Source organism: Liolophura sinensis, chromosome 10, assembly GCF_032854445.1.
Source record: "Liolophura sinensis isolate JHLJ2023 chromosome 10, CUHK_Ljap_v2, whole genome shotgun sequence".
Taxonomy (NCBI): Eukaryota; Metazoa; Mollusca; class Polyplacophora; order Chitonida; family Chitonidae; genus Liolophura; species Liolophura sinensis.
The window spans coordinates 18331398-18475576 of record NC_088304.1 but is presented as its reverse complement, the minus strand read 5'-3'; the positions used below and the strand labels follow the sequence as shown (position 1 = coordinate 18475576).

The 144179-nt window shown below is 38.6% G+C and overlaps 3 protein-coding genes across 4 annotated transcripts; 2 read left to right on the top strand and 1 right to left on the bottom strand.

Annotated features, from left to right (window-relative positions):
- The first annotated feature begins 56886 nt into the window (after window positions 1-56886).
- LOC135476657 (leucine-rich repeat-containing protein 14-like) lies at window positions 56887-66598 on the top strand. The gene is given in 8 exon segments (XM_064756758.1): window positions 56887-56937; window positions 57802-58008; window positions 59990-60333; window positions 61067-61168; window positions 62057-62077; window positions 62080-62148; window positions 62709-62878; window positions 65714-66598. Coding segments are annotated over 7 exon segments (1629 nt in total). The 5' UTR covers window positions 56887-56937; window positions 57802-57823; the 3' UTR covers window positions 66452-66598.
- Window positions 66599-76881: 10283 nt separating this feature from the next.
- On the bottom strand, window positions 76882-118603 carry LOC135476949 (serine/threonine-protein kinase unc-51-like). Its single transcript, XM_064757096.1, has 28 exons — window positions 118232-118603; window positions 110662-110754; window positions 106043-106093; window positions 99483-99515; window positions 99054-99094; window positions 98658-98707; window positions 97942-98064; window positions 97543-97616; window positions 96094-96254; window positions 95148-95230; window positions 94813-94863; window positions 94115-94233; window positions 92275-92403; window positions 89300-89342; window positions 88971-89019; window positions 88368-88620; window positions 88025-88112; window positions 86842-86967; window positions 86285-86503; window positions 85720-85899; window positions 84649-84884; window positions 84055-84180; window positions 83771-83814; window positions 83273-83391; window positions 82270-82418; window positions 82093-82137; window positions 81654-81744; window positions 76882-80129 (listed from the first exon to the last, which is right to left on the bottom strand). The coding sequence occupies exons 1-28, from the start codon at window positions 118319-118321 to the stop codon at window positions 80053-80055; spliced, it is 2943 nt and encodes a 980-aa protein (XP_064613166.1). The 5' UTR covers window positions 118322-118603; the 3' UTR covers window positions 76882-80052.
- Window positions 118604-118942: 339 nt separating this feature from the next.
- Window positions 118943-139157, top strand: LOC135476208 (A-kinase anchor protein 1, mitochondrial-like). 2 transcript variants are annotated; one of them, XM_064756154.1, is made up of 9 exons: window positions 118943-119035; window positions 120064-121589; window positions 123212-123434; window positions 129040-129170; window positions 130038-130218; window positions 132289-132436; window positions 134323-134390; window positions 134885-135021; window positions 135989-139157. In XM_064756154.1, the coding sequence occupies exons 2-9, from the start codon at window positions 120132-120134 to the stop codon at window positions 136049-136051; spliced, it is 2409 nt and encodes an 802-aa protein (XP_064612224.1). In that variant the 5' UTR covers window positions 118943-119035; window positions 120064-120131; the 3' UTR covers window positions 136052-139157. The 2 variants fall into 2 exon arrangements, with proteins under 2 accessions (XP_064612224.1, XP_064612225.1); XM_064756155.1 differs by having other exon boundaries at window positions 118983-119099.
- The last annotated feature ends 5022 nt before the right edge of the window (window positions 139158-144179 follow it).

Genomic DNA, 144179 nt, shown 5'->3' with positions numbered 1-144179 from the left:
TACATTGTTAGTTTTAGAGATGTTATTGGTATAAGCCGATTAGGCATTTCAAAACTCTCACGTGTTCACGCAGGTTTGGGCGTGACAAGGTGAGTGGGGTGGGGGTTTGGGGGGGTGGGGGTAAGAGCCGCGATTTTACGGGAGCTGCTAGCCGTGAGGTTGACTATACAAGATGTACATTCAATGTAGGAGCTACATGTGCCGTGAAAGCTTACCTTTCAGCCGCGTTAGTTTGTGAGAGACCCACCTTGTTTTTATCGAGCCTCACGAGACTTGTGAAATGCAGACTCGGTTTATGGCCGAGAGTGTCACACTTCAAACAACATTATCTTCACTATACTCTATTTCTTGTAACGAGTCGTCTTTTTTCAGCTGCGTGTAAAACCAGTCATATTCGCTACCAAAATTGCCTTTCATTTGTGACGCGTAACACAAGCTCTACGCATTGGTATGTTGTACGTCTGTACTATTGCAAAGGAAATAGCTTGTATAAGTCACAATGTAGAACTCCAACATAGAAGACATCCAACATATCGATGTGTATAACTTGCGTTGTTACGGGTCACTGAATAAAGGCAATTTTGGTAGAGAGTATGACTGATTTTGCAGATAGCTGAAAATAGGCGACTGGCTAAAAGAAATAGACTATAATAATGTAACACCTTTGCCGCATTATTGTCACTCACCTGGCATTGCGTAATTTGCATCGTGAGAAAATCATGATGCGTGTCCTACAAAAGAGATTAAACACATTGGCCATACAGCTGTACTAACAAGAAAATCTGTTCAGTTTAACAGACTGTGGGTTGTCCGAGCGATGCTAGAATGTGTTCTGTTATTGGGGCAGATTTTTCCGATAAATATAGCACACATATTCTATGAATTCCTCACAGTGATTGCTTTAGATTAACAAAATATTGTGCTGAATATACCGAAGTATTATGTTACAATCACAAAATACATTCCAGATGCTCTCAGACAAACAGATTATTTTTTTAATGTATTATTCAAAAGTTATGTACAGGCTTGCAATCCGAATGACTAATATTCATGCACGCCGATTGGTACATGTTCTCAGTCGCTGATTTGTAGAGAGTGCTCACTGTTCCTCCTTAATGCTCATGATGTGACTTTTTCGAACACATTACTCCTGCCCATTCGGACGAATCACATCGCAGATATTCTACCCAATGGACTCCTCAATGAACGATCAGTTTAACATCACACATATTTCAGCCATATCGTGACGAATATAAGATAGAAGCTACAGGCATTCCTGCAGAAAGATCCCGAAAGTTTACCATTCAGACAAATCAACAACCATATACGTCACTGATCCGTTCCTCTACTCACCGGAGCGCCGTGTTATAGATGATTCCTGAAGCGCATGTACGATAGTATTAAAAGATATCATTTACTTATTTATTTGAGAACTACAAGAGGAAAACGTTTGGAAATCACAAGACATTGGCAATAACTGACGAATATTTACAGATATGACACAAATAGTTTTCACACGGAGAGCGAGTTCAATAGTAATGCCAAACCTCTTTGTTTTGCCTAAAAGTTTTGTTTTTTGCGGATGCATTCATTGATCTATATATGTATAGGCCTACGCATTTCGAATGTAGAAGTGTAGCAGTCTCTATCTGTTAAGTGTTGAATTCAAGTCAGAGTGTCATCCTTATTTGTTTATTTGATTGTTTATGCAACACTCAAGAATAATTCACTTATTCGACGGAGGTCAGCATTAAGGCGAAAGCGAACCAGGTAGAGTCTGGGGGAAACCCACGAACAACCCTGCTATCCTATGTACGGCCGGAGAGAAACCGCATTGGTGAGAGGCTTCTGGGTCATTACGCCGCGCTGACGTACTGAGCGCCTTGGCCACGGAGACCCCGAATATCATCTTGAAGGTTATTGTAAAATCCAGTTTATGAAATCATTTTACTTGACTCTGTATTTAGAGATGTTAATGGGTCTTTCAGCTGACGTGTTAAGGGTTTTTTTTTTTTGCTGTTGTTGTTATTTTGGAGAGGAGTTACCTTTATATACATATTTGAGAGGTTAGTCAAACATTATACACAACGGAAGATAAGTCTCAGTTTATGGTGTCATACGTGAGTTTTATGATCAATATCTGGAACAATATCTGAAAGGACTAACGCACTGCTATGTCCAGCGCCCACACGGTTGTTTCAGAGGGCCTGTGCCGATGGCCAACGTAACGCCGTAGTTAATCAAAAGATACCGTATATTATTGATGGAGTGTGATGCAAGTGAAAGCAAATTTTTTCATAGTACTCAGCTGACAAACATATGACTAAATAATTGCGTTATATGGGTGCTGAACAGTAAAGTGTAACCAAGATAAAAAAAAGTAGTTCCAGAAGTTAACAGGTGATAAATAAATTATATATATATATATATATTATATATATATATATATATATATATATATATATATATATATATATATATATATATATATATATATATATATATATATGCAGGCACGACATCTGTACTTCAGATGGTGCGGGTAACTGTTAGGGATATCTCAGGGAGGTGTTAATCCTAGTGCTGTTGTGATACCGGTATGTCCTACTGTTGTTCTATAGACAACATGTCAGCCATATGTGGGGAAATTATCAGCAATAATACTTCCAGCGCATCTCTGGGAGTAAACAGTTCCAGAAATGGTTCACTGTGCCGAAACTGGAATCCCAGTCCAACTACTGCTCAGGGGCACTTATAGGCAACTTCTCCAGTATAAATGCTTCAGCACATACTTGGGAATTATAAACTTTTGGTCCAGAAAATCCCAGTTACAAACTACTGAGATATACTGTCTCAATCATAGTTGGGAATATCAGTCACACAGCCTGGGAAAGTCAGTCCCACAGCCTGGGAACACTTGTGTCACAATTTGGAACTAGCAGTCCCACTGTCTCTTGGTATGCTCTAAAGCTGAAATCCCACTTCAGTGCTGACAACTTGTCTAGCTACCACTTTACACTACTTATATAAATGTAAAATACCTGCCTTAGAAAGCTAACTAGGTGGAAATTGAGATGTTAACACGACGGTGGTCCGAGATCATCTGGGACTAAAAGGGAGTGAATGAAATTATAAATCTGAGGTTTTCCAAGCCCTGAAAAGGGATGATGCACGCCACACTTAACAGCAAGAGTAAATCTATACTACGTTACTAGAGACAGCACTCAAATAAACGGAATGAGGGTTGGGGCGACTCTGAATCGGCTTGAATTAACAATGAACTTCGCCACTTCATTGAAAACTTTAACTTTGTTTCTTGGGGGACATAGAAATGCCTGTAATGTGTGCTGAAAAATACCATAATATGATAGCTTTACAAACATTTGAGTTCTGATTACATTATATCTGGGACATCTTAAAAGAAAATGTACTTCGGACTCATCTACATCACAGAAATCACACCAGCCAGTTGAATGACAGTTTATCTTCAAAATGCGTAAGTTAAGAGGTAAGACACCAGACATTAATCTGAAAAATAAGACATCGTGTCGTCTTGGAGATAGGCTTACATAACCACTGGAAATAGAAGGCTGAAAATGAAAACGACCATTATTCGTTGTATCCCACTCATTCTGCCAAAGCGAGTAGAAGTGTGACTTAACTTCGTTGAACATCTCTCGACAAGATAACTTGTAAGAGACAGACATATTAGTCAGCAGTAGCGCTTGCTTTGCGGCCTTGTCCGCTTCTTCATTACCCGCTATTCCCACATGGGCTGGTACCCATGCCAAACAAACCTCTATCCCCTGAAAGTAAAACGAGGTTATCAACCATAATAGCTCCAAAATCACAGGAGATACAGTTTGCCAAGAGTAATTCTTAATTGCCTGCAATGAAGCAAGTGAATCAGAAAAAATCACAGCCCTCACTGGTCTGTATTCCTCAAGCCAATGTAAAGAACAGATGATTGCTAATAACTCACATGTGAAGACCGACAATTTATCAGACACTCTTGGCATTGATTGGCATAATTTTATATCCGGTACTGAAAACCCAATACCACACTTCCCTGTCTCTGGGCACTTTGATGCATCTGAAAATAGTTTTCAAAAAGCAGACCAGTTGTTAGACACATAGTTTTTAAAAAAACAAGCAGATAAGGTTAGGTTGGTCAGATTTGCGGGTGTACTCACGTCACGCCATGCAAATTTTAGGTACATGGAGGAACCAAGAGGGTGCGGGAAAGGAGTAGCTTTTTCCAGCTTGATCAGGTCAACACCCACGTCATCAAGGATTTCTCTTCATCGTACCCTAAAGTTTCCGGAATGGCGTCCATTGTACAGAAAATCATAATAAGAAGGCTGCAACAATGGACAAGCAGGATTATCGTAGGACGACCTGAGAACAAGGGTGTATTTTAAAGTTCTGAGCTTACGTCTAATCGACAAGGGGAGCTCACAGCAGGCCACTTGTAAACAACGTAACGAGGCCCCTTTAACTGCACCAGTACAAACAGATAACGCTGGGTAATGGATACTGTCTAGCTTATCTTTAACTCACTGCGCCGCTGAATCGAATACTTCGCAACAATAATCCAGTTTTGACAGAATGAGAGCCCTGTATAACATCAATAAAGAGGTTTTATCTGCCCGCTCCCCCCCCCACCCAATGAAGTTCCAGAAATGGATCGCATTAAATGAATAGCCTTAGTGCATTTAACAACTATCTGAACAATATGGTTAGACCAGGTCAGAGACTTATCTAACCACACTCCTAAATACTTAAATGCAGGTGATTTTTTTATGGCATCATTACCCAACAAAAGTGGAGAGTCCGAGATTATGCGTTTACGAGTAAATATCATACCTTCGGATTTAACAGGAAAAAATTTAAACCCCCACTTTTTCCCCCCAGGAAAAAATAGAGTTTAGGCTCATTTGGAGGTACTTATGAGCCAATTTAAAACTTTTGGACGATGCCCATACGGCTTTGTCATCTGCCAAAAAACCACATTTAGTTTTTGGATGAAGAATACTAGGAAGATCATTTAGCATGACATTGAACAATAATGGTGAAATGACACTTCCCTGAGGGGTACCATTCTCCGTAGTAATAGGGTCTGAAAATTCTTTACCTACACGAACAGGTATTTGTCTATTAGACAAAAAGTTTCTCATCCATGCCAATATCTTCCCCCCCAAACCCATCTCTGCCATTTTCCTCACGCCCGTCTTCTTCTCACCATATGGTACGCCTTCTCGACATCTAAGAAAACTGCTAAAACATATTCCTTATTTAACAACCGATTCTTAATATCAGATTCTGGCCTAACAACATGTTCTGTTGTCCGTCGGTTACGTCTAAACTCACTCTGTAATGGGGAAAGAAGACCTTTACTTTCAAGATGCCACGTTAGGCGAGCATTGACCATTCGCTCCATCAATTTACATAAATTACTGGTGAGTGAGATGGTCTATACGATAACGGATTAGAAGGAGGCTTTCCGGGCTTGAGAACAGGCACCACAATCGCTTTACCCCATGCCAAAGGTATCGTCATGGAATTCCAAACACGGTTAAAAAGAAGTAACAATATATTTAAGAACGAATCTGGCATATTACGCAACATAGAATTATGAACACCATCTTCTCCTGGCGTACTGTTGTTACTTCTGGATATAGCCTGCTTGACTTTTGCCAAAGAAAAATCATTGTTTATTACCATATCGTCAAACATAATATTAGAAAAATCACACTCCTTCTCAGCGTCATCTTTGTAACGCTTAAAATCACGGTCATAATTGTCAGAGGTATTGACAAAAGCAAAACTTTTACACAAAATATTAGCCTTATCTATATCACTTACATACATTACATGTTCTTTACTTAGAGTGGGTACAGATGAGTTAGAGTGGTTTCCCCTAGCTGCGTTAACCTTTTGCCAAACCGATTTAATAGATGTGTTAGAATTTATGGTAGAGCAAAACGTACGCCAATATGACTTCTGGGTTCTCTTGATTATTTTTTGTTCTTGTAGTCTATTATATCAAGATGGAGTAGCGTACGTTTTGCTCTGTTTTTAGCTTTCTTGCGAGCTTTGATGGCTTCCTCACATTCTTCATTCCACCAGGGTACAGGAGGTTTTGGACAAGGTCTTCCTGATGACTTCGGCATACTGCTTTCGGCTGCTTCGGAAATGTAACCTAAAACTGCATCATTAAACTCATCCAAATTTTCACTAACTACATCAGTTTCCGAAACTTTACTTATTGAATGCTTAAAAGAACTCAAGTCTGCATCTTCAGTTTTCCATCTTGATAGCCTACCAGTGGAGTTGTTACATAACGGCTTACCAATGCGAATATGCACGAGATAATGGTCGCTGGCACAAGGTGACAGTTGACCCACAGACCAAGAATAGCCTGCACTTATATTAGCAGAACAAAATGTAAGATTCAGGCGTGATATATTACCAGTAAGAATATCAGTTCGTGTCCCCGCGCCAGTATTAAAAACAACAAAGCCATTCGTATCAATAAAATCTGCAACAATTCCACCATTAACATCAGAACCAACACTACGCCATATGCGATTATGAGCATTGAAGTCACCACAAACAACTGTAGGTCCACTTATAGACTCCAACACAGTTGTCAGTTCATCATCAATTAAGCGTTTGCAACGGTTGTAAATATTAATAACATTAACGCATTTACCAAACTTAGGAGCTAAACACACACACTGACATTCAAATGAGGTTACATTAGGCAACTTAATTTCGGAGTACGAGACATTATCTCGGACTAGTGTAAGCAGGCCACCCCCTTGGCCTTCCCGATCCTGGGACTAAAAGTGGGAATTTGCCCAGCATTTATAGTCTACGCTTAGAAATATTCATGAGTACCAATGATGGTACTCAGGGCACTGATTGGATAATACCAAAGTCACAACATCTATGTACAGAGTGAGTGAGTGAGTGCTTGGGGTTTAACGTCGTACTCAACAATTTTTCAGTCATATGACGACGAAGGAATCGTTAGGGTACATGCACGTGTAATGTGCCTCCTTTGTTGCAGGACGGATTTCCACCGCTCTTTTATTTAGTGCTGCTTCACTGAGACGACTTACCGAAGGCAAGTAAGTTGCCCCGCCGAAGCCATTATACTGATACGGGTCAACCAGTCGTTGCACTATCCCCTTCATGCTGAACGCCAAGCGAGGAAGTTACAACTTACTCTTTTAAAGTCTTAGGTGTGACTCGATCAAGGATTGATCCTGCATCTACCGGTCCCGAAGCGATCACAACGAAACAACAACAACGAAAAAAAATGATGTAGTGTCTTAAACTTGGTACAGAGGACGTTTTATCCCAAAATCATGCCACAGTCAAAAATGCTGTACGTAGTTTGTTGCAAAAAGAATATGTCCAAAAGTAATGGAAACTCTACTCGAATTTGTCACTTTAAAATATTAACAATGGCGGATGTTTCGCCAAACTTAAGGTCGGTAGAAAAATGTTGTCTGCAACCTAGCCAAACAATATTTGATCACCAAGCTTGGAGAGAAACTCCTTCAACATGTCAATGTATTATACGTGAAATATCATCATCTAATTAAATCATCAAGTATTAAAATTCTTACGTTGGAAAGGACAGGGGTCCACGGAAACTGTGTCCTTCAAAAGTTATATCAAGGCGCCAAAAAAAAACTTGTGCTCATGAGTCCACAAAATATCCTGTCTCTGTATGTTCAAAATCTTTCAAAATATTCCACAAAAATTCTAATTTAATTTAAGGATATCTCTAACCCATAAAAATTTACATTCTACCGGTAAAACCTATGTCTACGTTATGGACAAGGCAGAAATTTAACCCCTAACTTCCCATGCAATTATATGAAATAATATACTGTCTCTAGTAAAATCGCCACATCACCATGGGATTAACATTTTCAAGAAGGGCAAATCTACAAGGCATATTTAAGTGAATACTTCATGTTGTAAAGTGAGACCTATAAATCATAACTCTGCGCAAAATATTCTGGGTAAGAAATATGACAATAACGCCATCCTTTAGATTCCATATACAATGTAGCCCCAGATATGCCAGGCAAAAACCTAAATCTGGATGAGATATGGAAAATTGAAGTTAATAGAATAAAAACACACAGTCGATGTATACTGAACAAAATGATTATATTGAACATGGGTAGTACAGGGTGGTTAATTTGGGTGAATACCATAATGACAAGACTTAACTTGACGCATCCGACCATTGCAATTGTGGTGAACCACGCGGGGTGCATTCGGTACGCTCTTTTGTCTTCTCGAGATTCGTGGGGACCTTCATGCAGCGGGATATCGTGACCAGGGAAGGTATTTATCAATCAACTCAACACTTATGTCAAAAATCACAACTGTTTGGAAAGTCAAACTCATAACAGAAAAGAACTCAAATTGTGACTGGCACACTGTTCTGCAGTAAAAAATAAATCACTGCACAAATTTCAAACATCCTAGAGCAAAACATTTTAACTGTAACTGAGTTTGAATTTTTGATTTAAGTCTTAAGACGTTTGATAAGTACGGACCCAGGTCCTTGTCCCCGAGCTGGTGATGTCCATGGCTGCTCCTTGTCCTTGCCTGCAATTCCAAGTTGACAATGAGCCCACACACACCTGTTTTGACACGAAATTTCCTGCAAAATGCTGGTATTGACGTTATGTAGTGGTCATTGAGATCACCTGACCTCAATCCCATCGACCACAGAAACCATCGCCTGCCAAGACGAAATAGTCTTTCGCATTCACTGGAGTTTGTAACATTAATGATTCCGTTGATGGCATATGTTATCTGAATTCATATATTTATAAATACTACCATGACTTGTTTTCGCATCGACTGTATCGATGACTGTAATTCAACCTTGTTACCTATTTATCTATGGACGGCAATATATAGCATATAGCATGATATAATATCGACGACTCCAATCTACATCATAAAATATAGTTGCTGAAACTTCTGAGTTAAGGCTTTACTATCAACAGTTTCCCTTCAAAGTTTGTTTTATTTTGCCAAACATACCAGCTATTAATTAGAGGCTGTTATCATAGAGATCTATCGCACTATGTATGCTATGTTAGCATGCATCTCATTCAAATTAACCCAGCGCCATGGGCGGTATAAATCTACAGCTTTTATTATCACCGCCGTGTTCATATGAGCAGTTACAATAAAACCGGTACTAAGATACATTCATAGCTTTCCTTGCTTTATAGCAGGATATTTTCAATCTTTAAACATAAAGTGTAATGAAGTACATATAGGATTTGATGCAGTGATTATCACAGACTCTCCAATATTGCTAGAAACTGCTGATTACTTTTGCTTCCCGGTAACTGGCTTCCGTTACATTAATGTGACGCTAATGTTATTAATGAAACTGGTCTTTAGACATTTGACTTTGGACATTGTTTAACTGGTTGATGGCCTGGACTGTCATTTGGACATTGCTTAACGGGTCGACGGTCTGAACTGTCATTTGGCGTGGAGAAAACTCCAAGAGAAAATGTGAAAAAATACTTCCAAGCTTAAAGACATTAACAGTAATTCATACCTGTTGTCCGTCGTCTATAAAAACCGTCTTAAGTACAACAGTAATAAAGGCTGTGAACGAATTTCACTTTAAATTCTATTGCACAGCTGACAAGCAAAATAAAATCGAACCAGCGTTTATTTCTGTAAAGTCCATTATTTGTCTGTTAATTATTTCATAGATAATAAAAGCTACCTGGACTCATTGCAGTACCCTTCTGTCACCTTGTCTCCCAAACTGCTATGTCTGGACGGTGTAACACAGGTCAACGTTGGTGTGTCAAAATCAAAGCCTTTCAACAGTCAGCCGACAAAGGTTTCTCTCATTTGACAGGGCAATTAGAAAACTAAGTATGAAAATAAGGTACAAATACCATATTCTACGACAATAAGTTAATGACAGTATATGTTTTACTCCCACAGTGAAATTGAAATACACGTTGGTATATGCAAAATGCTGTAAATATTGTTCGTAATCATAAATGATTTTAATTGAAGCAATGGTGGATAAATAATAACAGGAGGAAGGGCGCAAAACAAAAGTGTTTCGGTTTTCAGATATCATTCCACTTGCAAGGCCACGTTTAACTATGCACTACGTTTTTGTTTGCGGATTCCTAGTGATTGTAACTGGTGTTCAGCAAACACACAGAGCCTGACGTATATTACTGAAACAATAACGTAAACAAAAGCTTGGAGTTTTTGCTCTATGTTCTGCTGACAGTGACGCTATTAGGACATCATTCCGTTATTTGTCACGCTAATATCCCGTACATCTGGGCAATGAGAACTGTGCTACACGCCCTTGGTAACCTTTAAACATTTGTTTCATGTAGTTGTCTTTTGTGCACAAAAATTTGTGAAAAAAAGTGAAATCGAATAGTGATTCCTACAAATATTGCCCGAACAAATTTACACACAAAATTTCATTCAAATTCCTGCATAACTTTTGAATGAAGTTATTGACAGGCAGGCACTGACAAAAGCATATTCACACCGGCAAATACAAGGTCTCCTTGGCTACGGTAAAAATGATCGTAATCATAATGAAAAGCTGACGGAAATCGACGAGAAAAAGGTCAGTGCCTCTTCAGCAAACCTTCCGATCGTTAACAAACATTAAAAGTGCAATCTATCGACAAGGACATAATATTTGTTGTAATATTTCACACTGTTTTGCAGTTTTACAAACCATAGCTGTGGCTTTGCAATCCACAATCGTGAGGTTTTGTCACCTGAAGAGGAAAGAGAAAAAAAACTAGAATACTAGTTTCACTGTATTTATCGTTTGAGTTAATTGTGAGGTTTTGCTATGGGATTATGCGACCAGAAGAGCAACTGTGTCGTTCTCAGTAAACATCTTTTCCACAACTTTCTCGACACAAACTGGCTGCAATTATGCTGTAGTGGAATTAAGAACGAACGCGGTACGACGAGTGCACAACCGTGAGTTTCTTTAGATAATGTGTACAGTTGCATGTGAGAAAATAAACAAAACATAGTTATCTGCCCGTGTTTCTGGCCTTGAAGTTCGAGCCGGGCATTCATCTTGGATGCTGTAATCTGGGAGATTTCATCGGGCAATTTTATTTTATTCTGCCCAAGAAGAATGCGTTAGCAAATGAAAACATTATGCATCCAAATTACATTTGCAACAGTGCTGCACACAATTCGAGCACCTTTTCAAATAATGTACAGTCCAATCTACGTTCGAATCGGCAATGCCCGTTTCATTCCGGTGTTGTTGATTGTCCCTGAACATACAACATGAAAATATTCGCACCATAAATAAGATCCAGCTACGAATACGTCCAGATGGCTGCTCTAGGGTGACGTGTGTTCGGATCGCGCCGATCCACCACTGTTTATTAGAGGTTTGGAGAAGGTCAGGTTTGGTGGTATATAGAGGTTTGGAGAAGGTCAGGTCTGGTAGTGAACACAGGTTTGGAGAAGGTCAGGTCTGGTAGTACAATGGGAGCTGGAGAAGGTCAGGTCTGGTAGTAAACACAGGTTTGGAGAAGGTCAGGTTTGGTGGTATATAGAGGTTTGGAGAAGTTCAGATCTGGTGGTATACAGAGGTTTGGAGAAGGTCAGGTCTGGTAGTACATGGGAGTTGGAGAAGGTCAAGTCAGGTCATTGACCCTGATCGTAAAGTACTAGATGTACAACTTAATTCGGAGTGCTCGGTTATTGTATATGCTAAGGTGATAGCCTTTCATTTCTGGTGTGAGTGTTTGTAAATTATGGTAAAATGAAAATTTCATCAAGGTGCATTGGTTTTTGTCTTTGGCCAGACAGATCACGTGACTCGCAAAATTTACAGCAATGCTCAAGTATTACAAATCTCGCGTCATAATGCGTGAAAAACAGATAGTGCACCTAGCTCGAATGTTTGCTTTCGGGGAAAAAACAGTGTATGCTGAGATCTCGTAGCCTCCCTTGCACAGATTTCTCCGGGTGGTTGTGCACGGGCTTTGCACTAGTTAAACCTGTTGAGTGGCCAGCCCGACTGAGCCAGTGTACCGGGATACACCTTTGTGTGCTACCTGTTGTGTTGTTAGTGGGTGTACCCTTGTCAGACATCATGATCAAACCAGAAAAAAAAACGCCAGAAGCGGAATCTAACTTCTGCCCAGAGCAGTGTTGACGAAGTACCTGATTTACCTGCCGCTCCATCTACATCAAAATCATCAATAGTAGACCAACTTACAACAATGCTGGGGAAACTAGATCATACAATAATAGATGAGACGCTACAACACCATCTGAGGCCGACTGAATCTAAAATTGTTAACAAACTTACGTCTCTTATTTAACAACATGAGTCGAGTATTTATGACAATTTAAGTTCGTCCTCTGAGAAAGGTCTTTTCTCTTCCTTTCACCTGAACGTCCAAAAAGTTTGACGAAATAAGTGGATGTCTTCAAAATCTTAATCATCAGGATTTACAGAAAAGAGCTTGACGTCCTCGACTGAACAGCTATATCATATCCAAGGTTATACTAGTATGTAGAGGTTTGGAGAAGGTCAGGTCTGGTAGTATACAGAGGTTTGGAGAAGGTCAGGTCTGGTAGTATACAGAGGTTTGGAAAAGGTCACGTCTGGTAGTATGTAGAGGTTTGGAGATGGTCAGGTCTGGTGGTATATACAGATTTGGAGAAGGTCAGGTTTGTAGTGTAAAAAGGTTTGGAGAAGGTCAGCTCTATAGTATACCGAGGTTTGGAGAAGTTCAGGTCTGCAGTATACAGAGGTTTGGAGAAGGTCTGGTTTGGAAATATATATTAGCTTAACTTTTTTCTCAAACAAGATCGTTTCAGTCACTTTGTGGACGGAGAGTCCGCCTCGAAATCGGAAGACCTGGGATCAAACCCGGGTCGGGTCTTACCAAAGACTTAAAAAATCGTACTTGTTGATGCCTCGCTTGACGCACAGAACTGAGAGGTAGGAGCGAGGAAACAGGACTGGTTATCCCGATGTCAGTTTAATGTTACTGGGTGAGGTGTCATGTCTGATATCTTTTGGCGGCATGGGCCGCTCTGACACCAGAAGACACAATATAGCTTGTCATGTAACAGTCACAGTGACGTGTTTCTTTCAGTCGCAGCCGGGTAGTCTAAATACAGAGCATCTTGTAAATTTCTAGCCAATCAGTTTCGATTGACCGATGCTTCTGGAAAATGACCTTGTTTATGTTTTTTTGTTCTGTCTCGAAGCTTCGATGACAATATATAAGGCAGCAGATTTGTAGGCCAAAGAATATTGTCAGTGATAGTTATGAACAGTGACAGACAGTTATAAGACAGTGATGCGATAGTTATATTTGGAGAGCTATAAGGTGCCTTTGACGGATTGCTAGTTCTTTTCGAGTTAGGACGATACATTACAGTTAGAGTTAGAAGAAATCTTTAAAACCTTTGGAGTGGACAAGCCGGTGTAGTTTGGATTAGCCGGACCAGGACTAACGGGTGACTGCTGGCGGACATTCCGAGGTCCGTTAATTGTGATTATCGTGTATATATTAACTACTTGCTGGAGGATTTGTGTACTAGATACCAGAAGAGTATCAACCTCCCTTCATAAGGCGAGTGTGTGTGTGTGTGTGTGTGTGTGGGGGGGGGGGGGGGGGAGGGGATTCAACCGTGTTAAGGTTGAGGGAGATCAACAACAAACTGTAGCGTAACTCAGGTCTGACGTATTTGTACATACTAGTAAGCGGCCGCCATTTATTGTAACATTTATTATATATATATATATATATATATATATATATATATATATATATATATATATATATATATATATATATGTATATGTATATGTGTATGTATATATATATATATATATATATTCTGTGCATTGCTATATGTAGTTTATAGCATCATTATTTTCCTTTTGGTTTATTAAATTGTTAAACCCCCCATTTGAGTGTTTAAGAGTGTTACTCTGTTTGACCCAGGTTAGGCTCCTTAAGGGAATTGATTTTGGACTTATCATACCGATACCCTAACAATGTTCACACCTAATGCCTATTCGTTGTCATATGACTGAAAAAAAAAGTACGACGTAAAAGCCCAAGCGTACATGTACATATGCGTACATATTCTCAAACAAGCAATTGCCTAAATTCCCCAGCTTCCAATTTTCCTATAGCCTTGATGACTATAAGAGGTCGACCAGTGGTCTTCTATGTGTAGCCTGCATGAAGTACACTTGAAACCAACTACACCTCTACGTCACATGTGGAAGGATTCGTCCAGTAACACCCGACACTCCGCCTTCCTCCACCAGGGATCTCGCTTATGACAAAATGATTTTCTCTTAAACTTAGTTGCCCGATTTCACAAATGTCTTCAGGACAAAAGGCAACCTCCAGAAAATTAACAATAATACGTAGTTTTGACCACTGGTCAATTGTACAAATACCCATTAGGCTGTAAACTGTCAACAGAACGGGTACACAAAGTATCCAATAAATCGACCACTCTAGATGGGTCTCGATGATTCCGTTGCCCAACGTGCCCGTCTTGGCGTATGTAGACGACAAATTCGTAGGTGCGCCGTTGAAACACCGATCATAAATAAATAAAAAAATCTATAAGATCTCAAGCACATTAGTAAATAAAACTCCTAAAAATCAATAAATTAATAATAAAAGAAAACAAACAAAACAATGAGGAACCCAAACAAACCCATCAATAAAATCCCCAAACAAACCAATAAATTATTAACAGGTGCATGCATTTGATTATTCTTGAAACGTTTCTGTTACACCTTTGATTCTGTAACTCTACGCTGGGGGCGGTTTATTACAATGTTGGTATATACACAAATTCAATGTTTTTGTGCATCTGTTCGCTAACATCTCGTCCCACAGGCATTGGTTATATACATGTCCAGTCGCGACGCCTTTATGATACCCAATGTTATTTGCGGCTGGTAACATAATCACCAGACGCGCAACCTATGTCAATTACAGCTGATTGCAAAAATCTTCAGACTCTCAGCCTGTTTAATGGTGTTCATCAGCCCTCTACAAAGGGAAGCAAATGTTGTCAAGTAATAAAACAATCGTACCCTTTAACCACATGTATTACAGTACCAGCTATGACTTATTCAAGTCGGTGGAATGTAGTGCTGAAACGTGAACATCTCGGTTTTTATGCTCATGCTACATGCACCACAGCTGGTTTAATCATAAATGACGTATCCGGGGGAGGCCTGAGGTCCGTTTGTTTGTTGTAAACGTGATAGTACAGGATACAATCGTCGCCATCTTGTCCAGGTGGACGTGCCAAAGAGGAACATTGACATATGATATAAACATGATGTAAACAAATCAAAGTGAAACTGATGGATTTCAGAGTGGTAAGGTTCGTCTCGTGGCCGTCTCTCCAGGCTTCTTGATTTCAGGTGAATCTTATAAGATTCGTTATAAAATTGAAGATAAGATTTAAGACTGCAAGAATAGATGGTAAAATTGAAGTAGCTACGAGAGTGTGAAGCCTGACAATTTGTCACGCATATCGTTGAAATACGGCCTCGTCTCAATTTATCTCAGATAGAGTTTTAATCTATCTATTCGTGTAAGTGCTTAATTCTAGTAAGTTATACGCAGCCGAGCACCACGCGACTCTCGTGTAGACGTGTCAGACATCTTACCTTTTTCATACACAAACAGTGCCTCCCTCTCACAATGATAATCGACGGTCGCGTAATCCGGCAGATAATTCCTCGTCCACTATACGTCCCATATGAATTGGACCTGTGATAAAATACATGGAAATAATGAAGTAATTCCCTCTTCCCGACCTCCTCTTGGCTTGCACGTGGGAAAATCTGCCAACTACCTGCGGGTGGTCGTGGGATTCCCGCGTGCCGGATTTCCACCACGGTATTGCTGCTCGTCGTCGTATAAGTGAAAGAGTCTTCATTACGGGGTAAAACGCCAGCCAAAAAATCACCGACTAAATCAAAGTAATACAGATTAAACAAACGGTGTTTCCACTGAGAAGTATTTCATGTGAAGATATCATTCATTTAGAGGGGAAAGTGAAATTGTTTTCGCTTATTATGGGTGGAGGAAACACATCGCCCATAGCAAACTGCCGGCCTTCTGAGTTACCAGCTTTATTTGCTATTTATATAATATTTCTTCCTTTTCCTTATTGCTGTGGAAATGGGACCTGCGAATCTCGACATGGAATGTCTTTTCATGCAGCATTGAGATGCTGACAATATTAAAGATATTACGTTTTATCAACTCAAAATTCACCAGTTACTGCTCTGCCTATTCGGTGGCCAGCCGCTTCAGTGTAATTAGATTATTCCAAGCACATCGTCATACATCGCACATTTATAAACAGTCCACCTGACGAAACCTCTTTGCTCAAGCTCAAGGCAAAGCTCGGTGGTTTACGCTGTATGAAAAAATTGACGTTAAGCAATTAAGCTGATATACAGTTTGATTGTCGGGGTCTCATATCATTAACTTACGGCAGGAGGTAAGAAATAATCAAACAAATAATTTAACAAATGAATAAATTTTCAGACCTGAAACTTTTACCACCTGTGTCGAATTATGTTGGCACGCCCAAATATAACCTAGTGTAGACTAAGACATGGATGTAGTTCGCTCATTGACGATTTATTTAATAATTTTATTAATGACTGTCTCAAATGTATTTGTGGTGAGCCTTTCGATTATCTTCCCATTATGGAGTGTAGCAGCAATGTTGGTCAATGGGATATCATGTTGAGTCACATCACATTACTTGGTCAACATTTCCCCTATGGCTGTAATACTTTACCGACCGAACCTGAATGCATCAATTTGTATAAAGGCCTGTCTTTACATTTGCTACACCAAAAGATTCTATTGCATAATTTTAGCTAAACTTCGTCTGATTTCTTTCCACCTGATTTGTTTTCGAGAAAAATGAACATAACTGTCTGTAGGGTCTACGTGTAAAACATACAACAGAGCAGTAGAACAAGTAATTTCCAGCATTATTTTTCATATAATTTATTGCACACAACAATGTAATGTACCAGTAGTATAGATTGGTTTATCACCCTTCTAAAGTTATACATATTGCATGATAAGCATAAATAATAAAAAAAAAAGTACTTAAAATATGTCACACTTAGTAAATGTCTGAATTGTGGTTAAAAAATTTTTACTAATCTAAAATCAGGTAAATTGTTAAAAAAAACATTGGATGTCAGATTTTCTTTGCCAAACCAGCTGTTTCTTACCGTTACGTCAAGGACTGGACAGTCTCGCTTTCAAATTCACAATGTGCAAATGGAGTCAGTCCATCTTCAACACGCGCTGCAGTAAAAAGACTACACTTTGTTTTTATCAACTAAAAGGAGTTGGTCTTGTTTACGTGATAGATTTGTTCTTATGGCTTATATATACGTGAAATGTTCGGAATTCCTTTTAGCAGGAAAAGTGTTATTTCACATAGTAATATCCCCTTTGTTATTACAAAAAAAAATTGTAATAGAAAACGACTTCCTTTATACGGAACTTTTCTAGGTCAACTGCTTAACTTGTCGTTGATGGGTTTATAAAATTCACGAGCTGTGCGGAGGGAATGAAAGCTTGAAACTCACCGCCTTACCAGGCCGCTCGTCCGATATGAGCAAAGAAAGTACTCCGCTAGGGGACGAATTGCCGCCAACACGCGAGCGTATTGTGCGGCCAAATGGTTTGTGATCTGTGCGCATCGAAGGAGGACTAGCCCCTAAGTATAAAATGAAGCCTTCATGTCAAAATCATAGATTAAAGCACAAACTTTCACCCTAACTGAAAAATACTTCATCCAGATTCGTCTATAACGAAGAGATCTAGCTTTTTTTCTTAATATGATATAATTATTTCTGGTTGAAAAACGAAAAATCGTTGATTGATAAAGATCTTATTGTGGATATTGACGGTAGTAACGCTTAGTTCAACTGCTGATACATCTAATTTCGCTATAAATGTCCTTTTTCTTCCTGGAATTTACGTCAAGTAAAAATTCTTAGGTAAACTGACAGCAGACAGGATGAGTATGACGCTGCGACCATTTGCCCACTATTACACAGTCTTCAGTAACTGAATTTTCGATCCGAGTTGGCGGCACTCAACTTCGTCCTCAAAAAGTGGAATATTTGGATTTACATTGGCGATGGACAACTTGGTTTGGGACACTTTTTTTTAAAGCAGAAACCATCAGAGACTTTTTTTAAAGTAGAAGAAATTACGTTTAGAAAGAAGATGATCCTAATTTTTGAAGAGCTGCCGTCCACCCCAGCTGCCGTGTCCATCCCAGCTGCAGAGTCACGTGAATCGAAAACGGCCGACCTCGAATTTTGTGCAGGTGAATTCCCCGGTTACATTTGTGTTAATTGTTATTGACGTTATGGTCTTTTATCCTGACGCAAATGTAGTAATAACAATTCAACATTACTTTATGATCACGGGAAAGCTGTTTAAGAAGAGCGTCAGCTGATTTGCAATTACTTTATTTCACCCAAAATTTAACATTCTTTTCAAGTGATACATTTTGCTTGATTTGTTTGCCGCTTCAAACGGCAAGTTTTGATTTATTCTTCGTATCTTATTTCTTTAGTTATACCCTCAAAATATCATCAACGTGGCGCCCATGCTTAATGGAATCACTATCTGTCAGAAAACATTGCTCGGTGTAAAGACACGGTAAAGACAAGAACATAACGATAAGCAATCCTCTTTATGGTCGTCTAAGTCGGATCAGGAGTTCTATGTAATACACTTAATAGGTAATAAAAACATTGCCACAAACTAGTGCCAAATTTATTCATATAGTACACCTGATAGATAAAAATACATCTCCACAATCTTGTGGCAAATATTCCCACATCATACAATTGATAGATAAAAATACATCTTCACAAGCTGGTGCCTAATACAGTGTCCATATAATACACCTGATACATAGATATATATCTCTACAAATTGGTGCCGAATACGTCCATATAATACACCTGATACATAGATATATATCTCTACAAATTGATGCCGAATACGAGCATATAATACACCTGATACGTGGATATATATCTGTACAAATTGGTGCCAAATACGTCCATATAATACACCGGATACATAAACACATATCTCTACAAATTGGTGCCGGATACGTCCATATAATACACCTGATACGTAGATATATATCTCTACAAACTGGTGCCGAATTCATCTACAGGATCTTAAAATCCAAAATGTCTTAAACAATGCAGTGAGACAATTGGGTTCACTTCTGACGACGGAGAGACTTCCTCGCTCTGTAGGCTTCTTTAAGAGCAGATTTTTAAAGGGACAGTTATATAGTTTAGTATGCACTAAGAGCTAAAACCAAAATGTCATTCAGACCAGGAGCTTCTACTCAATACCATATCAGGCCACACCATGCTATCAAGTCATTTTCAGAATTGATTTGATCTACTTCGCTATATTCGTAATGATTTTCGTATTTGATGAAGTAACAATTCTCAGCAATAACCTACACCACGTTAACATAACATATATTATATACAGTTTTCAAGGACGCTTTTCGAAGAAGAACCCAAGATTTTTGTTTTTGCACACAGGGTATCTCTCATGAATGATTTCTTTCCCGAAATCAAACGTATACATCTTTGTGCCTATAAACAATCCAAAATATTCTCCATTTAAATGGATACCGCTTGAAGCCGCAAACCAAAAGGGTTGGTAAAGAGAACAAAATTCAAAGTTCTTTCCATCTTCGCAATAATAATAATTACCAAAGTACTGAAACATATCTGTAATACTGGAACTTTTCTGGTTAATCATGTAGGCTGACTTGACAATTCCATGGTTCCAGGCAACCATGTAAATGTCATCACTCTTCACGATTAATCTCATATAATCACTTCCCATTATGCCTAGTGGGAGGACTTGGTCCCAGCGTACAGGAAAAACGTTTTTATCACAGGTCGTAAACTTCTTGTGATCTTTGTCCACAGCTTTGTAACAAAACATCAAAGTTTCTGAAAACATAAGAAGAACGCGTTTTAGGACAGTCTGCAAGAATACTTACATTCTTAATAAGTGTGTACAACAACAACAGCACTCCAACCTATCTGCTTCCATTTTTCTGTGACCGGCCCGGATAGCACAGTTGGTAGAGCGTCCGCTTCGGGACCGGTAGATCCAGGATCAATCCTTGGTCGAGTCACACCTAAGACTTTAAAAGAGGAAGTTGTAACTTCCTCGCTTGGCGTTCAGCATGAAGGGGATAGTGCAACGACTGGTTGACCCGTATCAGTATAATGGCTCGGGCGGGGCGGCTTACTTGCCTTCGGTAAGTCGTCTCGGTGATGCAGCACTAAATAAAAGCGCGGTGGAAATCCGTCCTGCAACAAGGAGGCACATTACACGTGCATGCACCCTAATGATTCCTTCGTCGTCATATGACTGAAAAATTGTTGAGTACGACGTTAAACCCCAAGCACTCAAGCACTCACTCCATTTTTCTGTTTCTATAGAGTATTTCTTTATCTGTTATTCTGAGTACTATTTTTACTTCAGTACAGTACTTCAGCATGGTAGTTACGTGCAGAGGTCGCAATAAACCACCGCCCTGCGCCCGTTATTAGAAAACCTCCTGACTTAAAGCTTCCAAATTTACCTACCACAGGTGGATTCGAGCCTGCAAACTGGATTGGTTGCGATGAGAATAAAGTTTAACTCTTTATGTCTAGATTTTGTAGCTATGCTCTGTTAATCTCAGTGTTAAGCTAGCTTCCTCTCCGGCCGTAAGTGGGAAGGGTTTCCGGCAGCCTGCGGATGGTTATGGGTTTTCCAAGGGCTCTTCTCAGTTTCCTCCCACCACAATGCTGGCCGCCATCGTATAAGTGAAATATTCTCGAGTACGGCGTAAAACACCAATCAAATAAATAAATAAATAAGTTAATCTCTGTGTATCCAGAAAAAGTTTTACATCCAACTCACACATACCAAGACAAGGAGAGTTATCATCTTTGGATAAAAAAGTGCTCATTCCTAACGTTAAGTCATCCATTCACAAGTGACTCCAGAACCGGGTTTATCGTCCCCAACACAAATACCTATGATTCGCTTATGATATAGGCATCAAAATCTTCAAATTTTCCCGCGCTTTTGGAAAAACAGCCCAGCAATAAAGAAATAAAAAATACAGTATTATACTCACCATGTCTGATCAAAAAGATATCACCAAAAGGATGTACTTTTTCAAAGAAAAGCATGTCATCTGAGCTCTGGTTAAAATCAACAAAGACTTCTTCAAGGGGTCCAATCAGGCGAGGTTTTGGGTACGCAGGCGTTAACCGATACACGCCTCTGTTGTCGTCGATGAGGAGCACAATTTCCAAGTCTTTTTTCATCACTTTCGCACTAGCAGTCACTCTTAGTGCTTCACATTCCTGTAGTAAGAATGATGTGTAAATCCGTTATGAGCTTTTGAACCAAATGTTTACAAAATATATTTTTATCTCTTAGCTTTCAATAGTGAGAAAAAAATAAAATATCCGTCAACATTCCAAGATGATTATTCGAGGTTATTTTCAGGTGACGTGGAAGAAATGCGAGTCTTATGGTTATAGTGTACTACGCAAAACTCAAAGTAAGACAAGTCAAATTTTCCATTGTCTGTACGATAAACAGAAAGTAAACAGTTCTTGGTTTCCAACTAAGTTATAAAGTTCATCAAAAGATGCCGTTTTGTTATGAACAAAAGTATTGTAAAAGAAAACTATCAACGTGGTCTTCGAGAGAATACACAATGATGGGACCATCGAGACAAACCTAACCAAACAACACCTGAAGAAACTACTGGATAACACTGATTCAAGTGGCCTATCTCCATCAGTGTCCCAGAGTAATCAATAGATGGAGTTTTGGAAAAGTTGTGTAAGTCATTCCGGCCATTACATTCAAGTAATGGCTGGAACTTTGTCCACCCTGCTGTCTCCACGTAAATAGTTTTAACCTTGGATGTCTTGTTAATACCACAGTTTGTATTAATATTTGACTGAAAGAACTTAAGAATTGTTCAATGATATTACCTCTTCAAAAAGCTGACCCGTAGGATGAGGGACGATGCTGGCTACCTTACGAGGCTGGTGGTCAAACAACTCACAGCGGATTTGGTTTCCTTCAGGTTTCACATTAAACGACTGACACTGGTCATCCCCGAGTTCATCACAAATCAGCCCACAGTGACCATTACTGACCACCAGGCTGGTCAGAACCGTGTTGCTACTGTCATAGACGTTTCCAAGCTCAATAGTTGGACTTTTCCTAAAAACTCTCACAGCATCTGCTGTCGTGGCCATCAAAGACATCAACAACAACACAGCTAAAAACGATAGATGACCACCAGTAGTTGACTCCAGCATCATCTGTGGGGAAATAACAAACAGACTAAATTTAATTATTTCATTGATTTAAACATCGACTTATACAAAGTATCTGTTCGAATATCTTCTAAAGAATTTCTAACCTGCACAAGATGTACTCATTATCAGTTTACATGCGTCAGCCCGTCTAGTCTAGGGTTGCAATGCGGACAAGTATCAGTTTTACTCGTGTTCAGATGAATAGCATTTTTACCTGGGTATCTTTTGTCTGATATGAATGACCATTTCACACCATTCCACAAGATTCAACCTTACAAAGCATCAGAACTTCATCTGATACCATCATTAACTTTAATGAGAATAACATTTTGTCAGAGCTTCTTTCGTCTAATACAACTGACCATTTACCTGTTAATCATGTCCTCACGGTTCAATGTTATGAAACATCAGATACCAACTTTCATGAGAATCACCTTTTGTGAGGACATATTTCGAACATGAGTGATTCTTTTGTACAGTGTGTCTTATACAAACTAAGTACGCCTTTATAAACACCTGTGCATTTGTGATTTGACGGTTGGTATAATTAGAATGTCTATTTCGTCTCCTTCATGAAAAAGTACTTCATATAAAATGAAAATAAATCTGCTAAAAAGACACTAAAAATTAAAGTCGAAAAAGTTAAAGTTGAAATCTCCATCTGACCCCTGCAAACGTGCGTATCACACGTTGGGAAGTTCGCCAATAACTGCCCAAAGGCTTACTGTTTATTGGACTTTCATTCACTACAGACACAAGTTTCCATTCACAGTGTTGATAACATATAATAACAGATAATGACAAGATAAGGTTTGTAACAGTACAATGGAATAGAATGAAAGTTAAAAAGAATAAAACTAATACGTAAATTAAAAACTATGATAAAATTTAAAAATAATATGGCTCCTCTATGGTTCTAGTACTTTACCGACTGAAATATGTGTGTCTTTTTGTTCAGAGGTCTGTCTTTTTATTAGCCACACCAAAAAACTCTAATGTACTATTTAGTAGCAAACCTCAAACTAATTTATGTTACCTGTTTATTTCTATTATATTTGGGTTTCATGCTTATGTTACGTTAATGCAGTTGTTCAAGAGACCAAGTAGCACTCCAAGACGGTCACTGAACTGTATGTGTGTGTGTGTGTGTGTGTGTGTGTGTGTGCATGTGTATGTGTATGTGTATGTACATGTATATTTATATTTATATATTTATATTTATTATTCTGTACATAATTATTATCTACTTGTTGTTATGTGCACAACTGCCGTCAGCTTCTAAATTTTTTTTTAGAGAAGTTATTCAACTTTTGAAAAAGAATGTTTGTCTGTTATTTTAGCTCTGCAACATTTTGAAGTTTATGTAACAGCTTCAAGACAACCTGTGATTGTAAATACTGATCACAATCCACTTGTGTTTCTACAGAAAGTTAAGGGAAAGAATCAGAGATTGTTACGGTGGACTTTATTGTTGGAGAAATACAATCTTGAAATCAAACATGTTAAGGGAAAAGATAATGTTATTGCAGATTGCTTGTCTCGTGTATAAGTTGTGTACAAAACGTTTAATTGCATGTGGTTTTACAATGTTGTATATAGTATTGTTTAGCATATATTGTTTAACATATATTGTAAGTTGAAAAAAAGTTAGGAAAACTTTTTTTTCTTGAAGAGTGGGTGTGTTACGTGCACATCTGCCGTCAGCTTCTAAATTTAGCTTGCCACTGTTTACATATGCTGAGTTCAGAGCCTGCCGTCTGCCTCTGCCTTAGAATGTTTAAGGAATACGCTCAGTTCGGGGCCTGTTTGTTTACGACAAGTGTTCAAGAATTTTCTTATTCTGGACAATTCCACCAGTCTATATAAGACCTATGAAAGCAGGTCAGAGGAAAAAGGAGAATTATTGAGAGTTTTGGATGCTTTCGCTGTGTATTACTTTAGTAGGCCTTTTGTGCTGAATTTTGGTGTCTTTATAGCCTCTGGCTTTGTTATATCATATCTCCATCGAGCACTTGTTCAGTCTGAACTTGTATATTTAATTTGTGCTCTTGTGTACACAGTGCTTATTAGTACACGGACCCTGTATGTGGAATTTTGTGTATATTTTGTCATACACTCAGTTATACTGTGGATTTTCCCCTCTTATTTGTGCATTTATGCCTGTATGGTTTTCCGCATTGTGGAATATATGCGTCCGTTTGGACTTGACACCGTTGTACATGTAAGTACATTGTATAGTATTTCAGTATTTGTATAGATACTGATATCCTTTCTTGTTAAACTTAAGTACTTTAGTATTTGTAAAAGTCTTGTTATCTGTTCTTGTTATACCTAATAAATTGTTATAAAATAAAATGTACTGGTTTTGGTTACTTTTTTGTGCGGCTAAACTGTCGTGTATTTCGAACAAGACATCTCTTTATAATACAGACAGTTTGGGTTGTAACATTATATTTCTGTCAAAATAGTTTCAAAACAATGACAAAAATATTTTGTTTCTTAAGAAAAAAATAATGTATATATTTCTACGAATGTTACGCTCTAAGCCTATGAATTACTGTGTATATGTGAAGGAAAATAAACACCTTTAAACCAAAAATAATAGAAAATAGCAGGTTATATGTAAATATTTATGTACTGGAATAAACTGTAAAAAAGAAATAAAGAAGTTTTAATAACAGGGAATATAATATAATATAATGATATACTGACAGCCGAAAGACGAAATAAAGATAATCAAAGCGGATGTCGGCTTTATATTTCAGAAAGACTTATTTCCAGCACACATGAAACTGACCGTCGTCATTTAAAAATTGTTGAGTATAGCCTTTGACAACAATCCAATAAATTAATAAAACAATTAACATATACCAAGTATTGTTTTATTTAAACGCTGATGATACGACACAAACCGCGGAAATGCGTGTCCTTGACAGTTTAATGTCACCAAGTGCCCCTACAAATACTATACGTCCCTAAGATCAATGAGAGAGTGAGAAGCTAAAAACTCCATGTCCAAAGCCGGGATTGAACCCTCACCATGTGTCACGCACCTTACTCGCTGAGTTAAAACCTGATCGTCAATATATTTTACAAACATCAATACAGAAGACCAGAGGCCGGTTTTACTAAGCAGTCACAAATTCCGCCTGAAAAACTCCGATGACAACATAAAGCGATGAGACTTGTCCTCCTTGTAAATACACTTGAGGCAACGTTGTGATAGTTTTTGTACCACGGGCTACAGATGTTTAAGTGTTAATCTAGCCGGTCACACCATTCAATTTCGATGTCGTCTAGTCACCTTCAGACAGAGGTTTACTTACCTTTAGGAAGAAATCGACTTTCCTTCAGAAATTTCTCGTCTTGTCCCCTCACACAAAATCTTTCTAATGTGACCCCTTTACCCCCGTTCTTCATATTTATTCTGAAGACCATGTCTCCTGTAGTTAAAATGATTAAATATTTAGGGAATCGTCGTATTGTCCTTAAAGTTTCAGACATTGCATCGGTCTTTAGATACCGGGTACTGTTTCAGTCTACCTAATAAATATTAAAAATAAACATTTTTGCTTGACTGTGTTTATTGTACTGGCTTGTCCCTCTATAATTCTTACAAGCTGTCTTTTGGCAAGACATTTTATTTCCATTGTTTTCTTGTTTGGCATCTTTATACACACATCCGGACTGGATACGCCCTCCATATTTATTTTATGCTCTTCTTTGATCCATACTGGTCAGTGGAAAACATGTTTGCGAGTAAAAACTCTTTGAACAGTTTAGACTACTTTACACTCAGTGATTTTGTGTGGTACTTTTTAATGTTACCTACCAGTTAAAAATGCGTTTCGGCTTAATATCTGACTCCAAATGAAAGAAAGAGGGAATGAATTGGCTTTCATTCCAAAGCAGTATTTCGGCCATGTCCACATTCATCCACACTACCTTTCTCGCCTGTTCAGTATATGTATAGCCATGCAGCGGAATACGAGATTCTTATTGGTTTAGACACCCAAGTATCTAACAGCATTTTAGTTCAGCTGCCTCAAACAGCAAACGCAATAAATCTTTATGCAAAAGAACTAGGACAAAGGTGGTAAGCATACAGCTCGTTGCAATGACCCATGAGCCACTCACCAATGCGATCGCTGTGAGTTCAAGTTCAAGCCTTCCCCCACGGTCGTAGATTCTAACCTCACCATGATTCCACCTCCACCATAATTTCACCCTACCATGATTCCACCCTCACCATAATTTCACCCTACCATGATTCCACCCCATCATGAGTCTACCTTCATCACCCCCACCATGATTCCACCCTACCACGATTAGACCCTTACCATGATTCTACCTCCACCATGATTCCACCCCCACCATTAAACCACCCCCACCCCCACCACCCCCACTATAATTCTAACCTCAACATGATTCCACCCCCACCATGATTCTACCCCCACCACCCACCAGCCCCACCTTGATTCCACCTTCACCACCCTAGCCATGATTCCACCCCCACCATGATTCCACACCCCCCATAATGCTACACCCCCCATGATTCTACCACCACCATGATTCCACTCCCAACATGATTCCACCCCCAAAATGATTCCACCCTTACCATGATTCCACCCTCACCATGATTCCACCCCCACCACCCCCACCATGATTCTAACCTCACCATGATTCCACCCCCCACCAGCCCCACCTTGATTCCACCTTCACCATCCTCACCCTGATTCCACCGCCACCATGATTCCATACCCCCATGATGCTACACCACCCCATGATTCCACCACCACCATGATTCCACTCCCAACATGATTCCACCCCCACCATGATTCCACCCTCACCATGATTCCAACACACTATGATTCCACCCCCACCATTAGTCCACCCCCACCATGATTCCACCCCCACCATGATTCCAATCTTACCATGATTCCACCCCCACCATGATTCCTCCCTTACCATGATTCTACCCCCACCATGATTCCACCCTCACCATGATTCCTCCCTCACCATGATTCTACCCACACCATGATTCTACCCCCACCACGATTCTACCCCAACCATGATTCCACCCACACGATAATTCCACCCTTACCATTTTTCCACCCTCACCATGATTCTACCCCCACTATAATTCTACCCCCACCATAATTTTACCCCCACCATGATTCCACCCTCACCATGATTCCACCCCCACCATGATTCCACCCCACCATGATTTCACCCTCACCATGATTCTATGCCCACCATGATTCCACCCCCACCATGATTCCACCCCCACCATGATTCCACCCCCGCCATGATTCCAGCCTCACCATGATTCCACCCCGACCATGATTCCACCCCCACCATAATTCCACCCTCACCATGATTCACCCCCACCATGATTCTACCCTCACCATGATTCTGTCCCCACCATGATTCCACCCTCACCAGATTCCTCCCCCACCATAATTCCACCCTCACCATGATTCCACCCCCACCATGATTCCACCCCCACCATGATTCCACCCCCACCATGATTCCACCCCCACCATGATTCCACCCCCACCATAATTCCACCCTCACCATCATTCCAACCTCACCATCATTCCACCCTTACCATCATTCCACCCAAACCATGAATCAACCTTTGAGCTTTGTTTAGTTCCTGAACAGTGACCCATTTTCTTCCTGAAAATTGGTCAGGACGCGTCAGCAAGCTTGGGGAAAACTTAAACAAAGATTTTGTTGATAGTTTTGGCACAGCTCGGCTTTTTGGATCAAGAATCTATCCATTAAGTTTTGTTGGATAATGCTCCAGGATCTTCTTCGCCATTGCGAGACATGTCAGAAATGCGCAGTATTCTCTCATTGCATTTTGTGGAGGATTTTACTCACACTCAGGGACCGATTCACCAAAACCGTCAAAATTTAAAAATCTCTTTACAATGGAAAGTTTTGGGGTCCTAAAAGGTAATATTTGGACACATTTTTCTTACGACAACAAAGATGAGGTGGACACACTTTTAGGTTCCAAAGCCCAAGAATAAGATCGTATTTTTAATTTTAACGTATGCCACAAATGGCTTTAATGAATGAAAATCTGCACATACTAAAAGTGTGCACTGTTCAGATTTTATTTTAAAGTTATAATAAGAAGTTGATAAATGCATAACAAACACAGCGTCAAATGTCTTCCACGCTGCTATAACCCAAAACAAATGATGATTGATATTTTTTCTTATGTTCTTACGCGGAGGAGTGGGGTATATAATTCGACGGTTTCTCGAAGTAGACGTGCAGATGAAGAAACCAGAGTGCCAATGGTAAACCACCAACCATTTGAAAATTACTGAGAAACTATGAGATACAGATATGTGAACCACATTGGTGAAAGACATGTACTCTTCAAAGGAGACTGCAGAAACGGCCATATCAGAGTTGTACAATATGCGAAAACCCGTCACTCTTGGGTTAAAGGGAAGCACAACAACAGCGCAAATGTATTGATATAGTTTCTCTCCTAATGTTTAGAAAGCGTACCTTTTTATTTTTATACTGCAATAGAACGGGGGTATCGTAGTTCTAACAAACCTTTTAAGCCTTTGTTGTCGAGAGAAGTCGTTTGGGCGACGGCTCAATGACGGTGTGGGCAGGTTTCACATTTCGGAACCGTACTCCTCTTGTTGTTGATGATAACTTGAATACTACTGGTTACCGAGATCGTGCCGTCCCTTTCCTTCAGCGTCAAAGGCCCAGGGGGATCAAGTTTCATCAGGACATACGGCTCGGAGGACATTTACGGATGAAAACAACTTTCATGTGGAACGGTGACCTGCAAATTCACCCGATTTAGTACCGATTGACAACGTTTGAGACGATATGAACACTCGAGACGGAAGCGACGTCAGCCCCAAAAGGTTGACGCAATGGGTAAAGAACTATCCAGGGCGAATTTGGGCGGAGTTTCCAAAAGCATTCCTTGCTCGTCTGGTGACTACAGTGAGACAGAGATGATCATGAATTATCGACGCTCGTGGTAGACACACCCGTTACTGAGCTAACCAACCTTCATTCTGACCCTTTCTCCGCCACTGACCTTGAAAACAGGTCAGTGACGTGACATTGGGTCTGCTGATTTTCAATGGGCTGTTCTTCGACCGTGAATGGAAAACATAGAGACAGTATGTATTCGAAAATAGAAGAACAATACATTTATAAATATACACAAGGAAAAAAGTTAGGCATCCCCTGCTAAAATCATTTATTAAAAGTCCCCATTAATTTCAACTGTAATGCCAGTTATAATGATGACAAGAACGATTGCGATCATTCATGTTTGACAGTAACGTAAGAACTTAATGTTCTGAGACAAGAAAATTTTTTCCTTGCAATTATGCAAAATTTAATTTGCTTGCTTTTCAAATTTTTGTACTTAAAGTCGGCGTTATGCAATGTGGACTAATCTTCTGTGAACATGGCACGAAGGCGTATATCAGAGGAGCAAAGATGGCAAACTATCGGTATGCACTCCGCAGGGTTGTCGTTCAAAGCTATCGGGCGTTAATTGGGCTACCATTATACGGTGATAAGCCGATTGGTGAGAAAACACAGTGAAACTAATGCTGTGAAAGACCGACCACACTTCGGCCGCTGTAACATCACAGCGTGAAGATAGGTCACAGATCCGACTAGTACGACGTCAGCCATTTGCATCAAGTCCATCTTTGAAGCGACAGGGACTACCCATTGGACGTGAGAAACCGCTTGAATGCCGCAGGACTGAGGGCAAGGAGAGTCATCAAACGCCCCTTACTGTTAGATCATCATCAACGGATACGTTTGGCATGGTGTTTAGCACGACGAGGTTGCAATTTGAGGACGTGGCGTAGAATTCATTGGTCGGACGAAACTCAGTTCTTGCTGAACGTTACAGATGGACGAATGAATGTTTGGAGCCACAGGAAAACAGCGTATACACCCACGGACATCCACCCATATGTTCCTTATGGAGGGGGCTCTGTAATGGTTTGGAGGTGCGTCTCTCACGACTGCAAACTGGACTTGGTCACTATACGGGGAAACCTCACAGGAGTGGCGACAGTTACCCCTTCGGCAGATCCGACATCTCACTGGAGGGATGCCATGCAGATTGGAACCTGTCATCCGGACTAATGGGGGCTATAGGCGCTATTAACATTTGGCTAACGATATCCTGAATAAATTGTAAAGTCCAGTGTCATTTGTGGTGTCTTTTTTATTGACAGAATGTTGCCCTTTTTGACCACAACCGTTGCTGCGATATCTCCCAACACCAATGATTTTATGCGTCAGTGAGACTTTCCAGGGGGTGCTTAGCTTTGTTCTTTGTGTACATATGCACAGTTACTTTTGTTGAGTTAGTATATATAGTAAAACCATGGTTCTAGAGGGTGTGTAATTTCCTACATCTTAAGAATTTATATGAACAGTTAGAGAAAAACCCTAAAACCGGAGTAACGGGCAGGAGGCCATATTTCACCGGTAGCTTTTGACAATTTACCAAACCATCACAATGTCGTCGATGTTACCAGAATCTCTGTCTGTCTTCTTAATTGTGTCTAATTTGACTTAACCCAAGATTAGAGGCTGTATTTTTTGAACAAGTTCGCCAAAGTTGACATATGAGCAATTAACGACAACTTATGAGTTGGCATATTGCGATTTGTTCGCTGATTTAATGCATTTGCCTAAAACTTGCGTCTTTCCCTCATTATTGAAAGTCAGTTCATTCTCTTGGCATCATTCAGCTCTAATTTCTTTCATAGGTCAGCTAAAAGTTCCACGAGCGCGTTGATTTTCCTTACTATTTATGTTGTAAAATTGTCATCTTCAACCTCAAAAATATATATCCTCTACGACGATCTCTCACTTATACGACGGGGGCCGGAGCCCGGGGGAAAAACACAACTATCCGAAGGTTGCTGAGGAAGCCAGTGAGTGACCTTCATTCAGATGCAATCCACTTTGAATATACCCCTGTCTGTTTTACTTTTAGCTAAGTAGAATATAGTAGAATAAAATAATAATGTTTACATAACACAACATTGAAGCTTTCGCGAGTCAGTCACCTTTATGATTGTGATGTAAACGATGATCAGTTCTGAAGAATAAAGCCTGTTTTATTGATTTGAGGAGCGTTTTTGTGCCCTATACTCTTAGAAACCTCATTTCCTCCTTGAACATACAAGAAGTAAAATATTCTTCCCAAAGTTTCTTTATGGATACATCAGAAGATGTTATCCATAAAGAAACTTTCTGATGTTACTCTATCAACAGAAAATGAAATCAGCAAAACAAAATCTATCACGTTACAACTTCAAATGTTTCTTTATCTGAAACGATTAAAATCCAATGACACAATGCCAATGACAATGTTCGTACATGCCAATGGTCTCTTTATTCTGCGCTTACATTTACTTAAGTGGGACCATCTGTTCCCTCCTGAAAACTTGTCACCACTATACATAATGACGAGCAATAGAAAATATGCATATTCAATTAGTTCAGCTGGAAGCAACTTTTGTATGAATTTTCGCCTGAGCATGCAAGTTGAAATCACCAAATAAAATCAAAATTAGCAAATAAAAATAATCCATTACATGTTTAGATTATTTTCCTTGTCAATATACACGTCACCAAACATATACTTCACTTCATTTCTCACCACTATATACATGTAACCACACATATAGTTGACTTTAGCATTGCTCACCTCAATATACATGTAACCACACATATGGTTGACTTTAGCATTTTTCACCTCAATATACATGTAACCACACATATGGTTGACTTTAGCATTTCTCACAGCAATATACATGTAACCACTAACATAGCTGATTTCAACACGTGTCACCGCTATACAATGAAACCACACAAATAGTTGACTTCAGCACGTGTCAACGCTATATACAAGTAACCACCCATATACTTGACTTCAACAGTTGTCTCCGTAACATACATCTAACCGTAGCCTACACGTTGTTTACTTCGGCAGCACTATCACCACTATATACATGTAAACGCACACACACACAATTGACTTCAGCACTTGTTATGATCCCGCTATAGACATGTAACTACACATCCAATTGACTTCAGCATTTGTCATTTCTATATACGTGTAACCACACACCCCGTTGCCTTTAGCACTTGCCACCGCAATTAAATCTGACTGATGTTTCATTCTCCCCAACTAGTTTTCAGAAACACAGATCTGTTCTCTTTCCTTCACGAACTTGGCAGTCAGTCTTTTCGGGTATGCTGGCCTCACCATGTCAAACTTCGTTCACTGAATATTCCAATCGGCCGCACTCGGCTTCGTCCGGAAAAAGATAAACTAGAGGAATGTTCGAATTTAAAACATTTATACCATTAAAGGCCCATTGACATCTTGTTTGGGTAGTACATAACAAGTGCATAACGATAAGCAATCTTGTATATAGTTAATTTATACGGATCACCCCTATCGTGTAATACGTCTACTAGATAAGAAAAAATAGCTCGTACGGAATACACCTGTATAATGCACCTGATAGTCAAAGATAAATTCCCGCAAACTGGAGCCGAATACACCCATATAATACACCTGAGAGATAAATACACTCATATATGAGAGATAAAGACACATCTCTACAACCGCTCCCAAAAGATAAGGATACATCTGAAAAAAAATGGTGCCGAATACACCCATAAATTATAAAAAAAAAGAACAAAACCTCATAAAGCTGGTGCAGAATACATGCATACACATATAATACACATCCCAGAAAAAGATACATGTAAAAAAAACTGGTGCCGAATGCATCCATAAAGTTCCCCTCAAAAACAAAGGTACATGTCCACAAGCTGGCACTGACTATGCTCATATAATACACTAAACATATAGATACATTCCCACAAACTGACAACGAATACACCCATATAATACACGTAATTGATAAAGATACATCTCCACAAACTGGTGCCGAATACATCTACATAATACACACGACTGATGAAGAAACATCTCCACAGACTGGTGCCGAATACATCGATATAATACACATCGTAGATAAATATACATGTCCGCAAACTGGTGCCAAACACATCTATATAATACACATGATTGATAAAGGAATAACTCCACAAACTGGTGCCGAATACATCGATATAATACATGTGATAGATAAAAATACATCTCCACACTGATGCCCAATACACTCATTGAACTTTTTGATTTTATCTCCTCTTGTTGTCCTAGACATTGTGATGAGACAATTGGGTCCACTCTTGATGACGGAGAGACTTCCTCTCTCTGTAGCCTTCTTTGGGAGCAAATTTTTAAAAGGACAGTTATACAGTTTATCATGCACTAACACCTAAAACCAAAATGTCATTCAGACCAGGAGCTTCTACTCAATACCATATCAGGCCACACCATGCTATTAAGTTATTTTCAGAATTGATTTGCTGTACTTCGCTATATTCATAATGATTTTCGTGTTTTATGAAGTAACAATTCTCAGCAATAACCTACACCACGTTAACATAACATATATTATATACAGTTTTCAAGGACATTTTCGAAGAAGAACCCAAGATTTTTGTTTTTGCACACAGGGTATCTCTCATGAATGATTTCTTTCCCGAAATCAAACGTATACATCTTTGTGCCTATAAACAATCCAAAATATTCTCTATTTAAATGGATACCGCTTGAAGCCGCAAAACAAAAGGGTTGGTAAAGAGAACAAAAATCAAAGTTCTTTCTATTTTCGCAATAATAATACTTATCAAAGTGCTGAAACATATCTTTAATACTGGAACTTTTCTGGTTAAATATGTAGGCTGACTTGATAACTCCATGGTTCCAGGCAACCATGTAAATGTTATCACTGTTCACGGTTAATCTTACATAATCACCTTCCTTTATGCCTAGTGGGAAGACTTGGCCCCAACGTACGGGAAAAATGTTTTTATCACAGGTCGTAAACTTCTTGTGATCTTTGTCCACAGCTTTGTAACAAAAATCAAAGTTTCTGAAAACATATGAAGAACGCGTGTTAGGAATTCGCTCGGAAAGGTCGTGCCTATTTACGCCTATTTTACGAACTGTTACTTGTACATGCACACTGAAACACAAATATTGTTATTGTCGTTGTCACAATCTTGTGGGGTGTATATTAACAGTGCATGTTTTAGAATTTGTGATAGTCTGCATGAATACTTACATTCTTAATAAGTGTGTACAACAACAACGGCACTCCAACTTATCTGCTTTCATTTTTCCGTCTCTATAGAGTATTTCTTTATCTGTTATTCTGGGTACTATTTTTACACATATTATCATGTTGTACAGTACTTCATCATGGTAGTTACGTGCAGTGGCCGCAATAAACCACCGCCCTGAGCCCGGTATTGGACAAACTTCTTGACTTCAAGCTTCCAAATGAACCTACCACAGGTGGATTCGAGCCTGCGACCTGGATTGGTTGCGATGAGAATAAAGTTTAGCCGTTTATGTCTAGATTTTGTAGCGATGCTCTGTTACTCTTACTGTATTCAGAAAAAAAGTGTTGCATGCAAATCACACATATCAAGACAAGGAGAGTTATCATCTTTGGATAACAAAAGTGCTCATTCCTGAAGTCATCCATTAATCTTTAGCCTATGGATTTTTATGAAACGGGGCCATAAGTTTATCGTCCCCAAAATGAATGGTTATGACTCGGTTATAATATAGACATCAAAACCTTCAAATTTTCTCGGGCTTTTTGGAAAAACAGTTCAGCAGTAAAGAAATAAAAAATGATGAGGAGCACAATTTCCATGTCTTTTTTCATCACTTTCGCACTAGCAATCACTCTAAGCTTTTCACATTCCTGTAGTGAGAATAATATGTAAATCCGTTATGGGCTTTTGAACCAAATGTTTACAAAATATGTTTTTATCTCTTAGATGTTAATAGTGAGAAAAGATAAAATATCCGTAAAAACTTCAAGATGGTCAATGAAGACGTTATTTTCAAGTCTTATGGTTCTTGTGTACTACGCAAAACTCAAAGTAAGCCACGTTGACTTTTCTATTGTCTGTACATTACACAGTAAGAAAAGAGTAATCACTTTCCCCTCTAAATCATACCATTCAACAAAAAATGACATTTTGTTATGAACAAAGGTATTGCAGAAAAAAAACTGTCAACGTAGTCTTAGAGAGGATACACAATGATGGGACCATCAAGATAAACCTAACCAAACAACACCTGAAGAAACTACTGGATAACACTGAGACAAGTGGCCTATCTCCATCAGTGTCCCAGAGTAATCAATAGATGGAGTTTTGGAAAGTTGTGTAAGTCATTCCGGCCATTACATTCAAGTAATGGCTGGAACTTTGTCCACACCTGCACGCTGTGTCCACGCAAATAGTTTTTACCACGGGTGCCTTGTTAATACCACAGTTTGCATTAAAATTTGACTGAAAGAACTTAAGAATTGTTCAATGATATTACCTCCTCAAAAAGCTGACCTGTAGGATGGGGGACGATGCTGGCTACCTTACGAGGCTGATGGTCAAACAACTCACAGCGGATTTGGTTTCCTTCAGGTTTCACATTAAACGACTGACACTGGTCATCCCCGAGTTCATCACAAATCAGCCCGCAGTGACCATTACTGACCACCAGGCTGGTCAGAACCGTGTTGCTACTGTCATAGACGTTTCCTTGCTCAATAGTTGGACTTTTCCTAAAAACGCTCACAGTATCTGCTGTCGTGGCCAATAGAGACATTAACATGAGCACAATTAAAAACGACAAATGATAACGACTAGTTGGAGCAATCATCCTCTGTCTGAAATTGAAAAAAAGGCTTAATTTTTTTATTTGATTGCTGTTTAACGCCATGCTCAAGACTTACACGATGCCGGTCAGTTACATATGCATATGGATGAAGGATAAACCACCGACCTTTGGCAAGAACTTTTAGGGGTGGAAACAAGTGAATTTCAACTGAGGTTAGATTGGGCGAAAAACGTCCGCCGTCGACTGATTATTGTCACCTTGACATCACAAAACAGGACAAAACCTGTCACTTTAAGAGGCAATTTGGACACCGTGGTGTTGTGTAGATGGCCTACCGTGGCACGAACTTTCAATAAAACCCTGATTCATGGCGGCTGTTAATTATGGTGCACATTTTCTATCTCGATGTAAGAACTGACCTTTCCGGTCGGAAAGGTTCCAAACAACACACTTCTATAGGAGAAATTGTGAACACGGTAGAATGTTGTAGACGGGTTTACAGCGGCAGTGAATATGAAGGGTGTACACATTACGACCAACTGAGTGGGTCCGCGACTTCATACAAAGAAACCGTAGTCTTAAGTATTTTTTAAGGACTATGTGACCATTGCCAAATGAAAGACTCTTTGGACCAGTTTTTACTTAGGTGTTATCAATTCAGGCAGTTTGTCGTAAGCTCCAATAGCGGGTAGCCTCAGTTGGGGCTAAGCACCCTACAATACACGGTTTGCTTGCTCAAGAGGAGAACAGAACCACAATTCTCCAGTCAGTTTCAGAGTGTTTTGTGTCCTACGAAACATTTTAATTTGTTTTCCCCTTTCTTGTAATTTTACTCACACAATGCCCTGAAACATAAAGATTTCGTTGACGCCCATACGGTTTTGATGTAAATCAGTCCAACAAGGGAAATGGCACTCGCCAATATCCCAAACACCAATTAAACTACCTCTCATGCACCAATATGACCACGTTGGGAAAGTCCACCAATAACGGACCTGAGGTCCCGCCACAAATTCGTAGAAAAGTATGACGTTAATTACCAACCAGCTAAATAAATAAATAAATAGTGTTTATTGCTGCTCGGACTTCACACAGTTAGACACAAGTCTCCATTTACATTGATGATAACATAAACTAACAGAATAACTAGACACCAAGACTTAAAACAGCGTAATAAAGTAGACTAGACCAAAATAATAAATCAATAAATAATAAAAAAATAGTATAAAATTAAGTGAATAAAATGATCGGTAAAATGCTCCTGACACCTTAACAATACCGAATTTGATTTGATTTATTAATGTAAAACGAGTCTTGACACAAATATTTATAAAAACAAATCTGGTTTACTAAATAAGAACAATTAAAAGGTATAAACAGACGGTACGAGTATTGTTCTCGCCACGAATAAAAGATAAAGTGCATAAAAGCATAAAAACAAATCTGGTTTACTATATAAGAACAATTCAAAGGTATAAACAGACGGTACGAGTATCGTTCTCGCCACGAATAAATGATAAAGTTCAGTGGATTTACCCACTTTAGTCTTACTGTTCTATGGAAGATTTGTTTACTAAAAATAGTAGATTAATCGGCTGAAGCACAGTTTACATCATGCACTTACGTGAAGGCCGACATTTCCTTTCGTTTATGAAGATTCCTTCAGAATTTACTTCCCTAGTGATCTTAAACTCTTTCTACTGAGAGTTCTTTACTTAGGCTGTTTAAATCTGCTCTCAAGACTAATGTCTCGTTAACGGAAGAGCCATCATAGGGCTTATTTATTTTTACTTTGTTATATAAATTGTTCCCTTTCTTAGTTACAGGTAAATATTGTGGTACAACAGTTAAATATTTAAGGAGTTTTACATGCCATAGAGTGTTCTGTTATTTGCCTATAAGTCAGAAATTTTTCCTAGCTGTCTCTGAGCATAGCATTGTTTGTGTCATTGTTTTCATGAGTGTTTTCTTACCAGCGTCATCCGACAGACAAGTATTACTTTAGGCATGGTGTCTTCATTTACGCATGCCCACAACATACGTTCTGTGTGTCTATTTCATACCCTTCCTTAACCCACGCTGATGAGTGGAGAAAGTATCTGGGATGAAGAACTTAACGCCACATTACCCTTAGGGTTTGGTTGTTACGTTTTAGTTTATTACGTAACATTGAATAGTGTATATTTTTGAGATTTTTTTTTCCCAAATTTTCTTTTCAGCGTAACACTTCGTTTGTCATTATAAACAATTGAAATAAAACCAATAGTAAGAAAATATTATCAGTAGCCTTTTTAGATATTAAATGAAAATTACCCAAGTCGTTAACTGAAAGAGATTTGGGGAACTTCCATCAAATTTGTGTGAATAAAACAATAGGGTGAAACAGTCTAACCCAGTTACGTCATAGTACTGGATTAAAGCGTGATTATTCCAAAATCATGACTAGAATCTCCACTGTGTCACTGAATATCTAAACATTGTACACGCTAACAGAAAAAGAAATAAACTAAATTTATCCGACAAGTGAATACCTACTTGGCCCCTTTATTGTCATCGTTCAAATGAAAACGCAGTGATAGCTGCATAAACTGCCCTCTTTTCCACACCGGTGTACTCTACCGGTAAATCTGACTGCCGTTAAAACTTCTTGAGCCCTATATTAAACACCGATCAGTGAATTAATCATGCTTGCTCTGCTTCAGCAAGATACAAAGGAAATTATGGTTTCACCAAGACACAGGGACGCTGATATACAAGTCCATAACTGTAAACAGGACAAGTTTGAAAAAATATTTTTCTGAAGTTACTAGAGAAACAATATATTATGGAAAACATCAGCAATGTTCATATACTTGATGAAGAACAGTCAGCCATGAGAAGTCTATTTAGACAGTTAAAGATAATGTATAGCTAATGAGAAAATATAGTTAAAACACAACTTATCTAATCTCACGTCAGTGCGTGGTTCCATACGTTTTATACATGTTTGTACACTGTAAATACTCAAGATACTTTTGTGTCGTGAAATAAAACACATGTATTTTAATTTATAACACTTTCCAACTAAAAGTATGTAAACAGTGTTTATCACAGACTTTTATGGTAAATGTGTTTTAATCCATGGCACTTTATTTCCTCCACGGTTTGACCACTTGGTACGATGAAACACATGAGTTTATCTGAGGAAAAGTGTTTTACTTTGGAAAAAGTCTCTACAACATTGCACGTGTGCTGTGCATCCACTGATTTTAGCACCAGAATATTTATAGGTGAGGTTGTTGTACTCACCGAAGTTAACTTTTTCTCTGTTACCTCTCAGTGGGTCTTGGGAGACGTACAATCAGTTTTGCTCTATATATTTCAAATGATATGCATGTACTTACTTCTACATCTTCATATGTTATTTAGTGGACTGTCCCCTGCTCTGCTCTGTCCGGTTTCCTCCTATCACAATGCTGGCCGCAGTCGTACAAACACCAATCACATAAATAAATACATCAATTTAGTTGACCAGTGCTTTGCTCATATATTTAGAGGACAGAAGATTTGAATATTTTTTAATGCTTAATGAACATACGAAGTAACATACGCCATTTGTGTGGGTTTTTTTTTTTAAGCTTAACCATCCTTAGTCGGTGAATACGATGGCGTTTGTGATTTCATGAAAATTTCACGTGGGCATGGTTAACTTAGGGGGTAAAATTTTAAAATTTTGAGGGATGTAGGTCACGTGACTTGGCGACCGTAATTGGATTTTGTTGAAAACCTTTAAAAAGCTTCATCATAACCACTAAACCGCTTATTCTCATATTTGTTACACGGTCGCCACAGTTCAATCCCCAGAAATTGTCTTTTGCAGATTTATGGATTTTCAAAACTTTACAGCAGCAATTGTTTCTCCGAATATGTTACGTGAGGGAAATTTTAATGTTTTTCATTCTCTGGGCTTTCAACGAAGATATACGTGTAATCCTATGTAGGTGTTGTTAGTTCTGCTTTTAAATGGGATATTAGTTTTGACCAAAAATGGCAGTTTCTGAAGTTTATATGAAATAGTTTTTAAAAAATACGCTAATGAGAGGTCTCCGTGTTTGGTCTGTAACTTGAAAGGTTTTACAGCTAGAAAACTCAAACCTTCACTAAATTATATCGTTCTTTCACAGGTACGACATATTTAAGCTACAACCGACAAGTTTTTCGCTTCAGGCGTTTGAATGTTGGACATATATATAATATAGTATTGGAACATTTAAATATCATGGATTACAGGGTGTGCCATGCCCAAAACATTGAAAAAATTCCTCTCCACAACCACTGAAACTATTATTCTGAAATTTGGTGTACATGGACAGTAAACCTGCCCCCAGAACTTATACTTTTCGGATTTTGGGATATTTGAATTTCGAGGATTTATAGCAGCAAATTTTTTTGAGAACGATATCCTGGGGTAACACTTGTCAGAAAATCTATATTTGTCACTAGTTTACATAGGACGACAAACCTTTGAACACATGCAATATACATACAATATACAGACAACATTAAGACAATATTAAGACAATATCAAACGATGACTTAGACTGGAACATGCAAAAGTTTTGTAAGTTTTCACCTTGATGATGCAGACATTGACACAAAACAAATGAGACCTAAGCAAAGCGTGCCATTCTTTTAGAACATAATTACATTACTCTTAATTAATGATCGTTTTATTTTCAGATGTTAAGTTGTTAAATGTAATAACTGGAGCTCAGTTAGATTTTCCCACATGCGCATGTCTGTCCTCTACTTTATTCGTTCTCGGGTGATCTACTCTCATCAAGGTCTCGGTGAGATCAGTTCTGTCTTAGAACAGCGAGAGGGTTGTTAATAACCCAACAAAGTCCACTGACTTCTTCATACTCGAACAAGAAGTTAAAATCCTACTCATTTTTTAAAAATATTTTTTAAGTTGATTTTTTTTGTTTTCCTGGTACTCAGCTCTAGGTACAGTTTAGATGGAACAGTTGAAAAGACTATAACAGAATGATTGTATTTTAAGAAATAAGTTTCAGTGTGTTATGTTTCAGCGTTTATGTGTCAGCGTTTATGTTTCAGTGTTTATGTTTCAGTGCTTATGTTTCAGTGTTTATGTCTTAGTGCTTATGTTTCAGTGTTTATGTTTCAGTGTTTATGTTCCAGTGCTTATGTTTCTGTGTGTTATGTTTCAGTGTTTATGTTTCAGTGCTTATGTTTCACTGTGTTATGTTTCAATGTTTATGTTTCAGTGTTTATGTTTCAGCGTTGTGTTTCAAGCAAGGGCATCCTCATATGATTTCTTATAAAATATTTTACATACGTGCAGGTTATCCTGAGCGATATAAGATAACTTCCATCAAATCTAAACCAGAACAAGGGTCTAAACTCACCATCTTCAAATAACCAAATCCTTTTGCTTGCTGGTGAAACAGAAATTCTACATGTTTACTTTAAGAACAATGCTTATCATGTGTAAGATCCTAAAATATACTCTCTGTTTATTCCTAACTGCTTCAGAAATATGTGAATAACCAGGATTAGATTACTATAGATTCTAGTAGAAATATTCGAGTGGAACAAATGTTTAGGGTTTTATTCTGACTACTTATGCAAATGCATAGATAGTAGTAAATTACACGCCCCCTATAATTTTGGCTTTACGTGTCTTTGTAAATATGTAGTTTTGTAAACATGCATATCATGTAAAAATGTTGCATGTTGTGAAAATATTTATATAATATTTATATATATTTTGCAACTCATAAAAACGTAAAAAAAAAACAAAAAAAAAAACAGCACCTATTTAACTCGATGAATGCCGCGACATTCTGCTAAATTCCAAGTAGTTTAGAAAGTTGGCCTGGTGCCAGATCACAGTAACGCTTTTGAGAACAGTGAGTCTTTCAGGCAAATTTATTTATTCAGTCAGTAAACTAAAAGACATAAAGAGACGTAAAGTGGCATAAAAGAATACCAGAGCAGTTTCAGAGGGTAGCAATGGTGAAAGGTTGGCGGGTAATCAATACAATGTTCATAAAGAATAACAAGCTAAATACTAAAGTAAACAGACAAGAGGCCTTATTTTGTGCAAACCCCATTTCACCTATACCCCCAAGAGATGGAATGCCAGAGAAAGTATTAAAAATTAACATCATTAAAAATACTGCCTATGAATCCAAACAAAAACTAATAAAACACAACAGGTATAGCATTCAGAATGGTAACTCTCTGACAATGGGCAAATTATTCTGAGTAACAGATGGTCACTCTCAGAGCGAGTACATCACACGTGAGACGTTTCATCAGTATCTTGCCTAAGCTCGTGGGTTTTATCCAGAGCAGTCCGGTTTCCTCTGTAAACCCACCGCCACATGTTATTTTACACAGAATTTAATCTTTATCTTTAACACAAGGAATTTGTAGATTCCTCCACTATAATTGCTTGCCTCTATTGGTGAAAATAATCGGTCGTCCACGCTTGTGTAGCTGCATGGGCAGTCTAACGTTCGTTAAGACCACATGTCTTCCAAAGTACAAATCTCCACACTAAGTATGGGAAACTGGTTTGAACGTCTGTGGCACGATAGGAGAGTTAATTACTTTGAGATAGCCTAGAAAACATTATTACTATATCAACCTATTTTGGGTCACTTCCTGTGTTTCTAGTAACATATCAGATCAGCGGATCATTTGAATGTGGCAAAAATAAAGCATGAAGTAATATTATAGAGAACCCTAGTGTTGTAGTTATACCACTCAGCGTGTAGCCTGCTGAGATGCTCACTGCGACCACCTTTCAACTTACCAGTAAAGTCGCGTGTTCAATCCCAGCTCTCGCTGTTTCGGCCGCAGCTTTATCCAGAAGTCTGTCAAGATACCTGTGGAAGGTCGCTGAGTTAGCGTGGGTATTTCGGTTTCCTCCAGTCACAAACCTGATACATGTCATACATGTATTTGTGAAATGTTCTTGAGTCGGGTGTTCAACACCGACCAAATAAAACAAGATAAGTGATTGTGTATTGGAGGTGGAATAGATTCATGTGACACTTTAGTGAGCAACGTAATATATATGTAAATAGCATTAATATTGACCCCATTCACCGGATACTCGAGGATAACAGATTACAATACACATAATTACAGCTAAATACAGACAGCTGTAAATTTAACGGTAAATTTAAATCAAATGCCGAGAACTTCAGCACAGCTCTTCCCAATGCGACTGTAGTACGTTGACTGACCATGTTGTGATCAGTACGGGCATGCTGTCCTTGCAGGTGTAGCTATGTTTACTTATTTATTCATTCATGTATTTGATTATTGTTTAACGCCGTGCTTTTCACTTATATGAAGGCAGTCAGTAATGCGAATGGGGGAAACCAGATAGCCCTGGGAAAACCACCTACTTTTGGAAAGTGACTGATGAATTTTCTCACACGTGACGTACTTGTATTCACACCATATTGGCGCATGGCAAATGGTCTTCAGTGAAGGTTAGATTGCGTAAACAGGCACACGAACGTCGCAGACCCACAGTGACAAAGAGGGACTCTGGCTGGTTTTGAACCCGCACCTCGAGTGGTACAGCGACTATAAGGATGCACCTTTACCTACTCCCTACTACCGCCGGCTTTTTAGCAATATTGACTATCTATCATGTATAATCTAAAAGGGCAATATGAATGACACAATAAATGATCATGAGCTTACTCAATGATATTTTTAATCAATTGTATATACCATGCAAATAATTTGTTGTTTTATAGAATGTTTCCAAACACTATAAAGAGGATGCATAACGTCGGTTTTGTAACTTTTGGTGCATATTCCTTAAAGTGTTCACTACGTTCGCTTAATATCACAACTACCACTAGATAATACATTGTACACGCGCATTCCCTTTCTTTGCTATTCAAACAAACACCTGACACAGTTTTAATGACGAATGCTGATTAAGTAGTTCCGCGCGAGGACATAAGCAACAATCTTAACGTTAAGCACTGAGGCTTAGTCACAAACATTCCGTGGCCAATAAGCTTGGGTGCATAGGCCTACCTGGCCAAGCCTGTGTGAAAGAAGCCGTAAAAATCTTGACATAGGTTGACCGTCAAACTCTGGACCTTTCTCTGCCGAGAGTTGGGAGGCGTGCCTAGCAACGCCAAGGGGACGTCACTCGCAGCCTCATCACTACCTCACACCTTATGTCCTCTCGCGCAGAATTTCAAACTGTCATCAATAAAGCTCACACCTCCTCAAAGTTTAGACAATTTCCAGCATTTTAATAGAAAACTTGCACCTGTATACCAAAAATGGCCACCTGGGAGCAAAAAAAAAAACTTTAAACCCCAAAATACACAAAATTACATCCCTACCGAAAAACGGAAGTTGTAATGGGGATCTGTGTTCAAGTATACGTGGGTCAGTACAGGCCGCAAAGGTCAAGGTTGTCTAGTGGTGGCAGTGATGCAAAGTAGAGAGCAGCAAATGCGCTGTTAGGAATGTGCGATTGATGTAGAGTGGAAGTTTGATCCTTCAGCCGATCTGATACTCCTTACAGCACATGCGCCGCAATCGGTATGAGCTGAGCTCAGTCTCATCAGGGAGTTGGAAAAATTAAAAATCATACTGGAGACTTTTAGATTAGAGCAACGGCCAGAAACAGATATGGAGTGAGTGAGTGAGTGAAAGTTTTAACGTCGCTTTCAACAATATTTCAGTTTTATCGCGACAATAAAACGTCAAGTAGTCGATCTACTACGGATAATTCATTTACTATTCAGTCAAAAAAGTACACCAGAAGTCACATAACAAACACAGACGGTAGTTTAAAATCACAGCTTTGCCTGGACATTCACGTCAGAATACATCCTGTGTGAGTTGAGTACATTACCTGTGCCATAGAAAGTGAAGTTGAACACAGTACTTGTTAGCTCAGCGCGAAATTTCCTATTGTTTTTTCCCTAATTAATTTCGATTCACGCTGCTAAACTATTACCTTCCGCCGAAGTCCCCATAACCAATAAGGTCGTAAGTTCGAATTCATCTACCCTTGATTTGTCAGATAACTGGCTTGGCGAAGTGGGTTCTCTCCGTCTTCTTTCCGTTTCCGTTTATAACTAACCGTCAGCGTATAAATTATTTATTCTAGAGTGCGACGTTAAACACTAAAATTACATAAGTAAATATCTGAAAAATACTCGAAAATCATGCCAAACAGTTGTATTCTTAAAATTAAATCTCGAGACAATTATTGTCAGTTTCAATCCCAAACAAGTTTTAAAGATCAGTAGTCCAAACGACTATTTCAAAATTTAAAACTGATAACTCGGACATTCTCTCCCTATAATTGGCGTCCTAACCTGTAACTCAGACATTGTTGTCCTATATGTGGCGGCCTGACCTGTAACTCAGACATTGTTGTCCTATATGTGGCGGCCTGACCTGTAACTCAGACATTGTTGTCCTATATGTGGCGGCCTGACCTGTAACTCAGACATTGTTGTCCTATATGTGGCGGCCTGACCTGTAACTCAGACATTGTTGTCCTATATGTGGCGGCCTAACCTGTAACTCAGACATTGTTGTCCTATATGTGGCGGCCTGACCTGTAACTCAGACATTGTTGTCATATATGTGGCGGCCTGACCTGTAACTAGGACATTGTTTTGCTATAGGCGGCGTCCTGAGCTGTAACTAGAACATTGTTTTCTTATAATTGACGCCCAGACGACGCTTGCACAATGTCCTCGTAGCCTAAGTTGACTGTAAATACCCTGATAACATATGTTTTAACATGTGTTACCATGGTAGTTACAATCAACAATCAACTGGGCGCTTTTCACTGGGTTTCACGTAAGCCTGAAAGAAAGCTGCAAATTTTATGTCTATACAGCCTTCAAACAATTGTTAACAACAGAGCATGATCCATTGAGGAAAATGATATTTCTCAACACTGCAATTTCTCTGAACAAATACCACAGGCTAAAAAATAATTCCCAGTAACTTACAATGTAAAGCTTTAAATAGATAATTTTGTGCAGATACATGAAACAACTCATTTAGACGCTTTTATGCATATTTTCTGATTATTGCAAATAACAAATTTGCTTTGAAAAATAAATCCAGTAGCCCATAAAATTTAATCCGCTGCACTGCAAATGGAAATATGGTTCTCTTTAGTTGTTTAAAATAGTTGGGACAAAGAACGTTATGGTAGACGCAGTGTTGTTGTTGTTGAAAAGTGTCAGTACCGAGTAAAGATAGTACGATAGTATGATGATGGCCTTACCCGGCTTCCATAGAAGGGGGTAACGGTGGGTGAGTGAGTGTTTAGGGTTTGACGTCGTACTTAACGATTTTTCTGTCATATGATGACGAGAGTGTAACGGGACCAGCTTTCTGGTGCTTATAATAGCAGTAGCAAACGAGAAACACCCAATTGCTCAGATTCTAGAGAGCTGGGCTACGGATCCGATTTGAAATCCCGATGAGTGAAACAGCCAATGTTTAAATGTAATCTGCGAAATTAGTACGTTTGAACACCCGATACGCATCACTGGAACACTCAGTACGTCACTTGAACACTTGTGATCCAGTAGCAAACCTGTGGGTACGACGGATGAATGATCCGCGGCAAACAATGGAGCCAGTGTCTGCGTTCTTCCAGAAATCTTCAACTTAGAAAACATATAACTTCCTGAAAATCTATAATTACTCAAAAATTATGCAGCGCCTTTTCCATTTGTGACTTTTGTTATCAAAGCAAATTAAAATTTCATCAAAATAACAATTAGGTGGTTGTCAAGAACATTTCGTTAGCATCATTCTCATTTAAAATATTTACGCAGTAACAGAATGGTGTTTTATTGGCATAACTTCGATTCTTCTTTTTTTCTTTTTGTTGCCAACAAATGACCGAATTTCAAGTTTTTGTTGAATCACACCATCGTTATCACAACATTTGTCCCATTTTTGCCATTACTTATAGCCATTACTATCATCACTTCTCATTACTGCCATCATTATCCATTACTGTCATTACGTCCCATTACCACCATCACTTGTCACTACAATCATCACTAGCCACCAGTGCCAATATTAGACATTACTGTCATCATTAGCCATTACTGCCATCATTAACCATTACTGCCATCACTAGACTTTACTGGAATCACTAATCACTACTGTCATCACTAGTCATTACTGACATCACTGGCCATTACTGCCATCATTATCCATTACTCTCATCATTACCCATTGCTGCCATCACTAAACATCACTGGCAATTACTGTCATCAATAGCCATTTCTGGCACTTATCCATTACTCTCATTACTAGCCACCGGTGCCATCATTGGTCATTGCTGTAATCAATAGCCATTGCTGCTATCGCTAGACATTACTGCCATCACCAGCCATTACTGCCATCACTGCCCACCAGTGTCATCGGCCCTTACCGTAATCAATAGCCATTGCTGCCATCGCTAGCCCTTACTGTCATCACTAGCCATTAGTACAATCATTAGCTGTCGGTGCCCCCAATAGCCATTACTGTCATCACTAACAATTACTGTCATCACTAGCCATTACTGATATTACTTGACATTACTGCCATCAGTAGCCAGTAGTGCCATCATTAGCCATTACCGCCATCATTAGCAAGTACTGTAATCACTACCTATTATTGTCATTGGTAGAAATGACAGTCATGATTTACCAATAAACTACATCATTAGCCATTACTGCCATCACTAGATATCAGTGCTATCATAAACCATCACACCATTATTAGCAATTACCTTCATCACTAGCCATTACCGCCATCATTAGCAATAACTGCCATCACTAGCCACTAACATCACCCATCAGTGTAAGCATTAGCCATGACTGTAATCACTAGCCATTACCGCCATGATTTACCAATACTGTCATCACTGGCCACCAGTGCCATTATTAGCAATTACCTTCACCACTAACCATAACTGCTATCATTAGCAATCACTGCCTTCACTAGCCATTGCATCCATCACTAGCCATTGCATCCATCGCTAACCATTACTGTGATCACTAGTCATTACTGCCATCTGTAGAAATTACTGCCATCATTTGCCATTATTGCCATCATTAGCCACTAGTGTCATCAGTAGACATCAGTGCCATCATAAAGCATTACAGTAATCACTAGCCATTACCGCCAACATCAGCCATCATTGCCATCATTAGTCATTACTGTAATCACTAGCCATCAGTGTCATCATTAGGTATTACATTAATCACTGGCCATTAGAGCCATCAGTAGCAATTACAGTAATCACTAGCCATTACTGCCATCATAAGTCATTAGTAAAATCACTAGCCATTACTATCATATCTACCAATTACTGTTATCACTAGCCATTACTACCATAACGTGTCATTGCCGCCATTACTCCCCGTTACTGCTATCACTAGCCATTGCTGTCATCACTAGCCATTACTGTCATCACTAGCCATTTCTGTCATCACAAGTCATTAGTGCCATAATTAGCTATCAGTGGCATCATTAGCCATTACTGTTATTATTACCCATTACTCTCTTTAATAGACATCAGTGCCCTCCTTGGCCTTTATCGTCATTGCTAGTCATTACTGCCATCATTAGCAATTACTGTCATTACTAGCCATCAGTGCCACCATTAGCCATTGCAGTCATTACTAGGCTTTACTGCTATCAGAAGCCATTACTGTTATCACTGGCCATCAGTGCCATCAATGGTCATCACTGTTTTTACTAGCAACCCTTTTAATAGCCGTTACTCCCATCACAGGCCTTTACAGCTGCCAATAGCCATTACTTGCCATCATTAGCCACCCGTGTCATCAATAACCATTTGTGTCTTCATCAGCCATTACTGCCATCACTAGCCATCAGAGGCATCATTAGCAGTAACTGTCATTACTAGTTATCAGTCCATCATTAGCCATTACTGTCTTCACTAGCCATTACTGTCATTATTAGCCACTACTGCCATCACTAACATCAAAAGCCATTATTGTCATCACTAGCCAATACTGTGATAGCTAGCCATTACTGCCATCACGTGCCATTGCCGCCAGCACCTTTCATTACTTCCATAAGTAGCCATTACTGTCATCACTAGCTATTACTGTCATCACAAGTCATCAGTGCCATAACTAGTCAACACTGTCATCATTAGCCATTACTGCTATCACTAGCCATCACCGCCATCATTAGTCATTACTGCTATCACTAGCCATCACTGCCATTAATAGCCATTACTGTCGTTACTAGCACATACTGTCATCACTAGCCATTACTGCCATCACTAGCAATTACTGTCATCATTAGCCATTACTGTTATCACTAGCCATCACTGCCATTAATAGCCATTACTGTCGTAACTAGCACATACTGTCATCACTAGCCATTACTGTCATCACGTCCCATTATTGCCATCAGTTTCAATTACTGCCATCACTAGCCGTTGCTGCCATCATTAGTCATTACTGTCATCAGTAGCCATCAGTGCCATCATTAGCCATTTCTGTCGTGACTAGCAATTCCTGTCAACATTAGAAATTACTGTCATCACTAGCTATTGATGCTATCATTAGCCATTACTTCCATCACTAGACATGGCCAAGAATATGTTAAGAAACATGAAATATTATCTGAAAAGTTGATTAACGATATTTCGAGGCTTTTATTCCCTTATTAATTGGTACCCATTTTGACCCGTTTAAGCGAGATTAAACACAGCAAGACGGCAATGTATTGTATTAACGAAGGTTTATTATTGATGCGTTCGTTATTGATCTATAAAGCGACCATTACAATCGAGCATGGGCTGTGTGTGTATCATAAAACACACTGCATTTACATGGCTTATTGACTGCACACATCGCGTGTGTAACCTACTTTATTGCCATTCTGATTACCGTGTCATCAGGCAGATGAAGAACATGCCCGCTAACTGGTTAAAGCCTTTGAAGTTGACACACCAACATTTATTTTGTGCGACACCGGTCAACGACAACAACTGGAGAAGCGGGTTGGCAATAAGAGACAAACCATGCAAGTTTTCCACGAGCATGAACCATTCCAGATGAATCCCGATAGGTAATCTATACGTGTTTTGTTCTAATATTACACCATTTACAGACAAACAAAAGCTTGAACAGGAGTCCTGAGCAAACGCTGAGTGACATTTCCGCCCTGCGGGTGAGCAGCCATGTTCCGAATTATGTAAATACGCATACAACTGTTTCCGTTGAAAAGGAAAACTGTTTATGGTCGTAATCACGCGTAATCACGCGTGAAATTAATTAGTATCAGAGGTCGAGCTCTCATTGGATACCAGTAACGTTTGGATGTTTTTTCCTTTTTGATCTTTGTTCGGAAGGAATGCAAGGGTAAGATTGCTGCTTCAGCAGTCCAGGGCGGGCATCAAAGGAAGAGATACCATGAACTTCAGACGAGGACCTCTGGCTATCCTGCTTACTACAGTTATTCTTCAGGTAAGTGACATAAATATTGATAATGGCCAAGAATTAAAGTTCCTTGTGACATCAAAATCAAAGTGATGCTTTATTCAGGCTTATTTAGGACTCATTCATGGTCGCGTAATCAAGATCGCTAGAACCTGAGCCACAGCCGCGTATATTTCCATGAAAAGGTCACTCTCTTTTCACCAAAGTGTAAAATACAACTACTGATGACCATTACCTTTTCACTGACAGCCACTTACATGTCCATGAAAAGGTCACTCTCTTTTCACCAATGTGTAAAATACAACTACTGATGACCATTACCTTTTCACTGACAGCCACTTACATGTCCATGAAAAGGTCACTCTCTTTTCACCAAAGTGTAAAATACAACTACTGATGACCATTACCTTTTCACTGACAGCCACTTACATGTCCATGAAAAGGTCACTCTCTTTTCACCAATGTGTAAAATACAACTACTGATGACCATTACCTTTTCACTGACAGCCACTTACATGTCCACGAAAAGGTCACTCTCTTTTCACCAAAGTGTAAAATACAACTACTGATGACCATTACCTTTTCACTGACAGCCACTTACATGTCCACGAAAAGGTCACTCTCTTTTCACCAAAGTGTAAAATACAACTACTGATGACCATTACCTTTTCACTGACAGCCACTTACATGTCCACGAAAAGGTCACTCTCTTTTCACCAAAGTGTAAAATACAACTACTGATGACCATTACCTTTTCACTGACAGCCACTTACATGTCCACGAAAAGGTCACTCTCTTTTCACCAAAGTGTAAAATACAACTACTGATGACCATTACCTTTTCACTGACAGCCACTTACATGTCCACGAAAAGGTCACTCTCTTTTCATCAGAGGGCAACATACAGCTACTCGATGACCATTGCCTTTGTTATTTATTTATTTACTTGAGAAAATTTCATTTCTCCCTCTGCATCGGCCATTTTTTAATTTTATTTTACAGTATAATTTTCTCATTATATCTCGTTACTTTTCATTTGAATGGTCTTACCATTTTATAATACCGTTTTTACTTCTCCAGTTTCCCACAGGCGTCTTTTCCAATGAACCCACGTGGTCGTGTTACGAGCAGACAGGGAGCTGTTATTATTTCCCTGACTTTCACGGCCATCAACTGGAAGCGTCCTGTTTGTGTCGATCGTTAGGTGGACATTTGATTAAGCTGGACTCAACTACAGAACTGAACTTGGTCCGTCAGCTAATGCAAAATGAGAATCATTTTGAAGGGTTTTGGCTGGGAGCAACAAACAAAAAGAACGGTAAACATGACTTGCAGCATGCATATTTGTATGCTTGACATTTCTGGTTTTATATTAGTTCAGATCTCAATTTAGTCTCCAAGAAAACAGGACGCCTGTATAAAGTAATGAGGAAACTGTGTACGTTGTTTTTATGCGATAATTTGCCCATTAGTTTTCCGAATTTTAGATTCTATACCCTAGATATAATATGCAGTAACATGAAGCACCATACATTTAATTAATGTTCCATATGTCTGCGCCTCGACCGGATGAATAATATTTCGTGTCGACAAAAATATTGATCTTCTCGACGAAACATCAGGCAGTCGACCCACGCAACACGTAGATATAACCTACATTATATATCTCTCAGTCGTTTTAGAGAAGATCCATCTCTAGAAGTCAGTCGTTCTATCTATTTATCACATTTATGAACGTCCATCTTTTAACGTGGGCCTCAAAGCTTTTGACGTGGGGCGCCGTTTTTTTAACGAGAGACCTGAGTGTAGGACGACTCGAAATACTATACGGAGGTATGTTTTTCTATCCGTTAATATAGAAAGCCGTTACCTGTGGGAGGATGGGACTACCAATGACGATATAATACCCTGGTATCACGATGAACCAAATCACCTTAACTCTGAATTCTGTGTTGCCGTTGTCAATAAAGTGTGGTACACAGCGCCCTATGGATCCCTGAGTGACTTTTGGGCTTACGATGTAATCTGTAATGCCTGGAACATGTACACTTTGTGTGAGAAAGGTAAGCCTCTAATAGCCTCTTACTGATCATGTTCAGTGTTGTCTTGGAAAGCCCAGCTGTATGAATTGTGAATAACATTAAGTTTTATTGTTGTTCAACGGTAAAACACTAGACTGATGAAATCCGTTAGTGTAGTGATGATAGTCGTAAAATATTAGATTCCCACTATTTTAGAATTAATCAAAATGCTTTGCTGTCATCACATTCAATGAACAACAACATGAAAGCCTTGCAAAAGCAGCGGGTCTCGAGGATGCTTAGTGCACCAGTAAAATCCTGGTTTATAAAGAGATGAAATATAAAAGACGTACATCATACAGAGTAAAAGCAGAGTAGCGACGACAGTGTGAAAGACGTACAGCATAGAGAGTAAAGGCAGAGTAGCGACGACAGTGTGAAAGACGTACAGCATAGAGAGCAAAACCGGAGTAGCGACGACAGTGTGAAAGACGTACAGCATAGAGAATAAAACCAGAGTAGCGACGACAGTGTGAAAGTTGATAAATGTTCACAAGTAACCAGTGACATCCGGTTTCTTGTCAGTTTACTCAATTAAATTTACTATTTTACAGTATAATAAAAACTTTACGGTTTTATTCGTATTGTCCATGTAAATGCGTAAATGGTAGCAATTACATTTACGAGGCCCCTATAGCGCCATGGCTTCAGTCTATACTCTCCTATAGGTTTCAGCGGTCAGTCCGGAAACTAAGCACTCTGCAGTAGTGATGTCATCAGAAAATATGCATAAAACAGAAGAGTTGTATTAACTGAAAGACATAAAATATGCCTTAAACATGATTTTCCCCCATGTTTTTGTCATAACTTTCTTCACTTGCCTTAAAACCGTATTCTTGGTTGAGCCCTTTTCCATGTATTGTGTAACAACATCAAGACATAAACCAAATCTACAGTCCAGGCAAAGAATCCTCTGTTACACGGTTGTATGCGAGTATGAAGTATGTGCGTACGTTTGGGGTTTAACATCGTGCTGAACAATTTTTCAGTCATGTAACAACGAGGAGGCATTAGGTGTGTATACATATACTGTGTCTTCTTCTGACAGGGTGAGTTCATGCCGCGAAAATGCTGCTGTCACATGACACTCCACCTAGTCACATTCTACTGACACGGGGTTAACCATGCACTCCTGTATCTTTGCTCGAGCCTCTCAGTATTTTATATCAGGTCCCCCGATTTGAGGTGGGCGCTCTAACCATTAGGCTACCATAGAGGTCTTTATACGAGTAAATGAGATCCTTGTAGAGAAAAAATACATGGGTTATTTGAACTCTCCTTCGCATATATTTTTCAAATGGTTAACTCATGTCCTCGTCTTTTCGTTTTTCTCTTTTTGCAGGTATGAAAGCCGCTCGTATGTGGAATGCCATGTCACGTGACGAGATTTACCCATCAGCGCGCATGGAATTTTATTCCGGTGCAAGCTCATTAGAGTGCGCAGATGTCTGCGAAAGGAACTGTCGGTGTTTCTCAATAGCATATAGACAAAATGGCGGCCACTGCATCCTGTACACGGAACACTTCCGTTTTCTGACGTCACCAGAGGATGCACCTGGATATGTCAACTTTGACTGAATGCAAAACGTACGTGCATCATACTTTTGGTTGTACCGGTTTTTGTGCGTAAAGAAAAAAATTTATCATGTTTACCAAACCATCAGAAACACACTAGGTGAGTCAATTTCTGACTGGCAGCAATAGGTTATATCGTAGAGAATGTAGAGATGTAGAGAATGTGCAAGTTGCACTTGAAGACTGACATCTGTATGTGATGGACTGCGCGCCGAGTCCTAATGAGTCAAGTTCTCGTCCTGATTCAGATTTTGTCCAGCTACAATTTACAGACGAGGCTGTATAACAAGTCTTTTTAATAAAGCTATTTCCATTAATCTTACAGGATTTGCTGTATCGATATTATTTATTTGTTTGTTTACATGTAGTTATTGTTTTACGTCATACTCAAACGTTCGCTTGTTTATGAAAAGCCATGTTGAGTCCTCAACTCCAGAACATGACGTTATGGTGTTATCGTCACAGCCACTGTTAAGTACTTATAAGTTAACTTAGGCAGATTCTTTCTGGTTTCTATTTGCTAAAATCTACATTTCCGTTATTGCCGTCAGTTAACTGCTCCAAATCACCATTACTTGGTCTCGTGTTTGTCAGCTGTGTGTCACGAATAACTTGCTAAAACATGTCTGTCAATATCCGTTATATGCCTTTGTATGGATACCGCTTCCAGTTGGCCTATCCCCACCAGAATATTGGAACTACATTGGCCCCTGAATCATACACTGCTCTTTACTTTAGAACTGTAAGTGCTACATGTGTGTCCAGACATTGACTGTCTTTTAATACAATGCGTACTTATTATTATTGTCGTGACGAAGAAGAAGTTTAGCGCTTATCTTCAAACCTGAGGTCAGGATTAAGGACATGCACCCTTTAAGAGTATTTTATTCCAGGGCGATACCGAAGATTTTTGACAAAAAATCCATATTCGCTCATCTCTATCTTTGTCTTTTTTTAAACCAAGAATAGCTCAAATTATTGCCTATCATTAACTATCAGATTCGTACCGATACTGGTTATAGCGTTAATGATTAGGAAGTTAATGAAAATGCCCATCATGATAATGCACTCAGTATAACGGCCATTATAATAAACACTTGATAATCCCGGGAGCAAATATGATGATATGAAATTTGATAATCTGATAATGAATTAGGTTCCACCAATCAGGATATACAACTGACTTAAACTATCTCACGGATGGTATGTATATAGTAATTGACTTGAAAAAGTAACATCATTGGCTACTGTCAACTGATGGGAGCTTAGTAGCTATTTTCCAGAAGACGTTAATCGAATGTATATGTAAATTTAGTTTTTGACATATAAATTAACAAACAAAGTGTCCTTTAGAATAATACACGTGTAAAATTGGTTAGCCAATTGTAGATCGTTAGGCTAAGGCTTCATGTTTTCATTTGTACTAATAAATGGTGACCAGCGCCATGACAGAGTGACGAACGTTACCGCCATCTTGTTACCGGGTGATATCTTCATCAGAGAAGCGGAGTAAGTCAAAGTATTTCAAAGAAATCTAAAAAAAAATGAGAGGAACACCACCAGTGTGTAAAAACATCATCATTTATCGGTATTTCAGTCACATACCGTGACTGTGGCTGTCCCAAAGAGGAAAAGAAGAAATTTCTGCACAGGAGACGATCGTTCAATAGAAAATTGATGTCATCATTATCTTCTTAGTATTATTATTATCATTATTACTTATTATTATTTTGTTTCCCGATATTCCGATATAACTTACGGGTCTTGTTAATCACAAACTGTATGCAAATAAGCTGTGATGAAACAACACAGTGAATCTGATTTGTTTGTTTGTTTGTTTGTTCGCTAGTGTTTTTGTGTGGCTCTTGATAGGGGTAGGTTGGCGTTATACATCGCTGTTAACATTCATCTTGGTCATATATCACGACGGAATATAAAGAAACAAGAGCCTTGTTGTTTACTTGTGGTACTTTTAATTGAATTTATTCATCCATTCTTGAAGCTATAAAATAGAAGTGTTGATCCTATTTATTTTAAGGCTTCAAATTAAGGCTTGTAGAAAACACCCATCTATATTCTTTAGTACGTTTAAACAATTACGCAGGGGTCATTATTGTCTTCAGTCTTTAACAAACTAGATGGGGAATGTTTATTACAACATTGATTTACACATAATAGCTATCTACATATATAATAACACGTTAAAAATTGAAGAAGTGAGAAACCACTACATCTTCGTCATTGTATGTGTTGAGATAATTGCAGACGGTCCCTAATCACGCCTAGCAACCGTTTTATTTTTTGGTGGCCCGCCAACATTTCTTAAGTTGTTGACGGTACGGGATGCAGCGAGCTCAGTGCTACAGCGCTAACCCTGGGATAACCTTCTCGTGCTAAGTCGATGGACTACGTGAAAGGGCTTCTCTCCACTAAGGTAGGGCTACACTGTACGTTATGCTGGCATCCATTCATATAGGTGGCCGATTATCACCACCCTATAAGAGATTGTGCAATCAAAGTTCCGAGCATTAACAGACAAACATTATTAATGTGTGAAATGATTAAATGTTGGCAGCCCATGTTGTTGTTGTTGTTCCTGACCCAGTCGTCTCCGCGTAAAATCTCATACAACTACGCAGTGGAAGGCTCGCCGTCAGGCGATAGTATTTCCACAGCTGGTTTAGACGCGCGTCATGATACTAGCTGAAGCATAGGAGACCTAATTTTCAGTAGCTGCGCAGAGGAACTACTGTCATTCATTCCAAACCATGGGAAGCAGACTGATCCCAGTCTTATGATGTTTGGAATGTACACAATCTTGCATTGAAGTCCTGATGTTACAAAATACTCATTTTACACACCTACCGTATATATGTGTGTACATATCACATCGTTTTTCTTATAGTAAGTTATATACACATGTACACGTAATATACATTTTGATGTTTAGACTTTTATCGCCTGCCAACTTTTCCTGCATGTCATTCTATTGGATAACTGTGCTATCCATATTCTGCAACATAGTATGAAAAAACGAAGTGGAAGCTAGAATCCACCGTGCTTAGCCATGTATCTGTCTAGAGTGGGATTCGATCCTTTGACCTCGTTGGTCAAAGCCATCTATCATAATTGGCCATAAGTGACCTTTGCCATAACTGACCAAATAGGTTGCAGGAATCCTCAAGGATGATAATACATTAAGTATTGAAATATTGCACAGCCCGCGTGAAGAATGTTTACGGTGTCTTCACATCAGATTATGAATTTTTAGTTTCGTCGAATAACTTCCCGTTGGCAGATAAACTTCCCTGCTCGTCAAAATGGCGATGACCGATGTCATGGAGGATGTGGATTACAAGGGCAGGAACTTCAACATGAACGAGGCTGTCGATCGCCACCCGCTCTGGATGACGGACAGCCATTATGTCTACCATCTCTGTTACGATGACGGCGGCCATCTTGTTTGTTCCAAAGATAAAAATGGTGATGCTGTCTGCTCACCCAGGTATGTATACATCTGTTGATTTTGAACTCATCAAAATGGCTTTTATATCTACGATATGTATGTCTGCAGTCTGAAACAAGGTATTCATAAAGAAGGATTATGTAGGCCTACATGGTTACTATATAATAACCGATGTTAAGCACATCAAATCTGGGCAAGTTCAAAGGAGAAGAAAATTTATATATCAATCAAATGCCATTGAAAAGGGTATGCATTTTCTCGCAGGTGCATGTCATAAAAATTCTAATATCTATCTCAGCAACCTGCGGATGGTCGTGGGTTTCCCCCAGGCTCTGCCCGGTTTCCTCCCACCATAATGCTGGCCGCCGTCGTATAAGTGAAATATTCCTGAGTACGGCGTAAAACACAAATAAAATAAAATAAATAAATAAATAAATCGAATATGTACCTCAAGTTGATAAAGTCAGCGCCAACATCCGCTGTGGGCGACTCCATTTTGCCTAAGAACTAGTCCCTGAAGTCCTCTGTGTTAGGAGGAGAATTGCCGTCGGAAACCGCCGAAGTGCAGTTCGTACGTTTCCGGTAGAACTCTTCTTCCCACAAGGTAGCGAACAGTACGACTCTCGTTGTGCTGAGAGGGAACACCCCCCTCCCTCCCCCCCCCCCCCCCCCAGCATAAATTACAGGGTGTTAAAGATGTAGGATGCCATGGACTCAGTGATTTATGCCAGCTTTGCCGTTTTCAAGCTTTACGAGTATGGGGAGGAAAAATTGCCAAATTATGCAGCAGGCACCACCAGATAGAAAAAAATGTGCTCTTTTCAGCGTATGCTTTTATTTTTTTTATTTTTTTCTTCTCCTTTAAAAGCGGAGAGATTTTCTCCACTGGTGCACAGAAACATTTAAAGACATTCTACTAAAGTGGACAAACGCCATTGCAAGCAAGTGAACTGTAACATAAGCATATCGTAAGCAGATGTAAAGCAGACTTTCTTATGCGTACCTGAGGTGCAAAACATGACTAGAAGCCTTTGCTTTGAGGTATATCTTTAGTAGATGTACAGTAAAGATCTCAGGACGTTCTGATATAAGCATATGTATGTCTCAAGTGTAAACCAAAAAAAGGACGATTACAAGCTTAATCATGTGCTTGGAGTGATATCTTTACCAAAGGTGACAAAGGTACAATAGCGACGTTGATTAGGACAAACCCACATGCAAGGCCTAAGGCATGTACCAGTATAACCGCATCCTCCACACCGGAAACAAAAGACACTGGTATTTGGCCAAGACTCAACAAACTCGTTTTTTGTGTCGGAGGTTTGGCGTGGTGATTTGTCTAACAGTTGCTCTCACGATACATTGTGTGCTATACGTTTGAAGCAGAGCGTTCCGGCAAATCTATAAATACACCATTTTCTGCATTCTTCGAGAGAAAGGATTGCGTTGGATAATTATGTTCTCTGCTCTCCAAGATGTCACGATTTAGATTTCCACAGATTTTCACTGATCACACGTAAACACAGTGAAGTTGGAAAACTAAAATTCACGCAGCTATGTCTGAATATATCATTCATAGTAAAACTGTAAATACCTATGCCAGGGATATGATATCATGTGGAGCAAAAGTCTGTTGAAATATATCAGTATTATAGTTAATGATCGTTTCCATATATCAACTCAAATGTAGGGTTGGCACCGGTAATTAAATTCCAATACAAAAAGCATTTATTATTTTTTTTAGCCTTTCAAAAGTATATAAATATCTTGAAAATGGTAGGAAAAGTGGAGGCATGTCATGACTGGAGTAACACCTGGACAATTCAATATCAAGTTGTCAAAATTTGCGAATTTTGTGCCCTTAAATTTTGTGACATACCAACTGGTGTAGGCCTATACCGCTGTCGTCGGTTTCTAGCGTACATTGTTCATTGTTATTTTCTTCTTGAGCGATTTATGCCAATGTATGTTGTTCGTAACGATGTCTATCCAGTAATGCCCGTGTATTGTGTTGCATCAGGTACTTGCTTCAAATGTGTATCTCCAAACTGGTGCGTGATCCGACAACCATACGGCGTGGACAGGTCCCCAAGCTGCCTACCAGCCTCTACCCCACTGTGCTGATGGAGGCGATTTTCCTGCGAGAGTTACAGGCCGTTACTTACCTGGTCTCCACCTGGCCGCTAGAGGTCTTCAATATCTACAATTGTCTGCCCTTGGAAGAGTACATAGACCCAGGTTACCTGACTGCACCGGTAGACGGCGCTGGTAGCATGTCCCTCGTGGACAGTATAATATTAGGCATTTTAACTCTAAGACCAGAGTCGAAGTTAAATGTCATTGATGTAACTGGATTCGAGACAGGTGAGAGCTCAGTGGACTCAAATATACAGTAAATGCCAAAATTCCATAAGTGTTTTAACTATAGCAACCCTATCCAGTAATGAACACTTAAATATCTTGATTTAAGGGGAGCTTTGTGGACCTTAACACCGTCCTTGACAGATGTATAGAAAAGAATCAGGGGTGAGGTGGGGCTAAGATATTGCTTTCTTAATAATTTAACTCCATTTTTGTTCGAGTATACAGGCGTGGGTTTCACAAAGTTTCCTGATTCTCCTTGAAAATTTGGGCTTAAGTGTTAGCTATGTTAATGGAGTGCTGGGACAACAATTTAATGTCCTGCCGCAGAAATTTTTCTTTATGAATAAGTACAAGAGAACACGGTAGTGTCCGTTTTAGTTTGCACATGGCATTAAGGTACTTGTGGAATCGCTAAATAGTAATTTCCGTTTTGCTTCATCAGAACCATTAAGGTACTCGTGGAATCGACAAGTATATATCACTGTTTTACTTCACTTAAACCATTAACGTACTAGTCGAATCGCAAGTATTTACCATCGTTTTACGTCATCTCAGCCCATTATGGTACCTGTGGAATCGCTAAGTATTTATCACCGTTTTACTTCACCAATGCCATTAAGTTAGTGGTGGAATCCGGCGATCAGTTAGTTTCCTGCCTAAGAAACTTTTCCTCTTGATAAAGCACCAGAGCTCAGATGTATGTCCGTTTTTCTTCACCCGTGTCATTGATCAGACCGGAAGGTTTGCCGTGAGTTATCCCGCCTGCCGATCCTGTGGATGAAGTATTCTGACAGACGGGCTGTCCGTATCCACGAAATGATCTCACAGACTATAGGTGAGCATTCTTCTTGTGATTTCTTGTTAATTTCATTCATGTCTTGGCACAAACTGAGACGCAAGCCATTCACGTCAGTGGAGACAACCACCAACCATAGCTTAGCGTTCTCTGCGGAGTTGAAGCCGTGCCTTTGCTAGCAGAACCAGATTGACTTTTTCTCACGCCAACTCCAGACCAAGTCGTAGCCAATTTCAGTCAAGTCATGTCCAGTAGTAGTTGACCACACTCGTCTACATGCTATTTAACTGTTGCTTTATATTGTGTGCAAGAACATTTCAGTACTAATGTATTTATTCATTTTTTTTATTTGATTGGTGTTTTACGCCGTACTCAAGAATATTTCACTTATACGACGGCTGCAGCATTATCGTGGGTGGAAACCGGGCAGAGGCCCACGACCATCCGCAGGTTGCTGGCAAGGCCTTCCCGCCGGAGAGGAAGCCAGCATGAGCTGGACTTTAACTCACAGCGACCGCATTGGTGAGAGACTCCTGGGTCATTACGCTGCGCTAGCGCGCCAACCAACTGAGCCACGGAGGCCCTTTTCAGTACTAATAGACAGTGTGATTTTTTTTCAACTGCTGCAAATATTCCAGATATGTAACATTATCAGTTTATGACACTGGGTAACATTTGATCAACGAAAAGTTGGTAACACCATGTAGATGTATGTCAGGCCAACAGGTTGAGCAATATATCACTAATATATTTATCTCACCACAAGAGTTAGGCTTAATCATATGCAATATTCGACCAATAAATTTCTTGTAAATTGATAATGACATAAAGGCCGTATGTCAGATTCCACATGTATATAAATCGCTAATAAATAGTAACCGGATGTAATTCAGATACGACCCACGGGTTTTCTTGTTTTCGTTTCAGACATTTCCCTAGACAAAGTCCAGCGTACATCAATCGTATTGGATGTATCTACTCCAGCATGGACATTTACATCAAACATGGTAGTCAAATAGGTAGGTCGCTAGATTTTCACACTGTGTTGCAATAACTGATTATTTGTTGTTTTTGTTTTAGATGGGTATTTTTATTGTTATATACTCGTCGTAAATTATATCTGAAGATATCTTTAAAGTAATCTGCCCGAGACCATTTGAAAAGCTCCTATATATGACAATGTATAATTTACTGGCTGCAAAATTTTCTAAAATTTATAAATCTTATAAAACTTATAAATCAAACTTTTGAGTTTGAATATATTGGCTTAGGGTCCCAACACCAAAAGGCCCATTTGTGCTGAAATTGCGTTTTTTAAATGACTGAAAAAAATTTCTAATAAAGGCTCGGTATGAATTTCGTCTTTTTTCTGTATTTGGCATTTGTCCCATGAATAGAATATTAATCAACCCTTGGCCTGTGGTGTGGCGTGTTCGAATCCATCTGGTGAGGCGCAGTGCTTTTCGACGGGTTCCACTAATAAACCGCACTGCCAAAATATGAGTCAAACATTCGCGAGAAAGGCGTTTATCTTGAGTCAAATGAATAAACAAATAAATGTCCATCTCCTTCTTGACAGGTCCCATCACAGTGATGTGGGATTGTAAGATTACCCTAGACGACGTGCCTATTGGCCTAGCCTTGCAACATTACAGCCCCTTCCGGTTTGTCTGCCGGAAGTTGTGGTCCCAGCCAATCGCAGAAATCGTCCTTCCGTTCAGAGCTCTTCCACAACTCCTGGATCCCCGGGTACGGTGCTATACTTAGCTGAAACATCTATCATTACCACTAGGCAATGAGGTTTACAGCGTACCGCACTCAAGACCACACACCGTGGACCAGTTAGGTCACCTGAGTACAGGTCTAAGAGAGGGGTTTCATGAAGAGCACTAGGCTGCGTAAACTCTTAACTGCCATGTTGTGGAGATATGACGAGCACTTGATTATACGTACAAAATAGTTCAGATAAACACGATCAGGAGCCGGTCATGACCACATGACTGTAACAAAAATAAACAGACTGTCCTAAGAATCGGTAGTGTTACGAACAAGTCGGATGAAACACTGGCAAAAGTATAGAGGCGTGATGAACAAATCAAACGAAAAAAACTAACAACATGGAAACGTGACGAACAATTCGGACGAAACACTGACAAAGCCAGAAACCAAAACCATGTGGCGAACAAAATCAAACGAAACATTAGCAAAACTGGAAGCGTGACGAACAAACCAGACGAAACAAAGGCAAAACTGGGAGCGTGACGAACAAAATCACACGAAACGTTAGCTACACTTTTAAGCCTGTGGAACAAATGTAACGAAGCAATGGGGCAAGACTGGAAGGGTTAATCAGACGAACCACTGGCAAAACAGGAAGCGTGACGAAGAAATCAGACGAAACATTGACAAAACTGGAAACGTTACGGACAAATCAGACGAAACATTGACAAAACTGGAAACGTTACGGACAAATCAGACGAAACATTGACAAAACTGGAAACGTTACGGACAAATCAGACGAAACATCGGCAAAACTGGATGCGTGACGAACAAAACCGGCGAAGACTCCTGCCTATCAGAAGCCGAATGTAAAAAGACCATTTTTATCAGCGTAAACCTGCTCAATCAGTTGTTTTTAACTGTGATTCTTCTGATTGTTCGACATTCTTGAATTAGCAGTAAATAAATCATCTTTAATTAGCTACAAGATCAAAAAGGCGGATTGGAATAAGTAATCCAGTAATCATGTCTACAGGTCTGTTTTTATCGACAGCTGTCACCCTCGTGGACAACATGATTAATGCTGTGGGTATACAGGAAACACTGTCAGTCAGCATCATCAGTCTATGTCAAAATATTTACTTTGGATGTTTGTTTGAACTACAAGCTGCAAATGGTCGATGCCTGAAACTGAGTAATACACTTAGACTGTTTTCACGTAAATGCGTGTATACAGGCAAACAGATACACCCAGCAAGTGAGGCGATGATCAGCCGATTATTTGTGTTCTGTATAATAGCCATTAGTACATTCCTGTAATCGTAGCACGCCCGAAAGACATGTAAATGCGTTGTCTATTCTCTCTCGGCGATAACAAAAGGTCTGACAGAATGGTGGCTTTGTTTGGGTAATGTTTGTAATAAACCTTGACAATCTTGTGCAAACAAAGAAACGAGTTTCGCAGAGCTGTACGAACCATTAGGATTTTTTTTGTCTCTTTGTGTCGTGTAAATCAGCCAAGTCATGAAGTTTTTCAAGTATGTATGATTGGTATTTTACGTCTTAGTTAAGTTTTTAGTCGTAAGAGGACGAGGAGTCATTAGGTGCCTGTTTGATCATATTCTTTGTCTACATTTGACCATACCGCAAAAGTGCTACCGCCACTGAAGGGTCATACTGAAGACACCAGACCAAGCCTGTCACATTATACTGGCCATCTAGTCATGTTTCCTTGCTCTAACCCCTCAGCGCTGAGTGCCAAGCGAGACAGCAACAAGCAACAATTTTAACGTCTTTAGTATGACCCGACCTGGGTTTGATCCGAGGTCTTCCGATGTCGACTTTTACAAGAGCACTAAGAGCACTAAGAGCACAGAAACAGAAACTACTTTAACTGTGGACATCTGATAGCTGATCGAGGAGAGAACAGACAAGTTGGTTCCGGTTCATTATGTTCATCGGCTTGTATTCTTTCAATTTTTTATGTAAATACAGATCAGGGGCCACTTTCACAAAACTTCGTCAGTTATATTACTCGTAACTTTATTCATAAACACGTTGTCTGGGTTATAGTGCCATTTAAGGCGACGCCATTTACCAGAAAAGTTACGGAAAATTGCTTTATGAAGATTTGTAAAAATGGCCCATGATTGGCGCCTACGATTGTCGTAACTTACATGTGAAGATAAGTAATATAATTTAAGCAGGACATATACAGGCGTAGAGACTTAAATGCCCTTTCCACTTGCGCTATTCTTCTTTTCTATGCAAAACCAGTTGTTGTTTTCTACTGACAGTTGCATTGTCTGACCTGACAATTAATTTTAGGTGGATGAATGTTATAATATGTTTTAAAGCGCCAAGAAATACTCAAAAAGATCCTAACGAACCATTTAGGAACACGTGGAAAACAATGCAAGTCTGTTTCCCTTTTAAACCAAGGGTCCATGAAAAGGAAAAAAATAAAATCCATCACTTCAGGCGACTATGTTGGAGATTTTTGGTAAAAATATATCAGTGCAAATCCAAACAAATTTACCTATTATTTTAGAACGGTCCAAATCGTTACCTTTCAAAAAAATATGGGTCTCACCTGTGTGCGTGTTACCGTTCAAAGTGCATGAGTAGTAAAGTTTGTCAAATTTATAATGCTAGTCGTTTTAAGAATCATTTTAACACTATAATTAGTACATTTACGTGTGTAATATTTTCGGAAAATCAATACTTCTAAAATAGACTTTTGATCGCCGAATACGGATTTTTTGCTAAAAGAAATCTCCAGAATGTCCTCTTAAATGTCAATCTGGGAGACACTAGTAAGAAATAACATCATGCTTGATTAGCTGTTTCGGTTTTACCTTTCAGAAAATCACTCACGTGGAATTTGAAGATCAGGAATTGTGTTACGATTTGAGTAAGTTCGATTCTCTCTTAGAATGTCTGCTCCTTTTGCCGAATATGATGGCCATCAGCCTGCCGAATACAGTCCACGTGGATGTCCACGAGAACGCGGCCTACGAGCTCAACCTCACCCTCAAGAGCCTCGCCAACTTACAGAAGCTCAACTTGTCCTCGTGCAACCTCAAAGACAACCTTGCCCTGCTCCTGTTTGATCTCGATATTTCATTGGTCTATTTGAATCTACGCGACTGTCGGCTCAGCCAATCGGATCTAGAGTTTCTGCTGCAATGGCCGTCGTCGAGTTGTCTGATGGAATTGAACTTGAGCCGAAACAATCTGAAGTATCTCTCGGGGACGTGTCTTAGCTTGCTGGACGCCATGCGCCAGCTTGTATGTTTCTCTGTGTCTTATTGCAGCTTTAGCCCAACAGCCCTTCGACAGATCGTCCAGAAGTGTCAGGAATGTGAAGACCTAAAGGTTCTGTGCATCAAGAGCTTCACTCCACCACCCCTTGGGGACATTCGGGACATCTTGGAGGACTGCGCCGCTATTCCTAAGCTTCAGAAATGCGCGATACTGCCCGAGGCTTACGCGTTCCCCGGGGGTGATGATTACACGCGGACGGTGAACCGGGAGAGACTGGCCAGCCTGTGTTCCCACTTCCTCATCCACCAACAGCGCCATGACATAGAGGTCGAATGATCACTCAACTGCGTCCGAGTGCGTGTTTTCACTGTCGTGCATAATATTGAGGACGAATTATCAGTCCCGCTTATGTGCGATGCGTGTTTTCCTATTGCGTATGAAATCGCGTACGAATGTTTGGTCCTCCTTACGTCCAGGTGCGTGTTTTTACTATCGCATATGACACTGAGGACGAATGGTCAGTCCCCTTGCGTTAGAGCGCATGTTTTTACTGTCTCGCATGGCATTGACTCCACAACTTCGATGTCGAATGAGCAGTCCACTTTGCGCCAGGCTGCGTGTTTTTATCGATACGACATCGATGACGAGTAATCAGTTGGCTTTGCGTCCGACTACGTTTTGTAACATAGAACATTTTGTAACATAGGACGTTTTGTAGTATAGGACACAATGTCGAGTCACCTGCAGAACAGTCTTGAAACCCTCAGCACTGTTTAAGGCACATTGTTGGTTCAGCTATATGCCGTCGCGAACAACCAGTTTAATATATGGAACCCTTTTTCTGCGATGGAATGAACACTCGACTGAGTATAGGGCACTTTTTGGTTCCGTTTAACGACAGCAATGGAATGAACACCCCAGTCTGTACTTTCCCCTCTGTATTAGCCTGTAGCTGATACAGTCACCAGTATACCAGAATATCCATCTGGATTGTGTTGCTGTCCATTTTTAAGTTCCAAGTCGACGTCATAAAATCTCCATGTCACATAAACCTAAAAAAAAACTGCTCATCAGCATGTAATGGAGATGTAATTTGCAAGTGTAAGCAGTTGAAGGTTGCTCTCGAATCCTGTTGTGATCGAATATAAAGCATTTGCTCTAAAACTAACAAGGTGAGAATAACAAACAATGAATATAACTCAGGTGTCATATCGACATTTGCTGATCTGTGTTCACGTGGACATAGGATGACACTGCCAAATGGAATACCGCGGGATGGATCCCATGTAAATCCATGAAGGCACTACAAACTGGTAAATCTATGAAGGCACAATGACTAGCTAAATCGACGAAGCCAGTAGGATCCGGTAAATCCATGAAGACATCGTGAACTGGTAAATGCATGCAAACACCGCGTGAACTAGTAAATGCATGAAGGCACTGGGAAATGATAAATCCATGACGGCACTGTAAACTGGTAAATCCAAGAAGCCAATGGGAACTTTGCGTGAAGGAAGTCCGAACTTTTCACTCCATACCTTAAAATCTGTTTTGAACTTTCCCGCTCAAATCCATGAAGGCGCTGTAAATGTTCCGTTCTAAACAATCGAAGGTACTATGAGCGTTTTGCCCTGAACCGGAGAAACTATACTATGAACCTTCCGCCCATTTACCAACGAGCCAACTTTCTGTTTCATACCCATTATTTAACTGGAAAATCCATGAGAGCACTATGAAGCTCCCCTGCCTTTCCCCAAGAGGCTACTGTGAATTTTCCGTAAAGGCAGTCGGAACTTTCCACTGCATTCCCGACAAGCTGTGAACTTTCCGGCCTGTACCCAAATAGGCTGTGCAAAAAGTTCCGTCCTAAAACCTTGAATGTACTGCGAACTTTCCATCCATTTACCAACGAGTTAGTTTAACTTTTTGGTGCTATACTGATGAAGTCACTTTGAACTGGTAAATTTTCGAGGGCACTATGAAGACTCCGTCCATTTTTCCACCAGTCTGTTTTGAACTGTCCACCCTATACACACGAAGATATTGCGAAACTGGAAATCTATAAAGACACTGCGAACCTTCCAGTCGTTTGCGTTTGAATCTACTGTGACTTTTTTGTCCTAACCACAGCACAGCGAACTCATAAGTCCATAAAGAAATGGTGAACATTGTGTGATAATCCCAGGAAGAGACCGGGAACTCTTAGATCCATGAGGACGCTGTGTTTCCGTCCCAACCAAAGAAGTTACTGTAAACTTACCATCTGAAACTCAAAAAGGCACATTGAACTCGTGAATCCGACGCAGGTAAAGTAAACTTTCGGTCCTTTTTCCCGAGAAGCCACTGTGAACGTTTCGCTCTATTTCCTGTAAGACGCAGAACTTTCCAGAAATCCCCACATCCCGACCAACAAAAACTGTTAACTCCCCAAGTAAATATGGATTGGCAATTCCATAAAGACACTGCCAGCTTTCAGTATACTTTATCAAATGAAACACGTGCACAGAGGAATGGATTCTTTTACTCTCCACGATGTAGTGTTTTACATTGTTTAGACTTGGGAAAAGCACGAAGCATGCATTGCAATGTGGAATCCGTTATTTGTTATCTGTTCCTTTGTAGTTCGTTTTAAAGCGTTGGATTTACACTTGCAAACAGATTCGCCATATCACTGCCAATAGTTTTCCCCTGATTGCGGACTTTTCAATACCAAAATATATTTATTTATTTATTTATTTTATTGGTATTTTACGCCGTACTCGAGAATATTTCACATAATCGACGACGGCCAGCATTATGGTGTGAGATAACCGGGCAGAGCCAGGGGTAAACCCACGACCATCCGCAGGTTGCTGCAGGCCTTCCCATGTACGGGACTATAAATCAGCGATCGCATTGGTGAGAGGCTATTGGGTCATACTAGAATATAATATACATATTTATATATAGAATGAAAAATCAAATGAGTCCTCAACTGTCTACATCTTTGTATCCTGACTGCAGTGTCGCCTTGTTCTTATCAAGGACATATATATTTATATAAATATGTATACTGTATATATATATATAGTAAGTATATCTTGTTATCCCCATACGACCCGCCCCTTTTACATATTTTGTATATTTCAAAACGTTGATATGGATATATCCATTTTATTTTGCTGTTTTTTTGGTTTATAATATTTGAGAATTTGAATGATTTTTGTTATTTGTTTGTATGGTTTATTCATATACCTTACCACACTGTGCTGTCAAATACCCCGTCAGATACGAGCATAGTCATTTTGTTTATTGTGCCTCTTTAACTTATTATCTTACCTGGTCCCTTTGCATAGTTTTCATTTTGTTCTTTGTTGAATGATTTGATAACACAACATCTGCAGTAATTCTAGATTACTGGCAGTCTAATAATTTCGAGGTAACTTCACTGCATTTTTCTTTTTACTTAATTTTTCTTAAACCACGTTGATGAGTCACGTGTAAGTTGTTACTATTTAAACATTTACATGAACAATTAGAGTAAAATCCTGACAGGTAAAGAGATACGAGGCCGGATTTCACCGATTACGTGTGCCCATTGGCTGACTATCACACTTTCGCTGCTCTGATTTTACTCTATACCGTGCAAGACTTTTGTATTCGAAATTGGCGAGGTTTACAATATAATACTGTTTTACAGGCTATGACAACGGTAGTAGTTTACTGCGGTCAAAAAGTGTCGGATTGGGGAGGAGGCGGAGAGGGAATCCCCTATGTATACTGTACTGTACGATACGATACTATGCTATACTATACTATACTGTAATGTACTGTGCTGTACTGTACTGTACTATACTATACTATACTATACAGTATACTGTACTATACTGTACTGTACTACTATACTATACTATACTACATCTATACTATACTATACTACATCTATACTATATTATACTGTACTATACTATACTATACTATACTATGGTATTCTGTTCAATACTATGGTATACTATAGTGTGCTGTGCCGTACTGTACTGCACTGCACTGTTCTATACTATACTATACTATACTACACTATACTGTTAGGGCGCAGACTAAACGACACATGGGCTGCTGGATGGGTGAAACAAGTCGGCTTGAAGAATGTGGGATGACTGTTCAACGAGGAAGAGACATGATAGAGGGTGCTGTTTGTAGTGAATGTTTTATATACGATACCGGCATAAAAATTTTACCGATATCTACAAGCAGCAATATTCCAACGGCTACCGACCGATACATACAGGATCGTTTGCCCGTTCGGCAGAAACTGTTAACTCTTTATTCTTCACTTAGGATACACAAAGATGGTGAAAGAGTGTTTGTCACGTCAGCTGAAAAGGAAGTGTTCAGTGATTGCAAAGTACGAGAATACTAAAAGTAGAAATGAGAAATTCTTACTGTAGCAGTGGGGCATCTGAAAAGAAGAGAAAATAAATATCTTGATGAAGTTAGTGATGAATTATTGTTTAAATGTGCGAACAGTTACTCACTAAACGCAGGGTAGAGTTATTTTTCCTCCGTCGTTTTTGCTGCGATAGAGGTGGCGTTGCGACGGCGTCGTGTCGTTGAGTCCACGCTCTATGACATTGCATAGCATGGCATGGCATGGTGACATGACATGGCATGGTGTACAGTATATTTATTTATTTATTGGATTGGTGTTTTACGCCGTACTCAAGAAGTTTCACTTAAACGATAGCGGCCAGCATTATAGTGGGAGGAAACCGGGCAGAGCCTGGGGGAAACCCACGACCATCCGCAGGTTGCAGACAGACCTTCCCACGTCCGGCCGGAGAGGAAGCCAGCATGAGCTGGACTTGAACTCACAGCGACCGCATTGGGGAGGTGTGCAGTATAGTATAGTATACCATAGTAGAGTATAGTATAGTATACCACAGTATAGTATCGTATAGTATCATGCAGTACAGTATACGTAGGGATTCCCCCTCCTCCTCCTCCCAAATTTTACACGTTTTAACCGCAGTACACTACTAACGGTATATTGTATATACAAGAATATATAACAAGTATTCAAGTCTGTTAAAACAGTTGATTTTATAATTGCAACAATGGTAAATTAGGCCACGAATTTACATATAGAATTAAAATTGCATTAAAACTTGACACTTACTTATCTGTTCGGTTTAATCTATTTATGAATAACATAATGATATCCAGGGAAGATGAAACCAGTCTATCTCGAAAGTCTCACGTGTCTTTTAATATGACTGTTTTTGAGACATTACCAGTGTATATCTGACAAAGAATTACATGTATATACTCTATTTGAATTCAAAGATTCCAATGTACAAAATCCACCCATTGTTGTGTTCGCCTTTGTGCGTGTTAATATTCAGATGTATATTCAAGATATTACCATATATTTTGTTCATATATTATATGTTTTTAGAATGTCAAAGTGGTATTTTGTTTTGTATTTTTGTGGTTTTTTAAAGGGGGTGGGAGACGCTTGAACATTTAATAATGAAAGTCACGCGATACCTATTTCAGTTTTTCTATTCTTGGGAAAATATTTCTCCTTTTAGCGTAGTTGTAGAAGCTTGTTTGAAGTACGTTACTCAAGTTCGAGGGTTGTTTTGAGGTCTGTTAGAATAAAGAATTTTTAAATACTCTAAGACTCCTTTTATTTATAAATGGATAAAAACTGTATTATAATTTTTGGAGTATGTTAATGTGTCTTCACTATTAATGTTTGTTATTATTTTATTATTGTGGGGAAAAAATAAAAACTTTTGTTCAGTGTTCGCTGAATGAGACCAAGCGTATTTGACTATACTGATCAACGCAAGAGTTTACTATTTTGTATCTGACACCCACGGAATTTACAAGACCTATTTTCTTAAAGCGAAAGCATACCCAAAAATAAGTAACCTCAGCTGAAGAACCACTCAGAACTGTATCCGAAACTGGCCACTGTCTTTGCTTTTTGTGTGTATGTATAGGTGTTCGAGGCATTCCAATACTGGATTAAATAGCCGTTTGTGAGGCTCACAGCCCAAAATGGTCAAAAAATTTAGCCTTCATTTCATTCAGTCAACTAGAGTTCAGGTGAGCACAACATATGCCCGAACAAATGCATTTGTTTGAAATGTATACAGTATTGTGGTGAGTAACTCCTGAGGGGGATCTTCATCGCAAGTGAACAAGGGTGTCCACTTCAACTCCAAACTTTATGCGGAAAACAGTTGGAATTCTAGCTCGGGCACGAAATCAGTTCTATTTATGTAGGAAAATGGTTGCTATGACAACCGCGAAAATGGACAGACATGAGTCGGGGCATATCGTCACCTGTCTATGTATTCGCCAAAAATTAAAATCGGCGTGGAAAACAGAGGAAGTGAGGGGTGGGGGGGGAGGGTTGGTTAAGGGGGGATGATGACCCGACACGAAAATCAAATCTATTTATATAGTATATATAAGAAAAATGGCTATCTAGTTACCATGACAACTGCAAAAATGGACACATGTGAGTCGCCATCTGTGTATCTATGTATCCACCAAAAATTAAAACTCTTTGTGGAAAACTATTGGAGTTACAGCCCAGACATGAAATTATATCATTTATATAGTATACATTGGCAAATGGTAATCTGGTAACCATGACAGCTGTGGAAATTGTAACAAATGTGAGTCGCGGCACATTATCATCTGTGGATGTAGGTATCCACCAAAAATTAAAACTACGCAGAAAAGTGTTGGAGTTAGAGATCGGACACGAATACGGACGGACGGACAGAAGGACAAAGTCGCTTTAGCATGCTAATGGTGGGGGAGTATAAAAATGTATCTGAAAAGTAAAGGTAAATTTGGATATCTTTCCACCTTTCTACTTGCTCTTAAGGTATTCTTTCACTTTACTAATTATGCAAGACCAAAAGTTCGTTATGTACTGAAGAAATATGAGGTGGTATCAAGAGTTGTCTCCACTTATTTCACTCTTAGAGAAGCCAGTTTGATTTGAGTGCTGTATGTTCTAACTGGAATCCTGTTCAAGCTATATTTTGAAAAGAAACATTGACACGGAACAAGTCAAACTGTTTACCATTGAAAGAATCATGCACGGGGATTTTATGGTACAATACGTCCAAATCACAGCTTAGATAACGATTTGGTTCAGTCTCAGCTTCGAACTGAGTACATGTAGGCCTACGTACATGTCTATATGTATGTATTCTTGGGGTTTACGTCGTACTTAACAATCTTTCAGTCATATGAAAATGAGGAGTCATTAGGTGTGTGTTCATGTACTTGGTATTACTGTGCTGCCGGTAGACCTACCCAAGTGTCATTCCGAAGACACCAGACATGACATCCCAACCAGTCACATTACACTGACACCGGGCAAACCAGTCCCGCTTCCTTGCTCGAACGTATCAACACTGAGCAAGGCAGCAAGTGCCATTATTAAAGTCTTTGGTATGGCCCGACCCAGGTTTGATCCCTTAACTCCTGATGTCGAGACGGAAGCTCTCTAACCATTAGCCCAGCGAAGCTGTCCCTTGAACTTAGTATTTGCTAATATCCTACTCTCGCTATTCCTAGTGATAACAAACAATAAACGACACTCGGATAATCGTAAACTCACGCAGCATGAAGACAACTTGTCTTCCACCATTATGGTGTTCATATCTGTCAAGCGTGAGAAAGTTGGTCAGTATTTGTCAAGAATCGGTGGTTTACTCTGAGCACTGCGGTTTCCTTTGCCCTGCCAGTGATCGCATAGGTAAAAATTTTTGAGACTGAACAACAATCACCAAAAGCATCATTCAGCAGCCAATTTACGTTACCGGTACTACACTACGATAGTCCAAAGCCAAGCTGGACATTCCTACCGTCACGCCCAGCTTCGGTTATATAGACTTCCACGCTGAAAAAAAGACAGCTCGAACACTACCTCATTTTTGCTATTCAACGATTCCCTAAAACGCCCGAAATGTAATATGTCAAAGCCAGCATTGGTAAACCATCTTTCAACAGTACTACAGCCGTTTACATTTTCAAATCAACGTCTACCATCTTTGGATTTTTTTTCCAACTTCAGGCAAGGTGATGGACTGCGAAAATTTTGTCCTACCCAACAACCGCTTCAAGAAATGCATGCCCTGTGTAATCAGAATGTTGGGTGGGATAAAAGTTTTAGTTTTTTTTTTAGTGAAATTATCTGCATGGAAGTCTATGGGCCCGATCGATGAGCATGTCAGCACGAGCTGGACTTGAACCCACAGCAACAACATTGGTTATATCTTCTTGAGTCATTGTGCTGGTACCCCCACCTCCCCTCCCCCATTATGTACCTTTATCCCTTCATTTTCCTGACAAGGCCTCCACATTTAAAGTTTAGAAGCCTTTGTCACAGTGAACCTGAATTTGAAATACCAAAAATGAAAAAATTAACAAAGGCCTTGATAAATTAAAACACACACATTTATTTATTTTTTCTTTCTTTTAAATACCGGTATCTATCATAATAAATACAAACATTACTATGTGACATCTTTATTGGAAGAAAAAGTGTATTTACATGCAATGAACGTATTTTAAACATGTACACATATCAGCTTACAGTTTGACCTACAGTGGGATGGTCTGGCATGGGGTAACACTATGTCCTCATATCTTCTTGTATTTAAATATTCTATGAACACACCATGCACATCAAAACCATGCCAGTGCAGTGTAGTACCTTAATATAGATCAGTTTCATTAAACCATGATCAGATTCTAAATATTTTTTTCTAATATCTGTCAAGTGTTACATGAACTGCATTGGGATTGTGAATACACCTGTGCAAATCATATTCATGTCACTTTAGGAAGCCGTATTTCCAGTCGTACATTTCAAATTAAAAGCAGTTTTTGGCAAACACTTTTAAACATCACAAAATGCATCCATCTATTTATTAATTTATTTCATTAACTCTAGTCACCACATTCACTCCTTGAGATACTTGTGTAATAGATTCAGTTAAACGGTCAGACTGCTGCATGCAATAATAAAAAAATGTGATCACTACATGCATATGGGTTCACAGGATGTATTCATGTATTAGGCTATTGACTTACAGAATGAATGATGAGCAAATATTACCAGTACGAGGTGCAAAACTGATGAGAATAATGGTTCAACTGATGAAAACTGCACGAACAGGTAGTTATAAAATATGCAGGCCCTAATAGCCAAGGTGTTTTTAATGATGTCACATCACACAATATATGTGTCCATGGAATTGCACGTCCTGGGCAGCATGCAGGACTAACAAAAAATCCCAAAGTGCTGATTTCAATACCTCTGGCAAGCAAGAAAAATATCAGTTTTTTAAATAAGGCGGTCATCTGAGAAACAGACTGTCATTGAAAGCTCTACCTAGAAATACATATATTTATTATAGCTGTACATACAATGTATATTTACAATACAAAAAAAAAAACCAAAAAGACATAGTTTGGTCAATTCTCTATACATTCTTGTTCATGGATAACACAGGTGAGGATAAAAGCTAAGCATGTCACCAAAACTTCCTTCAGCATACCTCATAATAAACTCTGTGTACACTCTACAGCATAACATTTCTTTCAACAGATCAAACAATAAATACAAAATTTCTGGACATTCACCCAAAAGTAAGAAAACCCAAGCAGAGGGTTCATACCATCCAGGTAAACCATTCATTCCCATTCACCTAGGCCTGCAAACATATACACCTTGTAACACTGCTCATCCTTAACGAACTTCCCATATACTTACATACAAATCAACCATCAACATTCTCAACATGTTAAAATCCATGTACACTACTGATATACTGGTTAACAGTTGTCAGTTTCAGTGCTGGGAATAATCTAAAACTATCATACAAATACATGAAATGTCATCAGTATATATATATATATATATGCGGCCAGGCACACAACGCATTTAAATATGCTTAACATATCAATGTTGTGAATAACATACGTGTACTTGCAAATGGGATGCACAGCAATGCACCATCTACATATACATTCAGTTAATCTAGACACTAACAAATGCCCGTACAACCATTGCTTATCTTCTGGTTGTACATTTGTACCTGTGTACTACAACAACACTGCACATGTACACGGCACTATCATGACTACAACACACATATACACAGTGCTCACACATGTACAACCTGACTTGTACCTCGCTTAAAACCACACATGCACAGCATATTCATGGAACTGGAAAACAAATGTGTAGGTTTATCTACCTGTACATTTACATGCAGCTTATGGAAATAAGCCACAAGCCAGTCAGCAATGCAAATATATATATATATATATATATATATATATATATATATATATATATATATATATATATATTAATTAACAGACTAGTAATATTAACATGGTCTTAAAAAAAAAAAAAAAAAAAAAATAACAAAGAAAAACAAGACTGTGAAAATCATTTTGGTACATGTTTGGGTAGATGTGACACATGACATACCTGATTTATGTACATACACGTATGTGGAGTGCCTATAGTAGTACTGTGTACCCTGTAAAGCACATGTCTGTATAACATAAGCACAGTATACAGCGTAGAACTGAACAACTTTATGTGTTCACTCTCAGCACTGGGTACATGACGAACATGAAATTGCACATATTGACTGGAATTACAAAATCATCCACCGGCAATCATTCACAAAACACACATCACGTTCATAATCTAGTTGTACTTATATTCACTGTATTGCAACAGATATGCTTGACTTCATTTCATTACAATGTCTATAACTGGTGGCAAAACAATGCACAGAATTTTTTCTATCTTTAAAAAATGCAAAATATACACATGTTTAAAAAAAAAAAGTTAACATAACTGAAACTAAGATGAGGTAAGGTGTGTAAATTCATTCTAGTGAATTTAAATAAATAGTGCACAAGTGAAACATGACACCAATAACCGATTCACACCTTTCAGACTTGGGACTAATTAATGTATATACTAACAAGTATAAATTGACATTACCACTTTCCTTTACCCTTCTAATGATCCCTCTTCAGAAACAGTCATGTCCCGAAGTGAAAATGCAATTTGAAACATCACAAGTGGCATCGCGCGGAAGAAGGGACAAACAAGCTAGTCATATGGGTTATTATTTAATAAGCTCAGAAAGTTCTGAAGCTAAATGTATATAAATGAGGCTGACCAGAAAATTTTGGGCAAGGATGTCAGCACTGTACTGGCTGTACACAAAACAGTGTTTAATTGTCACAAATACTTGACAGGTCTCTTAACAAACATGTCTCAATGTCTGTATGCCTCAATGTCTGTATGCCTCAACGTCTGCATTCCTCAATGTCTTTATTTCTCAATGTCTGTATACCGTCAAGGAATGTTTCTCTGTCCTCATCATACTTGTAATTTGTTGCATCACCTGCACGAGATTCATCCTTGATATTACATGTATGTGTTATTACCTTGTTTATTACACGAACAATGCACAGCATATGGAGAACGAGCAAACCATTAGGTCTGTACAGCGACTGTGTACTAATAGCTACATGTATCCTTAGCTAAACACCGGAACATAAAACTTGAGGTCAGTAGACAAGACTGCAGCAGCTGAGTACTTCTTCTGATATATTCTAAATGTTTTGCCTTTTTTTTGTCTGGGATATCTTTCTTTTATCATGATATCTTAAGGTGTTACTGCCTCTATAAAGAGATAATGATGACATTTTGTCTCCATCGTGATGTGATATCCTCACTGTTTGTCTTCATTATTAAGCGATATCCACATTGTTCATGTCATCATCATCGAATGATGACGATATCTGTGCTGATTGTCTTTAAAGTCATGTGATAATTGTTATTGTTGTCATTACAAGGTCATGGTGACATCCATATTTTTTCTCTCTGTTTTTTGTCCTCATCATTACTTGCTATTAGTATCATGCACGTCTTCATCATTCAACATGATAACCACAGGACAACTGAATTCATTACAATGTGGTAAGACAGAAGTGCATACAATGGTACATGTAAATCATACTTTAACAATGAAGGCTTGAGATCAATTTAGAATTCAGAACAAACCAAACATACTTGTACATTCTAAATGTATAGAAAAATCAAATGTATGCATTTATCACTTGTACACCCATGCAAACTAAATGCAAGTGTCCATGATCACTGACAACAATCGATTCCATAGCTCACAAATGGACCAAACCATCATAGAGATAGGGGTGACCTGGAGTTCCTGATTGTGCTAAATGTATTAATCACTATTACATGTAACTCATATAGATCTGTATACGCAGTTCAAGCTCCATAAATTACACTCTTTACACAACATGCATATTAAACGCAGGCGATAATAAAGCAGACGGTGCATTGCATTGGCAGTCAATAAATAAGTACAGATGAAAATACAGTGAATTGTGTGACAGCAATGTGGTAATCCTAACTAAACAACACCTGTGAGAACAAAGCCTTGTAATTACCTGAATGATCGGTGGGTGAACAGGTGTGATAACACAATACAGTCTCAGAACAACCATGCATCAATCACTACTGATGCAACAGCATTACATGAACAGGTAAACTCCACAGCACATTTTCATATATCTCAATATGAAGATCTGGACTGGGCAGGAATGATAACATGTTTAACAGCCTGTGCCCAGCACTCCACAGCACGTTCTTGTCTGCACAAGTCACTTTCAGCTACTAATGCCCTAAAACGAGCCGTATAGCCATTCTCTGGTTTTCCAGCCACGACACTGGCATAACCAATATCAAACCACATATTAAATATTTAACAACCTGTCACATTTCTTAACATAAAGGTTAAGATTTCTGTTGCGTTTCACTCGTACAGTCCTGTACTGAGACAGCAGCACTATCATAAACAATATCCTGTGCGTTCCTCTTCAGACACCAAGTGTCTTCACAAACCAATGTCTTCAGTCCTTGTTTCAAAAATGCACACCCATGTACTTTAACACATGTACATGTAGTTCTCAATTATTGGCTTCATACCAGTCTGTGCCATACACAAAGTGTAACTTTCCAGTCACACTACTCTATACGATTACTGCAGAGCCATCTAGCCTCTCAGTACTCCTGTGTCCAAGGCCAAGTCTCCTAAACACACCACACACTGTCCTGTTTCTTATCGATGATAGAATGATAATATGAAAGACAGAAGGTTTTCAACACGAACAGCATCCTCAAGGAGATACAGGAGTGCTGTAGTATGTCAGTGGTAGCATTTCACTTCACCCACATGTAACATAAACAATATACCACAAAGCTTGCAGTACACTGTTACGTTCCTCTTGGTGACACACAGCCATGTCCATCATTTTTTTTTTTCGAATATCATTCCACTGTGTACAGTCATGAGTGAAGTGTACTCATGACAGTAGAAGTCTTAAAAAACCCTCACTACAAGTGGGCCATTGATGATCCTTTGAAAAGCATAAAATGGCTTGAAATATACAAAGCTGTCTGTACATTGCTGTAGGGATTACCTCCCCTTGCCAAACTCTCCACATCCAAGTTATTGCTGGCTCCGAGTTCTTATAGGATAGGAGATGTTTCTGGAGATGACCTGCCATAGCTTGCCTATTTCCAGCCTTTCATACGCAACTGATTAGTTGAGATAAGCGAGAAGATACAACGGTGTAAAACACACACAAATTTTTCTGATGATATGTGCACACCACAAAACATCTTCCTAAGGCTGTCAGTCCTCTCTACCTACAGCTAGAGACTACCGAACTATGGTACTATGGTACACACCGCATTACACATGATCACAGTTATCAGTTGTGTGATCTGTTGTTAGGGGGTGTAGCTGAGGAGTGTACTCAGTCTCCGTGGGTGGAGCTCGAGCTACTAGGTCCCCTCATCAACTGTAGGCATCATAAGGATTCATGTTTCCCTGACCCTGTATGTTAAACAGTCTCTTCTCCACAGCTTCCCGATCTGAAACCACACAAATGTTCACCAATCACTATACTATGTTAATTGAGGATTAAAGACTTTGTCTTAAAGGAGAAGAAGATTTAAATATCAATCAAATACCATTGAAAAGAGTATGCTTTTCCTCGCATGTGCATGCCACAGAAAAAGGTCTAATATGTACCTCAAGTTGACAAACTATAAATGCAGTCAGTGCCAAAATCCGCTCTGGGCGACTCCATTTTGCCTAAGAACTAGTCCTGAAGTATTCTGTGTTAGGAGGAGAATTGCCATCAGAAACCGACAAAGTGCAGTTCGAACAGTTCTAGGAGAACTCTTCTTCCCAGAAGGTAGAGAACAGTACAGTTCGTTTTCCGCTTGACGCTCGGGAAACCGGAATGTTGGAGGTAGGTTCCGAGTGTACACGAACAAGCTGGCAGTTTTAACGACTCTCATCGGCTGAGAGGCAACACGCACCCAGCATAAACTACAGATCTACTAACATAAACTGTTAAAGATGGAGGACGTATGGGCGATTTATTCAGGCTTTACGTGTATGGTGAGGAAAAATGGCAAAATTATGCAGCAGGCACCAGATAGAAAAAAATGTGCTCTTTTCAGCCTATAATGTCATGTTTTTACGTTTTCTTCTCCTTTACACTTGTTGGTAAACGTTGACTTCCAACCTGATGCTATCAACCATGATGGTAATATTGCCTTATGTCATGCAAAGCCATACTGATTCAATGACAGTGGCATGATGTTAATGATTTTCTCGATCTTAGCATGATAAATAAAGCTATCACTTCAGCACTCAGCACACCTGTGTAACTTCTCTGTTGGATTACAATTTAGCCAGTCACCAGGGCTCGGTTTCATGAAGCTCACTTAGCTAAGTAAGGCCTCAACTACCATGATAACATATGTTGTAGAGATATGAAGTGCACTTAGCTTAAGACTACTTTACACTAAGTAGGCTTCATGAAACTGACCCTTGTTGTGCTTAATGAATAGAATTACAGCTTAATTCAAAGGATGCACTAAGGCCAACTGTACAACAACAATACATCGTGATATATTTGCCTGATTGTTTATGAGAGAGTTGAGAGAGAAACCCATTTTGGTCAAATGAGGTTTGGAAACAATTTTACAAATTGAAATCCAAAACACATCCATTAGCATATGAATGAAACATGTAAAGTTTTTAGGCCCAACCAATTTAAGTAAGCGATACAGACGCAACAGCAAAATGCTGAATAATGCTGGCGGCCTTGTATAAGTGAAATGTTCTTGAGTATGGCATAAGCACTCGCGAAATAAATAAAAAATAAATAAATAAAATAATGAATAAGCATAACTTTGCACAGGCATTTATATATATATACACATTTCTATATATATAGGCACGTTTATATATAGGCACATGTATATAATACATTCGGCAATTCAGGCATCTATGGGTGACACTTTATCCATCTGTATAATGCCCGAGCCATTGGACATCTGGAAATGTTTAAGGCAGAAGGTAACATGTGAGTTTCTGCTTACATTTGTTTAACAGCTCCTTGTCGCGGACATTCTTGGCCTGCTGACTGAGACTGTGCAGTAAGATCTGAGCTGTTCTGTAACGTCGGAAACACTGAAATAAACCAAATTACAAACAGGTGTAAAGTCAGAATGAATAAAGTTAGGTAAAAGTTCACCTGCTCTGGGTGGGTAAAGGTTGCCCCCAAAACAACAACTGACCTTCTTAAACGAGCAGAAATAGTCATTAAATGAAAGGCTCTCAGTAAGACACTGGATCCACTTGTTTAAAAGTGAATGATCACTGGGTAAGAATCGCTCAGTGCCTGCCAAAATTCTTACTAATGAACAATTGTCCTTCCAGTATAGTATATAAAGTACATGCAGGCCCATATGTATATAATACTGCAGTTAGATGTAAACAATGAGTAAATGACAACCACACAGTACAAGTCTGTCATACCTCTTGTGGGTTTCCAAACAGTTCGTCCAAAGCAGCTGTCTGACACTGGAAATAAAAATATCACATCTTTTAGGTGAAGTACATTAAATACAAACATTTCTGAGAGAACAACATTTAAATGACTACTGAGGAAATATTTGAAATGCCACCCTTATATTTTATGACTCTATTACTCACCAGCTCTATGGCATAGTTGTAGATGAGTTTGTCAGCAGTGATGGCTATGAGCTGAGGGCTGAAGGAAGAGTGGCTTGTAAATCCCAAGCGGTGGAGCTGTCGACACATTGCCAGGCACCTGTGATAATGGTTGTTCATCTCACGAGCCACTGTGGCCAAAAACAGACAAGAACATGTGTAAACACCCTGGGTGGATTCTGTATATATAGGTTCTTTATATACTATTATACTGCTGCAGAACGTCTGTGACATGGATCCTGTTATTCATCATATATATGTTCTTTATTCACTATTATACTGCTGCAGAATTTCTGTGGCATGGATCCTGTTATTCAGCATATACATGTTCTTTATTCACTATTATACTGCTGCAGAACTTCTGTGACATGGATCCTGTTATTTAGCATATATAGGTTTTTTATTCACTATTATACTGCTACAGAACTTCTGTGACATGGATCCTGTTATTCAGCATATATATGTTCTTTATTCACTATTATTATACTACTGCAGAATTTCTGTGGCATGGATCCTGTTATTTAGTATATATAGGTTCTTTATTCACTATTATACTGCTGCAGAACTTCTGTGACATGGATCCTATTATTCAGCATATATATGTTCTTTATTCACTATTATACTGCTGCAGAATTTCTGTGGCATGGATCCTGCTATTTAGTATATATATGTTCTTTATTCACTATTATACTGCTACAGAACTTCTGTGGCATGGATCCTGTTATTTATTATATATATGTTCTTTATTCACTATTATACTGCTGCAGGACTTCTGTGACACGGATCCTGTTCTTCATTCACCATTATACTGCTGCAGAACCTCTGTGGCATTATGCCATATATTATTCATGCATTTTAAAATGTACATGAAGTCAAAAATAATGCGTGCCTCAAATGAAAGGCAATAGAGAACTGTGTCCAGAAACCAAGGCATATTTGTAAACTCAGAGCAATGACACTTGGCTTCCAAACACAAAACACTGACCTGCTTTGAGTGAGTTAGACGGGTGGAGTTTATGACTTTTGATTTCATCCTTGGCAAGCTGTAGTGACGAGGACAATAAATGAAGAGACCGCATGTACAAGACAAGCTGCTCCAGGCGTCTGAAATATTAACCAGTAAGTTGTCATGACCATGCTGCCAAATGCAATCATACCACCATCACCCAAAACAAAAAAGGGTGTACATGCATATACGAAAAATGGTTCCTGTGCATATAAAACATATGTATTAAGGACACCAGATAATATTTCTTTGGCAACATTTTCCTTATACATTGTTGCTATTGATAAGGTTCAACTTTTAACAGAATTTACTGTATTAAACACAAATCTGGTAGGCCGATGGAATAAACATCATGTCATCATCTTTCAAGACTAGCTTTTTTTTTTAAATACTTATTCTGTTATATGAGCTACTGGACACTGAGAATGGAAACAAACATGCAATATTAATAATTAACAACTGGTAAAAGATAATCACCTCTGTGCCTCATTGAACCTGGGAAGGGTTTCTGTAGCCTCCGTCTGGTAAAGAAAAGAAAAGATTTTGTTACTATTAAGCAACTCATTCTAAGAAGGGTGGAACATGACAAATCACATTTTTAATAAACTGACACAAAAATGATTATGACACATCAAATAAAATCAAGAACCTTTTGACTTAAACTAACTGATGAAAATCTTTACTCATTTAAATTAATTTTCATAATAAAGACTGCTGCTGCTCCTGTTGACTGATGACAGGACCATAAATTGGGAGCTTACCTGACGCTGCCCGATGGTCTCTGAGAAGGTATTGATGGGCGTGCCCCTGGTCTGGGCCAGTTCTATGATACACTCCACCAAGTCCAGCACAAAGCTCAACTTTGCCAGAACCTCATTGTGGTACTCCTACAAAACACAGTCAGAATTGTGAACATGAGTTAGCCACTCAAATCAAAACTCGGACAACTTTTTGGATTTTGTACAGGGACATGACTTTTGGTGGTATGATAACCACTGCTTATCATTATAAAGACGCTCAATGCTTTTGTCAGAAATATATTGAACAGTCAGATGAAGTGGCAAAAATAATGGCTCCAGTGCTATTCCAACTGCTGAGTGGCTATGACTGAACTGTCAACACAGATGGGATCAGCATGCTTGAAATATGATGCGAATGATGTTTAAAGATACATATCATAATAGATCTGAGTCTAAGTCGTATTTGAGCCAGAATTTTCAATTTATCTAGTCTGAGAAATCATATCTGTGAACAGCCGCATGTTTTGGGAAGTGTGAATCAGGACAACTGAGGACTACCAAACTGAGTGTTACTTATGGGGTTTACTTTAACATCCCAGATCCACAAATACTCACATCCATGAGGGTTTCTTCCTGCAGTTCTGGAGCCACAAAGGTGATGGGCCCCTCCATGTTGGGGGGTGACTGGGCATAGAGAAAGGACCCCGGAGGAGAAGATTCCACGTAAGCACTGCCCCGCCGAAAGAACGTTGACGATCGTTCCTGGTCCAGAGCAATGGGACCCCGGTCCCAGCCCAGAGATGAAGATCGCTCTCGGGAGCGAGGGCTGCCAGAGTAACGTGCCACTGTTCCTGTTAGAGGGGTGGGGAGAAGAGTAAGGGTAGGCATAAGCATAAGCACTTAGTACAATCATACATGTACAGCAAATCGTAAATGAATGTGAACAAAGTAGGGTATAGTCCAACAAAAAAAACAAAAAAAGTACCTACCCTAATTCTTCCACCTTTCAACCACCTATGAAAGTTATTCTGAGATAACTATAGGGTGTAGAGAAATAATTTATTTATTTATTTATTTGATTGGTGTTTTACGCCGTACCCAAGAATATTTCACTTAAACGACGGCAGCCAGCATTATGGTGGGTGGAAACCGGGCACAGCCCGGAGGAAACCCACGACCATCGGCAGATTGCAGGCAGACCTTCCAAAATACGGCCGTAAAGAAAAAATCTGGACAGTTTCATGAAGCTTGCATCTATAATGACACAAACACATCAGTTTTGGTTTCATTTTTATAATAATGGTATGCAATACAATCTATTGAAAAAACTGCTTTAGTGGTTGAAAAGGTTGAAGATTTTAATACAGCACATGTATAGCTTCATAGAATTTGTCACAAGCTAATTAGCTTGCTGTATTAATTTGGTGAAAAATTAGGTGAAATGTGAAATCACATGCACCTTTACACGATTTTGCACTAACTAAATTATTTAGTTGCTGTATTATTTGAACAGCAAGGTGTTTAGTCAGTAAAACTTTCAAGAGATTATGGTAACTGACCTAAAATTTGGCCAAAAAAAGCCCACTTTTAGAGACAAAATATCAAGTAATACTATGTTGTGGAACTTTTTCATGGAACCCTCTGATCACTGGATTCACTGAGAATCTAGGAGAAGACAATTCTTACCCTGTGGCATATTGGAGTTGCCAGCAAATGCTGTCCTGAAGAGCTGCTCAGCCATCCTGCTGGTGCCCGTTACGTTAGACAAGAGAGGCCCTGGCTCTGTTTGGCTGCGCCCGACCAGAGCGCGCGATCGTGATGTGGGAGGAGATGCCGTGTACACCATGCCCGTGTTTGCATTTCCCGCTGAAGATAAAGAGACACACCAGGTGAACGATAAGCTTTACACACACTATAACATGTAGAAGGTAGATATAAAGACATCATAAAGAATGGCAGTACATTTAACTCAACGCAACATAATGAAATAAAGTAAAATAAGCTTACATCACCACGTTCAAAAATGTATTAGTACTTAAGCTCAGTACTGACTTTAGTCCCGACTATATACAGTGCCAATTACTTTGTATTAGGATCCGAATGGTATTAATATTTAAGTTTGTATTAACTTTTACTTACACTACAGAAATATTACCACCTTTTATTACACAGACTGCTACTTTTACTATTGCACTGATGTGTTATTATCACAATTAACTTTCCAGTGCTGTGTCTCTTCACAAATACTCACATGTAGAATCGTGTGAGGTGTAAGCCACAGTGGCCATGTTGTCTGGCATTGTCCGGGGGCGGTAGCACCCAAATGGGGCGTGGACAGGCTCTGGTGGGGCATTGTCTGTAATCAGTGGAAACTCAAAACCTGCAGGCATTTTTGTTGGAGAGCCAAGTATCGTGGGCAAAGATCCAGGCCCAGCAAACGGCAATGGGGAAGAGCGTGGGGGAGTATTACCTGTGGAAAGTGAACATATTTAGACAAATATCAATTCCATGCATGACACCACAATATAAAACACTTATATGATCAAAATGAATTTACACTGTACACTTTGAAGTTAACACATGACACAAGCCCACAGCTAAGCTTTGTTAGAAGGGTGTTGCCCCTGTTTTGTCTGACACATTGTTAATTGACACGCAGTGAAAATTGCTGTCCTGCTCCTTTTTTGATGAATGTATATTTCCATCGTGCCCCTTTGACTTCTAGCTAGGGAGCTGATGACATATACAAATGGTAAATATGGTATAGCAATTTAGGAATATTTTCTTTCATGTGATGGGTCACGTTACCTGATTTTTTCAACGGAGACCCAGTGACGCTGGGTGGAGTGCATGAACCCAGTCGGGCCTGCGGGGGAGTCCCCACGCTGTTACGCCTCCACTGTGAGCTGGGCGGAGTACCAATCGTGAATTGCACTGAAATCCCCAAAAAACATTGTCTGAGGGTTTCCATGTTACACACATAATACAGCTCAGTCTTACAGGAGGAAAGGAAACACCTATACATGAAATGTATGTGGGCAATATGTCAAATGAAGACCATATATTGTGCAAAAACAAGACAAATGTTAAATGACCTAAAATTTTCCCCCAAAATATTAATTTCTAGAGACAAATAAATGTCAGAAAAGTTTACTTTTGATGCTGCAACTATGAGCTAAAATGTGCAACTTTATCACAGACAAAATTTCAGGTTATATACTTCAAGTTTAAATGAGGACATGGAGTGTATGGAGGCTAATGGAACAACACAATATTTCAAAATGTCAAAAGGTGAAAGATCAACCATGGAATCAGTAGTTTTCAATACTGAATCCTCTCACACCGTAAGTGGGAAGGTCTGCCGGCAACCTGTGGATGGTCGTGGGTTTACCCCAGGCGCTGCCCGGTTTCTTCCCACCATAATGTTGGCTGCCATCTTTGAAGTGAAATATTCTTGAGTATGACGTAAAACACAAATCAAATGAATCAAATCAAATCAATACTGAAAGATTTCATAAAATAATTTCAGTATTTAGGAGAAGATCAACATCTTTGCAAATCGTCATAATTTCTCCAAATTTAGACGTAAAATACAATTCTGTAAAATGATCTAAAAACGTTTGTGAAATGTGTAGAGGACTGTATCTCTAGTATTCAACTTGTAATGAATCATGTGATAACAGCCATTATCATTATTACCATGTCTAGTAATGAGATCTAGTCATTACAATTCATGATTTTCGTTATCTTGGCCAAAACTTCACAAACAGGCAACCGTCCAAATCAAGAAATATTAATTTCTATTAATAATAAATCAAGAAATATTAATAATTCAACACAGTCTTCATTTATTTACTGCAGGACTATTGTAATTCTTCAGCCCTTTGGCAAGTTTGCAAAATATTTATTATGCCAATCCTGAACTGAGCTTACGCACATCCCCCAATCCCTTCTCCCCATACTCGACCCAGTTACCTACAGGTGTACTTACCATTAGGAGGAGACAAGGAGCCAATGTCTGGCCCTGAACTAAGCTTGGACTCTGACCCATCACGACTTAAACCCTTAGCTTCATCTCGCTGAGGAATACAAATGGACAAGTATAAGTAGATATAATTCTGTAAATTTAAACAGTTATCCCCATGTAACTTTTGATAACAATTTATAGTTAATGATTAAAGTTTGTTGACAAAATTATCTTGCAAACTGTCTCTTCTGAGCCCATTAACAAACACATGAAAGATTATATTCAAGGCATTATTAGCTAGAATGGCTACCATAGCCCTATCAAAGAAACATAACACAAAATTGGTGAAATGTATCAAGCGACTAACCTTTGGTGAGTCTGCTGTCATTGCCCTGCCCCTTGGACTTGAGGGGGACTCAGCGTTGATGAGGCGGTAGGCCTTAACCTGAGTTGGGACTGGGATAGGCTCAGAGGTAGGTGAGTTGTTAGGGCTTTGAACAGGGAGGGTGGAGGGTCGGTTAGGGCTCATCTCCTGGGGCTGAGGCGGAGAGTGGGGCTTCCTGAATGTCACCGTGTCCCCATCCACGTTCACTGTCTTCAGGGACATACATTCACGGTCACTGCACAAACACAAAATACATACTGTGAAACAAATTAGATAATACCTTGTAGCAGTGCATGTGCTTACACTAAAACAAGTCAAGAATATGTCAGTTTCTAGCTGTCTTAAGTACAAGGCCTTTATACTCTATAATATAAAGCCAAGGTCTTGAATGTGAAAAAGATTTAATTTTCTAAGCCTGACATGAATGACCTGATACGTCAAGCTCAAGAAATTTTTTAATTTTACATTCATACATTATGGTTTCTGATTTCTCCATAGCACATATTCACAGTGCATAGTTTTAACAGTGTGTCTCAGCAGACGTATAATGAATAAATAACCAGGTAGAGTTGTCCAATGACTCACCCACTGCCAAAATCATCGCCTTGAGTTCTGCTGCCTTTGTCACTGGTCACTGTTAAAAGTGGCAAAAATATATGCATGTGTGAAAACCAGATTGTCAATTTTTGTACAATAACTAAACAAAGATGTAACTTATAAATACAGGGGAATTTGGTGTCTAAAGAGGAACACATAAAATTTAATATCATATTTCATACTGTCGACTGTACAACTTCAAAGTTACAAGTCGATTCTTTGGACAGCTTTATGAAGCAGCTACAATGCTAGCCTGCCACGTGCATTTGTCATGCTACATCTTTTCACTATACTGTAACTGACTACTGTAAACTTACTTGACTGATCTGATGGTAATCCTTCAGGGACCATCACAAAGTCCTGGTAAACATAAAATAACAGAATTCATTAATACACTTCACACTGTGTGTGTATGAAACAGCCACATGTACAAAACAACCTGATCCTAAATATGTACTCCCATGTGCTGCATGTACAAAACAACCTGATCCTAAATATGCACTCCCATGTGCTGCATGTACAAAACAACCTGATAAAAAAATGTGCCCTGCCATGTGCTGCATGTACAAAACAACCTGATCCTAAATATGTACTCCCATGCACTACATGTACAAAACAACCTGATCCTAAATATGCACTCCCATGTGCTACATGTACAAAACAACCTGATCCTAATTATGCATTCCCATGTGCTGCATGTACAAAACAACCTGATCCTAAATATGCCCTGCCATGTGCTACATGTACAAAACAACCTGGTCCTAAATATGCCCTCCCATGTGCTACATGTGCAAATATACACTCCCATGTGCTACATGGGCAAAACAACCTGATCCTAAATATGCACTCCCATGTGCTGCATGTACAAAACAACCTGATCCTAAATATGCCTTCCCATGTGCTACATGGGCAAAACAGCCTGATCCTAAATATGCCCTCCCATGTGCTACATGGGCAAAACAACCTGATCCTAAATATGCCCTGCCATGTGCTACATGTACAAAACAACCTGATCCTAAATATACCCTGCCATGTGCTACATGTACAAAACAACCTGGTCCTAAATATGCCCTTCCATGTGCTACATGTGCAAATATACACTCCCATGTGCTACATGGGCAAAACAACCTGATCCTAAATATGTAATCCCATGTGCTACATATACAAAACAACCTGGTCCTAAATTTGCACTCCCATGTTCTACATGTACAAAACAACCTTATGCTATATATGCCCTCCCATGTGCTACATGTACAAAACAACCTGATCCTAAATATGCACTCCCATGTGCTGCATGTACAAAACAACCTTATGCTATATATGCCCTCCCATGTGCTGCATGTACAAAACAACCTGATCCTAAATATGCCCTCTCATGTGTTACAAAATAGTACATGGGTATGATCATGGGCACGTGATAACACAGGCCTGTAAATGACATCATGAAGAATGGTACCTCAATTTCATATAGATCCTTCACAATTTAACCGGTGCTCCAACCAATACAGAACTAAACCTTCACCGACTATACCTCATCTTAAACAAAGGTTAAAAAAGTTTTTCAAAAAAAAAAACAAAAAAAAAAACAGTAGTGTGTCACAAGAAGATTACTATTGTGACAGAAGAAATGGTAGGTTTTAAAAGTCAGTTGTCTATTCAAAGCCCAGGTTAGAGGGTGATGGAATGAGGGGAGAGGAATTATCTGGGTTGGGCCTGGACCTTATCAGATATACATGTATGTAAAGCTTAATATGCAACGTGCACAAGAATGGATTCTGATGTCTGATGTGTGAGAAATTTCTACATGAGCACGCAAACTGACTGCATCTTTTTAGTATAAAGCAAGTGATCCAAAATAACAGCCAACTTGTTCATATATGCAAGGTAATGAAACAGCTCTTCCATCTTTTCAGTATAAAACAGGAAATCAAATCTGTCCTTTTGGCTGTATATTCTATATCTGTCAGGCATACCTTCTTTTGGGTTTAGAAACCCCAAATTTAATGTTTCATGTTAAGTAGTCAGAAATTTGAAAGACAACACATGGGCTGTCACCTTAGCTCGGAGAAGCCCATGCATTAAAATTTCTGTTATTCTCACAGAACCCTTTGTAAGTTGACAAAAGTTGCCATTTTCCAGAAAATAGGTACACATGTATATGGAGTCCAGAAACACCCACAACAAGATGACACCAAATTTTAGCCGCTGAAGAACATCATACAGGTCAAAGTGATTCTATGTGTATTTCTCAGTCACACACACCAACAGCCAAACAACACGGAAACATAATTTCTTCACACACACATATATGCACTCATATGAGTAACAAGGTAAAAAGACTATTGTGCATTTACCCCATGTTAGTATAGACGACATACAACACTCAGACAGATGTATGTTTTGACAATACACGAGTTCACAGTCACCTTATGTCATTAAATAGATTACTCTTTGAAACTAATTGTGAAGTCCGGCAGCATGCCGAAAGGAGATAGAACCAGCTCTCATAAGGGCAAATTACAGCAAGTCTGACAATATCCTGTCTACTGAATGGTCAGTACCACATGGCTTTATTTTCATTCCAAAAGCAAAACTGTGAACTCTTGTATAACAGGCTTCCCAATAACTTAAATGTGAATAACCTTTCAAAGTTTAGCCCACAACCTATATAATGCCTAAGTTCCACCACTTCGCTGCAAATTTCCTGGATCAGTGATGTATAAGCCAACATGTATGAACAAGGAACAAGGACAAAGTCATTTTTTACCATCATTCATTTAACAGAATGCCGGCAAATTTTGGACTGTCGTTTTCGCAGATCAATATATCTGTGTGCCCAACTGTGTGTGTGATCAACTGCTTACCACATTGAAGTTACATTCTGAGCAGATGTAGAAACTTCGTATCAAAGACAACTGTTGATCAATTTAGTGTCACGGTCAACTGTTGGCTAATTTAGTTTCATACCAAATACTTAGCCAATCTGTCTTCAATGCAAAATTTTGGTAATGTACTGTAAATTTGCTCCATGGTGAAATTCGCTTCATTAGCCAATTACATGTGGCCTAATAGTCACCTGTGGACTAATTTAATTCTTTAAGTATCCAAACTAAATTATGCATGAGCATCCAGACATGCGATCATACAAAAACAAATGAAAATATTATTTACGGTTTTACAGACACAAATCTTGTTCAGCCATCACATTTGAAGTAGTGGGAAGCCACACGTGCGTGCAATTGTTAAGAGAGAGAGAGCTGTATGTTAGTCACAAGTACATACATGCTCAGACGACATATCTAGACTCGCCTCGACCGGCCAATCGCTTCTCTCCCGCCCCTCCCACTTTAGCTGCCTTTGGGGTAAGGCTTGGGGACCGTGTTGGCCTGTCGTGAGCTGTATCCTCACGTGTCACCCCGACCTGTCACCAACACAATGTATAAACTCTCCTTGCAAATTACAGTTATTCGTTACAGGCATTATACTCAATTCAGCTTAAAAAATAGCTCCTTTATATTTATATGCAGTCATCAACATTTATACAAGTAGAATGAAGAGTTGATATCACATAGATTTACATTGTCTACTAATCCGAGAAATATACTGCACATCTTGAACCTTTAGTGCGACCGTTCACAATGTGTCAGTGTGCTATGAAACCAAAAAGAAAAAAAACCCCAAAAAAGCAAGGAAAATATTAATTATTAAAAGCCATACAGCGGCCTTAATTGCTCTCTTCTATCTGTACTAGTACACCAATTATTAAAACATCATGGACAAAACACTGCTTTTTTCAATCTTAAAAGCATGCCCATCCTCTTCAGTAACAAAACTTAATCCTGTTTCCGTACACACGGCTCAGAATTTTCAACAGTCTGCTCTGGTATGAACACTTTTTCCTGCTCTTAGCTCAGTGTTTAAAGTAAACGCTTGTTACTACACATGCAGCCCTTTCTTACTGCACCCACCCTGGCAGAATTAAGTGTACATAAACACACACGCACACAACACAAAGCCAGCCTCATCTGAAGCACACTTTACAAGCACACTTACAAAGCAAGAAAGAAATAAATGGACGAAAAGTTTAATATGTTTGTGAGTTGAACATTTAAAAGACTACCAAATAAATGTAGATGTTAATGTTAAATATGTAAAAGTTTAATCACAAAGAAATCATTTCTCATATATGTGTATCACATTAATTAGTTGTATATTTTCTGTGATCACATAGAGTATTAGGTACGAAGTATAACATGTGGCTATAAAGAATACTGAGGGAACCCAGAGAGTTAGGGACAGCAAACACGGGTAAAGAGGTTTTGAGAAAATTGGGAATCATATATTAAAAAAATAAAAATGGGCACGGTGAGAAATTTCACTACAAGTACATGTAAATCTAAAATTCACTTTATAAGTTAGATGTACATATATTGCGTCAAAGCCTGCTCAAATGTCTTCCATGGAAAGATGTGTTAAAAAAAAAAGGAATCTGCAGCTGGTTCATGTCCACAGCTAAGGTCAGCTGGCCACAAGCACAAGTACGCAGCCACAGAAAATATCCCGGTGACCGTGGCACTGAGACATAGCCCATTCTACTCTCATTACACTTTCAACACTGAAAAGTCACGCAATGAATGGTTTCACCAGACACTTGACAAATAGCTACATTTTTAAGTCACACATTTCCCACATATCAGCATCAAAAGCACTTTTTCTTTTCAACTCTCTGAATAAACAAAGACAAACCAAAATGTTATAGCAAATTATATTCCACCTAGTGACTACCTTAGAAGCTATAAATTTTCTCACATTTTGACCACTAGTACCAATTGCTACAGTACAACCAGTCAGTTCTTGGTTATGTCACCAACACACACTCAGGCAGATTTGCATGTACAGACATTGAGGACACCATAGCAATACCTCATACAGCTCAAAACAGCAATGTGTACAAAGCACATTATACATTCAGAGTAGCAACAATTCAAGACAAAGCTCAAATGGCAATACACTGCCCAATCTACATGTAATACAGATGGATCATGGCAATAAATCAATATGAATTAAGACCATAGTACCAGTGACGTAGTAACAGTTAGGTCGGCTTCTTAGACATGTATCAGTGACATTACCTTATCCGTGAACCTGTTGGTGGCATCAGACAGTGGGGAAGCCGACACCTGTTTGAGACTAGGAGAGGAGTTATCTGACCCAAAGCTTTGACTCCTGTTTGGCACAGGGACGGGAGAAGCTGTAGAAACAACAACAACAACATGTAACTGTGTAATATACCAGCTTAACACCTGATGACGGATTATTCAGGCTGCTTGAATACAATGGTCAAATGAATACCTTAGCTACCGGTGCACAGAAAAAAGTATGAAAACTTCCTTATCCAGTGCCATTTGCTGACTTGCTTTACATGGAATTCGAATTGGAACAGGCTATCGACAAATACTTTGTTTCATAATGTAAATACATGCATAATGATAAAATATTCAATGGCTTAGAACTGCATTTTTGAGGCAATGTAAATATATTTTAACTTTCAGCCTAGTCTGTTCCATTGACGTCCTCATGCATACAGCTGGAGAACCTGTGCCAAAGTACTATCCCAAGTAGCCCTACTATTCTATCAAGTTCCAATATTTCCTACAGGTAAAGTTTTCTCACAGCTAGCAAAAGTCAAACACATGTACATCTAGACAACGATGCGGGCAAACCAGAACTATGTGATCAGCTATAACTACAAGTTGAACAGGCTGAAGTGGATCCGCACAGAATTATATTTATCACTAACTCTTGTATGACAAACGATGAATCGACATACATGATGCTGCTGGTGAAGCTGGCTGCAGAAACTTGTGAGTGAAGAAATGATCTGAAAAAAAAAAGCAAAACAAATGAGAACAGAAATAACAACCTGATGATATGCAATTGATAATTATTAATTACTGATAATTAACTTGCCAGATTTTTGTCACAGTGTAAGTTCCTGTATCCATGGGAGAGAAATGCTTAACTGAATACTGAAATTACCCCTCCAGACATTATTTTCAAAAAAGTAATAAAAAAACTAGATATAAGGAAAACTGTGGGTTTGAACTCCAAACTACATCACGGCACTGATTACTTTTTGCTATATGTAGGAACTACATTACTTACCAAAATCAATTCTGTTCTTTGCATTACGTTTGAGAAGGTTAAGGAGAAGATCTCGTAGCTCAGATGATGTTCCAGCAGGTATACTGTGAGTGACAAAAACAGATTCATGATTATAGTTCCCATGAAGTTTAAGAAACTAGGAGCCACTCCGCAATACCACTAGCACCTTACCTGGAACCTGACAAACTTAATGATTTAAAGCTGCTGTCACACTAGGAATTGTGCTTGATCACACAATATTATTAGTTAAGGGCAACTCAACTAGTTAATTAGTTAAGGGCAACTCTGACAGCTCAAATAGGTAATATCCACAATCACTGCTTCAATGAATCTCCAAATTAACAAGGTGCATAAATAACATGTCTGTTACAACATGAAAATGTTGAGAAACAACACAGAATGGAACCATGTGATGGTTTTTTTATATACTTGCCGAAGGAAAATCTAAAATTGTCATCTGATTTATATTTCAAAAGAAAATCTTTTAATTGTAACTCTCTTTTCGTCTAATTAGATTATCTGCTCATTACTTAATAACTTGTTTACTGCAACAGTACCGTTGAAAAATTAACACTTCTTCAATAATTTTACTGGGGCCTCCATGGCTTAGTTGGTTAGTGCGCTAGCCCGGCGTAATGACCCAGGAGCCTCTCACCAATGCTGTCCCTGGCTTCCTCTCCGGCCATACGTGGGAAGGTCTTCTCCCAACCTACGAATGGTCGTGGGTATCCCCCGGGCTCTGCCCGGTTTCCATCAACCATAATGATGGCTGCCATCGTATTAGTGAAATATTCTTGAGTATGGCATAAAACACGAATCAAATAAATAAATCAATAATTTTACTCCTTCAAAGGGACATAACTCATGATGGTGTGCATGTGCAAACTCCTCAATGGATATGAATTACATATATGTTCATATCGCCGTCTGTATGCTGTAAACCTACTTTGGGACTAGCTCTGCATTTCTCTCGTAAAACTGTTTCAGCTGCTGAGGGGTCTGGGCCTGGAAGGGAGCCTTGCCTGTCAGACACTGGAAGACGATGGTGCCGATACTCCAGAGGTCAGCCTTAGCGTCATACTGCAGGGACATTATCACCTCAGGGGCCTGAACAAAAGGGTTAAAGTTTAATACTTGTACTTTCAGCACTGGTATTATTAGACTTTTTTTTTAACATTGAAGACACATGGAACAGATAGAAACAGAGAATAAGAGAGTTAGCAAGAGTTCTTAATGCAACTTTTTACTGGATGTTTTATAGATTAACTCCTGTATAAATTTTGTAAGACATTAAATCAGACAGACACAGAGATTTAAGAATGTTTTTCCTCAACTGAAACTGAAACTGAAGATATTCACAAAAACGGAATAGCTACTACATGTAAGCACCTGTTCATGTGTTATTTTATTACAAGTTGAACTGGGATAATTTTACAAGTATTACTGAATCATGTAAAATGTGACAGTGGAGTATGTTCCTGTCAGTGTATATGCTTAATGTCTATATTGGCCCACATTATAATTTAAACAAATTTTGACAGAATCACACAACACTACATGCAACTTATCATTAGAAGTTCATTGTGCAGTAATGACAAACAGTCCAAATGGTTTCTAATCCTATTGTTCAGTAATGACAAACAGTCCAAACGGTTTCTGATCCTATTGTGCAGTAATGACAAGCAGTCCAAATGGTTTCTAATCCTATTGTGCAGTAATGACAAACAGTCCAAACGGTTTCTGATCCTATTGTGCAGTAATGACAAACAGTCCAAACGGTTTCTGATCCTATTGTGCAGTAATGACAAGCAGTCCAAACAGTTTCTGATCCCATTGTGCAGTAATGACAAACAGTCCAAACTGTTTCTGATCCTATTGTGCAGTAATGACAAGCAGTCCAAACGGTTTCTGATCCCACTGTGCAGTAATGACAAGCAGTCCAAACGGTTTCTGATCCCATTGTGCAGTAATGACAAACAGTCCAAACTGTTTCTGATCCTATTGTGCAGTAATGACAAGCAGTCCAAACGGTTTCTGATCCCATTGTGCAGTAATGACAAACAGTCCAAACGGTTTCTAATCCTATTGTGCAGTCATGACAAACAGTCCGAATGGTTTCTGATCCTATTGTGCAGTAATGACAAACAGTCCAAATGGTTTCTAATCCTATTGTGCAGTCATGACAAACAGTCCAAATAGTTTCTAATCCTACTGTTCACTAATGACAAACAGTCCAAACGGTTTCTAATCCTATTGTGCAGCAATGACAAACAGTCCAAATGGTTTCTGATCCTATTGTGCAGTCATGACAAACAGTCCAAATAGTTTCTAATCCTACTGTTCACTAATGACAAACAGTCCAAACGGTTTCTAATCCTACAACTCTGAGACTCACCATATACATTGGCGATCCACACAAAGTGGCAGCCATGACGCCATCATTGAGGAATCGTGCAAACCCAAAGTCAGCTGTGGATAGAGAGAAAAAATGCAACTTAATTAATACATACATACATACTTTATATGCACATCATAATGACATGATAATCCCCAACCCAAATTTATAAGGAATAGAGCTCAGTTCCACAAAAATTTGATTTGTTACAACTTTTCTCATAATTCAGGTTAGTTCATCCTAAGAAACGCCATTTACAAAGTTTTGTGAAAGAGACCCAAGGGGCAGATTATGAACAGCCATTAGCCATTATTGAGTCAAAATCTTAAACATGATTTCAATGTTAAGTTTTTGTTCCACATAGGTAGGCACACATGTTGATGTTGTATGAGGACTGACCAATCTTGAGCTGTATCTCCTGTGGAGGGGCGTTAGCTTTCCCTGAGTGACACAGCAGGATGTTCTGAGGCTTCAGGTCTCTGTGCACCACACCTTTAGCATTGAGAGCCTTCATTGCTCCGGCTGAAACAATCACCAGCAGAAACAATCATGATTTAGTTACATGTATATCCATTCGACTAGTGAGGAATATTCCACTTATGAGATACTCTAGAGTACAGCCAGGAAAGAACAGTGAGCCAAACTGAAATTCACGTAGACTTGTGCAGAAATTACTGTATTTCACATCAATTCAGCCCTCACTAACTTCATACACTCTTTAGTGGCCCAATAAGGCACTATAAAAGCCAATCAATTAGAATGAAGCCAAACGTCTCATTTGAAAAATGCTAAATTTTATTTGAAACACAGCATAAATGTAAATATTATAAGTAATTAGTTTTTTTATATTTTTTCTGGCATCTTCATGAACATGTGCATAGTTGAGTTAGCACAGGTGTGGGTCTCATTACTGTATACTCAGAAAAATATGAACACTGTAAATACATCTGGAAGTGGACTAAAACAAAGTGCATGCAGTTTCTAAACCATTTTCTTAACATTTTTTTTTCTATTTCTCCCATTATATCTTTTTCAATATGAGTAACAAGAAAGATTCTCCACTACTCAGTCACTGGACGGAATGGGCAAAAAAAAAAAAAAAAAAAAAATCTTACCGATTTGTCGGAGGAAAATGGAGATAGTGTCTTCGCTCAAGGTCCCTTGACTGAAGTTAAATAAAAAAGAAGAAAAACATAGTACAATGGGTGAGGATGTTTTCTTTTTGTGTACATCTGTGTGTGTGAAAAAAAGGGGTTCCGATGCGACAAGTTTCACTGACTGAAATCAGATATGTGTTTCTTTTTACTACAATCACTCTAAACACACATGTTACACCGGCCTTGATTGCCCACATACATATAGATGTATATATGTTAATACATGCATAAGTCGTCATCAGGGTCTGTGTAGGTAAACATAGCCATGCTATTGATGATACAAAAAATTCAACAGGATGTTATAATCACAGCCTTCTGTCAATCACTGATACAGATACCTTGTTATAGTTGTACCCACCTTGTAGATAGTCCGCTAGGTCCCCACCATTGCAATACTGACAAACAAACAAACAATTCAGTGAGGGGGTTTTGTATACAAGCGCAGATCTACGACAAACACACACGACTATTGTTCACCTATGATTTTAAAAACTCACTGAGTTAATTATTATGTGAATACAAATGAAAAAGTGATGCTTCAATCTTTCTACTAATTCATGAATTCATGTGAAAGTAAATTATTAACTCATGACTTCATGCTATATTGATCAACAGTTTCTATGACTAGAGTACCACAGGTGCACATATAAAGATGCACAGATATTACTTGTATTTGTAAATTCAGGTGTCTGCATAGGTCTAGTTTCTTTTACCGCTAAAACTGTACACTGCACGTATGACTACTGTCATTTAATAATCTTTGTATGCTGAAATATATCCTACCTCCATGACCAGGTACACATGGTTTGCAGTTTCCTACAATCACACAGAACAGAAACAACGTATCATATCAGTGTACACATAAACTCATTTTTGTAGTCCAGCTGTTGAGCACTGATCCGGACTGAATAACGACCTCAAATTAAATATGTCAGAAAATAAAGGTAGGGATCATCACAATGGATCATATTCAAGCTTTTCTCTCAGAACAAATTATTATGGCTATGTGCAGACTTGGCATTATTCCAATTATATCACGGACAATTTTCACTTTCAAAAATCTGAGAGGAGAGAGAGATAAAAAAAAAAAGGAAAAAAAAAAGGCCAGAGATAAAAACAAAGTTTCTCAACTGAACTCAACTGTCTAGTGCTGGGTTAAATGATCACATACATGTATACATGTATGTACATAAGCAGCCATAAAGGAACTTATTTAACACAAAATCGATTCACTCCTATTGATATCGATGACATGTAGATTTACATATCTGATTGATTGTGATTTTCCAGTGCATGTGCCTTATAAATACACACATGCATACAGGTGTTATCCAACAAAGGCCATACAGAGTTCACCTGACTATATCCATGTACGTGTAACATTAATTCACGACACAGCGATAGTTTGTAAACATCTGGCCAGTACAAAATAGAGATTATATCAGATTACAGTCAGCTTTTACAGGCTGTACATGTAAGTTTCTCTATATGCGTCACTGTATTCATGCATATTTGGAGATTAACAGTTTCTTATGTTATCAGAATACAGACACAATTTGCGTATGCATGCATCTACCCACAGGGTTTTCAACTTTCAAATTTATTATCGTAAAACAAGAAGCTCAATTCAAGGTTTTTTACACAGAATGAATTTAACGACCAACAACAAAGACTTGTTCGCCTTGGAAGAATGAACATGTATTACGTCATACATGTATTTAGTTGCAGTTTGCATAAGGCAGTCCAAGTGTGACCCTGATGTGTACCTAAGAACTTCAGCCAAGGACACAGACTGAGAATCAGCTGGTAAGCTGCCTAAGGCTGTAATTATTGGAAACAGGTTCACTACTTACAGCCAGGGGACTTGTGACCTCCACTATGTGTTCATACTGTATGTTATACATTTGTATCCTGATATGGAAACCAGACTCAACAAGCAGCACAATACCCTGTACAATTAGCTAACAGTTTGAGTGTGTTTACAGTTAACAAAGGGCTCTTTGGCAAAGTCTCCCCATTACGATAAACAAGTATATGTACAATCAGTGTAACTTAATTTTCTGCTGCCTGGTGGCCAGTGATACCATATGTTTTTGTACTGCTGCCTGGTGGCCAGTGATACCATATGTTTTTGTACTGCTGCCTGGTGGCCAGTGATACCATATGTTTTAGTACTGCTGCCTGGTGGCCAGTGATACCATATGTTTTTGTACTGCTGCCTGGTGGCCAGTGATACCATATGTTTTTGTACTGCTGCCTGGTGGCCAGTGATACCAGATGATTTTGTACTGCTGCCTGGTGGCCAGTGATACCATATGTTTTTGTACTGCTGCCTGGTGGCCAGTGATACCATATGTTTTTGTACTGCTGCCTGGTGGCCAGTGATACCATATGTTTTAGTACTGCTGCCTGGTGGCCAGTGATACCATATGTTTTTGTACTGCTGCCTGGTGGCCAGTGATACCAGATGATTTTGTACTGCTGCCTGGTGGCCAGTGATACCATATGTTTTTGTACTTTGATATCAATCTGAATTTAGGCACACACACACACACACACACACATACACATATGTACATGTATGTTGTAGATAATACTTTTTATTTTTATGACAGATAGTAGTAGTTCTGAAAGCTGAAAATTACACTTCTCTCCTTGTTTTTCTAGAGAATTAAAGATATGGATAAGTTGTTCATTAGATGGACTAACACTCTGAAGAGTATGTATCAGAAACATCAATGTTTGCACAATTAGTTAAAGGAACATGTATAGGTTCCAAATTTCAAATGTTGCCACCATACACATGTATACATGATGATCTACTCAAGTAACAACTAGGTTACACATGTGCATGAATTTAATGCCAGAGACTGATCAATTGCAAGTTACATGTATGTATTTAAATTTATAGGTTAACAGTCCACTGTTTTAATACAGAAACTTCACAAATTTCTGCCTGCTTGAACTGCACTGTACAGTACATTCATGGCACCAAGGCCTGTGTACATCAAATTTACACAAACATATGTAGGTATAACAAAAGCCTGCAGGCTTATATAACCGGCTGTTGTGTCTGACTTACAAATTTAGAGTGCCTATGATGGTTGTGCGTGTGTGTGTCACAGACAGGGCATGAACTCTCTTAGAAGTTCATGGCTCTCTCCACCTGGCTGGCTGGCTGGGGTAAAGGATTACAGATGCAGTTACATGTGCATGTGTAGTCATGCACGACTACCCAGGGTTCATTGTAAATCCATTCGACCAATAAATCTACCACTAATCCAGTGTACATTTGATCTTTGACGAATAATCATTTTTTTTAAATTTTTTTTTTACTTTTTCAAGAAGGCACATGTAGATGTATAAATTTTTTTTAAATTTTAAATTATTTTTCTTCATAAAACAAAGTTTCAAAACTTATAAGTTGTGCTACGTTGACGACTATGTTGAGATGAACCTGTGATTATTTGAGAAAAACAGATGCATGCGCCGCCCATGTTTGATTTCGTGATGCATAAATTGTAATTGCAATATTTCTAGAATTTATTTCATGTTGACTTGTCTTCACAATCTGACAAATTTTTTGTCTATCACAAACCTTGGATTAGACATCGTGTGTTTTCACATGTACATCACATTCATTGGATAGAGTTTATCAGTTCAAACGGACAATAGTTGTTATGTTCCATTATATCAAGAGAATGTTGTTTTTACATGTAACTGCCATTAATTCCAGTATCGCCATAACATCTGTGCTTGAAAAGAAAGTCTTCTGATCGACAGGTTCACAAAAACTAGCCGTTTGGATCTTTCTACGTATATGAACTATGCATGTGTCTGGATACATGTACATGGGTATAATTATATAGAGTGCATGATATGTTTTCCCAAGAGCTCACTCTGAGGGTTAACACTACTGGTTAAATCATGATAGCAGTGGTTTGAAAAAAGTCATGTGTTTATAAACTTGCTGGGACTGCTGATAATGTAAGGTATGAATACATGTTCATTACTCTATGTTCCTGCCCTGTATCTGCATACACACAACTATAAGCCTGCCCGTAACCAGAAAAATTGCATCAAAAACTGGAGTCTGGTTGGATAGAGATATGTTCAGAGGTACAGAGCCCAGGCCTGGATGCTTAGTCCCACAGGTAGATACAGTACAGCACTGGCTTCTTTGTTTACACTGTGATCTATTTATAGCCAGCCTGCTATGCAACTCAACAGCTGATCCAGTTGGTTAAAACTGGGTCAGTCACGTGACCAAAACAAAACTTGTGAGCCACAATAAAGGGTGGGCTTGGTCACAACATAGCAGGCTGTGTGACAGCCTTCCAACATAGGGAGGCTGAGGTAAACCAAAGGACAGATGTCCCTGACCTATGAGAAGCTACTGCCTGGAGAATACATGACAAAAAAATGCTTAAATTCTGCAAGTCATACTGTAAAAGGGAGGGACAGTGGAGAAACTCCAGGGACCATATGTAATTTACTAATTCTGGACATCTAAATGACTGCGTGTATTTACTTGTTTGAAAGAATATTTTCACTTAAATGAGGACAGCCAGCATTATGGCAGGAGGAAAGTGGGGTGGCACTAAGGCTGGCTGCTCTTACATGCTAACCACTACTACGCAAATTGCCTTCACACTCTTTCACACACGTACAGCTGTACAGCCTCTTGTGTGCTCTTTCATATCATTACACCACCCACATGTAAAAGTGAGAGCTTTAAAGTAACAAAGAAGTACATGTACCAACTTCAGAAGGATACGTGAGATCAGCTAACATTTGAACCTGTCCATGTATGCAGGTCACAGAGTGCACATCATGGTTAGTAACACATCTGTTAAAATTCCACACCAAGACTCTGTTTGTGCAAGATAAGATTCAGGGATAGAGATCATTAGTTCACCAAAGGCTTTCCAGAACAAATAATCTTTAATGACTGATGTTTGAAAGTTATAGGCACCTGATAAACCAATAATCCTTAATTTCTTTTATTGCTTGCCACTACTAAAAAGATGGACCAAATGCATATTTTTTTCTGAGATGTCTGTCGTCTTCCAGTATACCGTAGAAGAGAATTTCTTACTCGTTACACCCATCATGTCAATAAAAAAAATCAATAGTGCACCTTAGACTGTTAGTGCACTCAATATAGTGCATATTGATTCATTTTAACATGAACCAAAGTACATTGTAGGCCTTCCAAGCTCCTGATCAAAAATTCACCTATTAAAATGGGAATGTAAACTGACTCAGAATCTATCTAGATACCAGCCAAACATATTTTTTTTAAAAATGAAAACACCTACATGCAATTACAACTGAAGTTCCATGTACAAATTACATCTTGGTACAGCTCAGGTGAAAGTGGGGAATGATTTTAAAACAAAAGGATTTGTAATTAATCTCAGTTTGCAGAGAATGACGCATCCTTCTGGGTACATACAGTAATTCATGACTTGGTGTGTTTTAGACAAAGACTTCCTTATGACATACAAGATCAGCTGATGTCTAATCCTCAAAAAGAGAAGCTACATTGTTGTTATATATACATCTTGACAATTGGGAGATCATATACGTGATATGGGTGCAATCTCAGTTCGTGTATCTTGCATGTGATCTGATTCTTTAATTTAATCTAGCTGAGAGACTGCGAGTCATTCTTGTCAAAACAAAAGATCTCATACACCTGCAGCCATACTGGTAAAGAGGATCAATTTAGCTTACCCTGCCATCAAAATTACCCTAATTTCTCAAGTTTTTCACATATATAAAGGGGCAAAATAGTGCACTTTATGCGCACGTCTAATTTGATTTTGGAAATGAAACTACATTGGCTGGATTGTCCAGTTTCAGAGCTTCCCCCAAAATATAATTTTATCTGTTTAACATAGAATACTGACTTCAGAATATGATTGAATGAATACCTTTCAAACATGTGGAAAGATTGAAGAATTACAGTACCCCTAATCTGAACATGATGCACAAAGTATGTGCAGGTGTTTACAGGCATGCACTACATGTACACTGCGCTTGCAGCTCTGACATATCATAGCACCGCTTCTGAAAAGAATTAATCAGAGTATTCTCTTAATCAACCAGAATATTAATTTAGCATACTGGTACATCTTAAGGCAAGGGACATGCATGTAAGGTACATAAACAGACAAACCTGCACACTACTGAACTTGGATCTGTTCAACAGGATGGTAATTCTAAGAATAGTAATCATAACTACTTCTACATGTACATATCATGCATGACCAGGATCCTACAGAAAACTACATTAAAATACACTGTACTTTAAACTGTCAGGATTTAGGATGAGCAGTCACCTAAATTCTGACTTGTGAGTCTCTAACAATAATTACTGCTAGCTTACCTGGAGGTTATGAAATATGTACGTGTAAAGTAGCTGACAGTTATGAAACCCCCGAGTCAGCTGATGACATCAGTGTCAGAATGACCCTCAAGGTGCTGACCATACAGCCAGGTCAGACAAGCGCAGTTACATGCAGTGTAAGGCATGCATGAAACATCACAATAAACTCAACCTCTATAATGTACACATTTCTCTTGCTCCTTAGTATTTGTAAAACAAAAAAGAACTTCTTTGCTCCTATTGATGACAATGTGCACTACAAATGAGAGATTCATGTTTAACATTTAAAAGATAAATTCTTCTCCCAATGACACGTTTGAAGCTCACCCTTTCTACAGGATATAAATGCTCCTGCAATATGTCTGCTGACAACATTTTTACAAAAAAAATAACCTTACTGGCATTCAGTTTTGAAGATTTGCAGTTGAATTTAATTGTTATTTGAACTGGTGATTCACTCAGAACTTCAATTAATAAAGATCTTCCCCATAAGTGTTTTTCTCCAACACAGCCAACCAAGAACAATGGAAATCAATCTGTGCAATGATTTAAATATAAAATGTGTCACGTCTACATGTATGAGCTAAGTTTACTATGATATTACTATGTACAACTGCAGAGTGTATTTATACAAATTATGTCATGAATGTAGTACATAATGAATGTAAAATACATGTACAAAAGTACAAACAAATCTAGGCCTACATTTTAACTACACAATACATCAGTACATGTTCCATGCAGGCTAGCATGCTACATTTTTCCAGTTAACATCAAATATTTCAGTCGTATCTCCTGCCTGGTTCTCAAATACTGCCAAAGAGGCAGTAAACCATAAGCTTTCATTCATTCATTCATTTATCTTCAACTGGAGATATTAGAACAATCTAAGCTCATAAGGGTTAAATGATGCCAGGTACAGTAACCTGTATATAAACATAGTACTTACTTTACAATCAAGCAGTGCCACAACATTCTCATGGTGCAGGTCAGAGAGTTCCTGAAAATAACACAAAAGTAAAATGATATGAATTATACATATAGGTTTTGCAGAGAACTCAATCAATATATATATACACACATATATATCCATATAGTACTGGTTAAATAGATCCCTACATAAATGTGTGTACCATCACATGGACAGTAATTAATGAATACACACCTAGCCCACTAATGAACCTGTAATATTAACCAACAGTGTTACATAATTGCGTATAATTAAGAAAAGTTACGCCATGTTTTGGTTTTCCATAATTAACCTATATGCACCCTATGTATACATGCATGTAAACCTTTGTGTATTACCTGACTGAAAGTTTCACAAAAACTTGTGTTCAGCTATCTAATGTATGTGCGAGGCATACTGGAGTGGGGAAAATTTCTTCGTATCTATTTTATGCAGGAAGTCACACTGAAGCACTAACTAAATCTTACGCATTTCATGTGAAGAACATAAAATCTGTATATGTACGCTGCATGAACAATATCTACACATGTATACATGTATGCAACACACATGCTGATTTCTATGATCTGGGTTTATTACATTTACCCATCACACTATGAAATTGATGTTGTATGTACACTTGCTGCATTTAGTGTTGAGAAAAGGTCATGTGAGGTCATACTGACATCATCTGGGTCCTACCTAATATATAACAGGTCATACATCATCTGACACCATACAGGTCAAAGGTCAAATCGCAGCTGGGTCAAAGGTCAAATAACAGCTGGTAAGAGCAGCAAGTGACTTAACTGAAAAGGGCTTTACAATCATGTACTTATTGAGGCTAAGTTCCCTCTAGAAATGTATATGTAAATATTCAACATCTGAAGCACTTTAAGGTGGCTGGGTTAGCTACACAGTACACATGTACATGTAGTTCCTGGTGTCAAAACTATAGAAATATAATATACATGTATTTTCTTCATTTAAATCATTTAAAACACCTGTATATGTACACGTAAGTCACTGGCAAAAAATCGAGGGAATTCTGCATTGCACATGTACATTCTGCTAAAATCAATAAAACACAGATTCTTTATTATTTTTTTTTTTAACTTCGTTGGCAAAATACGTAGAGGTAGACCTTGGAAATATTCCAGAAAAAGTCTGAAAAACATATATCTGGAAGACCTCAAAAGTTTGAAAATGACCATCCTCAAGCCACACTATACACAGTATTGGATAAACATAGACATACATGTATTATGTGTAGGCCAGTCTTTATTGATTAAGGGTCTATGTGACAGAAAGCTATTGTATATCTGCAGCTGAGGGGATGTCTCATAATAGCTTCAGCTGATGATATATGCATGTCTACTACGTCAGAGTGGGTGTGACAGGATGACATCAAGGACAAACAGACTGCCTGAACGTCAACAACTACACAAACAGTGTGGGGATTAAACTTAATTCATGCAGTGTTAACCATGTGTTACAGTTGTTTCCAGGTGTATACATGACAGTTCTACTTTAAAGCCCAACCCTCAAGGGTTACAAATGACGTGTATCTTCTTTAATCATGATATGTATTTACTGTGTCTCCTAAATGTACATACATGATCTGAAATCTGTAGGGGAATTATTTTTAGCGCCATTTCCATCCTAATTGTATGCATAAATTCCACTGAAAACAGTGGTTTTGTGGTTGAAAAGGTTGAAGATTTACAGCAGGTTGAAACCATCACAGTCTGAATTTTTACAATTATTTTGACAAAATTAAGCACAAAAAAAAGTCTCTTGAATATGTAAATTTAGTAAACTGAGATTTAAAACTGATCCCTTTATGGGTCTGTGAGCATGAAATCAAAATAGCAAAACTGAGATGGAAGAGAGAATGTAGAGCTTATCATTCTATCTTTGTTGTAAAATTCTGACCTGTTTGGTGCAAATGTAAGCTAGCAGTGCACCCCCAACCCACAACTTCCCTCTGAAAGGTTTCACCTTGAGGTTCATACAAAGCCAGTGTAAAACTTGCCTTGAACATTTACTGTCATCATGCCCATAACCAGCCAGCACCAAAAACACATCACCTGATTTTTTTTTTTTTTCGAACTGGAGGAACATCAGGTGTCTAAATTAGCAAGTGTTACGTGATCTGCAGCCCCCACATGGGAGGAGCCTCAAGTCTGTAGAGCCAAAAATACTGGTACACAAAACAACACACTGGTCACAGCTGTCACGCTGTGCTGCACCTCCAAAACAACTGCCTAATAGTGTATACACTGTGTATATGTCAAGATAAAAACTCCCTGATGAGACCACCGACAGTCAAATTTAATGTCAGGGTGCATGAAAGAAAGCGTTTACGATACAGATTCACTCAAGTTACATTGTATAAAAATAATCCACTCGTTGGCACCTGCTTTGTCGGGCAAGCAATAATAATAACACACAATAACTTTCCATACCTGTGCGCACATACATCTTGAATAGCTATTTATGTGTCGAAGCGAACAAACTCTGAATAAAGACCGGTTTCTATGTAACAAAAACATTATGCAATGATGACTGCTAATTAAAACCTATCAATCTTCTCTGTATACTCAAAACCATGTAAAAAGCGCATCTGGGTCTAGAGATCATATTTTCTGTAAATACATTCAACATTCCTCATGTTAACAGCCATCTTGAAACCTTTCTAATTCTGTTTTTATCCACATGCTACATTATACATGTAGAACTACAGCTGCCATTATTGCTAATCATGCCATGAATCATCAATGGACATGCATCTAAAGACAGCACATGTACCCAAATTCCTCAACCTTTTCGCATATGAAAGAACACCTTTCAGCGCAACTTATGTACGCTTTTAAATTTTATTTAGGAGATGAAACTACATTAGTTGGATAGACCTGTACCAGGGTTTCACAAAAAGTATAATTTTATCAGTCAACACAGGAAAATGCCTTCAGAATATGCTCAAATAAACACCTTACAAACATACAAATAGGATAAAGAATTACAGTACATGTATATCATAGCACAGACAAGTTTTCTATGCTCTGTTATATGCCACTGACAGACTGAGAGGTTAACATATAATCAGATATCTATACTGTACATGTTGAAATCAGAGCTCAGTAATTTTCCAGTGCTATCCAAATGGTCCAGACAGACCTATTAATTGAGGGAGCTGTGTTGTTCCTCATTATTCTCCTCTGTTCACAAGTGTAATGATCCTCACACATGCACAGGGCTTCATGAACCCAGCTGCTGTGATTTGGGGTCTAATGTACTGTGTACATGTATGACATGCCAGTGCCTAAACACAAGACCTACTTTACACACATGTAGTCACACATGATTCCAGTAAATGAACATGTATTGGTGGAGCTGTACATGTAGATATATATGTTAAATACAATCATCAGAATTGCGGAGCATCTCCACTTTGTAATCACAGAACGTCTAATGGTGAACAATGGCTATTGTAATTCTTCAAACTTTTCCCATGATTGCAAAGTGTTTATCCAACCTTATTCTGAAGGTGCATTATTTTGTGTGGACTGATAAAATTAGACTTTTTGTGAAGCCCTAAAATCGACAAATCTAACAAATGTAGTTTTGCCCCCAAAATTAAATTAAAAATGTGCATAAATTGCACTGGAAACTGCTCTTTCATATACACAAAGGTTGAGGAATGAGGGTGGTTCAGGTTCAATATATAGGAATTTCATTAAGAGGTCACTCAAGTCAAGGTTAAGTAAATTGTACAGGTAATTAATTGAAGTTGTGTCTTCACAGATGAATTTATTTGCATGTAATTACATGTATGTGTAGTGTAGTCATACAGGGAGCCACAGGAGCATGCACTTCTATGATAACTGTAAGGGACTCCTCCAAAGTCATATGCAGTCACATATACATAACGTACATGTAGTGTAGCCATACAGGTAGCTACAGGAGCATGCACCTTTATGGTAACTGTATGTAAGGGGCCCCTCCGAAGTCACATATACACAACATACATGTATTTAAAGTAGCACACTGACATCACTTTCGGTATCTTCAAAATTACTTTAGGGTGTAATTAATCATGTATAAATTTGCTTCTTATATAATTTTGTAGTCCTCTTAATCTTAGTAATTATAAATGATAACCATAATAACTGCCCTAAACTTTAATGCCCAAACTGAGATGAATCATTAAGGCTGTTAGATCTGCTTGTCCACATGTGTAAGGAGTGGGCATCACCGGCAGTTCCAGGCCTATACACTATCCCTACATGCATCACACATTATTTACCTTTCTAAATGGGAGAGATGTCAGGCACCAGCTGCTAGCCATGGACATCACTGATTAAAATTGGACAAATAACCTCAACATGACCTCAACATTTCCAACTGGAGACGGAGGTCAGGTGGCTGAATTAAAAGTAATCATACCACAATTGCTACTGTTTTTTTAAATAGTAAGAATACTCAATGGCAGTATGAATGTATGTCATTGTATGTATGGATGGTTGGGGTTTAATATCATATTTGACACTTTTTCAGTCATATGACAACCATCTGCGTTTATGAATACATGTTTACACAGTACATTACAAACTCACCTTCAGAATTTTAATCTCTTTGCTGAGGAGGTTCTGTGATTTTGCCAAGTTCTTCTTTGTTATACTTTTGATAGCCACAGTATGGTCAGGTCTCTGAAAAATTTTTTAAAATATTTTATAAATCAACAGTTTCACAAAAGTATAGTATACAACATTTATAATACATACATCATCAAATTCTAACTGGCAAATTTCATGATAAAACTATGTGTTTCTTACATAACACGGAAGATGACCTTAACTCTTACTCCTGTGTTTACATATAGATGAGAATAAACAACTTTCAATGGAGAAAACACAATTAGAGATTTTATGCTATTCCACGTCCAATGGGAAGATTGCACCAACATGGAAGATGGTGTCAACTCTTACTCCTGTGTTTACATGTAGATTAGAATAAACAACTTTCAATGGAGAAAAAACAAATTAGAGACTTTATGCTATTCCAAGTCCAATAGGAAGATTGTACCAACATGGAAGATGGTGTCAACTCTTACTCCTGTGTTTACATGTAGATGAGAATAAAAAACTTTCAATGGAGAAAAAACAATTAGAGATTTTATGCCATTCAAGTCCAATGGAACTCAAGTAGCAAGAACAAAAACACTTTTACTAAGTATTAATTTAATTCATAATGAAACTATAAATTTTCACTTAATTGAGTCAAACATGGCTTCATGAAATCAACAGAGCATCGTGCCATGTGTATGTATAGGACAGGTAACACTTCACACAAAAGTTTATTAATACTGTTAAAAGTATATTTATAAGTATGACAAGTTTGGAATCTGTCACCTGTATCTATGACACTACTACCTGTGTAAGTGCATATGTATATTAAATATTTATACTATTTATTAACTTCATGATGTAGTAATGTAATGCCTATATTGGTTCATTTCCTTTTTCTCATGTACATGACAGTCATGGGCATAAATGTGCCTGAGCTAGAGAAGAGCTAACGTTATACCAACCTGAAAGAGGTTTATTTATTTGTACCTTGATAATGATACCAAAAATCTTAGGACCCACATCATATTTTTTGTTCCAGACATGCTCATGCATTCAAAATAAAGCCAAGCAGATCAACATTCACAGAAATAGGTCAGAGAATCCAGGTAAATATGTCTGTGCAGTGTTCTACTAAATATAAAAGACAGCTTCATTACATGTACCTGAACAGTGTATATTTATTTACACAAGGAATTTGATATTGCATCAGTGCAAGAAATCCTGCTCAAGTTCAAAAAAGTGTGACTCAGTAATCAGCAAGTCTGATTGGCTGGAATCTGGGACATGCCAACGAGTAGACAGCACAGTAATATCTGACACTGCTGTTACCTTTAGTACCTGGCAAGCACCTGTGCCTTTAGTTAACACCTTAATGAATTAACTATATACATGTATATGCAGATACAGTACAAGTACAAGTACCCTCACATGCAGTGTATAAAACCACACAATTTATAAATACTACAATACAATGTAGATGCCTTAAAATTACAACTGTATTATACATGTACTTGGATGGAGAAACAAAAAATCAACAAAGCAATCTGAAAAAAAAAAAATACAACCAAAATGCTACTTTCCTACTTGGAACACACTGACAGAATTACAGAACGCTATAAAAACTGTGACAATATCCTGTTTTATACAACCAAGGGCAATACAACTCAAGATAACCTATATTATTATAAACAAATAATACTGCACTGGGTCAACCCAGGACAAAATGCCAATGAACATCACATGACTGACCTAATTACCAATCATACATACAAGTATACTTTCATGTTTATCAGTCCAATCGATAGGTGTGGAGGGAACACCTACATCATACATGTCATCATTAAACAGGATCTGATGATCCACCCCACACAGTAAAACACCATTATTAAAGCAACATTCACAGATTTTACATGTACAGGGGGCCACATACATAACGTATATTAGTAATTACCTTTAAACATATGATCCTGAATCTGACTGGTCAGGTCAAGACACACTAAAGACAACCTATCCAATTTTTTATCTTCATGAATTCTACACCATGCTACATTTAGGCCTACATGTAAAGTAGAGGGCTTTTTTTTTTGTGTATTTACAGTTACAGTGTTCTTGTGTACCAGTACCATGACTCGTGTACCAGTCACAGTGTACTTGTGTACCAGTCACAGTGACGTGTGACTTGTGTACATGTACAGGCACCATTTGTACATGTACATGTATGGACAGTAGTGGCTGTGTTTGTGTACCAGTCACAGTGACTTGTGTACCAGCCCCTGACTGGACATTACTTTTCTCTTTATTTACATTGCCTCCTGAGTTAAGGATTTGTTTGTGTGTTTAATTGTTTACATGGGTACATGTATATATATTTGTTGAATGCTGGCCCACTGGAATCTCTTGCCTAAGACACCATGTTTCACCCAACCATGCTGCGCTGACCAGTTCTTGTTCCATTCCTCGCCTATATGCTGAGCATTAAGCAAGGCTGAGTTCAGGAAGCTTTCAACTTAAGACAGGTAAATGTAAGTATGCACACCTGTCTGAAGGCCTAGGCACAAACCAGGGTAATCATGCCAAGAGCCTCTTATGAAGCATGCTTTAAGCAGAAGTCTATCATGTGACCAAAACAACAGCAACCAACGGTGAACTCATTCCAGAGCAAGACTAAATAACTGAAAGACACATGTACATATATACAAAAACAAGGTTTCTAGATCACTGGGTTATACAGTCCCACCTGACTTGCTTCTCACTTAGGTCTAACATGAATACACAGTCACCCTTTATCATTTTAGGTTAACTATTTTCCAGTGCTTCTGCACTTAAACTGAAGTGAAGTAGAAATCAGGAGCTGTGTATTATTCTAAGCTCGTAATTCACATACAGATTATATTTGTAAACTTGCATGTCATATACTTATCTACATTGAAGTAGAGACCAGTAGACACACATACTTGTAACATACATAAGAGATTCAGGAATTGAATAAACTGACATCATTGGCCACAGAAGCCAAAAAAAAGTGTGTCAATGATCAAGGTAATGTGGACAATTAAAGTAGGTCAAAATGCTCTGGCCATGTGGAAACTTACACCACAGTATGTATGTAAATTTACTTAGCAACACATCACCGCTCTTGTATGAAAACAAACCAACAGTGTCACACCTAAATATAGGGATGATGCTTACACATGAGTGTCTTTAATCTGCCAGCTCAAACCACAGTGACATGGCTTGGCAGAATTAAACTCTTAAGGTTGAATGGGGTGGAGGTGTGTGTTGTTGAGTGACTTGGCTAATGTTTGTAAACACTAGCCATTCATATACAAGTATCTGAGTTATATACATCGATGTACATGCACGTGTATACAATATCATCAAATCCAGTTTGGGTATCCTAAACAGTAGCTTAAAGCCTGGAGCTTTCTCAGGGAAAAAAACAACAGTGCATGGTTCTCTTCACTTGCTCCAATTTCCACCAATCATAAACCTGACCAGAATTATAAGTAGAAGATCTTCAGTCTCGCAACAAATGAAGTAAAAAAAGTTTTTTTCAACTCCACAAATAAATCTTTAATGAATGGATATGGCTTAATGTCACTAAGACAATGTGGTGGAGAGAAATTAATCGACTACTGATTTATTATCACAGCAGATTTAATTACTCCAAAACCTATATTAAGTTTACACATTAACACATGTATAACAAAAGTACATCTATGCATGTTCATCTGCAAGCCCCATGTTAAAACTAAAAGTATATGCTTTCAAATGTTAAATAAAGCTACCTAAGTTTATAAAATTGATAATTCAATTAATGTACATTCACATGTACATATAGGCCCAGCAGCTTTCCAATCCATTCTGTTCCACATGTCACGAAGTAAATCTGCAATCCTTTGGCAACATGTACATGTATGCAATGCTTTTGGCAAAATGTAGACAAAACTTAATTTGTCTCCAAAGCCATGGGGGAGGATTTCACTACACATGCACTCCTCAATGTACACATCACTGATGTTGACCTGTTTGATGTTTGTGTGTGCATCTTGCTCTGATGTCAACTCATCTCCCCACCTATATGACCCCCCCTTCTATGAATTAAGCAGCTGGCTGGGAATTTTGCCATGTGTGTGCAGACCTATGACATAACCCGGCACATTGGATACACAGTGGGTTTAATCAGATTAGGAAGCTCAAAGCATGTTCACATAACATTCTGCACTTCCAAGTGCAAAGGTACCTGTACATGTAGTACAATCCCTGCCCTTGGGTACGCATAAAGGTACAATCCCTGCCCTAGGGTATGCATAAAGGTACATATGTGTACACATATGCAAAACAGTGATGTGACAGGTGCACAACTTGTGTGTGAACATGTGCATTATTACACTATACCTGTATATACATGTACAGGTTACATGCACATGTATACGATGTACTTTTGTGGCAGGTACATGACCATGTAATCCCTAGGTAAACTACTGGTAACACAGTGTCTAAAATGTGAATGTATTAAATTTGATTGCATGCAGGCTGATGCATGATATCAAGTGTTAGAAGCAGAATTTAGCACTGTATGGTGGGAAGGTCTGCCAGTAACGTGCAGATGTTCATTGGTTTTGTCCTCCAGCCATAATGCTGGTTACTATCATATAAATAAAATGAAATATTCTTGAATACGACAAAAAAACACCAATCAAATGTAAGTATAATAAATAAGTCCAAATTTAAGAACACAGTGTTTTAAGGCAAGATAGATGTATGTGCATGTCTAGCGAAACATTTTGTTCTGCTGTCATTAGTTTTAGATTTAACATTTTAATATCACACGTACAAGTAAAGTTAACATACTGGTTTGCATGCATACATACATACATGCATACCTACATTCTAATTATCAATAATTATTTATTTGATTGTGATTTCACACCGTAAAGAATATTTCACTTATACATGTACATTGGCCGTCCAGCATTATAGTGAGAGGAAACAGTGCAAAGCCCGTGGGAAACCCACAATCATCCACCAGTCTGTTACTCGCAGATCTTCAGCCGGAAAGGAAGCCAGCATAAGCTGGACATTAATTGTCAATAAATAATATCCATAAGGGATGGCATGCAAAAGCACATGTGCCATCTGTAACGACATGTAGGAAGGACTTCAGCGTAAATTCTTTGAAGGACATCAAAACATCTCCAAGATCATAATGGAGACTGTAGTGTTAATTACTGTTAATCCCATAGTTTACATGTATGTGTAGTGCTGAGACTGGAAGTGGTGGATTTTAACAGTTTTCACACATGGCATTGTTCCATCCACTGGCTTTCTGACTCAACCAAAACAGCTGTCACACTTCAGAATAAACTGTCAAACTGGCTTCTTTCCCTTTGTTCTTTACACACTTGTAAACATGAATGTGTACCTCTCATGGTAATAGTTATACTATGCTCCAGTACTGTGCCTAATGTGTTAGTCATAATATTAACAGTTATCTTATTGTAAACAGCATTTACATGTGATGACAAACAGAAGGGTATAGTCCACAGCTTTGTCAAAAGCACAATGGAGAGAAGTAATTACATAATGAGGACGCTCATGCTGTCATTTTAACAAAGAGGGAAACGTTGACAGTGTTAGCTTGGTTTCAGGTGTTTTCAGTTTAATTATCATGCTGTCAGATTAGATAAGTGCCACCTGCTCAATGCTCAAATCCTGTCATCACAAGCAAATATGACCAACTGTGTGTAAGGGTCAAAATCTTCTGATTTTTGAGCTCTTCAAAGTGATGACCTCAACAAAAAATATTTGTCTGAATATGAAGTAAGGATGTTAAATGCATTAGATTTTATTAACATCAAGGTAAAGCCACATGGAAGTGGATAAAATATAACAAACAATCAAATATGAGTCTTTATCTTTATGATGACCAGGGCACAATTTGAGGTCATCGTTTTTATTCTGAGCGAGTGAATGCCCAAACATTTTGACCCCTGGTAGGTCAATTGTAGTAAGGTATTTGCTGGCAGTGTGAGTGAATAAAACACTATTCAACTTCTGTGCAACACAAATCTAATCTAAGTAGGCGCATTTGCAGTCACAATTAATTAATCTTAATGAATTAAGATGTCCTAGATTTGATGTGGCAAAATGACAATGCTGTTCATAAAACTGAAGCCATAAGAAATAAACTGCGAAAAACATATGTACAAGTTCAACTTCACCAATGTGTGTTAAGGAGCATATTTTGTACAAGTACATGTACCCTTCTAGGGTCAAGTCAGATGGCCTCAACATTATAGTGATGTGCTTAAAAGAGTAGAAAACACAAAAATGATGCCAAATCAGATGAAAGAGCGTCAAAACTTATTTGTAAATCTGGGACCAACTTTTGGTATTTATCACTGTTCCATAACAATGTTCTAAATAAGGATGTGATGCTTGTCACATGTGATGATTTATTTGAATGTAAATTTGTTGTTCATATCGAAACATATGCATTTAACCTAAATTATGATAATATTTATGAACATATTAAAAACATAAATATGAATCAAACTGAGGTTTAATACACTTGTTAGCTGAAAAGAACAAATTCTAGTGCAAAAATATTTATTAAACCTGTGTTACATCCTCATTTATGACATTATTAAACAAAGACTATAAATACCAAAAGGTGGTCACAAATACCCACCATACAAAAATTATTTTCACATGTCTTTTTCTCCTCAAGGAAAAATCGGAAAAAATATTGGAGACCACATTTAGGAAAAGCTTTTCGAACTCTTTCATCTGAACTTTATGTAATTTTTATGTTTTCTCCACCTTTAAATCTTATATCAACACACATCCACAGTTGTTCAACATGCACACCATTCAGGCATATGTTAGACACAACAAATGTTTATGAATAATGCTAAAATTGTACTGTAGGTAAATCCAAACTGTAAAGGATATAATGAAAAGAAAAGAAATGTATAACTGTCAAGTTTACAGAATTTCATCCCATAGATTTCATTTAATCTCTTTAATTGACATTACAAGAGATATTTGCGACTTTAGCCCCCAAGCCACCAAGCTGGAAAACATATTTTCTAAAGTAACCAACAGGCAATGAGATTAATCAATAACTATGAACTCAATTAATGCTTATTTATGAGAGATGCTGTATCTTTTAAAATGTTAGTAATTAATAATATGTGCTAAATTATACCACGTAAATATATGTATTTATTTCAATACTGTTCAAAAACCTTAGCTACCTAGCTAAGGTGTATGTAAGATTCTTAATTTACAGTGGCTCGCATCTTCATCTAACAGTGTAGTGATGAAGTAAACGAAACTGAGCTCAAAACGAGATAATCCCCAAGCGTCGTGACAAATTCTGCCACTTGATGATGCAGTTTTTTCTAAACATCCTTGTTTATCCTGTTTGAGTGGAATAATGTTTACTCCACAGTTTCTTTTTTTCAACTGTTGAGATAAAGAAATGATGATGAAATTTTAACGCAACAACAAAGAGGTCAGGCAAGCTGACAATGAATGTATATATCCTTACCTTCCTATGTCTGCCCTTGAAGACCACAGCAAAGGCCCCGTGACCTATCAGGTCCTTCTTGCTGTACTCATAATCTCCTACAACCTCCATCGTCGAAGAAAATGTGAAAAATATGCAATATGAAAGCACCTGTCTAATATAGAAGGCGAGCCAATCCGGCCATTGTAACGTCACAACACAGCTGTCAAAATGAAGCCATCGCTTCTTTTAGCATCTTTCTCCACCACGCTGTTGTCACGGCAGAGGTCTACATCTTGACAGACAATCGTCTAAACGTTCAGTATCGTTAAATGCCTCACAATCATGGTGATATCTAATTTTCTGTCAAAGAAAAAGAAATCGGTCAAATGCTCCAGTTTTCAGCGCTCGTTTTGTGAACGTCGTTTTCGACTAAGAGGTCAAAGTGAAAACCATCTGATTATGTTTTGGTTTGACCGCACAACATTTACATAATGCGCAAAGTAGTTCCGAAAACAAACGCTGCGTCCTTCATTTGTACCTTGTGTTTCGGAATTAAAGGTATGTTATCTCTGAACCATACAGGAAAGCTATCCGAAACATGTATTTTTGGAGAATATAGTTGCATCAGTGAAGAACAACTGAAATATAATATATGGCGGATGAATATTGACATGTGCCCTTGAAAATAGCCCGAGAAATCCCGTATTCTCTCGCGATAATCTGTACAAAGACGAGACTAGGTATTTCTATGGACGGTGAAAGGTAGAGGACCACGTGTAGTGCTGAATTTCTATCGCATATAAGTCGTTCATTAGCTTGGCAACGTTGCATAAACAAGCCAGGGTAAGGCGCTGATCGCATAACTTTCAATAGATAGCCTTGACTCTCTCTGTTGTAGGGATCTCAGGTAAATGTCAGTTTTCCTGGGTTATCAATCGCGATGCACAATTCAGCTTTTTTTTCGCGCTGCTTGCGAATGCGACGCAAACTGTTTTGAACTAAAAGACGCAGATTTCAAATAGCCATATTGTTAGGTATTGTCAACAGATGTAACTGTCTGAAGTGTTTGTTTTGCTACAGCTGTGTCGACTAAGTGGCAGTAATCACCATATGAATGTAAACTAGGTCTTGGAATATGCTCGCCGAGATGTTGTTGACTTGGTGCGTGGCCTGATTAATTTTAAAAGTGAAAGTTCCGACTCCTGTCGTTGACGTCCCAAGATCGAGGTGCAATTTGCAAAATGGAAATTGATTCAGAAGTTATCACAGTTGTAAATGTACGTAGGCTATGTTAAGGCAGAATGAAATTGATTTAAATTTGTGAGAAATAGTAAATCTTTGCAGTATGATGAAAAGTTGCACTTAAAAACATCATGTCTCTGATCTAATGGCAAAAACACTTTGTTGTGGCATATCCTATTATACCAAACCCCAGTATACAGCCTGTAGTGTATATATGTTATAAAGGATACAGAATCTGCTACAGGGCATGTATTAGCTATTTGTGTTAAATTTACATTGTAGGCAGAAGGTTTAATTATCAAATTATTTTAGTTATGAAGTGTTTTTATGCCTAGATTGCATAAGGGCAATGTTAAAGATTTAGGTCACATCTATATATAATGAGTATGTCTCTTGAATCTTGTCAGCTCTAAAACTTGAATGATTCAAGGTTCCTAACTTCCATATAGTTGCTCCAGTTTTTTTCTGCAGTCTGAAGTAGTGTCATTGTTTTATGTATAAATAGTGTATCACTTTGTTTATGAAGAGTAATTCAGAAAAGATATGCCACCTGACTAAAAGGTTGACTTTCTAAGTTCTTAGTTTTGATTTCAAATTCTTTCATGCAATCTTTTATCTCTTTCCAACAGTTTGACATTCTGCAGACGTGTTCCCTATAGGAAGATGTAATGTGAACAGCTCAAAGGAAAGCATTAGTATGGCAAATTCGCGGGTACTGGTGGGGTTCTCCTTTGTTGGGACAACCCTGGCAGCAGTGATCGCGCTTTTCTGGTACTGGAATAAGCGAGACCCCGACCAGAACAGAAGACAGAAAAAGCAAAAAGATGGCGATCCAGTCTGGGTTGTAGACAATCAGGTTACACACCCAGAACTGCCATCACTTTGCACGCAAACAACGCCTGAAGATGATATAATTGTGGACGATGACGTAGTGAAATCTGAAAAAACCAGCAACCAGTTATCGCACGGCGCAGAAGCCGAAATTAACCAAAACAGTCTCGAAGATGACGAGTACGCAGGGAACATCTGCAGAGAGGTGGATGATGCAGGCATCACCAGGAATCGTGATCTTTGCTTTATGGAGGAGATAAAATCAGTGGCTCCTGAACAGAGTGGTGTTTTAGACACTCATGATAAAACAGTAGAACCGGAACTGAAGAGCCCAGTTGATGCCGAAAACAAAACTGAGGAAAACTCAGCGAGCAAAGAAGTCTCAGCTGGAATTACTGTATCGTTAGACTCAAAAGATGTGTTAAAATCTGACAGTGATGTTGTACCACAAGGAAATGTTGCTCCGGTGATGACACAGGTGACAGTTATTGAAAACGAAATGCGGGTTTCTGGTGCTGAAGATGCTGAAAGCAAATCTGAACAATTAGTTCTGACGATGGCGTCTGATTCTGCTGAGTGTTGTGAGAAATCAAGGGATTCAAGTCCTGTGACTGTGGCAGCTTTGTTGATCAGTGACAATGTCGATACTGTGAATGTTCCTGAAAGTTCTCCAGCCGAGCTAGAATATGTTATTTCAAAAGAAACCTCCCCAGTTGAGACAAATCCGTCAAGCGAGGAAACTGTAACGGACTCAAATGGAATGGAAAATTCTCATGAAGCCGAGACTTCCTCGACTGATGTGAAACCCATCTTAAATTTGCAAGACTCTGTTTCATTGGACAGTCTAGAGACGTCACCAGAACCAGAAGTACATGTACGATCTCAATGTAGTCAGAGTGGATCTGACAGCGGCCAAAGTGTAACAGTTGAGAGCTCAAGTACAGAGAGCTCCTCAAAGGGAGACTACCTTGAGCATTTGGTAAGGGAGAAAGTTGGTGAAGTCACAGAATCCCTGAATGATTTGAATGTCTGCAATGATGCAGAGTCTGAGGTTTCTGGAAGCGACTGTGATAAACACGGTGAAATGAACTCTAATGAGAGAGAGCCATCTCGGTCCACAGAGAGTGGGCTTTCAAGAGATAGTTTGGAGCCCATAGACACAAGCCAGCAGACGACAGTGTTGGATGAGACAGAAACAGAAGAGGCACCAGACAACGACAGCGGCCTCTTACTGACACCAACTGACCCCAACACCAATGTAAAACATACAGAAGTGGTTGAGAAAGCAGAAACTCCCTCAAACAACTGCGATAACACCAGTGAGGTAAGGAAATACGTGTTAAACAGTAAACTTTCGAGTTTTTTATAATCATTAAACGTCTTGGAGTTTTTCCTGGTCTCCATGTCACACAATATTCCGCAAACCCGGCATGTATGAAGATTATACACTCATGCAAAACAGCGTCTCACTCAGAAGATAATATAATATCCCGTGTTCACAAGGTAATAACCAACAATCTTATCTTAATACCCAATAATCACATGTTCTGTCCACTGCAGTTACCTCCCTTTGTGTGCCTCTCTAACATTAGATCACATTTTCATTTAATGAGCTTGCTTGTACAGTAAACAGCTGGATGATGGCTTGTTCTAATGACAGTGAGCGAATCCACTGATTTAAAGTGCCAGTTGAGCAGATACATTGTTTCTCCAGTATAACAAAAGAATGTAACATGCAGTGCACACTGAGGGATGGGATAACAGCAGATAACAGGAGTGGTATATGTAACATCACTTTTCTTGTGCAATTCCTAATATCTGCATGCACTATATTTATATCAGTACCCTGTTGGTATCGCAGTGAACTTCCAGCATTTGAGACTACAGATATACAGGCATTTGAGGTGTTTTTTTTTTTTTTTTGATTGGTGTTTTACGCCGTACTCAAGAATATTTCACTTATACGACGGCGGCCAGCATTATGGTGGGTGAAAACCGGGTAGAGCCCGGGGGAAACCCACGACCATCCACAGGTTGCTGGCAGACCTTCCCACTTACGGCCGGAGAGGAAGCCAGCATGAGCTGGACTTGAACTCACAGCGACCGCATTGGTGAGAGGCTCCTGGGTCATTACGCTGCGCTAGCGCGCTAACCGACTGAGCCACGGAGGCCCCCATTTGAGGTTTTACTTGCGCAAACATATTTTACTCACACAGACACGCTTTAGTGGAACAGACATGGCCGTGAAAACATTGCCTAAATTAAATAACATGGAAGTTAAGTGAAAAATGTATGGCCTTGTAATTCTAAAACCAGGTTTTGTGGACGTTTATAATTTACATACATGTTTGCTGTCAACATTGTTCTGTTGTCTAACATACTGTAACTTGCGATTCTTATCAGCTGTAGTTCTCCAGAATATCATCCAATTTTCATTTCCCTTATTCTTTCTTATGTTATCTTTCACCTCGTCTGCTTGCCTCTGCCTCGTGCGAGTGAAGTGCCAGGGTGTGCACGGTCTCATATAGCTTTACCTGTTGTCTGTCAAACAGCACAAAAGCTCAAAAGTCGTTTGTTACTAAAATTCCAAACTTTGGTTTTTCTATGCCAGTTTTTGAAATATCACAATTCTATGAACTGACTAAGAAGAATAATAATAATTTATTCGATTCCAGAAGGTGTCATGGTATAATAATCCTATCTGAGGTTGGTGGTTTTGTCCAGGCACTCCAGCTTCCTCAACCCATTAACCTGACTGCTGCCACAGTACCAAAAAATTCTTGAGTACTGGTACAGCGTTAAAACACCAGTCAGATAAGATACATTTATAAATAAGTAGACAATACGGATAATTTACATTTTCCAGCTTAGCATTGCAATATCCCATGGCATTACTTACATTTATTGTCATCTCTTGATCTAATCTAAATAATATTCTACGTTCAGGCATCAAATGACAGTGGTAAGGGAGCAAGTGTTGGGGAGACCATTGGGATACCACAGCAACCAGAGTTGAGTATCTACCAAATGGACTTCCCTACAGAGCTGTGTGGCCGTCTGATTGGTCGATACGGAAAGAACATAAATTACATGAAGGAGAAAACCGGAGCGATCGTGACGTTGCGAAATAACCCATTTTCTCCTGACTTTCAGATCTGTACTATAGAGGGTGAGTTACATGTATGTGTTGAGTGGGGTTTTCATTTTAAGCCGGTAGCCGGCGGAGCTCCGCACCATCTCCACCCCGCCCCCAAATCCTGTGTTTATGTACCGCTGGCTACTTGCATCTTATCAAATTTATCCACAGCAAAGTAAAGTTGTAAACTGCTCTTAATTGTCCCTGGACAGCTGGGTGTCATTTCGAAGCTGGTCCTGGTCAGCTGGTTTAAGAGACCACTACTGGTATCGCTGACCTAGTTTATGGCAATCTGTAACCCTAGCAGGTGCCTGTGACCTCTCTGAGCACCGTAAGGTTTGGGAAGTGTTTAACAATGTGATATGCAGTGCCCATTTCCGACGATGACTTGTCCTATTGCGCCTCACAGCTTCGTGGGGAAACTTGAACCACATGTTTTTGATAGCCACACCGACTAGGTGTACTTGTCAAACAAACACCCAAGATGAAATCATGAATCCGGCATCGTTTCTTCGCTTCGGTTCTGGGACCAAGGAACAAGGTTTGTATGTCTTTTTATGTTTTTGTAACTTTTTACAAACTAGATGGAATGACTGACAGAAATGAATTTTGGATAAATACTCAAACACAAGGTTCTAGCATTTACATATAGGTCTTCATATACAACAGTACATGTATGTAAACTCAAAATAATTCACGCATTAGACCGATTTCTAATTATGCACTTTACAAATCACTGACTGAAAACCAGTTTTAAATGTTAATGTTGACTTTTGTCTGCCTTGTTTGTAGATTTTTTTAATTTCATGCTTTATTTTAGGTCGGGACTAGTGATGAGTTGATCATGTATGTACGAAATCAAATACATAGTTTGGTAGTGCTTACATTACATGTTTTCGGTTTCGCTTTCTCAATAATGCATTTACGTAAAACATTTTTTTTTAGAATATGTTCATAAATAAGTTACCAGTACACTTAACTATTTATTTATTTATTTATTTGATTGTTGTTTTACGCTGTACTCAGGAATATTTCACTTATGCGACGGCAACCAGCGTTATGGTGGGAGGAAATTACTAATAAACCAGACTGCTTTGTAGTGACAAATCAGATAAGGCCTGGCCCTTATTGTTCTCATTTATTGGGCTTTGGCTTGCCGCATTCATTTAGAAAACATATAACAACAACAGGGCCTGTTAGTTATCTTCAGAGCTTAAAGGCCTACCTCTATATTGTACATGTCTAACACATATCTGTATTATTAACACATCTGGATTAGTATAAGTCAGTGATTTTAGTCTAAAATTGTTGCCGATTCATACAAAATATAAATACATGTGCACATTGAGTGTTAAGACTCTATTTTTTCTTCTTTTAAATTCTGGCATTTTTGTTTTTCGTTCCAAATAAATAGTTAATACTCACAGTAAATCTTGGTCCCTTACATAAGTTTAAATAACACTAAAGCACCTTTTGTTTTTTCCATCCAACAGAACCATTTCAAATTATATCCCAAGTGGCTGAACCTGGCTGATGTAACATTGGAAAATAGTGGGGCTGTCTCCAGTTTGCCTGCTTGTTCAAGACCCTTTCATGCAATAAAGCCTCATGCTGCCACAGAGCCTGAAGGCCTGAACAGTACCGTAGCTTCACTCTTCAGAAATAGCGACTTGGTCCATTCAGCTGCCTTCTGTACATATTGTCTTAGAACTGGCTACAAATGGTAGGTGTATGTTGAGAAGAAGGAATGTTTTGCTGCTTTGCAGAAAACACACCACTTCCAATGCCCCCAAAAACCGTCGATGAAATTCAACAAAGTTGGAGCAGTTTGATTTAAACAAAGTGCTATGGAAGAGCATGCTGTATCAGATATGCACCAAGATGCAGTGAATAAAAAACTACTCAGTTGTCGATCAACATTCCACAAGTAATTCCTTCACAAGGCGCTTAATCAGTTGGACGCATAACATAAAAACTTTTCAGTTGGCGTATTGGCTTGCAAAGGAAGAAATCAGCAACCGAAAATTACCACATCTTCTAGAGGTTGCGCAACAAGTTGGACTTTCTGATGTCCGGTATTTTCAGCACTGTTCTGGTGGGTGTATCTGGGAAATTTTTTTGACATTGTGACAGACAGTTAAAAGCCAATGCTGTTGGTGCAGCTCAAAAGGCTGATAGTTTTGGTATCTTGTTGGATGAAATCTCTGACATTATCATGAAACGACAGTTGATCACTTTTGTGCAGTACTTAAGCACTGACACCACAAGAGCAGAAGTAAAGTTTATATTAGCCAATGATTTACTGGAAAATTCAATATCTGCTAATGCTGAAACTATGAAAAACAGTTTTGTTGCAGGAACTTGATAACTGTGGGTTTGCAATTGAAAAGGTGAGTGGAATTGCATCTGATAGCACAATTGTGATGCTAGGAAAAAAGAAATGGTTTGACTGCAAAGCTGAGAAGCATTTCTAGCTGTATATTACCAGTTCACTGTATATGTCATAGACTGGCACTAGCCTATGGGGATGCATATGCTAAAATTTCTTACATAAACTGTTGAGAACATTCTCCTTAATCTTTGGAATTTTTTTGACAATTCTGCAAAGAGAACAGCAGCCTATTCAAAATCTATTCAGACACCAAGGGGTGTTAATGAAAGCAGTGGGCCGAATGTTGCCGGTAAGAAATCCAAGAAATGGCAGAAAGCTGTTAGGACAAGATGGTTATCCATTCTGTGACTTGAGTTTTCATAAATTACCATGCTTTGACTCAGACTCTTAAGTCCGCTGAGAGCAGAAGGTGATCCGACAGCTACAGGGTTTTAATTCAGATTACAATTTACTTGCTGTACGAAGTTTTGCCAATACTTGGTCACCTCAGCAGAGCTTTTCAAAAGAGTACCTTTTCACTTGCCTCAATTGCGCCAGCAGTTCACTGTGGATGCACTGAAAGATGTTGCCACACAACAAACACCAAAACATCTCCATGTAGACCTTTCTGAGGGAGACAGAGTATGAACATGCAATGTTCCTAGTCCATCAGAACACAGTGACTCATCTTGCGAAGCTTGCTGAGTCTTGCATCAATATTGTCGCAGTGAACATCAACAGCTGCTTTGAGAACAGTCTCGATGTGCCTACAGCTTTCCGGATTTTCTACCCATCTGTTGTCCCTGACCAGTCTTCACCACAGTTTAATGAATATGGGTTGACAGGTAATCAGTACTTTTGCCAAATGATGGACAAGAAGGATAAAATTGAGGTCTGAGGAACTCAAATGTGAATGGCAGAAGTTTAGGTGCAATCGGAAGAAATTCCAAGGAACATCAAGAATCCACCAAAAGGGAGGCAACTCATATCAAAGTCTACAACAGAATGGCTTTTGGGGAAAGTACTATCCATGTGAGGTACATATCGATATTTTCTACCAGTGCTGCTCCAAACCATGGAGATTTGTTTGTCTCTACCTTAGACTAATGCCTGGCCTGAGAGAGGAGCATCTGCGAACTGGTTGAAGACCTGGCTTAGGAATCGTCTCAATCAGGATATTGCCTGAGACTTTGCTACATATCTCTGTCAATGGCCCTGACAGGTGGACAGGTGGGAGAAACTGAAGGATAGGAAGAAAGTGAAATCAAACAAAAGATTCAAACCTAGCCCTCCAGTGTTCAGAGAGAGCACCTGGATGAAGAGGATATAAATGATGACATTGACAGTATGAACTCTCAGTTTACATCTTCAGACTCTGAAAGGGGGCGTCCGGGGCTCAGTTGGGTAGCGCGCTAGCGCAGCGTGATGACCCAGGAGTCTCTCACCAATGCGGTCAATGTTAGTTCAATTCCAGCTTATGCTAGCTTCCTCTTCGGCCATGCGTGAAAAGGTCTGCCAGCAACCTGCGGATGTTCGTGGGTTTCCCCCGGTTTTCACCCACCATAATGCTGGCCGCCGTCGTATAAGTGAAATATCCTTAAGTACGGCGTAAAAACACCAATCAAATAAATCAGACTTTGGACATGTTTTTATGATTTAAGATACTGTAGTCTGATAATTGGACAGAAATGACTGACATGCCATGACTGATATGTTTTATGAGAAAGTGTTTCATTGTTAAATTTGTTCATTTAATGTTTACAATATTGTATACATTCACATGCTTGCACCTAACTCTTGGAACTTTTGAATTGCTGTAATGTGATGGCTGAATATACTGCAAAGACACAGTTTCTTGCTGTTAATTATTGGTGGCTCCAATGTCAGCACATAAGAACTGGACATGTATATGTATACTGTGTATGAGGGAGAAAAAAGAAACGAGAAAAAATTGTCATTGCTATATATGAAACTTTCTTATGTGCTCATTTACTAATTAGAATTGTGTATATACATGTAGTATCTAGAATAAACTCAGATAGCCTCTGAGAACATCTAGACCCCTAGAGGTACCAGGGACGTAGGCACCCTTGGGCGCCAGCCATTGATCGATCAGCAAACATCCGCCTACTTTTGGGCAACAACCTGCTACTTCAATACAAAATGAACACCCTGGTTGAGTCTGGGTGAGTCACACGTATGTGTTGAGTCTGGGTGTCTGTCTGTGCATCTGGTTAATACTGCTCCTGCAGGTGATCTACCAAGTTTGTTAATCAGAAATGGACATCAGTACATCTTTTTTTTTTTTTTTAAATTTTCTGTTGGACAGTCAGCAGAGAGGCGATTATAGTTGAAGTGCTGCATGATATATTTGCCTATCACATAAAATTTGTCATGATTTATCACCAACTTGGTACAGAGGGGTAAAATCATAGATAATAAATTTCAAATTTTTTTATATAGTGGCGTGCATGCTTACTTTTTTACCTGACAATTCTGTATTAGATTTTGAAACTGGAGTTACATGTACATGCCATTTCAAAACTGTCAACAAAACTATTTGTGCCAGTGTCATCCCTGTTGTCTAATGTTGTTCGGCTGTCTGATAATCATTTTCTTAGCAACATGGGTGGCCGATGTCCTATTTCTGACCGCTGGTCATCAGTGAGGTCTATGGGTGGAGATTTTCCACAGACAGCTGTCTGGACATAAGCCACCGGTCAGCTAGGGTCACTCAACTGGGTTGATAGCTTATCACTAGTTGGATGTGCTAAATTAAAACTAGGGTAGTCGGGAAATGGGGCACACAGTTCTGCACAAATGCTCCATTATCAGAATTGTGTACATCTGGCACTCCAACACAGTAACATTGACTCTCATCTAGTACATTTATACTGCTAGTGCGTCCAACCCTAGTTATCTGATTCTGTCTGTACATCTAAACTAAAGAATCAGTACCGTGTGCTGGCAGGTATGCATCAGTGCTGGTGTCTTTTGCATGGCAATTCAGTGAGGCAGAACCATATATACATGTATGTCATACAAGTCAAACTCTAAACTAAACGAACAAATGGAAAGCAAAATAAGATATTTTTTTCCTTTTTCCTCTGATTACCCGGATTTGTGTTTTAAAGTATTAGCCATCTGCAGTGTGACAGGGCACTGTGGGCATAGGGCACAGTGAAGAAGGGATTTTATTGGACTATAACTTCCTGCATAATTTTCATGTGGTGTCACTGATTCAGTTTGTTGTGTTTTGTGCCACAGGCCTTCCCCATGAAATTGAGGAGACGTTGGCAATGATTCGTCAGAAGTTCCCCAAATCCAGGTACCCCAACCTACAGCTGACACCCAACAACATGGCACCTGAACCACCTGTAGTACTGCCAGATCTCCAGGTATACCCATCTTACTAATTCATCAACCTTTTCGCATATTTATGCACCTTTTTAGTTTGATCTTGGAGACAAAACTATATTGGCTGGGTTGGCTCAAGGTTTCACAAAATGGGTAATTTTGTCATTCTACACTGAATGATGCTTTCAGAATATGCTGGAATAAATGTCATGCACACATGGGAAAGGGTTGAAGAATTTAGTTCAACACATATATGTGAAGCAGAAAGCCAAGAGTGGAAAATAAATTACCAACCCTGTGAAAATGGCTGTAGGGCTGTCATTAAAAGTGTATTTTCATCAAACATAATCCAACATTCTGGCTGAAAAAAAAAAAGAACTGTTTTAAAGGTTGTTTTTCTTGTTCTATTTTTATTTTGATAGAAGTTTTTTTTCCTTTGGTTTTCTCTCCATGTTAATTCTTTAAAGGAGAATTGCAACTTGGTCTTTGGACTTATACAGAAAGTTATGGCATTGAATTGTTACATGTTTCAGTAATGTCTTATTCTTGTATGTAATTTGTTGCTAATTTTTTTGTCAGAAATCAGCCGCATAAATCTGTTTAAGTGAAGGGCATGTTAAATAAAGATCACCTGTCTTCCACCAGTCATAGTGGGCAGGTGCGCAAATTCATGATTAACTTGCCAACGGCTGGTGGTTTAACCTGGGCTCTGCAGTTTCCTCCACCAATAAAACAGACCATTGTCTGAGAAAAACAAATTTGCAGATTTCATTAAGCAACAAATAAATATATAAATTCCACCAGTCAGAAATTCCTCTAGTTTGTTCAGAACATTGCAGAACTAAAGTTCGAGGACATTTTCACATCAGCATCATGGACATGAACAAAGCCTCTGTTTCTCTCTGTAGATGAACCTGCCTCATGGGGTATCGGTGGATGTGATTGTTTCCAGCATTGTAAATGCTGGCCTCGTCTTCCTCCAGCAGCCCACACACCCGACGTTCCCGTCCCTGGAGAGGCTGAACCAGTTTATGCTGGCCTGTTATACCCAGGATCAAAGTGTGCCCCAGCTCCCCAGACCTGTCGAGGGTAAGCCAATACTTGCATACATGTATATAATTGGGGGGTCGGTGGGGGGGGTACACACTGGATGTATTTTCTTAAACAAGTGGTGAGGGGAAAGAGTGATTTTCTTTGTCTGTGGCTCATATCTTGAAAACAAATAAGGAGAATCATGAAACTCACATGTATGCGAAATGATCCAGCTTGAAAACCAAAATAATCCCCGCATAAATTTAGCATATTTAATGAATTCCACAATATTCATTGGTCATTGGTTTTCATGGAAACACTGCTCTAAATATTGCCAAATACTGAATATATAACATTTCATATGCACGCTCATTTTGTGTTACTCTCATACCAAGTGTGTATACCAGCCGTATCTGTACAAAATATTTGCCTACTTTATGACGTTTTGAATTTTGAAAAGTCTTCATTTCTTACTGTGACATTCCCTTAGTTCTCTCAAGATGCTACTATACAGTGTATTGTAAGCTAAGATTCAAGAAAACAGTTAAACATTACAATCATCAACATATTGCAGACATTTGCATTTTTAGTTTAAAACACCCTTACTTCATAGTCAAGTCTTAAAATACGTTATTTCAGGTTTTCAGTGTGACCATGCAGTGCACTATGTTACATGTTTAAGCTGAAACCTACATGTACAGTGTAACACAAGGGCAGTCATTTTGTGACTAAAATAAACCCATTTAAGACAAGAGAGCACGAAGAGAAACCATTCACATGTATGTAGATGTATGGAGAATAACCTTGTCTGCAGCCTATTTGTATTAGAAAAGCTTCACTTAACTTCAGGAACTGCATTGTAAGACTTATGATTATATATTTGTACAAAAGATTTGAAATCCCTTTGTAAAATACATGGATTAGACAAAAAATTTTAGTGCTTTTCAGATAAAAATCAAGATTGTATCAAAAGCTTTCTCGAAATCACTGCAATTCTGCATAATTGATAAGTTCATGCAGCAGTCTAATGGTATCTCCAGTATGTAGATCTTAGATAAAACATTTCTGATCAATATTTATGACTTTCTTGAGGTATTTTTTGTTTGCTGTACAGTGCTACATGTAGCTGAGGCAAGTTTATAATAAACATTAAGCGTACATAAACTCCTCAGTACCGTATGTATTTAACATTTTGTTTTTATTTATTTTTTTATTAATGTTTTTTTTTTGCATACATGTAAAGCACAATAACACAAAGGGAATGTTGCATGCATATTCGTTACTGTAAATTACAAAATCATGACTAAGATTTTTGGCCTCCGTGGCTCAGTTGGTTAGGGCTCTAGCGCAGCGTAATGATTCCCCCGGTTCCCCCGGGCTGTGCCCGGTTTCGACCCACCGCTGGCCGCCGTCGTATAAGCGAAATATTCTTGAGTACAGCGAAAACACCATCAATCAATTAATAACTGACCAGAGGGGTTTTCTGTCCCCATGAACTTGATGACATGTTAAGCGCCTTACGTCTCTTTGGTCAATGAAAAGCTACAGAAACAAAGTAATCTATTTTCATAACAAGGAAAGTCTCGTACAGGAAATCTGGCACATTTTATAGAAATGTGATCTTTCGGATGAAACAATGATTTGAAATAATTTGAACTTCTCTTACGAATAAAAGGAGCCGCTATGAATCCACTCGAATGCCAATTTCGGAAACTGATGAAGTAGCAAAATTTCATGTAGGTGCAAATTTTCATCGCCAAATATTCAACCGGACACTTCTGCGTGCTGCACATAAATTTTGACAGACAAGACCATTTTTTGCTGGACATGTCTTGACAATTAAATGGTAATTTCAAACCCTGAAAGTCTCATTTCTAATCATTTTCAGCAGATGATGAAAATATGCATATATCAGAGAAATTATTGTTGAAACATAAAATATGAAATTAGCAAAAAAATTAATATAGATTCTTTATTTTCCACTTAACCATAATGTTGGATTTATAGTTGCTTTTCATGAATTAGGCATATTCCTGTTACCCTGAATCTCCGTAAATCTGCCCGACATTGTCGTGTACTTGTAGGTGTTTGGGTCTGTCTGACCATGCAGCCTTGTTGTTGTTGTAGCGGGCGTGATCTGTGCAGCTCCAGTGATGAATGGCTGGTATCGTGCACTGGTCGTTGATCTCTCAGAGGACGGAGAGGAGTGTGATATCAAGTTTGTCGACTACGGCGGCTACTCTAGATTACCCATCAGCCATCTGCGGCAAATCAGGTTTGTTGGTGATTACAGTCTGATGTCAAAGTCTCTACAGTCTCCTGCCCACTAACTACTGATAAATGTGCGTAATTATTCTTTAGCTGTGGTTTTGGTCCAATGAAATGGCTCCAATTGTCCCATGTAATTGTCACGAAGTATATTGTTTTGTTTATGTCTGCTGAACTTGAAAAGATCCATGACTGGATGACTTCAAACAGGCTATTGATAAACATTAACAAAACCAAATGTATGGTCATCGGACCAGTATCCTCTTCTCCTAAGGACATTCCTCGGCTTTCTATGCAAGGGTCAGTTATAGATTATATTTCCGAATTTAAATTTTGGGGTATAATGTTTAACAGCAAACTTTTCTGGACATCCCATATCAGTTACACATGCAAAAAAAGTATCTCGCAACATTGGCATAATTAACCATATGAAACACTTTATGAACAAACCAACTCTACTAATACTTTAGAACTCCTTAATTTCCCCTTTTCTGAACTATGCTTGTGTTTTTATGGGGTAGCACTTATCCCTCTCATCTCAGACCGTTGAGTCTGTTACAAAAACGCTCAGTGCATTCAGTACACCCTATCTAATCGACTCCAGCTTACAGACCCTCTCTTCAGATCTCTGAATATTTTACCGGTAAAATTTTCTATCCTTATCAATCATTCATAAATATGTATATATCACCCCTATAATATACCCCTGAACTGCGTAACATGTTTCGAAAATAATCAGATATACGCAATTATCCAAACCAGAACACAGTGTCTTAACCTATTAGACCCTCCACTCTCCCAACCTGTCTGTCTACTCAATTCGAAATATGATCCCCCTGGAAATCGAACAGGCTACCAATTTCTCTCAAATCTGTCGACTCACTTTGTCTTTTTAAGTCCAAAATGAAAGTTTACTTGATGAAACAATTCTGACTTATTTTCAAACACATACATGTCTCATAGCTATGCACACAGCATTTCTTTTGGCACGTTACACTATGTGTTTTTCTTAAATATGTAAAACTTTTTCTCTGTTATTATGATTTATGACTTATGACTCACCTAAAACCACCGCCATCTTTTATACTTGTACTTCCTCGGGATAGATCAAATGTAGATGTAAATACTGTAAATATACTTATTGTTGAATAAATACAATAAGTAAGAGAGGAATGTTTTGCCTTGTAAGGCTAGATGCACTTTTTGTGTCTGCTTTCTGGCAGAAATGAAGTTCAGTTTTGCTAGCAAGAAGGGTTGGCTCTACAACAATTTGGCTGTTGACAAAGGGTTATCTGTAATACAGGTAGCTCATTGTGAACTGTTTTTTTTTACAGCAAGGAATCTTAATGTTTCATCTACATTGTTTTGAAAATTGGATTTTTGTTATTGTACAATTCCATGTTGCGTTCGAAATAGTGAAAATTATTCTTCCATCAACATTTCCTAGTCAGTGTTTATAGAAAGGCACAGAGCTAACGAGAAAACACCAGAGCGCCGTCAAAGACTTATAATGAAGTATGTAAGGTTACTTCCCCCTACTACTGTACGTTATGAAAATAACACAGATCTCCGGGATTCAGTTGGACTTCAATTATGGGACAGTCGCTCGAGTTGATTTCATCGGACCACATTTATAGCTGAATGTGTCTTGCCTATTTGAAACCACTATTGGCATCTTGCACAAAAGCAAATAAAAGGCCAAAATTTGTGATCGCTTAAAGCTCATGGAGGTGCAACATTATGTTAAAGAAGTAAACTTGTTCAGACCCTCTGCAGCATAGATATTGTATTGAACAATATTTCAGAATGTGATAAAGGAAACAAACTCATTTTTTATCCAGTAAGAGTTTGCTGGAGTAGGAGTAACCATGTTGTTGTTGTTGTTGTTTACAGGAGTGACTTCATGACACTGCCATTCCAGGCAGTGGAGTGTTACATGGCCAATATAACACCAATACAAGGTAAACTGTCCACGTAGTTTGCTGTTAACCTTTGTCTTAAAATGTTTCCACGTTGTTTTAAAGCATATTTAAGGGAATTTCACTGACTATACCCTTGAAAAAATGTTTTCAGTGAAGCCATGGTGTTAAAGGCAAAGAAAAGATTTGAAATAAAGTATTTATCAGATGAAAGACCATTAAACACTGTCCAGGAAAATAGTTTGATTATGTGTTTAGAATTTTTGGGGACCCATCTGACCTGTGCCATCTGAAGTCGCTTTAATAAATCCGACATTAAGAAATATATCTGCAAACACGCCAGTATAATTCCAGTTTTTTTTCTGAAATGAAATGTGAAAAACATGGTCATGTCAACATGTATAGGTTTGTGGCTTTAAGCAAAGAAAAAAATATATAATTTTAGAATGCTAGTGCTACAAGTAAACAAAATATCAAAATGAAATGGTTTATAGAGTCTGTATTTGATCGCTTTTATTTTTTTAATCTTTGCTCAGGTGATATGTACTTCAATAGTGATGGTGCCACTGTGTTAGAAGAGCTCACCCAAGGGAAACTACTCCAGGCACAAGTTGTTGGTAGGGCAGAAGATGGTATACCATTTGTTCATATATACCAAGTCAGTGGAAACAAGGTAAGTTTGGAACATCAGTAAGCTTTTGGTGTTGTTATAAGCCCCCTACCAGAGCCAGAGAGGACTAGAAACATCACAAATCAGTTTTGGACAAATTTCATCGAATTGTAGTGAAATGGATCTTGATTCATGGCTTCATCATAACAAGTTCTAGATCAAGTTTGGGCTTCAGGCAACTCACATTTGTTTGATTCTGCAAACCATAGCCATTTTTTATCATGTTTTTAGCTTCACCGTTATATATCAAGTTGGTATATTAGATCGTTTGACTCCATATTCAACAAAATTTGGACCATTTTTGTCCTGTTTCAGTGTAATAACAGTTTCTTGGTCTTACTTGATGAAGGAATGATTATAACTTTATGCCACATCAGCAATATTGCATGTGGTGACTTTGGTGATGAATGAATGATAATGGCTTTATGCTACCTCAGCAATATTGCATGTGGTGACTTTGATGATGAATGAATGATTATGGCTTTATGCTACCTCATCAATATTGCGTGTGGTGACTTTGGTGATGAATGAATGATTATGGCTTTATGCTACCTCAGCAGTATTGCGTGTGGTGACTTTGGTGATGAAAGAATGATTATGGCTTTATGCTACCTCAGCAATATTGCCTGGTGACTTTGGTGATGAATGAATGATTATGGCTTTATCCTACCTCATCAATATTGCGTGTGTGACTTTGGTGATGAATGAATGATTATGGCTTATGCTGACCTCAGCAATATTGCCTGGTGACTTTGGTGATGAATGAATGATTATGGCTTTATGCTACCTCAGCAATATTGCGTGTGGTGACTTTGGTGATGAATGAATGATTATGGCTTTATGCTACCTCAGCAATATTGCCTGGTGACTTTGGTGATGAATGAATGAATGAAAACATGATTAAGGAGTTATGCCAAATCAAGAATGATATGTCGTAACTTCACTGACAAAGTCTTTATTTGTATTTCAGGCGCTGTTTGTGAACCGCGAGATGGTGAACAGGGGTGTGGCACGGTGGATAGAACGGCTGTAGTTGAATCAATTCACAATAGATTGCATATTTAATAGTAGCTTGTTGAAGGTGTTTTTTTCTCAAGTGCATTAAATGTGATCTTAGTGCTTTTGCGTGTAAATAATTTAGGTTAGCCATAGAAAAACTGTTTACCTCCTTTTCTTTCTTTTTTTTCGTTTTGGGAGATATATTTTGACTTTGCTGAAGGATTCCGTGGTGTGAAAAATTGTAGCAGCGTTCATCAAATACTTTTTTGTCTCTTTTCTCAAATTGTATTTTTTTTTGGTGTAAAAAAAAAATGTACTCTCTATGACGGAGCTTTATATAGAATTTGTTAGTGTAACAATTTGTTTTTTAAAATATTGCATACTAAGCTGGACAACATCATACATGTACTTCTTAATGGAAAACAACCTAATGTCAGTGACTTTAGCAACAAGTTTATTGACAGATTTTTCTTGAATGTCTCTTGCCCGCTATTTATGCATTTATCTGCCTGGGGTCATATTTTGGAACAGGTTTTGTGCAATTAATTCTTGCTTCATTTATTTCAAGCGAAGTGTTTGCATCATATACATATAGGTTACATTGGTTTCTGTTTTTGTATGCATGCATGTATTAGTTTAATTCAGCCAGATATTCAGAATTGTTAGATTAAGATCTGTTTTAAACATATGACAATATTTCTGGTTGCACTGTTATCAAGTGCCAGCTGCCATGACAACCAAAATGAAAAGGTTGAGACCATAACCAGAAAATCAAGAATGTTCATCCAACAACTCACTGATGTTCATCCAACAACTCACTGATGTTCGTCCAACAACTCACTGATGTTCATCCAACAGCTCACTGAATTTCAGCTTTTAACAACTCGCTGATGTTCAACCAACAACTCTCTGATGTTCAACCTTTAACAGCTTACTGATGTTCAACCAACTTCATAGATTTTCCGAGTTCCAAATTTTGTCTATTATGGTGTCCACTTGTATGAAAATATTACTGTAGATTGTTATGCCAGAAGAGAAATATTGCCAAATTTAAAGTTTGCTTTACTCAGGTGTAAATTGTAGATAGTGGTAAAAAAAAAAAGGAGTCCAAAAATTTGTTGATCGTCACATGTGGGATGTGTTTTGTATTTTTTTAAGCGATTTTTGTCTCGATGGTTTATGGGTGATATGTGATGATACATCTGAGAGGGCATGACCACACATGCTCTCAACTTTAAAAATAATTACTCGTTTAACTTTTTGGCTTTCCGAAGCATTTAGAATATTTTCAAGAAAGCTTTTTTCGTCGTGCAGCTTGTTACCCAGGTGATTTTTTTCATCTAATCTATGAGATATTTTGTTACAGTGCTTGCCTCCAAACTAAAATCGCAGATAAAAGGATGGGATGTGTTTCTGCTTACATTATATACAAGAAATGTGCCATTTGCATACCTGTATGAACGTATCCAGTACAGTGTAATGTTCAAGATGAACAGTTGCATGAACATTCATTTGTTTATTTTGTGTGCGAGTGTTCAACATGAATTATATATTCAAGATTGCCAAATTCATCAAATTCTGAATATTTAATGGGGTTTCCCATCCGCAAAGGTAACAAGTGTTTTCAATGGTGCCCAAGGCCGTCCCATTTCCTGTCACTTGCACAATTGAAATTGTTCTTTAATCTTTTTTTGTGAGGAACAGGTGGTAAAATTTGTAACATTTTTGAAACTTTGTGAAACTTTGCATTTATTGTCGAAAGTCCATAGCAGGGGTTTTTCTAGTTACTTTACCCACGATGAGGGAAGTAAATTGTTATGGCCTGTACTCTCGGCTGGGTCAAGCTAGAAAGCTGAGGAATGTTTGCACAAAGGATTTAATGTTCAGGGAGAAAACAAATGGGCTTGGACAGTGGGCTCATGGTGATTCCCAGGGGAAGAACCAGCTTCGATTTGTAACAGCCCCAGTCCAATATATCAAGTCGTTATAGAATTAGATGCACAGTATCGTACTGTATCTCTAGGTTTGTCAGTGTTTGGTCAGGTAACTTTGTACCAGTGCCTGTCTGAGAGACCAGTAGCTAAAATGTTGAGTTCAAGCCCTCATCTTTTTGTGTGTACTACATGATGCCATTCAATTTAATTCATTTAAACTCTCTTTAAATAACTTGTTCACATTCTGTTTTCTCCTCCTTTGAAAAGCGTTTGTTCCCTTTATTCCTAAGAATACATACTGTTACCTGTTGCCACATTAAAATGGACCGGTACTTTCAATGATGCAGCATCTGTCTTAATTGTTCTCAGAATTATGGACAGAACTATGTCCCAAAGTTCTTCTTGAATGAAAGTGTAGGAGATATGTTTACATTTTATATCCAGACATCAGCGTAGTGTAAAACAGGAGCTGATGTTTTGAGTGAAACATCAGGAGCAAAATGTATATTCCATTGATTAATTGTAAATGTCTACTTGTCATAGAAGTTAACATAAAAAGTTAATTTGCATCTTTTAAAATTTCTTCCAATATTTTGCAACATGTATCTTCCAATCAAAGTGAAAGCAATAGTTAGTTTTAAGAAAATCTATTTTGTGGTAGTCCTTTAATGTAGATTAGCATATCTGGTACAGTGGATTTATTGAGTACTGAAATCAGTTCACTTTTCTGCCTTTTGCATTTCGTACTGCTGCGTGTTCTGTTTTCTTGCTATTTAGTTGATATTTGATAATCCCTAGCCTTCACTACAATATAAATACATTTAAGAATGTCCCATCCTTTTTTGTCATTTGTTTCATAAAATAATTGTTCAACTTTAGTGTAATTTTTTTTTTTGCAGCATAGAAGATCTAATTCTATTTGTGATGTAATTTCAAGCATTTTGTGACCTGTTTATTTCTGCTATATTTGTCACTTGATGGTATTCTCCAATTATGTATTCAGGTTGTATGTTAGATAGTGCGAGGAATGAATGAACAGTCTTTATGCTAATCATTTCTGATAGGGCTCTTTTTTTCTGAGGTATTTCATAAGCTACAGGTAGCAATTTTGTCCCGAGGGCACGAGTCTAGCTTTCATAAACGTACTCATTACATGGCATGGGTTGCTCCCTACGTTGGCTTTATATCATTGCCACCACTAGCAAGTTTTGAAGAGAAATCTTGAACAGTGCCGTCACTGGGGTAACGGTGTTACTGAGGCAGGATTTGATGTCAGAAAACAAAAACAATGTCTCAGCCTTTGTTTCTTTATGCATTATACACATGCACTTGATTCTAGCCTGAAATAAATTTATAGTTGAATGGTGATTAGAATGGTACACACGAGTGATGCTAAAGAATAGCGCGAGCTCCAGAGGTCAAGCTTGTCTAGTGGTGGAAGTGGACATCACGTAAACACGGGTAGTCTGGCCGTAATTCAATCAGCCTATCTTCTAATACAACGTCTTCTATCATGTCGCTGTGGACAACCATCTTCCAAATCATGTGACCCGCAAACAAAAGCGCATTGGCGGTTACTTGAAAGGAGGCAGCTTTCCTTTGCCGCGGACAAGGCAAGGCATTGTGCATAAATGAACGAAATTATCAAACACGTTAAATATCTCCACTAAAGGCAAAAAAACTTACAAAAAGGTTCACCGCAGACGAGGTGCGTGCTTAAGACAAATGCCACGCATGATTTTTTGCTAAGCACATAGCTCTCGTGTGCCCTAGGCTTAAGGAGTATGGTAGTACCTTAATCCATTTCTTGCAACCTTTTTCATCCCTGGAATGGTATGAATTGCGGTGTCACATGGCTAAGAGGTTCACAAGAATAATTCCTGTAAAGTTACGTATTTTAAAGCTGGAAGCTCGAGATCACAAAATACATTAACCAAACAATATTTTGTCACAACAAAGGGAAATACAACTACTTGTAAAGAATCATTATATATATATATATATATATATATATATATATACACACATATGCTTAGTGCAGTTTAGGCATTTTGAGGGTTAATAGCTGTTTCTCTAGCTTGTCTGAAGGGAGGTGAAAAGTAACAAATGTGTAGTACCAGTCCTGCAACAATGGCTGACATATCAGATTCCCGGCAGCAGTGATCCCTTAAAACACGAGCAATTCTAGTTTACCAAAAAAAGACAATGGAAATAATTGTACAGTTGGTGGCTGACATAAATGGCACATTTTCCAGATATCACAAGTGTACATGGCAAGTTCTGTTACGTAGTAATGGTTGTCCCTTTCCTGCTACTGTCCGGTGCAGTACATGTCCTGCAGACTAATTTCCAGGTTATGTAGTTTAACAAAAAACTCTCCACCAGAACTGGCGACGGTCTTTTGCATGAAAGAAAAAATGTCCATCTATAATAACGATTGCGGAAAGGTTTGCAAAGAATCGCAAATAGTGTTTTGTTTCTTCAACTTTCAGATAAATTGCTTAACTATGCTTTAACATTCTAATTATGACGAGATCATATATAAGATGTATAAACAAGACAATGGATGAAAGGAATCATGCTGAAGTAGACCCTGGCCTGAAGTGAACAGTTTTTCTGTGTATAATAAGTTGAGTTTGAAAGCACTCTGAACCCAGTTCTTAGATCAGCTAATCAGGTTATGTGTTTTTGAGATCTCCTTTCTTTGTGCTGATGTAAATTCTTTGTAACACTTTTCAATTTTTGGACTAAGAAGTATACTTGTTTATCAGTATTTTTACATAGCTTGGGATCTAGGACTGTGTCAATAAACTTTTCAGTGTATCACATCTCTAATGTACACGATGTTGTTCCTTGAACTGTTGGTTAAGTGGTTGTTGGCGCTTGCCTTTAAATCATTGAAAGTGTACAACAGGTATAGATTCAAAACCGGGGCCTCCTTGGTTCAGTTGGTTAGCGCGCTAGTGCAGCATAATGACCCAGCAGCCTTTTACCAATGCAGTCGCTGTGAGTTCAAGTCCAGCTCATGCTGGCTTCCTCTCCGGCCGTATGTGGGAAGCTCTTTCAACAGCGTGTGGATGGTCGTGGGTCTCCCCTGGGCTCTGTCTAGTTTCCTCTGACCATAATGCTGGCCGCCGTCCTATAAGTGAAATATTCTTGATTACAGCATAAAACTCCAATCAAATAAATAAATAAATAGATTCAAAACCTGCCGTGGACGGGGGGAATTGGTAGATTTCTGTGCTCGCACTGCTTACTGAGCCTTGGCGACAATTAACAGTCAACCACACTGGTGTGACCATAAAAGCAGTACAACGTTCCTGAAGACCACTTATCAAGCTTTCACCCATCATAATGTTCATATTTGTATATCATTCCTGGGAATGTTCCACTGTCTTCCCAAGCGAACTCTTCACCTACAAAACTCACCGCCATCGCTCAATTGAGAAATTCAACAAAACTTTAATCGCTCAAACAAAAAATGCTAGGTTTAAACGACGTTTGATGTAACATGCCCACAAAGTGATTCATTTATGTACTGATTGATTTCATTTTCGTCAAATCAAGTGGCCCAATTTCAATGACCACTTCCAGTGAGTTTACTTACATGTTGTGCGACATGAAGGATGACAGTGTGTCAGGCTAGTGTCATGGTGTGGCAGGCAAATGCCATGCACGGTGCACTCCTGTAAATAGATTCAAAATCTGTCGTGGACGTTTTGTGGATTTCTGTCCTCACACTGCTTATGGAGCAGTTTTGGACATGGCTATTCTTGTTTGACAAAGATTCCAGTTCTGTTATAAAAGCAAAACAAAAAAAAACAAATAACAACTAACCTTGTAACATTGTTCAATAACCTTTAATAACGTACATTTGTACAACATAATAAAACTTACAATTTTGACATTGGTAAACATGATACATTGTTACATCATAATGTGGAAAGAAATACTTCTTTTATTCAGATCTTATTTCTCTTGAACACTTTGTTCTACAGCTGGAAAAAGTAACAATTACAGCCTATGTTTTGATGATGCAAAGAGGAACCTTCCCTGGTTAAGTACTATACCTGAACTTTGACACTGCTAATAAGAGCTATGTTCTGTGTGGCTGTTAGTATTTATTTGATTGTTGACAGCAAAATTTTCACTTACGCAAAGCACATCCATTCCAGGTAAACAGCTGAAAGTCAGAAACGAACAACACAAAAAGTGTCTACATATTCAATTCTAATAATAAAAACAGAACTAAGCATACCCCAAGACCGTGCACCTACTGACAAGTATTTCTTTGTGCTCAGGATCCATAGGCAGTGGCCAAATAAGGCTATCTTCAGTGACAGTGACAAACTTTACAGGTATGCACACACCTCAATTTTATTACTGCTTCACATTTGATTATCACTGAAAATGCCAATATGGCTGTAGAACTTCATAGTATAGGTAGAAATTTGTCTATACGCTCAGCTGTTGTAGCAAAAAGCATACCTATATATGTAATTCCTTTTAATGTAGTAACATCATACAGCCACCATATGCCCAAGACTCATCCTTATCGGATCCTACACAAATGTCTTCCTATGTCTTCCCCAGGGGACTCCAATTTTCTTCATTTACAAAACTGACCGTCGTCGCTTAATTGAGAAGTTCAACAAAACTCAACAAAACTATAATTGCACAAAGCAAAAATGCTATGTTTAAATGACGTTTCATGAAACATGCCCCCTAAAATTATTCATCTGTGAACATATTGATTTGTTTTCCTCAAAGACCTGGAAAGTTTGGGCACTTGTGGAACATAGCTACCTATACAGTTGCCAATATTATCGTAATGTCCAACATAGTCAACAAATTATTATTCTGCTATCAAACAGATGCTAGTGACAACAAACTATCACTTTGACTCAAATAGCCTCATGCAAGTGAATACCATACAGATGCAGAAGCAGTTATGAACTTGAGTCATCCTTAAAAACGTGTGATAAAATGTACAGGTTGTGCCAACAGAATATCAGTATGTATGCATGCTGAAGGTTACACAATGGGACGACAGAGAGACTGGGAAGAGACAAACACCGATAAGACATTGATAAGGGGATACATTGAAAACTGACATAAGCTGGACACTGACAAGGAAATGTGTTTGGCACTGGCATAAGTTGGACACTGACAATTTGATGAGTCGGACACGGGCATGAGTTGGACACTCATCAGTTGGACATTGACAAGGGGATATGTTGGACACTGGCATGAGTTGGACACTGACAATTTGATGAGTCGGACACTGGCATGAGTTGGACATTGACAAGGGGATATGTTGGACACTGGCATGAGTTGGAGACTGACAAGGGGATATGTTGGACACTGGCATGAGTTGGACACTGACAAGGGGATATGTTGGACACTGGCATGAGATGTACACTGACATGGAGATGTGTTCAACACTGGCATGAATTTGACACTAACAAGAGGATATGTTGGATACTTGCATGAGTTTGACACTGACAAGGAGATGTGTTCAACACTTGCATGAGTTGGACACTGACAAGGGGATATGTTGGACACTGACAAGGGGATGAGTTGGACACTGGCATGAGACTGAGATAAAAATGAGGAAACTAGCTGATACACATACACACTAAATCTTAAAGTTTTCATACAAGATTTGAAAAAAAGTAGGAATTCCACCAGTGCTAGCTTTGACCCTGAAGTACAATAAAACAAACCAATACAAAATATTGCATAGAAACCAAGCACCATAGAAACCAAGCACCAAAGAAACCAAACACCTGGAATGTGACCAATTATGTGTTCATTATTGGACACATTCTATCAAAAATGAATTTATGCATGTAAAATGAATTTGTATACAAACAAGTAAGCATGCATGTAAATGTATATGAATTACTGACAAATATTTAGACACCGCTGTATTTTGCCAAAAGTTTGGAAATTCAAAATGCACATTCAAAAGCACATAAAAAAGCTGTGAAACACTTTAGTCTTTCTGATAAAATAAAATCGTGATGAAATTAATCAAACTTCATATAAAAATCGTTTAAGTCTCCATAAGGTGGATAAATCAATCAGAATGGAGAAAAATACCCAGCTTTAGCTAGAATATAATAAATCAAGTGGTGTGTTTGCTGATGGGGTCGTTGATTAGGGTTGAAGATTGCCGTAACACCAAATGTTTGTCCCAATTTACCCAATCTGTCCATGTGATTT

What these genes read in the sequence shown, in the direction of transcription:
- LOC135476949 (XM_064757096.1), bottom strand. Translation starts at nt 118,321, where the DNA reads ATGGAGGTTGTAGGAGATTATGAGTACAGCAAGAAGGACCTGATAGGT. An exon ending in GTGGATCGCCAATGTATATG is followed by an intron (nt 96,255 to 97,542) that starts GTGAGTCTCAGA and finishes CCTTTTGTTCAG; the next exon opens with GCCCCTGAGGTGATAATGTC. An exon ending in GAGGCGAGTCTAGATATGTC is followed by an intron (nt 89,343 to 92,274) that starts GTCTGAGCATGT and finishes TATGTTTACCAG; the next exon opens with GACTTTGTGATGGTCCCTGA.
- LOC135476208 (XM_064756154.1), top strand. Translation starts at nt 120,132, where the DNA reads ATGGCAAATTCGCGGGTACTGGTGGGGTTCTCCTTTGTTGGGACAACC. An exon ending in TCAGATCTGTACTATAGAGG is followed by an intron (nt 123,435 to 129,039) that starts GTGAGTTACATG and finishes TTTGTGCCACAG; the next exon opens with GCCTTCCCCATGAAATTGAG. An exon ending in GCTCCCCAGACCTGTCGAGG is followed by an intron (nt 130,219 to 132,288) that starts GTAAGCCAATAC and finishes TTGTTGTTGTAG; the next exon opens with CGGGCGTGATCTGTGCAGCT.